The 113,526-nt window shown below is 33.8% G+C and overlaps 5 protein-coding genes across 14 annotated transcripts; 2 read left to right on the top strand and 3 right to left on the bottom strand.

The window, feature by feature from the left end:
- Positions 1 to 3,096: 3,096 nt before the first annotated feature.
- LOC105342907 (uncharacterized) lies at positions 3,097 to 14,235 on the bottom strand. The gene is made up of 7 exons (XM_066073789.1): positions 14,079 to 14,235; positions 8,792 to 8,938; positions 7,026 to 7,139; positions 5,530 to 5,703; positions 5,019 to 5,242; positions 4,508 to 4,740; positions 3,097 to 3,592 (listed from the first exon to the last, which is right to left on the bottom strand). The coding sequence occupies exons 1-7, from the start codon at positions 14,128 to 14,130 to the stop codon at positions 3,547 to 3,549; spliced, it is 990 nt and encodes a 329-aa protein (XP_065929861.1). The 5' UTR covers positions 14,131 to 14,235; the 3' UTR covers positions 3,097 to 3,546.
- A 9,046-nt stretch (positions 14,236 to 23,281) lies between these two features.
- Positions 23,282 to 32,800, top strand: LOC105342908 (uncharacterized). The gene is made up of 5 exons (XM_066074008.1): positions 23,282 to 23,414; positions 27,053 to 27,210; positions 28,979 to 29,071; positions 29,939 to 30,121; positions 31,561 to 32,800. Exons 2-5 carry the CDS (start codon positions 27,072 to 27,074, stop codon positions 31,785 to 31,787), a joined length of 642 nt encoding a protein of 213 aa, XP_065930080.1. The 5' UTR covers positions 23,282 to 23,414; positions 27,053 to 27,071; the 3' UTR covers positions 31,788 to 32,800.
- A 1,064-nt stretch (positions 32,801 to 33,864) lies between these two features.
- LOC105342910 (lysosomal cholesterol signaling protein) lies at positions 33,865 to 57,685 on the bottom strand. Of its 7 annotated transcripts, XR_010709934.1 has the most exons (18): positions 57,594 to 57,685; positions 52,426 to 53,542; positions 51,385 to 51,699; positions 50,751 to 50,865; positions 49,305 to 49,470; positions 48,342 to 48,497; positions 47,628 to 47,711; positions 47,205 to 47,422; positions 46,793 to 46,886; positions 46,179 to 46,467; positions 45,501 to 45,554; positions 43,474 to 43,793; positions 43,003 to 43,098; positions 41,151 to 41,215; positions 39,503 to 39,550; positions 38,476 to 38,515; positions 37,587 to 37,727; positions 35,495 to 35,635 (listed from the first exon to the last, which is right to left on the bottom strand). XR_010709934.1 is itself a non-coding variant. In XM_066072821.1 (17 exons), the coding sequence occupies exons 2-17, from the start codon at positions 52,823 to 52,825 to the stop codon at positions 35,401 to 35,403; spliced, it is 2,769 nt and encodes a 922-aa protein (XP_065928893.1). In that variant the 5' UTR covers positions 52,826 to 53,542; positions 57,594 to 57,685; the 3' UTR covers positions 33,865 to 35,400. The 7 variants fall into 7 exon arrangements, 5 of the variants coding, with proteins under 5 accessions (XP_065928893.1, XP_065928891.1, XP_065928892.1 ...); XM_066072821.1 differs by lacking the exons at positions 38,476 to 38,515; positions 45,501 to 45,554 and adding an exon at positions 44,373 to 44,399 and having other exon boundaries at positions 33,865 to 35,635; XM_066072819.1 differs by lacking the exon at positions 38,476 to 38,515 and having other exon boundaries at positions 33,865 to 35,635.
- A 108-nt stretch (positions 57,686 to 57,793) lies between these two features.
- LOC105342911 (bifunctional 3'-5' exonuclease/ATP-dependent helicase WRN) lies at positions 57,794 to 83,253 on the top strand. 4 transcript variants are annotated; one of them, XM_011450031.4, is made up of 27 exons: positions 57,794 to 57,909; positions 59,677 to 60,160; positions 60,453 to 60,631; positions 61,104 to 61,170; positions 61,566 to 61,641; positions 62,017 to 62,084; positions 62,426 to 62,534; positions 62,779 to 62,853; positions 63,407 to 63,599; positions 64,861 to 64,967; positions 66,860 to 67,017; positions 68,138 to 68,229; positions 68,765 to 68,837; positions 69,185 to 69,293; positions 73,383 to 73,484; positions 74,207 to 74,287; positions 74,949 to 75,081; positions 75,611 to 75,717; positions 75,834 to 75,865; positions 76,105 to 76,288; positions 76,381 to 76,525; positions 77,375 to 77,487; positions 77,872 to 78,022; positions 80,459 to 80,548; positions 81,252 to 81,414; positions 82,207 to 82,355; positions 82,938 to 83,253. In XM_011450031.4, the coding sequence occupies exons 2-27, from the start codon at positions 59,683 to 59,685 to the stop codon at positions 83,163 to 83,165; spliced, it is 3,462 nt and encodes a 1,153-aa protein (XP_011448333.3). In that variant the 5' UTR covers positions 57,794 to 57,909; positions 59,677 to 59,682; the 3' UTR covers positions 83,166 to 83,253. The 4 variants fall into 4 exon arrangements, with proteins under 4 accessions (XP_011448333.3, XP_011448334.3, XP_011448335.3 ...); XM_011450032.4 differs by having other exon boundaries at positions 76,105 to 76,282; XM_011450033.4 differs by having other exon boundaries at positions 82,207 to 82,366; positions 82,938 to 83,075.
- A 1,847-nt stretch (positions 83,254 to 85,100) lies between these two features.
- On the bottom strand, positions 85,101 to 97,803 carry LOC117684032 (uncharacterized). The gene is made up of 6 exons (XM_066074288.1): positions 97,673 to 97,803; positions 94,403 to 94,592; positions 91,727 to 91,944; positions 90,149 to 90,376; positions 88,564 to 88,682; positions 85,101 to 87,524 (listed from the first exon to the last, which is right to left on the bottom strand). The coding sequence occupies exons 1-6, from the start codon at positions 97,752 to 97,754 to the stop codon at positions 86,742 to 86,744; spliced, it is 1,620 nt and encodes a 539-aa protein (XP_065930360.1). The 5' UTR covers positions 97,755 to 97,803; the 3' UTR covers positions 85,101 to 86,741.
- Between the last annotated feature and the right edge of the window lie 15,723 nt (positions 97,804 to 113,526).

Raw genomic sequence — 113,526 nt, forward strand, 5'->3', positions numbered from 1 at the left:
ATCCTGAGGTATTTATAAATATCAAACAATTAAGCCAAACGTGAATCCAAAATATCTTGGGACAGAGTATAGTCTGTCTCTTTGAAAACACACTAGATAAAACTAAGTGAAAAATACTGTTTGGTTTACTTAAAAAGCATGATGTTCTGGAAATTACACTGGAAATTTATCTGTTTCTCAAAAGTTTTACTTTGATTCTCGCGAGATGGTATCCAGTCTAGTGAGATCGGCCGACATTGAGGAATTGCATTGTGGGTCGAAATTTACTGACTCCGAAAAATTCTGTCGGATCAATGTGTAAGAAATCCATTGTGACGTCACTCGAAAGGACGATAACTCCGGAAATTGGCGTTGTTTCAATGCATGTACGTAGTCTTTTATCTTGTTCTCGTGAGAGTGTGAAATGGGAAACCATAATTACAGGGAACTACTGGGACGATTAAAACAAGGCATTACTGGTCCGATTTACTGACGCCAAAAAAATCCATTGAATGAATGTGCAAATAGTCCGAATTTTCTATTCACACACGCCTTGCCGGTAGAGCTCGCTTCGCGCCGGCGCTGCGCGCCGGCGAGCTGCGCTCGCTATTAAGGTGTGTTACTGACTCACTACAGAAATATATGGGGTTGATCAATCTCATAGATGGCGAGGCGAAGCCGAGCCGTCTATGAGATTGATCAACCCCATATATTTCTGTAGTGAGTCAGTAACAAACCTAATAAGTGTTTTGTTTTCCCGAGGACTATCAAGTGACACATTTATTCACAAAAGCGATGATCTACGCAAACCCATGTATACAAGTTCCCTAACATCTCGTCCAATTTTACTCATTTAAACTCTTCAAAATATTAACCTAACCTTTTAAATACTCTTTGAAAATCTTCGCTTCACTAATGTTTTCTTACAATGTTTTGTTGCTATTCAATTTTAAAGGTTTTCTCCTTTTCCTCTGCAGAGATTTGAGCAAATTTCGATGCTGCCATTTTGTTCTGCTCCAGACACAACAATGTGACGTCAATATTCAAAGGGCAACTACTCTAATTTTAAAGAATTTCAAAGGGCAACTACTCTAAATATTTTAAGAGGTTTCTGTGTTAAATAATATGAAATGTCGAAATGAGTAGGCGAAGCGGCGGCCAATGACGGCCATATTGCCTAATATTAATCCTCACCGAACCTACATAGAGATACTGTGGAATCATTAGATTTCGTGGTGGCTTATTTTTCGTGGGTACCTCAGCTCTCATCCACGAAATAACATTCTCCACGAATTGATAAATTAGGGTAATAAAGTCATATTCCCTTTTGTAGATATATTAGAATACACGAAATTACGTCCCCACGAATCTGTTAAATTTAAGTCAACCACGAAAATTGGCCCCCACGAAATTTAATGATTCCACAGTATATGAGGCAATCACTTGCTATGTTTAAACCAATGAAAGTGTGGGATTTCAGTCCGAGAGAAAAAAAATGTACATATAATATTAGGAGTCAAGCGTAAAATTATTGATTACCTGAATTTGAGATGGTGTGATAGATAAGACAACAAATTTGGGGGGAGTTTGAAAGTTAAGCAATCTCGGTCACGCTGAATATTAGCATTGCGGTAGCAGAATGAAAAAAAAAATAGTTGTTTCTTTGAGTTTGTGTAGAAATTGATCTTGTAAAGAAAACAAGACTAAAGCTAATTTTCAAAAATATCAATTTATTAACAAGGCAAGATCAATCCCAATAGTCTAGGTACATCCACAAATGAAAGATAAAAAAGAATATTTATGGAGGAAAAAACTAATATTTGCATCTAAAATTTAAGATTTCCATTTAGTAGCTACACGTGTTGGAATCATCCCATGACTTCAAATGGTGATTTGGAATCGACGCTGTATAAAGAAAATAGCAACACAAATTACATGGATCTACATGAAATATATACATAAATAAGCAAGCATATTAACCTCTTACTAGGGTTGTACACGTAAATACAAAGGAAGGAAACATTTTAACATGTTTTATCTCAATTACAAAAGGTAAAATTTTCTTTGACAGTTAATTTTTAAGCAAGCTGGAGCCGACCTGTTATATATCTATGATTAAGAAAATTGTATGTTTAATTCTATGATTTATTGAATTCCTAAAAATTGAATAAAATAGTTCATTTGTTTAGAGCAATCATTTTTAATTTTTTCTTTATAAGTAAGATAATTTTTCACCAATTTTTCTTAAAAAATAAATCACAAATTTAGTTGTGAAAAAGCCTATTTAAAGATGTGAAAATGGTTTTGTAATCAAATTCTATGAAACCAGACAATGTTTCTCTCACATTATTCTGGTATTAAATGATAAATTAAAAGATATATTAAAGGCATGTTTCAGTAACAGGGTTTATTTTAATTGGATCTTATCTTAAAGATAAATCATTCGTAACTGCCTCGAGTGACTATGACAGCCATTTCTAAGGTAATTGGAGTTATTTCTCTTATCATGGCCAAAGAGTTTTTACTTGAGTCTAATCTAAAAGTCACTCAGATGTGACATAAGCTTTGGAGTTAAACTGCAGGATAAGAATAATTACCTCTGTGTCTGATTAAAGAGGGAATAGGAAATTAAGAACTGTGTCAAACAAAGGTGGATATATGTTTCACTAGTACATGTATTCATTAGGTGTTTTGTCGCGTCAAGTTATAGAAAAGAAAGAAGAAAAAGATTGATTTGAGTCTTTAGATTATGAGGATCTTAATCTTGAAGGATCTCTATACATGTATATAGGGGGGAAAAGAATGAAAAGATTTTTTTTTGAAAATTTAGAGAAAGCATATAAAAGGATAATATTAAATAACAATCACATTCAAACAAATAGGGAAATACAAATGATTTCTTCAATTAGACTAAACCATATTAATGTTAAACAAATTATTATGATTAATGTTATCTGGCTCTGTAATGCTTGGCGCATTCTAGTCAAATTAGTTCTAAACTACAAGCAAAGCAGAATGTTATATCAGATAACAATTAAACATAAATATAACTGTCAATATACATTGATTAAACACAAAAAAGAAAACATTACTATATACAACAGCACACTTGATTTAAAAAAATGGATTCACACAGCGTAATAAGAGTTAAACCGACATTGTTCAACAACAGTTATATTGTTCGGAATTAAATGATTTTTTATTATTAATTTTTGTCCTAATAATAAGTACCTTGCATTTAATTTGAATTAAAAGTATCAACTTACTTGAAAGACTTTAAATGATTTTTAAATAATAGCTAATTCCTTGAAAATATTTTCATAAAAGAATTCAGTAAACTTTCAATAAACAAATCAAACAAATATATCAATTGCCCCGTAAATAATTTGCAGTGCATCTACATATTCAATAAAACATGTATATCAAATATATGTTACAAATAGAATGTGCATATATTACATGTACGATTAAATGCTCTTATACAAAGCTGTTTGGCAACGTTTGTTCCGCAGCCCTATCTGTTCCTACAATCCCATAATCCTCTGTGTTTATTTAAGGACACAGATTTCATCCTGCAAAGTTTGAGACATCATAGGACGAGGTGAGCGCTTGACTGCAACAGAACATCAACTTCCGGTTAAAGATGCGGAAGATTGCCAATTTCTTAACGTTAAGAGTTTGTTTTTGTTTTATCAAAAAGATTATTGAACAAGTGAATTTATCTGAAATTCAATGCGTCCAAGCAGCAGAATAATTTAGAAAGATACGATTTTTCTTCATGATTAAGAAAGTGAAGCAGAAATGTATATAAATTTGTGTAAGTAAATAAATCCACGCCTATAGGTGGTCAGAGAACCTTAACATTAACATATACCAAAACCTATAGAACTGGTTAATCCAACATATAGAGATAGTTCACATTCAGCTCGGGCAAGAATACATGAATATATATGATTCAAAAGCATTCTTGTTAAAACGTTCACTCACACCTTTGGTTCAATTTGAAAATCAAGACACGCAGTTCTGGTGCTTCTGTAGCATGCTTATCTTTCCACAGTGTAACACAATTCTTCACAAGATCAGCTCAGCATTCGCACCAAAAAAATTAAGCAAGTTATTAAAAAGAGCCATGCATACTGAGAAAAAGTTTTTCCCCGGTACCCCTATGAATGTCAAAAATGAAATTTCATCATTTGCGATAGATAGGGGTGACTGTCCATGTGCGGAATCGGGGTTATTCGAGTAGGAAAAACTTTGTACCTCTGTACTCTGTAATAAAGACTTCGATTTTATTCATGCACATACACATCTTGTATCTAAATATAATATGTTAACAGCTTTTTTTGTGAGTTTAAGCAAAGCAGAAAAAAGTATGCACTGTTAATGATTATCTTCAAATAAGTTCTAAAACTTAGCATTCATTTACAGTTTTTAGAATTAAATTATAGTTTTCCCTATAGTGTGAGACCAACAAGCATATATGAGATATAAAGCCATGCTAATTAGTGTCTACAAAACAACTCTTTACCTATTAGATGAAATGGCTTTTTTGACGCCTGGCTTGGTTTTTGGTTGGGCAATCCGGACCACCTTCCCCAGTCTGGCAGACACGCCCTTAAGAATGTCGCCCGGACACATTGGACATTCTGGGCAGACGAAGAAAGTCTCGGGGGTATAGGTTTTCACTGGATTTCCACACGCTAAAGGAAATGGGCACTGTTTTGTGGGACAGACCATATTCTGTAGACTTGGCGATACACCCTGAAATGTGAATTCAAAATTGATGGACAAATGATATAATACTTTATAATAATTCTGATTAATGGATGGAGAGATAGTTAGACGAAGAGTTGGATGGATAGATTGATATATGGATGGATAGATGGATGGATCATGGAACAACTAGAGTATGCGTAATACTATACATCTTATATGATATATGCTAGTATACGATTGCAAATAAATGTCATTGGTATGGATGAATGGCAGTTAGATAAACAGTTTGTCTGACATACAGACAGACAGGTAGACGGACTTACAATTCCATCCTTGGCAAGCTCAAGCATCTTTGCCACCGGTAAGTTGGGGTTCAAGTTGCTTGGCTTCAAAGTTTCCGCAAACACCGACCCCAGGTTACCATTGGGAACGGTTTCTATGGCAGCAGATGCGGCAGCAGCTGCCTCCTTCTTCTTTCTCTTGAGCTGGAGCTTTTGGATGAGGTCAGCAAGAGACTGTTCACTGCCCAACGAGGTCGAGGACCCACCTGGAAGTATTTATATCTCTATGAAGGGTTGCCAAACATCCAAGCAGTTAAATGTATCCTTTGTGGTATATAATAGTCATTTTTGATATAATATACATTGCAGTTTAGGCTTAACTTTTATAAAATGAAAAGGAAGAATTTTTAAATCTCAATAAAATTATTTTTCAATAGTTGGACTTGTATTGTATATTACTTTCGTTCAGGTGCTTTTGTTTAAAATGGCCTCCTTTAAAATAAAACCGCATAGGCAAAAGCCCATATCCCTTCCCTTATCCACCTGGACTTACCTATGGACAGGTTAATGGTGGAGCCAGCCGCCACCGGTTTAGGGGTGGTGACGGGTTTGGGGGTGGTGGGTGGTATGAGGTCGTTTAGCTGACTGAGCTGGGTCAGGGTGTTGACATCAAGTAGAGGTGCGCTATTCAGGTCCACTAAAGCACTCAGCATCGCTGGGTCCACACCTACAACACGGGTCATATAGAGTTGCATTGGATTCTCACCATCTCAGAATTATTGTTTGTGTGTTTTGATTTTTATGAAAAAATTATGAAAATTATTTTTTTTATTTTCAATATTGTGTGATTATCCAATTGTATAATTCATCAAAAAGGTATAACGTATCATATTCAGAGAAATGTTACCAGTATTTTTTTAACTAAGTTATAGAAAAAGCTTATGATGTTTCGTTGTAAAGATGAATAATGTCTCAAGACATAAATGTATAGAATTCATACTAATTTGATTTTGTTTGTTTTGGTTTGTTTTAATTTTTCCTTTCTTTTTTATGCTGTTTGGCTTTTGTGTCATGAATCAAGCTGAATGTATGATCGCAAACAAGGAAATGATAAATGGCTGATACAGTGCGCGCGCACTTTGGTTCTAGCGCGACGTATCGCCAAAGACGCGTTTCAGATTAATCGTGACATACATGAAGGGTTTTGTCAAAAACAAGTGTTTATCAACAACAGCCACAAGAAAGACACCGTCACCTGAAAATAACTTTAATCCGTCACCTTAAAATAACTCTAAACGGCAAATAATGTGAGACACGCTAATTGGGGAAATTAAACAGAAATGGGATTGAGAATTCCTACATTACCAAGGATAACACATTTCTCTGAAAAGAATTGACTATTCCTAAAGAGGGATAACAGGTTGTAGGGAAATGATAACAGATATACAGACATAGGGAGACCGATGGTATTGTACTACATGTACAACAAATGGATATCCTTAGAAAAGGATGACGGTCTTTACAGAGAGGACATCGTTCAGATAATGGACCAAATTGATACGTAAACAATATTTAAATCCAATAAAAGGATAACAAATATATCGACAAAGGATTGCATTTACTTACAGGAGGACATTCAAAGGACAAAAGGGAAGTATGTTCTTAGCTTAGACAAAGGGTGACAAGTTATTAGACAATACAGGTCCCTAACTAAAGGATAAACTTTCTAGACGAAGGATGGCAGAACTTAAGGGAGGAATGACTCGACCCACAAAGGATTATAAAATACCTAGATAAAAGATTAATATTTCCTATACAATAGAGGACAGCCTTAGGCAAAGGATGACAAAATACCAACAAAAGGATGACAAAATACCTAAATAAAGGATGACATATTCCTAGACAAAGAATGACAGATTAAATCATATACTCAATCCTGTCTGAAATGTTACATGCACTATATTTCCACTATCCATATTTCATTATATATAGCAAGAGCAAACAGACATTGGCTACTGATGAAAGATTATGGTTGCTAAGGTAGTACACCTCCGGTCGAGACCCCGCCTCCTCCTGACGTCAGCAGTTGCCTCATGGTGGGGTCGGTCAACATCTGCATGGGGTTCTCCATTAAAGACCCCAGATTTAATGCGCTCTCACCACCTATCAAGAAGAGGAAGTGGATCAAAACGAGGCTGCACTACATACGTCCATACAGCTCCAGTTTTTCCACTGTACAGGTATATATCAACTCAGAGTTTCCAGTCTTGACTGACTCAATCAAATATATATCACAAGAATGTAGACAGCAAGCAAAAGAACAGATCGTGTCTTGAAGAGATTTGAAAGGTTTATTAAATAACAGATATTGACCTAATCCACTCTAAGCTGATTTATATAGTACAGGGTAGAGTCATAGGAATTAAGAATAACAGTATTCAATTCAAATGCACATACACAAATATTGCAAAATATTTTTTGAGAAAATGTGGTCTTGAGCATGATACAAGGAATAACTGCTTTTGGTATATTGATGTATCTACGTAGGGTGCATTATGGGTAAAACCAATAGTAATGGCCGCGCATGCTATTATCACCACATATTTGCTATTCACTTCTTCACTTGTGTTTTTATATACGCTATTTCTTCCACTAACAGACACTTTTCTAGAACCACTACATAAATGCTTTTGCTGATATATAAATGAACCAGACTATAGTCATGCTATTTATTCCTGCGCATATGGTCAATATCATAAACACATGCATACTGTTCACTGCAATACATAGTCTAGCTTTATGCTTTAGCTTCTAATATGCACTGTTTACACGTTTGTTGTTGCCAATTAGAACTTGATATCCATTGCTATTCCTACTGCGTATACTAATGAATTAAAAATAACTTTATCAATTCACTTTTTAACACTAATTCCATCAAAGAAATTAACTATTCGCTGCTTCAAATATGCAATACCATTTACTATCAAGAAAGAGAATTTGCTATTTATTGCTACACATGGACCAACTTTAAGCCATATGTAGTCTTATAGGTTGTTGCTAATCAATCAGTGCCATATAATGTACATTATTATTATCTTCGGTGAGGACACTTTTGTGTGATCCTCGCCAATAGAGTCTAATCGAAGAGAAATCATTTTGTAGAAGGACATAGTTTTGGCAATAATCTGATAATCTTCTTTTTGAATTCTGTTTATCTACATATTTCTTAATCAACCAGCTTACAGTATTTGTTGCTACGATACATATTATAGCCAGACATGCAACAAATTATGTACACCCTGAAAACAAAACATTTAAAAGCAATAAAAATAGCATTTCATTAACTAACAAAGGTCGCAATGCCCCTTGAATACGGGAGGTAACTCTTATTGAAACGCTTTAAACTCACTTCATTACCAAAAGATATTTTTTCAGCAAGAAGTAATAAAAGTGTGTTATACCAGTCTCACTTTCATATCAAAATTATAACTAAAAGAATTCATAGAGAGGTGTTGCGGCCTAACAAAAGTAAAAGGTATAGCTATGTGTATGCGTACGAACTAATTACTAAAATTACTAAAACAGTCTGCATCATTTGGATGCATTTGTATTGTAGTAAAGATAAACACAAACGTTTAAATGATACAGACTACTAGAACTGCCGACTAACCTCCACCCACTTATTACTAAAATTACTAAAATAGTCTGCATACGAACTAATTACTAACATTTCTATAGTAAAATAGTCTGAATCATTCAGATGTATTTGTGTTGTGTTGGTAAACACAAACGTTTGAATGATACAGACGACTCACCTCCCAATCCTCCACCCAGACCGCCGAGCCCCCCGCCGAGGCCCGCCATACCCCCGAGTCCCCCGAGTCCCCCGGTGCCACCTCCCATCAACATCTTGCTCATCGTGGGGTCGCTCAGGATCTCGCCCAAATTTAACTGGCACTCTCCTGTAATAAAAAATAAAAAGTTAGGATTTTGATGTTGAAACAATTTTTGTGTCCAATTTACATACAAAATAAAACCAATATTGCTGTAGGAAATATTTTATGGTTCAAGGCCATTAATACTTAATTAAATTACAGTTGAACTTCGATATATCGAACCCTGAAATCTTAAATACAGTGGACATGCCGAAGTGATTTGTAAGGCCCAACCACTTAATTTTTATGTATTTTAACCTCTATCTATTAATTACTGGGATATATCAAAGTTTTTAAAACAGTTCCATCTATTTGGGGGTAACAAAGTTTCAGGAAAAGTCAGATTAAGGCTACAGTGAGCTTGTCTATGTTTTATAGCCGGGGCGAACAATCAAGGCATAAAGAGAGGTTTTTTACACCTGAATAAATACCTAATTAACGAGTACCTATAAAACATATTCAATTATTATTCCAAATTAAGCTTAGAGAATAGCAATTACAATGCATTTTAAAAACATATTTGCAAGAGGTTGTTGGGTAACCAAATCTTAGTTCAAACGAGGCATTTTGATTGATACATATTTTTCAATATGAATACTTTAATTAACTGCAGGACCAAGCATTAACTGATATGTAGTAGCTATTTTGAAGCTTAGTTTGGTTTTGTTGACCATCAGGTGTTTGGATAATTGTTTGGATTTTAATTTTAATCAATTAAATCCGATATTTAATTAGTATCCCGTTTTTGCTACAATGCATACTAGGAATTTCAGTAATTAGAATTTTTTTCTTCCTTTTTTCCTTCCCATATAAAGAAAAGTTCTTTTGTTTCAAATTATTTGACGTTTAATGATCTAAAACATCTGGGGGTTTTTTTTTTTTATAGAGAATGAAGATAGGATTCCAGTATGACAGCCTTGTATACAAAGTCTCCATTTCTGTGTAATAAAGCCACTGATCCGATTAAAATATTCCCTCTCTCTCTCTCTCTCTCTCTCTCTCTCTCTCTCTCTCTCTCTCTCTCTCTCTCTCGTCACTTGTTTTCAAGATGTTTTGGTTTTTTTTATATTTCTTTCATATTTTTTTCTCTTTTTCGTTCACATTTTTTTCATAAATTGTTTTGTAGATTCTTTCTGTCATGCGTTGAAGAATGTTGGGAAATGATATTTTTTATGCTTTTCATAAACGAATTTACATACAAATTGTGTGCATCCATTTGTCTTAAAGAATTCATCAGAGGCAATACTATTGCACAACATGCTATATAATTTGGATAAATACTCCATTTTGCAAATCTTCCCACCAACAAATGTCATTTATGGTCCCCAATATCGTATAACCTCAGTATTCGCACCTGACATTAACAACCAAGCATAAATACACAGAAATAGGTTATATATCAAGTAATTAACACGTCTCCCAAGATTCCACCACATTTTCCCCTTATAATCACAACTTTATACCAAAAACCAACATAACACTTTGAGGAGATTTGCATAAAAGTAGGTCACTGCACGCCATTTATGTCTTGTCAGGGTCCTGCAGGCGCTTTGACGTTCTGCGGCCATGTATACGCTTGATGTCCGGTTATAATGGTGCTCATTTGTTTGCATCTAAGCACCTTCACGCACACACGAGCATGTTAAAGTTAATTGCAGTATTTTGTGACTCCTACTTAATGATTTGACGTACGAGTGTTAAGTGGACACGGGAGGATAATGCCCGGCCTTTATGCAGTTGACCTCGGTTATAGTGGGCTGTTCGTGGTCACAATTTTATCAAAAACAAATGCATAACTCATCTATATCCAACAATATCTACTTTGTTTACGAGAATACTCAGATTTTATGTCATTGAAAAGTGATTGGACGCTTTTAACGATAAACCCATTTTTTGTAGTTGCCCAATTCAAAAAAAATATCTGAAAATAATAAGTGTTCGTCTACAACACTTATTGTTATTGGAAAATGATGTGTTTATGTTATTTTTTTAAGCGTTATATTTTTATGTAAAGAAGTCTTGATTTACTTAATATTAAAGACAAGATGTTGTGATTAATTGAAGTTTGTTCATCCATATTCGTAAACTATTCGATTCCGAAAAGAATCATATCGCAGTGAAAAGTAGGTCCTGAAATATTCCAACAGCTTACTTCTTCAAACATCTCAATTTCATGTACATATTCTGATCGTCTTGAGTTTGAAAATTTTGTTTAAAAAATTTTAAGGGTAACATTATCAGAACAATATACAATGTATACTGCATTTGTAGAAGAAAATTAATCAAAACCGACAAGAGCACATAATACCAGCATATAACATACATCAATTTCAAATTAGATTCATTTTAATTGAAATTAGGAGAGCTGGATGGACGTGGCCATTTTTGGGTTACATTTATCTCCTTTAGAAGGAGAGCTACATTGTATGTATAAAAATAAGTGTGATATGCAAAACTTAAGCTTAAATATATTTTGATTTCTTCTTTACTGGATAATTGTTTAAGGCTGACTAAATAATGTATCAAATAATATGTCTAAAATTTAAAAGCAAATGTGATGGTTATTTAATGGTTAATTTTTTTACCAGTCTTCTTTTCCAGTCCTTTTAAGAGATGAATCTAAACAGTCTACTATACAAACGAAACCACATCCCCAGTGTTGCATTATGATGACAACACGGCACGGCATTTATTGACGCTCCAGATCTTAGTACATAAATCACACATAAATATATCCACTGTATCAGTCGCTCCATATGCTTGATACATGCTAACATCCTCTCTATGTACATTCTTCTTGTCAAGAAACGGGCACCTGTTGTGTCAGAGGAGACCAATAACCACACACCTCCCTATATACGGTGTCAAAATTCACAACATCTAACGACATGTACTGAACATTTGCTCTTTCGATATATGTAAAGGGGCGGGTGGTCAACAGATGTACACCACAGATCTACTCTCAACTATCAGATATGAATTAATAGCTAAAGTTATATCTTAAGAGAAGACAGATTCCAAAGGTATAATCTTTATAGTTTGAATGATTTCCTTCTTTTTTTACGGGGCTCATCTTCTCAGCGGCCGTCCAGCCTTTGTAAAACACAGCTCTGATGTGAGACGAGAGGATTTGAGGAGACGCATGCCGTTTAGAAAAGCAATATTGTTTTTTATTCTGACATTATTAAAACTTAACCCCCTCCCATAAGGGCTTGTTCCAACCTCCCCATAACCACCCCTTCTTGTTAAACAATACCCTCTCCCGTCAGCAAAATAATTATGAATCCATGCCGGAATAAGGTCATAGTTTTGTACTTTTTTAGATAACTTGAAAATCTGTAAAAATATTGATAAAGTCTCAAAATGTTCTCTCTAGCTTAATACACAACGAAACTCATATATTTAAGGTCCATATGTGGAGTTAAAAAAATCTAAAGGCAACGTTGTGATTCCGGTAGCATTTGTTCCAGACTTGCTCTGTGTATCCATTGTGGTTTGTTCCGACGTTTGAAACTAAGACGTTCTGTGGCATGGTAGACGTTGGCACAATCAAGTTCTGTCATTTTGTCACTTTAATAGAATCCCTGTCAGCTCCGACCCACGATCAGTACTTTTCTATCAAGCAATGATCACTTTAATTTCAATACTTTTGAGTCCAATAGCTATCTTATGGAACTTAATTTTATGGTTTATCTCATTAAGAGTTTAAGCAGAGAGAGAGAGAGAGAGAGAGAGAGAGAGAGAGAGAGAGAGAGAGAGAGAGAGAGAGAGAGAGAGAGAGGGGAGCCACAAAGGAGGGGATAAGAGAATGACATAAAGAAAGAGCTCTCTCTCTCTCTCTCTCTCTCTCTCTCTCTCTCTCTCTCTCTCTCTCTCTCTCTCTCTCTCTGTGCCTGGGTTTGAATCCATTCATCACTGTCTGATTTTCGTCCCCGTGAATAGAAACTCGTATAAATGCTTTTTTGATACGGGAATAAATCCATCACATATTTGTCACGTCCAGCATGAAACCATTTTTTTATGGTTTGATGTCCCTCTTGGCCACGGTCAAATGCCTCCTTAAAGGTAAACTTCTTCAATGTTACACAAAAAAGGTACACGTCCAAAAAATGCATAGGTTAAAAAACAACAATTGTTTTTTAAAAACAAGAAGAAAACAATCCCAAACCTGCTGGAACAGAATTCTATTCCAAAAACAGTTCCTCTGACGACAAAATTCAAATCAAAAAGATAAAATAATTCCAAGTTTCAATCTTTAAATTTCACATTTGAACTTCACAGTCTGTAATATTTTCTAGACGGTATCTGACATACAGACGGTTAAGAGAACTCGTTAGTAATTGTTGAGCAGTTTAGTCTTTTCTTTAGTTTAATATCTATATTTATCTGCTCCAGTAATCCAAATGGAGTGACGTGGGGAAAAAGGGTGCAGGTGATATTGATCCCACAATTTTAGCGATATCTCAAAAATAAAAGCTCTACATACATTGTAGCCTCGAACAGAAAACTTAGCTTATAGAATTATTCTGTCACTCATCGGTATGTCAACAACGTATTAACTTTTTTTCAAAATTCCGGCAAAGACTCAACTAACCATGTACAATCTGCAACAAGTATCGCCAAGTGACGCCACCTGCTTCTTGATTAATCGTTGATTAATCGTTGATTTGACTTCATGCCATATATATGCTGTAAAATCCTCTATGATTCTTCTTCGACATAAGCTAAAAGTTTCTGAATTAGGTTAGTTTGTCTTTAATAAGCCTACTTAATGTCGTTTCTTTTAATTGGCAATATACGCCAATATTAAATTATATAAATGTAATATTAAATTTTCTCCACCTTGAGAAATTTTGACCTTTTATTTCTACTTTGTTCTACTTTAGATCTGTTCTCTGATTTTCTTTTAATTTTGCTTTCTGCAAATTATATGTTTCAATAAGACAAAATATGTAACAGGAAATGATATTTTAGAGAAATGCTTACATATTTTAAATACCCCCATCCCGAGAGAGAGAGAGAGAGAGAGAGAGAGAGAGAGAGAGAGAGAGAGAGAGAGAGAGAGAGAGAGAGGGGTTCGCACGCTGTGTTAAAGTCATCTCCACCCACGACCCCATCCACCCACTCCCAATAACCCCACCCCCGTTCCGTAAGTGTACAGTCTTACCTAGGTGTAGAAGAGACACGAGCAGAAGGATGAGAGGGGAGTAATTCCGCATGTTTACAACACCTGTGTTGTCCTGTCTCTCGGCGATGGTAGTGACCTGTGGGCCGCGGTCAGCTCCTTTATATATATACACACAGAACCCCTGGACCCCTTGTCTTATTGTGTTCAATTTTGACAAGTCGGAATACAAGGCAGGATATTAAGAAGGCTCGATGGTCGCGGCCAAGCATTTTTATACTTTTTTATCTCTTTTGAAAGGAGAGTTCTAAATCAAACTATAGGAACATCTCCAAATTTAAAAAGTAAAATGTATTGTTTTTTTTCTTCACTTAACCTTATAGGGAAATACTCTTATTTTAAAGGTAACATATAAGGGTAGTTTTCTTGATAAATAGTATTTTTTAGCCAAACTATAATCATTTCTTAAAATTTTTGGCAAAGGACTATATATGATAAGGGCCTAAAATGGCCCCCTAAAATGAACATCAACATTTTACTATCATTCTTTGTTTTCTTAATACAGATATGTATGTGATGTGTTTACATAATATTCATTTTGGTTCAAGTGTCCACAATTTAGAAATATGACATCGTAAAGACAACCTTTTCCCGCCATTTTTGCATTTTTAGCGTAAAACAGCTTATTTTCAAGCAGTTTTTCCTTCCGAAAACATAGAGCGCATTCTTGAACAAATAAAATATTTTAATCAGAGATGTATCTAGCCAAGACTAATAAGTGACAAAAAAATTTTCCTTGTTCAAGCATGCGCTCTATATTTCCCATTCGTAAATATATAAGAAAAATGTCAATTTTTGGCCGATTTTGATTGAATTATAGAAATGGCGTCACTTCTGACGTCATATACTGCCAGTGAGTGCAAAAAAAAAAAAAAAAAAAAAGATGAAAAATATATTTTATATCAACTCTACTGAAAAATTAGTTCAAATTTTATTGTACCCGAAACACTTAAAAAATGGCGAATTATGGAGGCCATATTTAACTCTTATCATATATAGTTCTTTGATGATTAATTTGTTAACAATCAAGCCTCCTTAAAGCTCTGTGTAAAGATTTGAGGAAACATTTTAAAGCTACTTTGTATGATTGTTTTCATGTTGTAAATATTGATTTTATTGGACAGGTTATAAAATACAGAATATACAACGTGACAACCATCTGAATAAATATATAAGCATGTTAAAAAAAATTGATAAAAAAGGAAAATACTAGTACATGTATCTTATACTTAAATTTTATATCTATGGATAAATCATTGTAAAAAACATGTTATCTAAGAAAATATTAAATATGTAGATATTCGATGTTTATCATAATACATATCATGTAATTTCAATAAAATACTATTATCTAAAACTTAACAGTATCCTAATATCAGTCATACTGATCTAAGGTAAAAAAAATTATTGAGCCGCAAAAATATTTTGTAACCAAAAGCCAACTGGATTTATATTTATAAATAAGTTTAATCAATTTGCATACAATTAATATATATAACAAACAAGCATCCCTACTGCTAGTATATTCGTATATAATTGTTATATATTGCGCAAACCTTAATATCTATTAAAGCCTTTTGTCCATTTTCGTACAAAAATACATATCTAAAAAACAACGATACTTAAACGATGCATAAAAAATAAAACCTTGATGAAGCATCCCACCTTAAATGTCAAATCTATCCCAAAAATATAAGCTAAATACAGGTTTATCGAACACGCTCATCTAAATCTGCATTAAGGCGTGCATTGATGGACTCGACCTAGGTCCTAGGTCAAAAATAGTGTCACAATGAGAAATGTACTTGTTGTGTGTTCTTGATCCAATCGATACTGGATGTCATGAACATATCAATGTATCTGTGTCCTAATGAATATTCCGATATAATTACACGAGCATATATCAACGTAATTTGCAAATAAAAAAGTCGTAGTTGGCTCTCGATGATTTGATTGACAAGTATGTCCAAAACCTTTGCCAGCGAAAATGTTCAAGACGGCATTCAAAAAGTCCTCTCTTCCTAGCTGCCTTGAATATGAGAGAAACGATCAATTACAATTTGAAGAATTCTCAATATCTTTTTAAAAATTAGATTTCGATCCGCTCGCTTTTTCGCTATGTGTAAAGATTAAGCGAGCAGATCTAAAATCTAACTTTAATTAGATTAATTAAATCTCTTTGTAATAGGTCAGAAACATGAATATGTGATTGGCCACGAATATTAAGAAAAATTGCGCGATGTATTTCGAGTGTATTCCGAATGAAGATAAGATGTAAACATTCCCCATCATAAATCCCCGTCAGGAATTTGTTTTCGTTCCTTTGTTAACAAACATGGCCAGCATAACGAAGAAATTATAGTTAGGTCAAATTACACAGATAGAAGGAGAGCAAATGTGTGAAATTACAGCAAAGTATTCTTAAAAAGTAGGTTAATAAATTCATGCAATCTTATTCCAAGAGACTCCTATTCCAAAAATGCATATTAACTATTCCTCCATAGTAAATCCACAAAGAGAGCCAATTGCATGGATCAATCAATGGGTAAGGAGTGCGATTAAAAAAAATTCCAATAACCACTGTATACAGAGCTGTTTTCGCCCCGTGTTATTTTCGCCCTTTTCCACTTGCAAACGGTTTCGCCCGGTCATGAATTCGCCCAGACAAAGCTGTGAAAAAGAAAGCAAGATAATCTGAGACATCGGAATTCGCCCAGTCTTAAATTCCCCCGCTGACAACGAGGGCGGAATGGGCGAATATAAAACGGGGGGGGGGGCGAATATTTCCCGGTATACAATGTACTTTCTTATGATAATTTGTTGTAATTTTACTGATCGCTTCGTCAATTTCATACCACAACAAACTTTTTTTTCAGTGTTTCATTCACAAATGCCTCCTTGGACATGTGTATAGAGTTGACTACCATATTGCATATTTGAATAGAACTGACCGTATTACCGTACAAAAACATGGCGAAAGGTAAACCACAAATAGGGTGACTTAATGACCCCATGGCGTGCAGTCGATGTTTATTTGTGGTTTTATTTAGCCACACTACGACAGAGAGTATATGTCATCTTTAACAAGAGCTATAGGCAATATGCTCAGATATTTTAAATGAATGTATGTGTAATGTTAACCTAGCTCTGCACAAGTTGGACATTGATTTTTCTCCTTTTTGTGGTTGTTTTTATGTTGTATATGTTTTTTACACCGTATAATGCTGGTACCAAAGAGTGTACACGTGCCTTTGATTTGAGTTATTATTATTTTAAGGTACCTCAATACACCAAGACGTACCTTTTAGTTTTTAAGACAACACGCCACTTTTAAAGAGTTATTCGAATGTGATGATAGCTCAGTGGTTAAACTACCGGGCTTGTAGCCCGCATATCACGAGTTCGAATCCGCCCTATTTTTGCCTCTGTTCATATTTACGAAATAAATTTTTAAAAATCATATTTTTCGCAAATTTGATTTATAAGGTTCTTATCCGTCATGCAATCCATCACAATCAAGAAATTTTTGTTTAATTGAGAAAGAAACTAGAACCATTTTAACAAGATCTTGGACGTTCGGGAGGATGTAAATATCTTTTTCGTGCATCAAAACAAGTTTAAAGGGACGCTGGTTTCATGTAAAATAGACGGAGATTTATGGTGTTCCGATGGGGCCACTTCGACCTTCGCACTTTCGCCTTTAGGTCGAGGTGCAAGAGTGCGAAGTTGCGAAGGCGAAAGTGTGAAGGTGCGAAGGTGCGACGGCAAAGGAGCGAAAGTGCGAAGATGAGACGGTGAAGCGCGAAGATGCGAATGCGAAAGTGCGAAGGCGAAGAAGCGATACTACTATCGCTCCTTCGCCATCGCAACATCGCACTCTCGCCTTCGCATCTTCGCGCTTTCGCCTTTTTATAATTGTGGAGCTCTCTATCGTTTAAAGACAATTTTAGCTGTATAAAAGGACATATAAGTAGACGATGAACGTTTAAGAATTTATTTTCAACAGCCTGCGCAGATCCATAACTTTTTCTAAGGAAAGGGGGGGGGGGGGTTCGAGATATATTTTAGAGATTTTATTATATATAAATATATATATATATATATATATATATATATATATATATATATATATATATATATATATATATATATATATATATATATATATATAAATTTATATATATATATATATATATATATAAATACGGGGGGATGGGATCCGGACCCTCTCTCCCCCTTTACTGCATGTGTGAAGTTATTAATATTGGATTTTCCGAGGGGCGTCGCACTCTCGCACTTTCGCCTTCGCAACTTCGCACTCTCGCATCTTTGACCTAAATGCGAAAGTGCGAAGGTCGAAGTGAAACCCTTCGGAACACCATAACTAATACAGTGTACCCACAAACTTCTACAGAGCGACTCCATTCGATGATGCTCACACAGAAACAAAAAAGAAGGTTAAAAAGCAATTTTCTTATGTAGCATCATTATTTAAAGACTGCGGGGGGGGGGGGGGGGGTGAACATACAATATTTTGTTTAAATTTTTTTTAAAAATAAGTCCGGTTTTAAAATGATAGGACAGCAACTAATGTTCGCAAGAAGAAGGGAAGTAGTAGAAAAATGCATAGCGAGAGCGAGCAGAATGCAAAACCAAAAAAACCAAAAACGGTTTGCTCCCGTTTTGCACTTTGAAAATCTGATCGCGAAAAATGTTGGCAAAACTGAATTTTCTAAAAAGTTAGATAATAATCATTAAAAAATTAGCAATAAATCGTTTCAAATGATAAAGATGTGGAATTTTTTATGAATTAAAAAAAACCCAGGTAAATATGAGGTAAGACGTAGAGTACATATGTATACATGTAATTGATACCAAGACACAATTCAGGCCGATTGTTTTGTTCCAATAAATTATCAATTGGTGCCAAACGGGAACGAATCAATAACATTTTGTGGCTGTCAGACGAATGCATTCTAGTACAATGTACAGGTGTAGTACTTACAACAGGTATGGCTGACCAAGTGCGTATACCTGTCCATCCCACACTGACGTACAAACAACGATAACTATGTCCATTTATCAAATCTCGTGCATGCACTTTTAACCTCAGTCTTTGGTTGGGGGAGGAGGTCGTGTTTTTATCAATTTATTTTCAGCAACAAACACAATAAAACGTACATGTATTATCTTTTGAGAAGTGGATAGCCATAGCCAACTACTCAAAAGAGAATAAATAAAACGTAGAAGCTCGCGTCTCAAGGCTGATTTCAAGTTTGACAAGAACATTCTTGTATATTTACATTTCCAGTGTCTTTGCCTGTGATAACATTACGTATCGATTTTGTACTATATAACCCAGAATACAAGTGACGCCAAATTGAGGCGCCAGCGCGGTTTGCTTATTTATATTTAAATATTTAATCGTACGATGGCTAAAAAATATATAAATATAAGTAATAAGGAATCATTCTTTGAATATTATAAGGTGATAATTTCGGTCGTGGCGTGATCAAATCTATCATAAAGCCCTTCGGGCTTTATTGGATTTGATCACGCCCCGACCGAAATTATCATCTCATAATACTCAAAGAATGATTCTTTATTACTTATATAAAGGTGATTCCAATCTATGGTCATTGCATGATTCAGTCGATATAGTTTTGTTTAAGGAGGCTCAGTGGTCTACAAATTAACCATCGAATCTACCTAAAACTTTAAGAAATGATTTTCTTACCTATAAACTATTATAAACTAAAGAGAAAATCCATTAATTTTAAAGAGGAAGGTACAGTTTCTTTAAATATTTGCCCTAAAATTCAAAAGTGATTTAAATCTCATGAAAATACACATATGCTTTCTTGAACATGTGTGTATATAAAATATCAAGTTATACACTTTTATTATGTTTCAAAAAATGATTATGACTTCAGCAATTTGGCAAATTTCTAAGATTTAGTCAAAAATGATGAAAAATGGCACATTTTCTCATAGTTTTTTGAAGAGGAAAATGTGTCCGCAGCCGTCGACCACAACAAAATTATTATATTTTATGTGTCATAACATAATAAAGTGATAATGTGAGTTTCATCGTGGGCGACGGCTGCGGAAATAGTTTTCTATTCAAAAAACTACTGAGGAATTGGCGTCTTCTGCTCAGTTTTATGAAAATTACGTGAAAATGCAATGTTTGTGACGTCCCAATTACCCTTGTGAAAGTCTAATCAGGTAACTATTGATAGATTCTTAGTTTATAAATATTCTTGTGTAGATAAATGTTACATTTCCGTTTTTGTGATGTTTTTAAAAATTACTCTAAATCAGGGCAAAATATGACTGATACTGTACCTTGTTCTTTTTAATTTTCCTATATTTTTGTATTGAGCTCTTTCCACGACCAAAGAGCTCTCTTTTAAGGAACTTTGCCAAATGCGTTCATTGGAAAAAGCAATTATCACAAATGAAATAGCATTTTGCCACTATACATATCTAACAGGATGATATTTGAAAAAAGAAGAAGAGATGCTTTGATTTCTTAATGAAGTACCATAATCTATATATCATGTAGAGGGTTTTATTTTCGTAAAATTTTGATTTTTGTTCTAATAAACTTGTCTCATCAATAGGTAAGAAATAGTTTCCATGTAAACAAATCAGTACGATGTTTTATCTTCTGGTTCCGATAGCTTTATGACGAAGTTGACATGGTGAAAGGGCTTTACACCATTCTATGGCGGCAGAGAGGTCACCGCCACAGATGTCCGGAAAGGCAAAAAAAAAAAAAGATTGTAAACGAGGTCAACGGACAGTATTAATATCAAAAGTAAAGATTTAAATAATAAAATACTTTCTATGGTGATTCATGCTGGTATGAAGGTAGCGACATTGCAAGGGGGGGGGGGGGATACATAACCCGCGTTTAAAGAATAGTGTTAATTTTTCGACAATGGTCGCTACCTCCAAAACCCGCATGAATCATCAAAGAAAGCGTTTATTGTTTATATTTACATTTTTCTGATCAAAAAAGATCTCGATTTAATCATTATGGGTAAGCAGAATTAACTTAGATTTTGTTAATGTACATCTGTATGCAAGATAAAAGAAATAGTAAATTTTTCTTACATACGAATTTATTATTTATTACAGTCATTAATTGTTTTCTTTTTAGTGCTGCTGACTGTTTCGACCAATCGATAAACTGGGTAGAATTGGATCAAGTAGATACATAGCATGTATATTGCGAATTGCTTAAGGTGGAATGAGACAATATCCATGTTGTGACGTATTTCCTATCGAAATAAACAATAAAATCAAGTATTGCTAGTATTTTAAGTTTTTTTTCTTTCCCCAAGTTTGGCACTAAACAGGGTGGCGCAATGGGTTAGAGCATTAACTGCGAATCTGTAAGTCATGTGTTCGAATCCCGCGGGGGGGGGGGGGGGGGGGGGGCTTTTATAATTTTACCATTTTTAAAAAAGGATTTCAAACAATTTTTTTGGCCGAGAATTGTAGAATTTGAAAATTCTAAATCGATGAAAGTATTTTGATTGTAATGTACTTATCCCATACCCCCTGAAGAAGGCTGAATGGTCAACAAATTATATCTACCTTAAAATTTATGATATGATATTGAAAGAAACCTATTTAGTTTACGAAAGAAAAAAATCTTAATACTATATAGCTTTAGAATTAGAACTCTTCTTCTCAAGGAGATGAATATAGTCAAAAAATGGTCACCGTCCTCAAACCTTCTAAATACACTTTCACGACTACATCACACGGATATGAAAAGTTTGGATGTATATAGAGAAGGAAGCGAATCCACAGGAATATGCTATAGTCAAGTTATAATATCGGATCAGATTATTGCATTAATGGGCGAGTCGGTACACATAAATTCTGACTTTTGACAGTTCACCATGGCCGCGAGCTTTATTATACAGTAAAACACTGTTACAGCGAATACACTATATAACGGATTCACGCTTTCACTGAAGTCAGTTTTATACATGTATCTAATTAATTTGACGTCTCTAAGGGCCAGCATATTGTTAGTTGGATTTTTTTAAAAAGGGAGAGGGGGTGTCGGGGTGGGATTACGGACCATTGAGTTAGAAAATTTACTTTATCAGGCCGCTTCCAAAAATCCTCACATTATGTATTTTTATGAAGTATTGTTGATACATTGAAAGGTCTTACTTGGTCTGAAATTCACATTTTTCATAAATTAGAATCTATAAGTTTTTCAATTGTAATTATTGGTTTGCCGACGCAGCGTCTCTCTAAAAGTTTTGAAGACATCCATCCGATTTTTTCATTTTTCTATGATATACTAGTATATATGTAGGTCCCTTTCATAGACTGCATGTTTAATCTTTTGGAACCGACGACTGTATAGCTCTGCCCCCCCCCCCCCCCCCCGCATTAGGAATGAATTTCTTCTTATCGTTGCAAATAAACGTTTAGAGGAAAATGAAAGAAAAAACACCAACATTTATTAGAAAGCACCAGGGTCATATTCAACATTTTATAATCATTGATACACTTATTGTCTGGCTGTTCTATATGTACAACGTACGCTGTATTCAAACCACGACTGATGAAAAAGTTAGTCAAAGGCATACATTGTAGCTTCAAACTTATTGTTCAACCATCAGTTTAGCTCGGAATCAACACCATGACCAGTATACACATATTGAATAGAAAAATAACAAAGATTGACACATATTGAATAAGAAAATAACAAAAATTGACACATATTGAATTGGAAAATAACATTGATACAAATTGAATAGGACAATAACAGAACTTTATTCGGAAACTCATGGGTTTACTACTTACTGCGGTTTCATTGATATTCGTGGGTATCAATTTTGGCGGATTCAATGAAAATCACAGTCTCTAGGATACGAAAACTAATGAAAAAGATCCAATCAATACAAACTGTTAGTAGAAATTGCTTTCTAATGAACATTTATTTTCATGGATCAACTTAATAACGAAATCCACGAAAATTGGTTTAAACGAATATTGATGAAACAACAGTAATCTGTCGCTTAAAATTATGTTAATATGGTCATATGATCAAATTAAAAAAAATCAAAAACTTCATTCGGAAAGCTCGGGCTTTACAGGGTTTTACACGGCTAGTTATCGATCGAGGTACATGTATTGGGTAGGTGATGCCACCTTGGTCCACGTGAGATGTCACGCTCTCCTGGGGGCCATCCTTCTACATGGAGGTGGACTTCGGGTCTCTACGACATGTACCAGGTTATACATCTTTACAGCATTAATCGCTAGGACTCCGTGGGTGAGGTGAGAATTTATGTTCTTTTTATTTGTTTTTATCTACCTACAGTGTTTGTTAAATGAGTGATTTATTATACTTTATCGAACAAGAAATTTGATAGAATTGAAATAGCGAAATAAAATTTATAGTAATACAACTTCACTTTTTTGGGGAGAGGGGGTGTTTTATTTTTTTATTTTTTTTTTGGGAGGGTGTTGTTGTTGCTCAAATAGGGAATTTTTTTTTTTAATTAAAGTAGATGACTTTTTTTTAATTAATTGCGTGAAATTTAGAATAAGAACGTTTTGTTAAAGCTATGCGATAACAACAAGCTATTTTTAATTTGCTTTGAACAAGATTAGCGTTAGTTCTCTTTTTTCTTAATCTAATAATTCAGAAAAACGGGATCTTGTTTATATTTTATTTTGTTGATTAACAAATTTGAAATTATCAGCTGATAGAAGTGGACTTATTAACATCTGAAAATTATTTGAAAGTAGGAAACAATATTCTAGAAAATTGAGAAGGTTTTCAGCATTCTAGAAAATTGAGAAGGTTTTCAGCAATAATTTATAATACCGGGAATTTTTATGACAAAAAAGTTTTATAAAATAAGTCTAGCTGACCTTTAATCGGGAAGTGTTTCACGTAATGATTATATTATTTAAGAAAATCTAGTCGCATGAGATTATGCAGCACATTATTTCAACTAAAATATACAAAACTACATGTACATAATTACATACACGGATCAAGGGGTCCTTAATTCAAACTTTTTAAATTCATCAAGTAAATTACCACAAATATGCCTTTGACCCATCTATTATTCACAACTATTCATTTGGACTCCCCCCTTACCGGGCAAAATTTGTTGGATCCGTGAATGATTCAAGTGTTGATTACAACATGCCAAAAGCTGTAATTCCAAATCTTAAAATATTTATTATATCCTAATCTTAAAATATTTATTTCATCCTAATCTTGAAATGTTTATTATATCCTAATCTTAAAATGTAACTTATATCCTAATCTTGAAATGTTTATTATAACCTAGTCTTAAAATGTTTATTATAACCTAATCTTAAAATGTTACATATATCCTAATCTTGAAATGTGTATAATATCCTAATCTTAGAATTTTAAATCCTATTCTTAAAATCTTAATTTTATCCCATTCTTAAAAAGTTACAATATCATATGCTTAAAAATGTTTTTATATCTTATTCTTAAGAGGTTGTTATTTTCAAAATTCCTTCTTTTTTCCCTTGATTTACTCTCTCGAAATATAACCTACATATAAATGATACAAGAGGGAAAATATATATACATCTACAAACAATTTATAAAAACACTATTTTTTATTTTTATTAAGAGATGTCTAATAACTCCGGGTGGGTGTGAACAAAGAAAAGAGAGCAACGCGCATGTCTAGAAAATATTGTTTAAAAAATCTCAAATCCCGTTATTATCCTCGGGGATTAATTCTAATCTCTGCAACAGCCACAGCGGTAAATATACTACATAGAAACCAGAATAAGAGTTTTCCATCATTCGATTATTGTTACTTTAGCAAAATGAAATCAATATTTGTATCTGAAAAGTTTACATTAATTTCCTTACAGCTGCTATAATGTACCTACACAATATCTCGTTACATAATTCTAACTGTTGTCGGTGCAATGGGCAGTTATATCATAAGGTGTTTTCCTTAATTAAAGATATAACTTTCATATCATGTAGTGTTACGAAATTATACGGTTTCCAGGGGCTAATTTGATCAGTATTATTTTCCTGGTATCTGATTTTGCAATCTCGGCAGTTGGTTATGGTATTTAACATATGCATGTGTACGTTCCCTTCCCATCCACTGATAGACACTTTCAACAAATCTTCGCACAAGGCAATTTTAATTGAAATATTTTGAAGTGTACTTAATTGGCCCCTTTTTCTTAAGGAAATAATTAGTAAATAATGAAATTAAAGGTTTGGCGTTCTGAAAACTCTAATAACCCAAATAAGTCCAGTTTACACCGTGTCCACAAAATCAAATACTTTTCAGCCATGCTTAATGAATAACTGATGCACGGAAAAAACAATCTAAAAATCATTATGAGAAAAATTTGCAAAGAACATCTTACAAAGTAGAATGTACATGTATATAAAACAAAACCTCACGATTCAGGAGCATTTTGTGTAGTCACAATTGCTCTTACATGGCTCGATGGTCGATATGTACAATTCTAGACTGTTTTGATCTCCTTTAGAAGAAGAGCTCTATATAAAAATATAAAAAAATACCCCCGACATAAAAATGTAAAATTAATGGACTTTTCCTATGCTAAATGATGGCTTATTGCTAAACTATTCATATATAAAATGTGAGGTAGATGTTTCCTATGCTAAATGATGGCTCATTGCTAAACTATTCATATAAAAATGTGAGGTAGATGTTTCCTATGCTAAATGATGGCTCATTGCTAAACTATTCATATATAAAATGTGAGGTAGATGTTTCCTATGCTAAATGATGGCTCATTGCTAAACTATTCATATATAAAATTGGAGGTAGATCTGGTGGTTAATTTGTTGACTATCCAGCCTCCTTAACTTTTCTCTCAAACTGAACAACATCGGGTCGAAAACACTTGTAATCATCTATGCTTGTGTTCCTTTTTACAGTTCGTTTTTTCAAATATTAACTAGTACATGTTTATTTTACTTTTTTTTAAGATTCGTAATTTTTGACAATAAAAACTAATAGTGTACAAGAAATGGAAAAAATGTTAAAATAGTCTTAAGTGTACTGCAAATCTACGTTTGTACTAGTGTCCTTTCCGATATATTTCAGTAGTCATGTTGTATATTTTATTTGATAAAATGAAATATATCGCAAAGCACACTAGCGACAATCCCCGGGATTGTTTTAGGGGTCGAATCAGAGTCAAAGTTCTTTAAGAAATAAAAAAAAAACTTTTAAATTTATTTTTTATGCCAAACACGGAGAAAACAACTGTTATACAGCTTTGGAAAAATAACAACTGGAGGGCAGTAAATACAGAGAGTTTTTTTTTTAGTTTTTATCAAACCAACTAGACTTAAGAAGGGAGCATCTTAACATTGACCGATAATTCTTCTGAAGAAAATAAAGGCCCTGATTTGAAAAAAAACCTCACACATTTTAAAAGCATGCAAGGATGAAAAACAACAGCTAGTTTGAGAGAGAGAGAGAGAGAGAGAGAGAGAGAGAGAGAGAGAGAGAGAGAGAGAGAGTACCAAAATTCAAGGTCTGCTGGAGAAAGTCTATATTTCTTTTTTTTTAAAAAGAGCAATTCTTATGAAGAAAAAATGCAGTATACATGTACGAAGGTCAATACTCCTAAAACTAATACCTAAGCAATCCAGTATGTTATATAATATAAAAGTAGGTCCATGCACACGATGAGCCCCTGGGCGAGAGAGAATCACGGATCATGGTGTAATATTACACTTGTACTTAACATTGGGTAGGGTTAGATCTGATCAAATTTGTAGGCATCTCCAATACAACTCGTGTTGTCCAAAGGAGCAATATGGCAATGTTCCACTTGTTTCGATTTCCATTCTTATATGAATGTGATCTAAAAACTTTGATTATGTAATTTTTGTTTTGAAAAAAAAATTGCAGATAATAGGCAGACGACACAATGAGGAGAGACGTGATGAAATGTCTGATTCTGTGCTTGGTGATATCACAAATGGTTATTTCTACCGCTGCTCTGACAACAAACAACCGCATCCTCCTGAGCACCGCGGTGGTCGGCACTGCTCTAGCGTTTTCTGTCTGTAAGTATATATACATTCTATGTTTCTTGATATGGTCGCACATCATTGTAATTCGGGAGGCTGGATGGTCAATAAACCATTAGATCGTCCTTAAACTTTGAAATCTGAGATTTTTTTGCCATAAACTAACATTTACTAAAGAAAAATATCCAAATATTTTAAATTTACAATTTGATCATTAAACTTAAATCTTCATTTATACAGAACTCTTCTTCTTTAGAAAATTAGAATAGTGTAAAAATGGCTACGACCATCCAGCCCTCTTAAACAGTATTTCTAGGGCATGATTTGTAGCACAATGTTTTTCATACACTGCACAACACATTTTTCTAGTACACGATGTTTTTTTTATCATACTGCAAAAAACAATTCCACTTAAACGATTATATAGTCAAAGGTTGTAATATTTAAGGAGGCTGGGTGGTCAACAAATTAAGCATCTGTTTCTCCTTAAAGAAAGTGGGCGCCTAAGATGTAAATTCGGCAGGAATATGGGCGCACAAGGAGAGTGGAATTTTCATCAATTAATTTTGCACATTTTTCGAATTATAACCGTTATTAATATTTGGTTTCTGTTGGACGTGGAATGGGTAGAAAAAAATTTGTAATGCAAAAGGTTTTATTATAATATGGCTCCAAATATAGCAAAACGATGCGATTCATGGAAAATCCTACTTATTTACAGCTGTTTTTATATGATTTCATTGTCTCTGGGTCTTCTCTCCACAAATTTGAAACGTGCAAAGATGACATATTTCAACATTAAAATGTTGCTTTTTAAAACAAGATGGAGAGATGACCCAGAGATGACTAATGGTGTACTTTTTCAAAATATTTTTGGAGAATAAAAAAACAAAGTGCACCGATATGACAATGTTGTCTCAAACAATACTTTATACCGCATATTGTGTAGTCACTCATGGCTCAATGGTTTTGTTCTGGATTAGGGAACACAGAAATGCAGTGTCTTGGGTTCAAATCCTTCTGGTGACTCCTTTTTTTATTTTTTTTTTCAAAGACGTTTTTGTTTTACTTTGAATTCTTCAATTTACATGTAACTTCAGATACCAATGTTTCGAAAGATAAAAAATGAAATTGCATCAAAATGTACAACTTTATGTATTTAAGACGACTAACCGATTTCTGATTTTGTAACCGGTTACTTTCGTTCAGATTAAGTGACCGGTTAACCGGTTAGAAATTGTCATCCTTATTTTTTATCATACCTTGTGAATGTAAGAAAAACAAACGCATCTAGGTGACGTGGTATGACTATGTCACCATATTATCTTATCAAAGGACCAAGAACAGCGTTAATCCAATTTTATTGTTCATTGGTGAGGTTTTAAAATGTGAAATTTCATTATTAATTTGATTTACATGAGTAGTAAATCAAAACATTGGTATTGGCCGTATCATTAGAAGCATAGGGTAAGATCATAATTATATCATCAACAAACTGTAATAATCAATTACGGTCTATCATTTATACAGTATGTATATACATTACATAGGAGACAACATGTTCACAGTGGTATCATTGTATTGTTTATTACCAAGAACCATACGATTCATAGGTTTAACATATTTTATACATAAGTAAAGTGAACAAACATGTGTAAACATTTAAAAAAAATAAATAAATAAATAAATAAATCAAAAAATCATAGATATCATATCATAAATAGCTGGGTTTTTTTTTTTATATAATAATGGACATCAATCATTCAACTTTTAATAACTAAAGACTTTTTTTTGTTTTATTCAGCCGGGGACTACGTGTTCAGTGTTGAGGAGTTGGCGCTACTGTCTGCTGGCATCATGTTTCTATCCTTCTATAACAGAGACTCGGCCACATCCGGTAAATCATATTCGATCTTTAAATAAAATAACTATGCAACAGTGAAAAACCATGTTTTGTAATATTAATATTTATCAGAATATAATAACAAACCACTATTTCTTAAATACTAATATAAGTCCATGGAAATTTATTAACATAAATTTTAGTTTTATTTATTCAAAAACAAATGTGTATCTTTTTTTCCACTACAAAATGACATTCAAAACTGATTTTTCGACAATCAATTATTTATCCACAAAATTGCATATTTTTACCTTAGTGTCTTATGTACTTCAGATACTAGTATATCATTATCTTTCATAAACAAGAATTGATTTGCTGTTTAAAGAAACTCTTCAAAATGTAGTGAGCCACCTTAATCATGTAGTAATGAGCCACCTTAATCATGTAGTAATGAGCCACCTTAATCATGTAGTAATGAGCCACCTTAATCATGTAGGAATGAGCCATCTTAATCATGTAGTAATGAGCCACCTTAATCATGTAGTAATGAGCCACCTTAATCATGTAGTAATGAGCCACCTGAATCATGTAGTAATGAGCCACCTTAATCATGTAGTAATGAGCCACCTTAATCATGTAGTAATGAGCCACCTTAATCATGTAGTAATGCGCCACATTAATCATGTAGTAATGAGCCACCTTAATCATGTAGTAATGCGCCACCTTAATCATGTAGTAATGAGCCACCTTAATCATGTAGTAATGCGCCACCTTAATCATGTAGTAATGAGCCACCTTAATCATGTAGTAATGCGCCACCTTAATCATGTAGTAATGCGCCACCTTAATCATGTAGTAATGAGCCATCTTAATCATGTAGTAATGAGCCACCTTTTAAATGACGTAGTCCTGTATTTCCAGGCACATCCACACCCACGTGCACGGCGCCGGACTACATTCAGGACTCGCTTCTGGGCTGCTACCGTCTCCAGGTCGGGGCGCTTCTGACCTACGACCAGGCCAAGCTTCTGTGTCAGGCCGATGGGGGGCGACTACTGCTGGTCAACTCCGAGGCAGAGGCCACGAGGCTCCAGTCATTATTAAGTATGTATCCCTGTAATAAAAGGGACATGGTCAAATTCTACTTTTTCTGTTTTTAATATTTACAATGCTTTAGGAATGCATTTCTAATGATCAAATGAAATTTGAGAGTCAGTCATAGAGTTATAAGCAATACACAGGGATCAAAATTCTTTGTCATGTAAACAAGACTTGTGCCCCGTTTTTGTTTACATGGGTTCAATATATATATGTACCAGTAAAAAATCTTTTTTCAAGCTGATTTGTCTATCTTCTAATTCATTTTAAGCATAAATAAACAGTTCCGAACGTTTAACACATTAATTTTAGTTCTATAAACTGGATTTTTAACTTCAACATTCAAAATGTAAACAAAAACTTTGTTTACTTAACAAAGAATTGTAAGTTATGTAACTTGCTTATAACTTAACGAATGACACTCTATTTTTGATTGCCTATTAAAAATGCCTTCCTGAAGCATTGTAAACATTAAAATTGGCAAAATAATTTTTTACCCAAATTGTGACCATGCCCCTTTAATTACTAGCACTGGTTTTAAGACCAGATAAAAATTATGATGACTTGCACACCAGATATGCAAGCAATATATTACGTAATCATATCATATGCATGATGTTTAAATATCTAAAATGACCAAACGCCATGCTTTAATTCTACCTTCTTTTTAAAGTTGGAACTACATTTTTGCGCAGAGAACAGTTTCAACGCTTGTTTAGTCAACATCCGCTGTCGTGCACCGCAACTACATGTATATATAGCCTAGTCATTGCTTGCGCAATGAGCCTGGATGAAAATCAATCAAGAAGATTGAATGATTTTACGACTTTTGGCAATATTCTTTTGTAGACAATGATAATTTTTGCCAAAATATCATCGCTAACACTTTCAGTTAGATGTGATGGGTAATTTGTTGACCCATCCAGTCTCCTACTATTTACATTGCGCTGACAAGGACCGGTTTATATAATTACACGGCAACACAGACGACTTTACAGAAGTTTTCATAACGCGCTAACACGCACGGGGTTGGTTCTGTAAAAATTCCGTAACGCGACAGGTGTGCGACCGAAATTTCATAACGCCATACAGAAAAATGTTTATAATGCGCTAACAACGCGCTTGTTGGCAGAAATTCAAAGCAGAAATTCAATGCATACGCGTGTTATTCAGTATGACTGGGTACCTGTCTGGTTTATGAGATAACAACCGTAATACAAATTTTATAAGTGCTAGCTTTATGTATGATAAAAAAAATGAAAAATTGTATGATATTGAGATTATTAAGCAAACGTCTTTTTCAACGTACCCATTGACGTAAAATGTTTTCAAATAAGTAACATCAAGGTTTTATGTATATACATGTAATTATAATGATTTGAACTACAAAAAACTCTTTTCTACCAAAATACTACGTTTTTTATTCCTTATTATTTTTTTGGCAGTGTCGGCCGGAATACAAAGACTGTGGGTACAGGGGACACGAAGTGCAGTCGGGACGCCATATTTGGCTGACGATGGGACACCCTTGCCCTACACAGGACCGACGGGGGTCCTCAATAACAATGAAGCAAACAGTGTGCGACTGAGTTATGAGTCCAGTAATGCGCAAACAGGTTTCGTCGGTTACTCAACCACTGACACACTAAACGCATTTATTTGTGAAATCTGAATGCTCCAGGAATCTAACGAGAATGTATGAAAATGTATCAGTATTTTATAAGGTAGGCCCCACTACATATTTTTTTTCCGACAGCTAAACAAGATGGCGAATAAAAGGTTTACTAGTACCATTTATTTGTGAAATCTGAATGCTCCAGGAATCTAACGAGAATGTATGAAAATGTGTCAGTATTTTAAGGTAGCCAACTACATAATTTTTTTTCTCCATATTTCGAAAGACACAGCAATCATTTTTCTTAAATTTACGCCCCCCCCCCCCTTTTTTTTGGAAGTAGGCAAAAAATTGAAATGAAAATAAGGATATTAAGAGTGAAATTTAAGTTATAGATACACTACAGCCCCCCCCCCCCTTTCACGGATTAGAGTTTTGAAGATATTGGATTTTTTTTTTTGTTTATTGGTTACTTTTTTGCTTGTGAAGATTTATTGGATGAGTCTGCCCCCCCCCCCCCCCACACACACTTTAAAAAAAACGATGTTACGTGCCTGCTTAATTGTGAACTGCAGATCACGAGTTCCAATCTGCATGAACCTTGTGTTCATTTTTACTGAATTAAATTTTTGGAAAAGTACTTATCTAAAATTGCATATATGTTACCCATTTATGTTGTCATGTTATCTAATTTTCTGCTGAATTAAGGTAACTATGTGCACAAAGTTGAGAAATAGATCATGCATTATTATAGTTTTTTTTTAAGATTCAGATAAAGATTTAAATTTGTTTGTCTTTTGGGCTCATCATTCTTTGGTTTGGTTTGAAAAAAAAAGATATCAATAATGTAAAAATTCATAATGATGATATTAGTGCTGTCCAAAGGATAAAGGAAAGAAAAGCAAAATTTAAACTACTATTTTAATAGTATCTACCGTTACTTTATGATATACTCGTTATTTCTTAATGTATATGTTCATTATAATATCTTGTACGGACATTTGTTTGCTTGTTAAATAAATAAGTGTTATTTTATTATTATGCGCATTCTCTTCCTGAAATGTTGTACTAGAACTTCTATTAAACTGAGAAAATATAAACCTCTTATTCAGAAATTTAATCCCTCCTGATATGGCTGTCGGTGTGGGATCATGTTTTAATCTACATGTAAATAACAGGCACATGTGCATACATAAACTACAAGGCACGCGTGTTGTTGGCTGTTTGATCTAGATACATGTACACCGATTGCTGAAACCAGTTTGAGGTTTGATATCACAGAACATATCTGTATAGATAAGAGATGACAAGTTTACCTGTTGTTCGATTCCAACTCTAATTATGATAAAACATTTAAATATTTAATTATTCATTCTCTCTCTCTCTCTCTCTCTCTCTCTTTCAGTCTTGCAAAAAGTATAAAATGGGTAATTTACAACTTTCGAAACATGGGAGGCAATATCATTTGGGGCATCATGCAACCATGCAAGTTTGCTTAAGAAAGTTTAAAGCAATAATAGAGAAAGACAATATCACTTGATTTTTATCATCTTATTTTCCAAGCAAGGTCAGGTCATAGTCGATATCTCATCCTTAAGCTAAAGATATAAAATAACACACAGTTTTACTAAATAAAAAAAATATTTTTTATTTTCAAGAAAAAATATATAATGACAGAAAGATCTTTAAATATCTGAACAGACAGTTATGAAGACCAGGTGAGCATCCTATGTACGTTACAAACACCTTTAAAGGTTGATTATTCCTTCATTGATTGTATTTATCAGTCTATTGCCTTGAAGTTCTTGTTATATACATGTGAATACAATGTATATGAGTTTTTGCTTCAGTGCAAATGAGTTTACATTACAATTTAAATCTTGATCAAAGATCACACAATTGAATCATAGCCATTATTCATAAGCATATTAATATATACTTTTATATTTCGTAATTTTTGTAAGACAATTCCTTGTATCTCAAATTGTAACTCTTTCTTAGATTTTGACTATAAAGAACTAAATTTTCATTTTCTCTGGATGCTCCTAAATGGGGAAGTTTTACAGAAACATGACATAATGATTATAAAGGTTGAAATGGCACTCAATACTGGTACCAGTTAACAAATACAATATCATGTAATTCAGAATTTTATTTTTTACAGATTCGAACATAAGGCGCTAGACCTCAATCAATGTCTTTAATGCAACAATATCAATAAATGCTTTAGCTAAGCAGTGCATATTAAAATACAGTTAGTGAGCATTTGGAATTTAAATTTTAAAATAACCATATGCATGAAAAAATCTGAGATGAAAGGATATTACAATGTTACCCATAACATTTAATTGTGAGCTCTGTGTCTCACCTAAAACAGATATTCAAATTTTAGTTACCCATTAGGAATACCCCTGGAAAAAATTCTATTAAAAATATAAATGGCAAAAAAAAAATTATAACAATGCCCTTTTAAGTCTTGGAATTGGAATTAAGACACTGGAATATACAATATTGATAATTTAATAATCTATTATTTGACATTTTGTAAATTAAAATACACTTGAACTTCGGTATCTCGAACACTGATATCTCGAATACAATTGATATGTCAAAGTGATTTTTAAGTCCCAAACACTTAAACTTTAAGTATTTTTCCCTTGATATCTTGAATACACGGATATCTCGAAGATTTTAACCAGTCCCATCAAATTCGAAATAATGATGTTTGACTGTAAATCTAATTTTTTGCATCTTAGACATTAGGAGGCAAATATATAATTATGTAACCAATTAAATTGATTAAAATAAACAGAACTCTTTTGTAGGCTGTGTATAAGAGTAAGTACCTATGTCTCATCAAAGTATTCTTTGTGAAGCAGTGGTTCTAAATCTTGTCAAGCCTCAAAGACCTAGACACAAGCAACTGTAGACAGTCATGTACCTTAAGCAATTCTAAATGCCATGAACACTTTGAACAGGATGAATTATTGCAAATATAAATGTAAATTTAGGCCAAAAAATGAATGTCAAATCTTTTTAGATGGAATCTGTAAATAATACAATGATAATGTAGATGCCATCATTATACTATATGACATAAAAAAAGGCCGAACAGGTCATCTTCAGTTCTCTCTGACTGGTTAAAAAATGGAGTGAATGTGAAGGCAAGGTTAGCTTTTTTTCTAAACATAATGGTGCTAAAATCAGGATAGATATACTGAAGATTCCATAAAACACTTCAAACAGCTTTTTCACCTGGGAAAAACAAGCAAATACATAATGTATGGGACAATGTATATGCAAACTAAATGCATAATTCGGAATGAAATGTGTACACTGTAGCACTGGACCATACATGAGTACAGTAATTCGTAACTTGATAACAATATCAGATGGTTTACGCCCACTTACTTCGTTTAGCAAAACACACAACAAATAAGATGAACAAGGGAAAGCAAACAGAATATTCTATGCTATAATCATGGTACTTTCCCATATCTTAATGTGTGCATATCTAATCAAACATTTTTTGGCAGACCCAATGACTATAATAACTGAAAAAAATCAAGATAAAAGTTTCAATGATTAAATGTCAAAAACATTGAGAGACAAATCTAAAATACAAAAAATAAATAAACTAAGCAAAAATACTAGCATAAATCACAAGTTCTCATGTGTTTTCTGTTATACTCCTTAAAATGGCCTCCTCATCATCAAGGAAGAAATAGAAATACGGCAAGTCGTGAAAATGGTGTTCATTTTTAACATGTGCTATCACTCGACCAATCAGAAGCGTTCTCCCATACTTGACCGCTTCGCCGCGGTCGTGAACCAAACCCACTTCTATCAGCCAATCACACATCTCCAGTCCCGTGAACACGTCCTTGTACTCCCGGAAATTGAATCTACAATACCAAAATACATCTTTAGTTTATAATAGTTAAAAATAAGTGGCAAAACATTTCCAATTTATTATTAATGTCCAGTTAAACTCATTAAAAGTTTAAATTTTCAGTAAATAAATTTAAAAGTGAATTAAACTTTGTAGAACAGTTCTTTAATGCTATTATCAGTCAACAAAATTTATTTTACAATTCTTAAAAGTCTTAATGCATCACATATTTACATTTAAAACCTCTTTAAAAACAATGCCATTGTTACTACAGCCTCAGTTTTTTGTTCATATATAACCATGACCTTCTGTTACAATGTACAGAACTGGTCATATACACTATGCCCTCTATTGGGAATAAATTACAATAACCTCTTTCATTTCATCATCATGACCTTACTTATTTGATCACATGACCTTGACCTTATTCATCTACCCGTAAACACAGTGACCTAGATTCCTGTGATGTAGACTTCATAATTATACTTGCCAATTTCTCTAACTTAAATACTTTTTTTATATTTAACAACTAGATTTTGACCCGTGCGTGCATGGGTTGACATAGCATATGGTATCGGACATTTACGAAATAGATACATCGCCACACCGTATATATTTGTTGACATTTGCATTACCAAGCTTTAAGCCTACAATAATGTTATTAATTTCAATACACTCTGCTGAGTTGGAATAATGTAATGTGTCTGGGGAAAGGCCTTCCCCACAGTTAAAATGCCTCCCATATATTCGTAATGTAGCAGAAATTTGCAGAATCGCTCCAAAATGATTTTGGAAAAAATTGATAAGTTGCATTGAAAATAACAGTCATATTGTTCATAACAAACCATTTTGAAGTTGTAAATACCCTTTCTTCGAAAAGTTTAAGTCTATATCATTGCAGAATTCAACATTTCTTTAATAACGTTTTTTACACACCATGTTGACATTCGAAACTCTCGGGATTTTTTATAGAAAATGCACTGTGTTAGAGTTATCTCCCGTATTTTCTTTGATGAACAGAATAAAAAAAAATTTCCAATGAAAATTTACACGCATTTGTTTTATTGTCTCTGAGTTTTATCCATGCAAAAGTGATATGGTGGAGACAAAATAAAGAGCCTCTCATGATTTAGTGCGAATGTACTGCGCATGCAGAAGATTATAAAGGACTATATATGATAAGGGCCTCATCATTTTACTATCATTCTTTGTTTTCTTAGTACAGCTATGTATGTGACGTGTTTACATAATATTCATTTTGGTTCAAGTGCCCACAATTTAGAAATATGACATTGTAAAGACAACCTTTTCCCGCCATTTTTGCATTTTTAGCGTAAAACAGCTTGTTTTCAAGCAGTTTTTCCTTCCGAAAACATAGAGCGCATTCTTGAACAAATAAAATATATTAATCAGAGATGTATCTCGCCAAGACTAATAAGTGACAAAAAAATATTCCTTGTTCAAGCATGCGCTCTATATTTCCCATTCGTAAATAGAAAAGAAAAATGTCAATTTTTGGCTGATTTTGATTGAATTATAGAAATGGCGTCACTTCTGACGTCATATACTGCCAGTGAGTGCAAATAAATCAATTAAATAGATGATAAATTTATTTTATATCAATTCTTCTAAAAAATTAGCTACCATTTTATTGTACCCGAAACACTTAAAAAATGGCGAATTATGGGGGCCAAATTTAACTCTTATCATATATAGTTCTTTAAAAAATTCAGATGATTTCCGGAATTTTTGGAGGAATTTTCGTTGATTATTAATAAGCGAAGCTTGATTGAGAAAAAATAAAAACATATTGGTAATCTTCAAGTACCAATGATGTTTAGAATATATAAAACAAAAGACAGTACTCTAGAGATTAATCGGTATTAAAGCCAACAAATTTGAGTCCATCATTTTAATATAGTGGTATAGAAATGTTGACACAGACTGTCTTTTTAACTTCTTACTTTTGGTCTCTGACAATCTTTCTAGCACAGCTATCTTTGTGGTACTTTACGAACTGTTCACACAAATGAACTGTCTCTTCGTCTAGGTCCCCTCTCTCTGGAATCTGCACGACTTCCACCCCATACAGGAAACGGCGCCACCTGTTCCAAATCAAAACAAAAAATAAATACAGAGACAAGGACAATGTGGATAAGAAGAATATCTAAACTGAGTCTGAGAGTGTAAATCCTTTAAAAACATGTTTTTTAACAGTGTACATGTTCTAATGAAAATTAATCTCTTTAAGTTACAGACAATTACAGCCCTAAATTTAGTGAAAACATTTAATATTTACATGAATTTAATTTTATAAAATTCACATTTCTTTGAACCATATAAGATATTGATCAACATTTAAAACTTTTTTTTTTTTGGTTTTTAAATTTTTTGCTAAAATTCCACAACCAATATCTCTTTCCAGTGAAGCTTGCGACAGCTTAACTCACTGACAACCTAGCACCATACCCTGTATGTACAGTAATTGCATTAAGGTGCAGTAGACCAAAAATGTCGATACGAGAGACATTGGTACACCGTAGATTTTATGGTATACAGTTAGATATAACTACGGTACCGTAGTTAAATCTCTAAGGAAACCGCTGTCTGTTTTGTTGGAAGAAATACGATGGTTTTCATGACAGCTGAACGAGATTAATTGCGATGTTTTATTCACTCACTACCTAAGTGTTTTTTACTGGTTTGAAAAAAGAAAGTGTAAACATTAAATATCATAAAGTTATAAATATTTCCAAAGAAAAAGCTTCATTCTCAAACTACTGAGAAGTCAGACGGACCCTTTCCTTCATGCAAGCCACACCAACAAACCAGACCATTATAACAAAATCGTACTCTGTCCAGATTTGTTTTCTTCCCAGTTTGCTTTCGGCACCTGACAAAATTTATCAACACCTTCAGTTCTATCAACACTTGGTTGAAAATAATATCTTTATCAGAATCTGAGTCCTCCAGATGGTGAACATGTGAGCTATGTGATACATTTACTGTTTAGTGGGTTTCTATGATAAATGGGAAACAAAATTCTGTGTGATCATCGATTATTTTAAAGAATGAGTAAAAGAGTTGATAAAAAAGGAAACAATCAACACTCTAATACATATATATACATGTATCAAATAAATCATTTCATTCTAACAAATCCTAAAAAAAAAAGGATTAATGAAACATTGAAATTCACAATTTTTAATACAGACAACAGTAAAATTAATATAAAACATTTATGGTGCTATTGAGGTCAATATGATGATTTAGATACCCGAGAAGTACAATATTCACAGTGGCCAAGGCACAGTGGATATTGTACATGGTTACTTTCGCCTTATTTTTTTTCTCAATCAAAGTCACAGTCTTATGTCTCATTTCAAAATAACATATATTATAAAAGTACAACAACTAAATTCAAAATGAATGCACCTTTAGATGAGATAAAATTTCTCAGCAAAATTGAGATTGGACAAAAAAAAATCACTTTAAAGATTGAAATTCTGAGCAGAAACAGCAGTATTAGACAAAGAGAAGAAATTCTTGTTTATAAATTACCAGCATTAATTATATTGCTATTGGTAATTAAATTAGAAAGAGAAAAGCACCTTCCTGTTAGAAAAGAAGTTCCAGTTTATTAGTGCAAAACGAACTTAATTTTTCATGGTATGGCAATCGAAATGAATTAAGAAATCAAAATCACCTTTAGTTTAAATCAAATTCAGAGGAATATCAAATGAGTGGGCTGTTCATGCATTCCCAACAGAAATTGAGATGAAAAATATTCAAATGTTTTTTGTTTTTTTTTCTCACAACGACATTGACAACATAAGATAATAAGAATCAAAGATAATGTACAACATGTAACCATGGTTACCTCAGACAAAGCAGGTTCAGCCATTTGATTCGGACGTTTGTTGTCAGACTTTAGAGTGAAAATGTTTAAAGTTAATTGATTAGATCTTAAAAAGCCAAACACACAAGTATGAAATACATTCTGATGATTTATGCATGTTAATTGATTGGTTAAAACAAGTTACTCTGCCCAAAGTTAATTCTTCGTTTAACAAATCCTTCAAAATAACAATCTACGGGGGAGTGTGATAACAAAAACAAATTTTTAAACAAGTGATTCTTCTTCTTTTATATAATGCAAATAATTATAAACTAAGCATTCAATATACATGTAAAATAATATGAGATAGGGATTTTTTGTTTTTTAAATTACGATATCTTTGAATTATATAAATTGTGTCGTTTAACAAAAAATTCAGTTTGGACGACCTCACATGTTATATATAATTATGTGTACAGCGGTCATTTTCCTTCAATTCAGAAAAATGTATTTATTTAATGGTTTCATCAATATTCATTGTATACATTTATTTTATAGTTTCTTTGTTTAATTGATCCACCAAGTCAGATCAAATAAACTAGATGTTCGTTGAAGTACAAATCCTAACAACATAATTGTGTTGATACGATTCTTGGACATAAATCTAAGTATCCCTGAAGCTGTGATCTTCACTAAATCTACGAAAACTGATAACCCTGTTAATAAAAGCCCAGTATTATAAAATGCAAACACAAAAAATATGCAAATCTGGCTCCTAAAATTTTTGTGGCAGGCTACCAAACTTACTAACAAACTCAGCCAAATATATATATATTGTAAAAGCAGAAATATTCATTGAAGATTTTATTTTGTTGGGTGTGTAAATCAACAAAATTAAAATTAATCCACAACGAATTTTTCACCCAAGTACTCATAAATACAGGGTTGAACATGATGCATTTTAAAGATTAAGATAGAACAAGATAGAACAAAATTAAATCCCAACAAATTTTTTTTGGTTTAAAAACAACAAAATTTTAACCCAACGAATATATTTGCTTCTACAGTATACCCCCCAGTTTCAAGTAACTGTAGCTTCCTAATATTACACGAGTACTTAATTTAGCAATTCAACAGGTTTGCATCAAATCATGAGAATTTAAAATCGTGAATGCCAAATTTTATCATTTTTTCATTTAGTTAACATTTGTCTGAAAAATAAAAGAGAGATTTTAAAATCTGGGAGATTTTACATGTATATCAATTCCTTGCATTTAATTAGGAATCTACAGTACATTCTATTTCACAAAATATCTATGTATTAAATTACCAGATCCCTTTAAACTATAGGATATGTCAAGACACTCTAAATGAGACTTAATGAGACCATCCTCTAAAAATATTTTTGTTTGGAATTGCTGCTCGGAGGTTTCTAGACCCAGGAAGGAGGAAGGGGAGGTTTTTTTTTAGTTTTCAAACTTGAAGTTTAACTAAAAAACAGGTGAAAATGAAAATTTCCATATGAAAATTTGTATCTTTATTTTTTGCTAATAAAATTTTATTGGCAGGGGTATTTCAATGAGGCGGGAGGCAATTCCAAACAAACCATATCTTTTTGACCTGATTTTAAGCCATAAATCAGCTAGCATGTACATTTACTTGGTTATAGAACCAGCAAAAACTCTCCTACCTTCTTATGAATGGAAGGAAGATGTATTTGGTGTCAAAACCAAATATGGCCAATATAATGAAACCCTGAAACCAAGAAAAGAAACATTAAGACATCATGAACAGTCTCCCTGAAAAGAAATTTTAAAAAAAGAGAAAAATTTAAAACAAGAGGCCCAGGGGCCACATCGCTCACCTGGGCAACAATTGCCATAACTCTGATCAAATTAGAATTACAGTATCAAAATCAAAACATCTTGACAACTAAGTACAGTAGATCTTGTTCAAAACATTTAAGAAATCTGCCTATTTCTATCCAAGGCATATATTTTTATGGTAAATATCAAGCCCCTTTTGTTGTTGTAACTGTAAGAAGATTTTTCTCTATTCCTATATAATTCCCCTCCCCCACTTTATGGACCCACTTCTAGGGAATCATGGTTTGATCAAATTTTAATCTGCACAACCCATGCTTTCACACAAATCACTGCTTTTTGGACAAAGAACTTTCCCAAAATATTTTTAAAGATTTTCTCAATACATTTCCCATGTAAATGTGCATCCCCCATTGTGGCCCCACCCTACCCCCGGGGACTATGATTTAAACAAACTTGAATCTACACTATCTGAGGATGCTTTCACACAAGTTAATGCTTTTTACGAAGAAGATTTCTAAAGATTTTCTATACATTCTTTTATAAAAATTCATCCCCCCATTGTGGCCCCTCCCTACCCCTTGGGAATCTGCACTATCTGAGGATGCTTCCACACAAGTTTAAGCTTTCCTGGCCAAATAGTTTTAAGACAAAGATTTTCTCTATACATTCTTATGTAAAAATTCATCCCCCTATTGTGGCCCCGCCCTACTCCTGGGGACTATGATTTAAACAAACTTGAATCCACACTACCTGAGGATGCTTTCAAACAGGTTTAAGCTTTTCTGGTCGAATAGTTTTTGAGAAGAAGATTTTAAAAAATACCAACAAATTTTCAATAATTCTAAATTATCTCCCCTTTAAAGAAGGTGTGGCCCTTCATTTGAACAAACTTGAAACCCCTTCACAGTGATGCTTTGTGCCAAGTTTAGTTGAAATCTGCCCAATGGTTCTGGAGAAGAAGATGAAAATGTGAAAAAGTTTACAACAACGACAATGCCGCCAACGCCAACGACGACAGACAACGGACAAATTTTGATCAGAAAAGCTCACCTGAGCTTTCATCTCAGGTGAGCTAAAAAACCAACAATGACAACCTCACTATACTGTACAGTAATGTATTATAGATAACATTTTGCAAAAAAATTAATTTGAATAGGTTTGCCAAGTTTTAATTTGATGCATTTCTGTATGTACCAAACTACCAATTAAGTAAACACATTAAAATGCACAATTTGAGTTAACAAAAGCTGCTCTCTACCAAAAACGCTTAATAGATTCACAGCCAGAAGTAATAAGTTGACAATGATTTCATTGAAATGTTTCCTGTCCATAATTAAATATTGTTTCACAGAAAGAAAACAATTGAGCAGTGACTTTCAAATTAAAATTTGATAAGTTACCCGTCTGTTATTAAACGTTTCCCAGAAAGAAACTAATTAAGCAGCGACTTTTAGATAAAAATTTAATAAATTATCAGTCCATGATTAAATACTGTTTTACAGAAACAAATAAATTGTGCAGTGACTTTATCATATACACCAATTTGATAGATTACCTGTCTGTAATTAAATACTCTTTCTGGGAAAGAAAACAATTGAGCAGGGACTTTTAGATAAAAATTTGATAATATAACCTGTCCATAATTAAATACTGTTTCCCAGAAATTAAAGAAATATAATAGGAAGAAATTAAATGAGCAGTGACTTGATAAATTACCTGTCCGTAATTAAAGACTGCGTCCAGGAACTCCATTTCCACATATATTCCTGAGATCTGGTTGTTAAACAGTCTCCATGTACACAGGAACAGACCCTGGGAATTACAATAAAAAGTTATTCAGTGAACAGACAATCACACTTTCTTGTACAAATTAATACAGTGGCTAAGGGCTGGAATTCATATTCTGGACAACAATAGTTTGTTTTTGATAACATTTTGGTAGAACTTTAGGGACAAAGTAAATCAGTTAAGAGACAACCACAACTTCTTGTACAAATTAACATAAAGGTCAGCAGTTTTATTTTTCCATACATTTGATAATTTTTCTGTAGTATTTTTCATGGGAGCCAAGCATGATGTAAAACACTCTGGGATGACACATCTCCTTCATACACATTAATGGCAAATTTTTACAGATAAAAGCAAAATTTCGTATGACCTAATAGATCCCCCATAAAAGAAACTCACGATAAACATAGACAGGAGAAGAAGCACCAGGAGAACCAGAAAACGGTTTGTCTGGTACTCGTCCTTGGGACAACGTCGTGGCTGATTGATGCGGACTCCATCATCACCGATGGCAACGTTTGCCACGGACGACTGGTACGCCCTCAGTTGCCCCATACACTGCCGTCGCTGTTCGCGCGAACATGATCCGTATTTACAGGTCTGGTCTTCGGTGGAGCGCGTCAGGGTGAGATGAGTCTCGGAACTACTCTCGGAACTGTCCGATAGAAGGTTACTGCTCTCCGACGGGAAGGGAACAATGTCCTCAATGCTCTCCTCCACTGTAAGGGCAGAAAACAATGATTAATGATGATGACTGTTATAGTACATAATTTTACATAATTTCTTAGCTGACTTTGTAAGTTTAATCTCCTTGTCTCTTAATTTTCTGTCTTTAAAAGAAGAGTAAAACCTTTAAAAGATACATAATATACAATAAATATTCAGTCTTTATTTAAAAATGTCAAATACACAATATAGGTATATCATTTTTCTTTCTTGAGTTTTTACATGAAAACTGATTCTGAATTATGATGTTACACCCAAAGGCTTTTTACATTGTAATAACCATTATAGCATGAAAAAATAAACAACATATTAAAACATTCAGTCAACACCAAATAATGATTTGTTTATTTGAACATGTTGATAAATAAAATATTGTAATATTTATGTAATAGTGATTAAGATAGGCAAAATGTCCTTGGAATCTGTGGCATTCTGTGCAAGACTTAGTGTGATTTCTTTATAAGCTGTGCATGTGTGATTACAAGATGCCGTTATTCAATACATTAGCGGGTCTTTATGAGTGTATTTTGTTGATGACGCTGATCTAGCTGTCTATAATAAGCTTTTCTTACCCCGTCCCGAAATTGAAAACACATGAGCTAAAATGGCATGCAAACATTCTCCAACACATGACATTAATCTAGTAAACAATAAAATATGTAATATCTCTACAGCTATCAATAAATAGTCTAACTATAGCTAGAGTCACTGATCCAGAAAATAGATAACCTGCTACCACTAGAAGGGTTCAAAGTTCACTTATTTTACCTTAGGGTCAACTCCAAGCAGGTTATGCTTAGCAACCAAGCAGAGCAAACAATTATTAGTAGACTAAGCATAATTAGCAGGTTTTTATTATTAGGTATTCTGTGTATTGCTGTAGTCTATTAGATAATGTGTACATACACATAATATGGGATTAAACTACGCAGATTAAAAAGGCAAACTTAACAATTTACAAATATGATCTAGTATGACTAAGTCTTGTACATTTTCTTCCGGATCAATAGATCCATTAAATGTATGCATATTATGAATTTTCAGATATACCCGTTAAGTATAGCAAAATTTTCCTCTTCTCATGTGCCAATTGGCAATTGGTGTATTATTGGCGTATTATATGCATATAAAATTAAAACCTACGTTGAGAACTGAAATCAGTTTATAAATTAACGCTAGTGGTGTTTCGTGGAAAAAAGAGTTATGGTAAATATAACCACTGGTGATTCAAAACTATATTAAGATTTATTTTATTTAGTTAATTTCATGATAGTTATTGTATCTATGGAACTCAAAATCAATTGACTATATCCCTTAATTCATTAGAATCATAATTCATTGTAAAAATCTTAACACTTTATAAAAATTTCAGGATTTTTTTTTTTTTTTAAATTAATTTGCTTATGGATCCATCAAAACTTTTATTTTTTTGTAACTTTTATTAAATCTGTGTTAGTACTAAGCAAGTGTTACTGTGATGTGTCTTATATCTTAATTTATTTAGTAACTTTTGTTTTAATCTGTGTTAGTACTAAGCAAGTGTTACTGTGATGTGTCTTATATCTTAATTTATTTAGTAACTTTTGTTTTAATCTGTGTTAGTACTAATCAAGTGTTACTGTGATGTGTCTTGAGATTCTAGTACACTCCCAGGCTATAGCTACTCTCTATCTAACCCCGGTTCCACTGTGTACCTTTACCTTGTACGTGCTGAGGGTTTCTGGTTCGGACTTCGGGGTGAGACCCACCTATACCTTACATTGTAAAAATACCAAACGATGACATATTGTCATATACAGCACTATATACATGTAACTATACCTTACATCATAAAAATACCAAACAATAACATATTGTCATACTCAACACTATATACACTGTATATGTAACTGTAATTGTCAACATTTCTAGGTGCCTATTTAAAAATGAATACTCAAGACTCAATACTCATGAAGTAATTCAATTTACTTGAATATTCACCTGCAAACTGATCAACTCAAAATTTTGTACATGTATCACAAAATAAATGGGGCATGTCCAAAAATTGAGCTGAAATTTTAGACTGATTTTTTTATTCTCAATATTTATGCTGTTTACATTGGTTAACAATGATAATTGTTATGGTATGAACATAGTAACCAGTTTCAAGTGTTTTCCCCATGACATTTTGTTTTAAACAAGGTACTTTTTTTATTCAGCAAACTAACATAAAATTATGTTAAGTGGGTTTTTTTGGTCAAAAAGAGAATTCAATTCTAAAAATCTTTGAAATGAAAAAAAAAAAATCTTAGATTCAAAATTCCAGTACACCCAGTTAAACTAAAAGTGTAGAGCAATGCTGAATACGAAACCACAGTAACACACTGCCTAACCCTCACCTCCAGTACATCCCTGGTCGCAGTCATTACAAGCGTTTTTGTAAGAAGTGTTGTGATTGGTCGACTCCGAATTGATCTGGATCTGACAGGTTCTGTCGGCTCCCAGCTTGGTGACCCTGCCATTGATCTTTCTGACCTTGGATTTCATTTTACCGACCTTGATGGACTGCTCGACATCTGGGTCGTCTGTGGCGAGTGGTTTGTAATCGCGGCCATTCCGCTGCTTTAGAACGAGGCAGACAATAGTGACCACACAGCAAATTAAGATGAAGACGACAGAAAGGATGGACTAAAAAATAGAAAAACCTTGATATTAAAAATCACATAGTAAAAGCATAGGTTAAGAGATTCATTCACTTTCCTTCTCCGCTAAAATCAAGAGGAACTCAATCGTAGACAAAGGACTGGAATAAATAAATTATGATAGAATGAATATGGTAAACGAAGAATACATTTAGTTACTAATCTTATAAGGGAAAACAGAAGGATGATGAATCTTTCGATGATTTTGAAGTTAATAGAATGCTTATTTAACAATTTTATCATAGATCTTGAAAAGTCAAATCCCAAATACTTAATATGAACAGCGGGAATTTGGACTCGAGGAAGCTCACCTGGTCTGTTCCATAGTGGAATGATGGATCAATCTCGTCGTGCATGTGGTGCTTGCCAAACAGGAACAAGATTCCGGTGAAGAACAATGGAGCACTGTTATATAGAAAAACTTAAATTATATATAATTAAGTTATAATCTACACAAACTCCTGATACCTATCTTTGAAGAATAGCGGAGCACTGTAAGAGAACAACTCAAGAGTTCCTACATATTACACAAATTCTTGACTTCTCTAAAATCCTTATATTTTTATCTGCCAACTTATTTCAATTTATCTGTAAAAAAAAGGTGTTGAGTCTTTCGACTGATACGTACCAAAACCTAAGAATCACCAAATGTATGAGATAAGCGTTAATTAATTTTAAGAGTTTCCATACCACCTTAAACTAAATCATCTATTTAAAACATACCCAAAACCCAGTAGGTAGAAGCATCCCCTGAACCTGAGGACGAAGCAGAGACTGCGGCAGTGGATGAGGTACAGGGTCACCGCGATCACCATGGCCCAGCACCGCGTGGCGAGCGTGCCCGCGAGGATCATGGTGAACTCAATGTAGTGCTTCCATGTCGCCATATCCTCCTTACAGTCTTTGTAGCTGTAAATCACCATACCCAAGCACGAGATGAACTGTTAAACGATACAATAAACATTCATTATTCATAAAATAATATTATACCATCTTTGTATAATGTATTACACAGTCATAGCAAACACATTTATAAGGAATTCATACTTTAAAGTCAGTTTTATTCTCAGACCCATTAGTATAAGAACTTATTATAGATAGAACTTTCATTCTATACTGAATCAATAATTAGAACTGTTTACTTACATGAGACAGAATCAGACAGACTAGAAACTGGTGGGGTATCCTCTTGAACCGCTTGCTGGCGATCATTATGATCAGCACCCACACCTAAAATCATAACGTAGAACTTATCAATCCAAGCATAGTTATAAAACTCTCCCTTTCTCTTTCTCCCCTCTCTCTCTCTTTCTCTCTCTCTCTCTCTCTCTTCTCTCTCTCTCTCCCTCTCTCTGCTGCCAATCATTATGATCCATAACATGAAACTTTATAATAATAACTTATCAATCCAAGTAAACAATTACAAAACTCTCTCTCCCACATGACAAATTGACAGTTCAAGCCTTGAACTGTCAATTTGTCAAGGTATTGAATTATAGATAATTTTTTTTTTTATTTTGTACAGTAGCAATATGTACTATCTAATAAATAAAATACATTTATCTATGGAATTGAAAATTTCATCCAACCTGTTCAAAACTGGACAACTTTAAGTCACCTTGAAAATTGTATCAAATAAAATTTACAAAATTGATCAACAAAAGCAAAATGGGGATGTTCTTACAAATTTAAAGCAATCTTTATAATGATGCTGGTATCAAACGAGGTCTTGAGCAAAATCATTTAACTATGTTATTAATATTGAATATTCATCTGCCAAGGCTTTAAAAAATATCTCAATCTTAGAATAGCACAATCTTTTAATTATGATTGCTAAGAATGCCAGGTGCCATCACTTACACAAGCGACCATGCTGATGACGCTGGCGTCGAAGGATGTCTGGAGAAGGAGATCTTTGTAGTCCATTTCACTGACCACCACGACACTCAGCATCCGCGCGGACACGAACATCAGGGGGGCCGCCAGGAACGTTCCCGCCACCATACCGGTAGCCACCTGAAAAGGTCAACATCCAAATACATGTAGTATTAAACTAAACTCTGAATCGTGCACCACAAAAGGTCAACGTTCCAACAGTATTAAACTAATTATAAACTCTGAAACATACATCACATAATTTTTTTTCATACTCTTTATACACCTTATGATCCTATGCAGTGATTTTTTTTTCTGAATTAAAAACCAGCCCATTTTATGCTTTAAATTCATTTCAATTGTGTTTTAAATTCCCTAATTAATAATATAATGTGAAAATAAGGAGTATTTGTTGTCTTTCCCCGTAGATCGCTGCCGGTGAGGTGACTTTTCTTACCAAGTTGATTTTGCCTGGTCACACTAGTGAAAGATTTCTTCTTGTTAAAATTTGTCCCCACATATTGTATTTATGGAGAAAGGACTTAGTACTTTATTTTCTAATTAGTTCCGTTTTTAATTCCCCTCTAATAAAAGAGCATTTGGAGAGAAATGAAACCAGGAAACAAATAACTTCTTATTAATGTTTGGATTTAGATTTTTATGAAACAGTCTTGCCAAGTTTTTTTGCATGTGAATAAGTCCAAGGGGCATAACTCTGTCAAAAATTGCTCAATTGTACCCAAAATTGAACTTGATCAAGATATTATGATAAATCTGTATATCAAATTTCATTTCAGAATGTACAACCTCTGCAAAGAAAACAAACAGAAACCGACAGACAGACCAACAGCAGTAAAGCAATATGCCTTTGGGAGGGGGGGGGGGGGGGGGGGGGGGGGGGGGGGGAGGGGGGGATTACAAATATAGCGTGATCATATTTATACTTACCAGATCTGTGGCTGTAGAGTAATGACTAGCATAAAGAAAGACAGAGGGCGCTGTGGGAAATGTTCCGTACAGGAAGCCAAACATGGCGTCTGACGTGGAGTTAGTGTTGTCGCTGATCCGCTCGATTCCTCCCACGACCAACCAGGTTACCAGGGGCAACAGGAGTCTGTGTGATGGAAGAATACTTACATTATACGTACAGTTTTGTTTGTAGAAAATGATTTAGGAAGCTATGTAATTTGTAGCTTCTTCTCATTTAAATAAAATAATTATAAAATGATAATGTTATTAAATGCCAATATTCTATAAACTTCAACCCAGTAACTTTCAAATTGATTACTGTAAACGTACTACATTTGGCTGTGTATTCTATTTAGCACTTTTGGCGGAATGTGGCTTCCGCTAAATCAAGTACATCGCTAAATGCCATACATATATGTATAAGAATAGTCATGTTCAGGAATACGCTAATTCAAATCTACGCCAACTTGTTCAACAACTAATTTCCACCAAATATTGTACACGCCAAATATAATACGTTTACACTATTCCTAAACATAAACAACATGAAAAATTACTACTACATGTACTGGGTAATAGTAGTATAGATCACACAGCTGTATTATTCTCGACTAGATTATGCTTTGTAAAAATATTAAAGATATCCTTAGTCCTAGTCGAGCCTAATCCTGCCATGTTTAACACAGCTGATAGTCCCATCACATCTGTCATGTTTATCTGCCTTCAGTGTTGGGATATATGTAGGGAAATTTGCATTAATAAGGCTATATATTTTTTAATGATTAAGATTTGTCCCGATGAACTCCTTTGACTTATTTGGAGTTTTGCAAAATAATTCGTATTCCCTCCTATCATTTGGTTTAATTTTCCATGATACATTACAAACTTAAGTGCTGTAGGCTGAGAGATTTCACTTTCATTTTGTAGTATGATTTTACTCTAGATTAAATTTAAATTTGTTTCTTTACCTCACGGACAAAAATTTGAGTTCAAACAGATTAAAACCAACTGAAGAACAAAATCATTCTACCAAGCTGTGCTATCTCCAATAATTAGAAGTAAAATTCTATCAGTAGAATCAGAGCTTTCATAACAGATATAAATATATCTAAATAAAATCATACACGTATATAAATTTTACACAAATCAAATATTCTAAGTCCTCTTTCAAATAAAATGTTGAGTTAAAGTGATGAAAAGTATTCATGGTGTCTGTCAATGATAATTTTTACCCCAAACCTACACAAACCTCCCTTCCATAGTTTTTACAATAGGACTAAATTAGTAAACCATAGCAAACAAATAGCGTTACTGTAGATTCCTAATATTCGCGATTTGTTATTCTCGCATTTTGATACAAAACCGTGGAATCGCAGAATTAAGTACTCTTGCAATATAAGGAATTTACAGTATACAAGACCTTACCCTTTGGCCCCTATCAGCAGCAATGGAACGACCATAGCCAAGCTGATCTGTCCTTTGACTTTTCCGACCATGCTCATTCCAAGGTAGAATAGTGCAGATGCAGCAAAAGCATCACCTGAAATCAAAGGTGAAATCCTTCAACACCATGCGACAAATGGCTTTTTTTTATGATGGTAATTTTTTTATTTTAGCAAATATTTCAATATAACAAAAATTGAATATCAAATTTAATTACCTTTAAAAAAAAAAATATTATTAAATTCCAAAAAGTGACTTCGCAACTAAAATGAGGTTTACTGTATACATAGTTATTTTCATCCTGTGTAATTTTCGCCCATCTATACTTGCAAACAGTTTTGCACCGTCTTGAATTTGCCCATTCATAGTTGTGTTTAAAGAAAGATAATTGGAGACATTGGAATTCCCCCAGTCTTAAATTCGCCCACTGAGAACGAGGGTGAAATGGGCGAAAATAAGACAAGGGCGAATATTTCCCTGTATACAATATTACATCATAGGCATGTTCAGCAGAGAGACGAGCGCTCCCCAAAATTTGTGTTGTGGGTATAGGGAATTTTGGCGAGCGCTCACTCTGTTGAACACACCTCATGTTTAATGAACATGATATACTTACCAAACACATCCAATATGTCTGACAAAACATCTGGAATGTTCCTGTGAAACACAAAATTGCCGATGATTCCTATGACTGTCATGAACACGATGGGATTGGTGACGACTCCTTTGATGACGTGTAAACCAATGGAAAGAGGCATACACGACCCTTCACCTTTGATCTCTGCAGAAGAGTTCTCTGCTTCCCGCTCTCTGTGGTTCTGTATTTCCAGCAGGACAAACCCGATCGGATTAAGGACAATCACTGAGATTGGAGCTATCAGGTAAATATACTTCAGGTACTCAGGGTGTGTGTCTGCATACAGAGATTGTACTGCCAAAAAAAAAAAAAATTCAATAATCAGAAATTATGCATTCATCATTACACACTGGTAACTGCTCACATCCATGAACAGTTAAACACTGGAATAGGCTATTGGGGAACATGTTTATAATGAATTGGTGCTCACAGTGAAGTGATTTACATTCCCCACGACTTTAGTACATGTACATGTTATAAATTGGAGGCATATAATAGATATAACAAATTATGCTTATAAGTTATAATGAAGCAAAATTGCCTATCCCTGGCACAGTTGAGTTCATTATATTAAGCATGTTTTGCTGTACATATGCAACAGCACAGCACTCCAAGTACATAGTTTCAAAACTCTAGACATGCTAGTTCATGGTTTACATGGCCATATTTCATAGTGTTTTCATTTCTACTTCTAAACAAGAAATTAAAATTGATAATTAAAAAATTTGAAATTGAACAAATGTTTTAAAATAACAAGTTTATCATGATAGAAGTGATTTTTAAACTGTGCCAAAATTAATATTTTCATGTAGATTTAGTAAGATAAATCAGGATGTTATTGCTCAATTGATTAACACCAATCAATACCAAACTGATCTCAATTTTGTTTTCATTGGTTTCCTATTCAACTTCATTTATCAAAAGGTTCATAATTACAGTGCATTATTAAATGGAAAATGCATTTTTTGCAAAAAAGGGAAAACAACATTTTTTTTTAATATAAAAATTTTCAAAACTTACATAATGGAAAACCAAGCGCAAAATCATTGCTCTGAGTGGCAAAGATAGCAAAAAGTCCTGCTATCCCATAATTCCGAGGTCGTTTGATCAACAAAGAGAGGGCCATCACAAGAAAGAAGACTACAGACTTGGCGATAAGAATACACAGCAAAAATATCCAGTTCACATCACCGAAGTTCAGAATACACATATTCTTGAACAATAGCGCCGGCAGGCAGAACTTGGATACAAATGTCCCGATTCCCTTTCCTTGAGCGGAAGTGATGACGTCCCATCTTCCTGCGATGTATCCAAACAAAATAATCACAAAGCACTGAACGATGGCGGGGTATAAGTTCTCTATGGACACAGTCGCTCCACCAGTAGAGGGCGCTGTCAAATTGGTCGAGTTAACTTCCATTGATGGCAATTCTGTTGGTGTTTTTTCCCCCTAATGATATTATTCAAATAGAGCGCAGGAAATTTTTTTGTCTTTGCTACACTGTTATTTATCCACTTAGATGATTAACAGCTATATTTCCTGTCTTCAAGCATGCAGAGCGATCCTCTAGTCAAATTATAACAGACTGCAGTGTGAATGTCCGTTAATATATGAGCATGAACATCCTTGAGATAATGTTTCATCATTGGTTTTTTCTACACCTGTGGTTAACAGTCGATGTAATTTAACGTTATTCATTGTTCGTGGTTTTTTTTTTTTTAAATTTTATTGGCTGTCAGACAGTTAAGGACAGATGGTACATTAGATCCTCACAGCAGATGGGTGTACATCAAAGTACATGTACTTATATATTTAAGTAATAAACTGATCTTCTGAATCCTTTAATCTTTATAGTTGATAGAAGATCTAATTACAAAACCAAAAAAATAAAATTTTCACAAGAAGTCAAAAATTAAATTAGTATCAAAATCAATTAATCGCTTAGTTTCTACTTTAAAGTATAAAATGTCTGTTCACATTGGAAATAATCTTTTGCTGAAGGGAGATAATCATGATAATCCTTGTAGGACTTTTCGATTCATATTTGACCATTATGGATTCACCATCTTAACTGGATCAAATAAGACCCCCACTGGATTTCCAGGCATCTTCTCGTCAGAATGATGTTAATCTGGCCTACAATGAACAAAAATAAATTCTTTTACCAATAAATATATCTAAACCGGAATGTATTAATTATGGTAAATTAGATATTATTGTTCATTCAGACATTAATCCATCCCATTCTTCCATTTGTATTATAGGTATAAACTACCGGTAATTATTGTGCAGGCAGCACATGTATCTACATTTAACTAATGAACATGTGTTATGATAATGTCAATAACAATTGGTAAAAGAAAGACATTTGAGGATAACCTACTTGCCAATATGTAACACTTTATATAATGTTTTTTAATACCTGTATTAACCATGATAATATATATGTATCACTTTTATATCCTTGGAGAGCATGAAATGTGCCTCGTAAAAGATCGTGATGATTCAGTTTGAATCAGCATATTTTTTTCATCTAAATGTACTGAAATTTTAAACTAGGTATTAATCTGTTTAACATCTAAAAGTCAGGGTTTTTAAATTGTAACGTGAAGTTTTTTTTTTAACGAGCAACACGTCAAGTTTTGTTTAGTTATACTAGTAATGTCATTAGTCAAATGGATGAGGGATGTCTAGCCCTTAACATGCTTAAAAAATTATATCTACGTGCCATCGTAAGTAATCTGTTATACCAGTATGTCCTCACGATCATCGAACCAGCTTTAAACAGGTGACATCAGTCTTTATCAGACAAATACCTACTTAACCGAAAATTAATATAGCTAAAACTTAAGAGGGCATTAACATATCCTTATCTTGAAATCAAGAACAACTACCAATTAATTTTCAGGGAATAAGAATGCATATTATTTTTATTCTGCCAATATATATGTATTTATGGTTTTTACTGAGTGAAATTTAATCATGTATTACATGTAGCAGGTTTGAAGATAATGACAGAATACTTATTAATCAAGGTTCTCCGATCCTCAGCCTCAAAGTATTTTTTTCATCATAAAAATGTTATCCTTCAAACTTTATAAATGGAATAAATTAAAAAGACATTTTTTGATAATATTTGTGCATTTTATGGAGTTATTGCAATTTTGGCCATAATGAATATAATAATCATAGAATAAATATAGTATACAAGTTGAGATCAAATTAGAAAAAAAAGAAATGTTGTACTGGTGCATCGTTGGCTCGAACCCCTTTACCTCCAAATAAGAAGTAGGTCTCCGTGGAGCCACTAATTTAAGCCCAGCAGTTGAATGGCTTAGCATTATATTATAACACTTTAAGACTAATTAAATTTGTCAATTGATATACATTGTAAAAAGCAGATTTATGGTATGAATAAAAAAATTCGGGAATTCAAATTTAGATTTATCGAATATTGCTCAAAATCAGAGATCGTTAACATGGTTAATGGACCCCATTTGCTCACTATGCCTCATTAATCAAGTTTAATTCACAATGAACAGAAATTTAAACTTTAACACTTCACAATATTTAAAAGATACATATATGTAAAAGATTGCGATATCTTGAAAATTTTCTCACCTGCAATTTAGTATAAATGACAATTTAATATTGAACCTCACAAAGTTATGTTAATGTACACAAAATAGTCCGTTTAATATTTAAGCTCTGGTCCTGCACATGAACAATAATTGATTAAACTCCAAACATATTTTCATAACTGTGAGGCACGTACTATTGTACACTCTGTTTATGGTCAATGAAGCACATGTGTAAACATGTGGTCATTATGTGTACATCTCCATGCAATGATAACAGAAGCACATGTATCTACCTTATATATACTGCAGGCGGAGCATTTGATAACAGGGTTTATGACGTGTGGGGAGGGTTATCATTTAATTCCACTTGACTTCAGTTTGGGTCACTGACCATTAACATGTCTGGCCTTCTTCTACATGTTCCATTGTCCCAACAATTCCAATTATTTATTTTCAAAAATAATCAATACTAATTTAAACTCAATAGCAATGTGTAATTGATTTTTCATACATTGCCAATTTCCCAATCACATGAATCATTAACCAAATTCTTCTTGGGGCATTTTTTGCAAAATTGGCAGATAGCTAGTTTCTATTTTTACATTGTACATGTTGTATCTGAACTTTTAATATCCACCTGCGCAAAATCTTGACAGATATTAATCACCTATTTCATCTATTAAATAAATATAAAATATCCAGCAGAAGAATATAAAAATGTGTTTGAGGTGCCAAGTACTGTACATGCAGTGTAGATAAATTCCAGCTCAACTGGTTGAAGTGTACTGATAGTTTTAGATTCTAACCCCAGTGTTACGTACCCCACATTTCTACATTGCATAGGTCTGCAGGGACCATAAAAACTGTTAAATTTTGTGTGATTTTAATTTTTGAAGAATTCTGAGACAACATATGGAAAATCGTCATACATGTTTACTGATTCTTTTTTTAATCATGTCATGGATTTAGGCTGTTTCATTATAAACTTCATTTCTGTTTTCTAAAATACAGACTAAAATATAAGAAGTTTAGGTATATGTATGCATACCTATGTAGCAGCTGCAAGTGAAAGGACAGAATAAGGTTTTTTGGGCAACATTATTTCACATAAATCTTATCAAATTTTCTGATAACTGTAAAAATTGTTCAGGTCTTGGTTCGTTGCTTCCTCCTAACTTAGGCCTAAGAAAAAAAATGGTTTGTTCCCGGTTTCCCGACCGACCCTAGCTTTTACCCCCCGACTCAAAACTTTTTTTAAAGGATTTTTTATGGAAAATCGTTTATTTCCGTTTTTATCCGATTTGGAAAAAAATTACTCAAAATTTTGGTCACAAAAACATATGAAGCAGTTACATCTTTTCAAATCAGTGTAACTCAAACGTTTTGTTTCAAAATGGCTGCATGTTTCCATGTGTTGTAGATATTGCATGTAATAATGCTCTCATCGCTTGCAGAGGAAGTATCTGATGAATATATCATTTCTGTGTTTTCTTAAGACCAGGTTAATAGTCAGGAATGATATTAAAAGTATTTCTCATTTTATACCATTCAGCAGTGTCAGTATCTAACCGGCATGTATGGATACTGCAATATTACAGGAAAAAAAAATATTTTTAAAAAAATTAAAAAAAATTCCGACCGACCGACCCTACTTTTTTCAGCATGAAACCGGAAACAAACCATTTTTTTTCTTAGGCCTTACTCAATTTTGTCGTTGACATCACAAACATTGTTTGTCCTGCAACATCAGAATTTTAATTAGATCGGCAGGCGATCTTAATTTGGCACAGATCATCACACTTTTGAAAAACCATCTGACCTTAGCATGACTGTCAGACTTCGGTGTTGTACATATCTATCACCCTTGCCCATACATTTATATGGGCTACAGAAAATTTCAGAACACAGTGGCCAATCTAGTCAGACTCCAAAAACGAAGTCAACAGAAGTGAATTTTTGCAAACATTTTAGACTCCTTTTTTAGAGTCTACATATACTCACCTATAGAAAATTTGGTGGGGTCTAAATGAAATGCAGTTGCAAAGTACTGAATGTGTTGGCATGCTTTTAATTTTTAAAAAAGACCCAAAATATAATTTTATATGGATTGTATCGTATTGGACAAAATATGTGTTATCTCACATATCTTACATATGAATGTCAAAAGGAAGCCTTACCCTTACAGGCTCGAAAATAAAAGAATGGTGCATTTGTCCTATTTCATAAAGTGTTCAATATATTTTATTGCACAATACCATCTGACAACACTAATTGAGCACTAAGACTTGGGTTATTCAAATTATCATTTCAAGCTATGTTCTAATTACACTTAAGAAATTATAATTATGAACAATTAACAAAGTATCCCGGATCACTCTTGTAACACCGGTTAACAGTACTGAATGCAACATTCAATGCATTTCATCTAAGGAAATTCGAACGAAACAATGTACACTGAACTGGCGACAAAACCTTACGGAATTTTCTTCAGTTGTTGACAATTTCATTTGATAAACATAAAAATGTTATTCTAAATAACATCAGATTCAACTAATTAACCTTCTAAATCAAGGTAGATCGAAAAATATGTAGAAAATTCAGTTTACCTTGTTGTTTTGCTAGATGGCGCCACTCTTCAAGTTAGATAGTTCATTCGTATAATATTCTTCTGCCTAGAAGTAAAATAAATGTTTATCACGTTATAGCACAATATAGGGAAAAATTTGAAATACATGAAAAATAAAAAAAAAATGTTTATCAAGACCAAAATTTAATCAACGATCCAATATCCCTTCAAGATATATATTTGGAACGAGCTAACTATTTATTAAAATGGCGGCAAAAATTAACTTCAATGTTGCGACAAATATGATGTATGACTCATGAGATAACGTTCGTGAGATACTGGTGATAACATTTTCAGTAAGTTATGATGCCATGTCAGTAATCATCGTCTTAATTTTCATAACGTTTTTGTAGACTTTGACAATAAACATGATAAGCAATCTCAGTGATAGTTTTAGATACTTCAGAAACTTGACATTGAATGTTGTTATCAGGTAAATCTGTCCAGAGTCTGAAGTACATTTGTAATGCTTTGAGTCTGTCAGAGCAGAGACATAAATAATTGATAATATGTAAACGGTGTGACCGTTGGACCGAGCGCAGATTTAACACAGTGCAGTTTTATTTTTGTATAATAAAATCTATTTATAACGCACACAATAGGATCCGCCTGCATGGTTGCCTACTCAAATCATTAGCCTAAGTTAAACTAAATGTCGCGTGCTCATTCACATTATGATGCATATTTCAGACGTAAAACGTACCCGTTTTGTCTTCGGAAACAGGTCCAGCACAATCTCCAGATTTAGCTATATAGCCTGAATAAGCTAAATAGCTTTATAAAGCTATTCAAAATAGCTTAATAAAGCTATTTATATGCAGTTTTTGAAGAAAATATTAATTGTAAGAAATGGACGAAAAATCGCAATTAACTTGCTAATAATATTTGCGCCACTGACCATTATAAACTTGACCCAAATGTAAGATAGTTTTAACACTGCAGCTTTTAAACACTTTTAAGCAAAAAATATATTTCCATTGTTTGGGTAACTGTTCACCACTTTGTGTGCAATGAGGCGTGGATAAGTATGATTTCTTCTCATTGTGATAAATTATTACCAATCAATTATCTTGTTTACCATAACTGACCTCCTTTATATTTCATTCAAGAAGTAACTGTGTGGTCATGAATCAGTTGCCCCAAAACTTTTAGTGCAAAGTCTCTTAAGGAGATGCAAACTTATGAGAAATCTTTACATGCATTGTTTACAGAACAGTTCAAAGTTGAAAATTATCATTGCACTAAAGTGCGATTTTTTATACATACTGAAAAAAATACACATTTAAGAAAAATGTATGACAAAATAGCTAAATGAAGCTATTCTGAATAGCTTAATAAAGCTATTTAGCTTATTCAAGCTATATAGCTAAATCTGGAGATTGTGCTGGACCTGGGAAATAGCCGAAGAGAGTTACGTTATTCCGAACTTTTTTAAAATTTCTTCTTTCATTGTTTATCAATTTAATTCTTATAACTGCCTCGGTAATAAAATTGAATACTTGATTCGGTATCTAAGAGATCAGTTCCTTGATGTTAATGTTTTTATTTTTCATCTGATAATTTGATAAGACATACATAGAACTAGTCTTGTTTCTAGAATGAAGCACTGTTGAAACTTATCTGGTGTCATCTTAATTTATTTCTTTTAATTCAAATTACCTTCTATTGAAACACTGGAACATTTTAATCGAGGTTAGGGGCAATAAACATCTATAAGTACCAGTCAATCAATGATCGAACTAACTTTTTAAAAACAAAATGGCTGTCAATATGGCGGCGCCCAGGGCTGGAAGAAATTTTTTTTTGCCTTAGTACCCCTGATTCAACTTTCATTTTTCACTGATTTTCTTATATATACGTGTTACCATTAATCCTCGCTTCGCGAGGCGGGCTTTGCTCGCCTCTCGGTGCGCTCGGTATTAAGTCTCTGGTCAGAGGTTCAAATGATAGACAACGAAAAGTTCTGAAAATGCTCGATGTATTTTACAATGACCCATAGGGACTAGGGACTTATCCTTCACTTCTATGATCATTTGGTTATTATGAAAAATATTACTTTTTAGTAACACATGGAGACTGATGCGTTGATAAAGAAGTTACAAGGACTTAGGAAATGTGTGACGGGCATTATAAGTCAGCTGGTATCCGGGGACGAAATTGACAACAGTACAGGCTCTCAGCAAGTGTGTCAGTATTTAGATGAGGCAGGAAAACTCCTGACCAATGTCGACAAAATTCTCCGGGGAGAAGAAATTGGTGGTGACACTGTTTCGGAGGAAGGAATAAAAAATGGCCCTTGTTGCTCTTGTGGTAAAATCAATGGCAGTGGAAGAAGGAAGGAAGATTCGACTGTGATAAGTGGAGGAATTGATTCTAAAAAGGAGAATGATGGTGCAGGATTTCAATCTGACAGACTCAGAGCTGGTAATGACTGTCAGAATAGACCAAATTCATTTAGTACGAGAGATGATGTGAAGTGGAGTGGGATTAAACTTGATGATGGAAACGGCAGGAATATTTCCAATTCAAAACAGGAAAGCCAATTAGGTGTATATTATGAACAAATCATAAGGGCTGTAACATGTGCATGCAATTATTGTTCTTAATTGTTTTAAAAGCACTTAGTCTAAATGTATTTCCTCAAAGTGTTGAAAAAAATTAAACATTTTTAGACTGAAGTTTTATTGTGTTTCAAAAAAACCCCACACTCATTCTTTAAATTATGAAGACTTATGGTAATTGTCCTATAATTAAGTGAAATATTTTTATCTCTTCTTTGTTTTGTAAAGGTATTTGCTATATGAAGGTAAACTACCTTAAATAAATTTCCATCCTACAGTAACAGATTGCGACTCTGATGCTACCGACGATGATGATACCCCACTTCTCCATTCTACCCACAATTCAGATCAATCCCATGATTCACAGGGTGTCCTACAAGTGACGGAATCTCCAGATGGTGGTCAGGATGAAGATGGCTTTGGATCTGATGATGATTTCAATGACAGCATTCTCCAGGTATTGACAAATGCATGAAGCTCTTGGGGGGGGGGGGGGCTAACATATGAAAAAGAAAAAAAATATGCTTTGCACAGTTGCCTTTTGACTCATTTATTTTAAATTGTGCTCAACCCAAATTTTTTTCTTCAACCTTTTTAAGTTGTTGAATTTCATGTTAAAATTTTTGAGACATCCAAACTTTGTTAGTGTTTCTTTTAAATGCAACAACGCAGCTTTATAGGATGTGTAGCACTGTATATTGTAACTGTATGGATGTTCAGATTGGCTCTTAAAAAAGACGGAGATGGCATTGATTCAAAGTTTTTTTAAGCTGATCAAGCCTAGCTATATAGGCTGTACACAAACATTAGGGCAGAGACCATTCTTTGAGGTATGCTCTCTACCATTTTATAATACAGCTAGATGTGTAATTTCCGTATGTCTAATACTGGCTTATTTTTATTATAAATGTAATTGTCTTCTTGTTAAGGAGATTGATGAAGCAGAGCGGAGCTTTAACAGCAACAAGAATGTAGAAGAGGACGATGGAGATGAGGGTAAAATAGTGACCGCTTACAGTCAGTTAAATTGAGCTGTTAATTGTCATCAACACACCCGGTCTCGGTGTCCAGCTGACACACTTGGCCAAAAAAAAAACCATAAATAGGGCAAAGCGATTAATAGGGCGAGGTCCACGTGTTAGGATAAAAAGTATCGACCTAATTTCCGAAAAATATGGTACATTCATCATCCAAAAGGTTCCTAGAATTCAATATAAAACATACTGTGATTACTTTCACAAAGAGCCCTGTGTACAGGTCAATCAAAGCTTATTCACAAGAAGGACACTATCATAATGGTTTATTTAAAATGCAAGTACTGTTATTGAAGGTTTTTCTCTCAAGATTTTGTCATTATTTTGTAGTTGTTTTACGAATATTTTAATTTTTAGATCCACAGAATCATCCCAGTGATCCCAAATACCTGGAAGTGCTGAAGAAGTACTTTGGATACTCAAAGTTCAGGCCGTAAGAGTTCTGATCAATTCACACACCATATCATACACTGTGCCACAACAAGATTAAGCATTTTACATGTTTTAGGATTAAAAATAAATGCACATTCAAAGAAGGAAGAATGCAGCCTGGTCAAAATAAGATATTCTGACTGGCTGAGTACTAACATCCATGAGGCCATTTCAAAATGACCTTTTTATTATAAATTCAGTATAACATGGTCTACAAACTGCTTGCTGTGAATTAGAATTGATGCTTACACTACATTAAAATCAGTTTCATTCCCCAAGTTTTTAAACGAATTAGATATTTATGACACATTATTATGAAAACAAATTGAATTTGTTTGTTGGTGACTTTTCTCTAAGCATGATATTTTGTTTAAAGGATGCAGTGGAAAATCATCAACTCGGTCTTGAATGAAAAAAGGGACAGCTGTGTTGTCATGGCAACAGGTATGTAAATGCTCAACTCGCATTATTTTGGTAACTTCAGTATGCAAACAAAATATTTAAGTTTCGTAATGAAACATTTCTTACAAAGTAGTAAGTTACGTCAAGAAAATGAACACGGGAGCAGTATGTATACATGTTTAACAATTTCGTTCTCTTTGTTTTATTCAATTGTATCCATTCTATTGGAAATGCAGGCATTGTGTAACAGAATTAATAAATTTAAAATGACTTTTTATCCATTTTCCAAATGCACAGAGTCGTTTGGCTGTCTTACAGCATATTAAAAGTGGCATAGTAAAAGTTTGTGGTTATTCTTTACCGATTTTTGTTTGTATCTACAGGGTATGGTAAAAGTTTGTGTTACCAGTTCCCGTCTGTGTTTACACAGAAAACAACAGTGGTTATCTCCCCCTTGATTTCCCTGATGCAGGATCAAGTTATGGGACTCCAGTAAGGGATTAAGGGATTAATATTTTATGCATAATCTCAAGTATGATACAAAAGTTATGCTTGATTTCGATTAAGGGATTGAGGTTATGCATAATCTCAAGTATGATATAAAAGTTATGTTTGATTTCAAGTAAGGAATTAAGTTATGCCTAATCTCAAGTAAGGAAAATATTACCCCTTATCTCAAGTTAGATTAAAGATTATGCTTAATCTCAAGTAAGGGATTAGGATTATGTTCTTTCAGAGCTGCCAATATTGAAGCCTGCTTTTTAGGATCAGCTCAAGAAAATTCTACGCAAGTGCGTCAAGATCTCAAAAGGTAAAAATCTGACTTCAATTTTTATGACTTTAATGATTTGTGTATCATTTGTCATGTAATAGGAGATTTTTATTAAAAACGGTTAACTGGAAGTTTTCTCTTACCTTATTATATATTTTGCAACCCTAATTCCTTGACAAAAATACATTGCTGATCTTCACAAGCCAAAGATAACTTCTATTTTTTATCATTATTTCTGTAACCAGCTAAAAAAAGTATTTTTGTTCACATGATTTGATGCAAATTAATTGAATCACCATTATGCCAGTACTTGAATCATCATGAATATGCCAGTACTTACTTCCGCAATTCAACCATTTTGCATCAAATAGCGTGAACATTAAAACGCGAATGCAGAATTTTTATCATAGTACCATTTAGTTAAAAACTGTTCTGAAAATAAATGCGAGATGTGCTTCTTGCGAAATTTTTGCGGATATTAATTTCTCGCATTTAATTAGGAATCTGCAGTTACCGTAATGCAATGCTGTCTTTGAAACCGAATATCATTAACCTTTTTTTGAATTTGTATTCAATTTTAACTTTGTTTTAGGGGTAAATATAGAGTGCTGTACATCACCCCGGAGTATGCCTCTAGTGGAGGAGTGAACCATCTGAAAGACCTTGACCGAGATGTTGGCCTTGACCTGATTGCTATAGACGAGGCTCACTGTGTGTCACAATGGGGTCACGACTTTAGGTCCGCCTACAGGTCATTAGGTCAATTGAAAGAAGCATTCCCACAGGTATGTATTGTGTAGTTAGATGTTGCTTTGCCCCTCTGATATGATAAATCTTTCGCCTCTGTGAAACACAAAATCAAAAGAATTTTCATAACTCACTATATTGAAAATTAGTATGTTTATTACTGTCAATTGTCAGAGCCCTAAATTTGCTGCTTTAGATATATGTAAATTAAGTGCTGTACTGTAGATTCATCTTTGAACCTTCATTTGCTTTACATGAAAGTTCAGCACTGTTTTGTAGGTCCCTGTCATCAATAACACAACTCATACTCAACTTGCAAACTTATATGAATATTATATATTAAAGCTGACATGAATTCATAAATAAGCATTATTTCCCTTTTATCTCCGACTACTGCCATATTAGTTGTCGATTTCTATTATTCTGCTAATCGCTAAACACCCCCTATATAAGGCCGAGAGCACTATTCATGCTTCACCGCATTCAGGAATTTCATACACCCGAACACGTTACCTTGGACAAAAAGACGTGTAAAAACGCGTTTTGAACAAAAAAAATATGACAACCACTGCACTGGCAAGGTATATCCAATAAACGACGAAACAAGACGGACTGAAATCCAGGCGCAGATACTTCAAAATCCTCGATAAGTGTAGATCGTTTTCCTGTGTATGTTATAACATCCCACATGCGCAAACAACACACTGTGGCAGATCGAGCAATGTCAATGATCGCATGGGTTTTAGAAATGAAGCGTTTTAGTAGGAACGGATGGAAACGATGCTACGTTGTTACTTTCTTGGATTTACTATCATTTATTGACTGTTGGATGTAGTGCCGCCGGGGTTTTCAAAAAGACGCAGACGTTATTCACTCTGTATGAACGACACACGTGTTCGATGTGAATGCGAAATGAGACATCACTGTTTGTGCAAAATAATAAAGATATCTGGGAAATCCATTTACAGAAAAAATGTATTTTGTATTTCATTGATTGTTGTTTTCTTTATTCTTTGCTACAAACATTTTACTACAATGTGTAATTCATGCATTTAGAAGTCTGTGCGACCTGAATGCCTCGATCGGAAAGCAACCGACCGTAACTTTTTGAACTGGTATATATACCCCAGTGGCAGAAGAGGAGCGTTCGAAACTAATATGGCGACCAAATGCTTTGAATTCATGTCGGCTTTAAGGTCCCTGTCTTAGATATTACCATTCCTACTTTACTTTTGCACTATTCTGTAGATACCTGTCTTTGATTACACCATTATACTTTACTTCAACGATATTCTGTAGGTCCCTGTCCTAGCACTGACTGCCACAGCTACGCAAGAAGTTAGATTGGACATCTGCAGAAGTCTCAAACTACGGGACCCCAGCATCATCTGCACAGGTTTTGACAGGTGAGTTACAAACTAAGGGACCCCAGCATCATATGTACAGGTTTAGACAGGTGAGTTTCAAACTATGGGATCCCAGCATCATCTGTACAGGTTTAGACAGGTGAGTCTCAAACTATGGGATCCCAGCATCATCTGTACAGGTTTAGACAGGTGAGTCTCAAACTATGGGATCCCAGCATCATATGTACAGGGTTTGACAGGTGAGTCTCAAACTAAGGGACTCCAGCATCATTTGTACAGGTTTTGACAAGTGAGTTTCAAACTAAGGGATCCCAGCATCAACTGTACAGGTTTTGACAGGTGAGTTTCAAACTATGGGATCCCAGCATCATCTGTACAGGTTTTGACAGGTGAGTTTCAAACTATGGGATCCCAGCATCATCTGTACAGGTTTTGACAGGTGAATTTCAAACTATGGGATCCCAGCATCATCTGTACAGGTTTTGAGAGGTGAATTTCAAATAATGGGACCTAAGGCCAAAAAAAAAAATATGTGTGTTTCCTATTTCATTAGATTTTAAAATAGGGTAGGTAGGTCGCCTTTTTTTTTTTTTTTTTTTTTATGAGCTTTTCAGTTTTCCCTTTTTCTAGCATATGCTTTTCCTATACATTAATAAAATATATACAGGTGGAGCAATTGTGAATAGTGACAACTGTTACAGAATTAAAGCTTTCTTAAATCTAAGATTAATTTGGAATGTATACGAAGATTTTATTTTCATGTAAATATAGCAAATATAAATATGACAGCCACTATGTTTAACTGAGTATAATACTCATTACCACAAATATATTATATAGTAATTATTAGTTCTATTTTCCTGGTCAACTGACATAACAGTAGACATTAATATCGTAACTGTAGGTGTCGAATTCAGAAACAGAGGAAATTCTGGTTGATCAGACGAGAGCCTTAGAATTAAATCTTTTCAATAATTTAAAAAAAATGAATACATCATTAATGGTTTAAGACTAATTTTTAAAATTTCATTTGCATCTGAAATGCAGCATTTTAAAATCATATTTATAATGTGAATGATTGGTAGGCCTATTCAAAGACTTAAAATGTCTGCAGTCTCCACACCCAGAAATATAAAAAACAACTTTGCCTCTGCTTTTTTCATGTACATCTTTATATTAATTTTTAACACATCACTGACCTAAAAAACTATTTATTGCATTGATAATTAAGCTAAAATAACCAAGGATAACTTTCATCCATGCTGTCAATCTGCACTTAGAAATCGATCTTTACTTGATAAGTGGTGTTTTCTATTGAATTATTACAAGCGTTTTTTAAACTCTGATTTGTAAAGACTCTATTGTTTAAACCAATTACGGTTGGTAATCTGGATTTGGAATAAAAAGTGTTAGGGTCGGCGCATAAAAAATAGGGTCGGTCGGGAAACCGGAAACACACATATTTTTTTTTTTGGCCTAAGCATCATCTGTACAGGGTTTGACAGGTGGGAGAACCAGAACAGGAATTTATCAGACAGAAGGTCTACTCAGTGAAAGGTTTCAGATTTGTGGTACTTTGATTGTCTAAGTGGCACATCATACACCCATTTACTGACTTTGAGGACAATAGCAATTTTATTGATACCTATTTCCCCCTTGTTAAATAGGTTTTGTCAAGGGAGATAGTCAAATTGCTGTTATCATCATAACCAGAAATAGATACATGTATTTTATTATACCAAAGAAGCCCTTTATAACCCTGCTCTGAAGGAGCAGGGAGGAAGGGGTATACTGTTTTACCTTTGTAAGTGTGTCTGTGTGTTTGACTACTTGTCATAGGCAAATAGCACAGACATATTTCACAGTAAACCTTGTCTTATTAAAATAGTAGGATTACATAGAAAAATACATAAAACTTATTTCTTTTTCAGACCTAACCTATTCCTCTCTGTGGGTTTGAAGACAGACACAGCCTTTGACCTGCGCTCTCAGATGACGAAGCAGGGGAACAAGTTTAATTTTGATGGTCCAACTATTATCTACTGTCCCACCAAAAAAGCCACCAACGATGTGGCTGCAATTGTTAAAGGTATAATGATGGTGAATGATGTACCGAGTGGTCTGAAAGTTGGAGTTAGTTAACAAGAAAATACGCCATGCAGTGGGTCAAGATGTATTGTTTATTTTTGTGTGTGTTCCGTTTTGATATGTTCACGACAGTTTTACACAAACATATCAAAAATATATTTCAAATGTTGATTACATATATATCTAGTACATAATTTATAAATTGTCACTAGCTATTTATTGATATTTTTGTCCCCCGCCGCAACGGAGCGGGGACATAGAAATGCCGGGCGTCCGTCCGTGTGTCTGTTTGTCCGTGGGTCCGTGCGTCCGTCCGTCACACTTTTTTGTAAGCGCTCTCATGCCTACAAATTTTGACGGATTTTCATTAAATTTATACCAAATGTTTATACCACTATTACCTTGGTCAAGTTCAAAAATCAGCATTAGTCGATACTTTTTGTTGGAGTTATGGGACTTTGACCGCAATAATGACTCCGTTTTATCCAAAAATTGACCTTGTAAGTGCTCTCATGCCTACAAATTTTGACGGATTTTCATTAAATTTATACCAAATGTTTATACCACTATTACCATGGTCAAGTTCGAAAATCAGCATTGGTCGATACTTTTTGTTGGAGTTATGGGACTTTGACCGCAATAATGACTCCGTTTTATCCAAAAATTGACCTTGTAAGCGCTCTCATGCCTACAAATTTTGACGGATTTTCATTAAATTTATACCAAATGTTTATACCACTATTACCTTGGTCAAGTTCAAAAATCAGCGTTAGTCGATACCTTTTGTTGGCGTTATGGGACTTTGACCACAATAATGACTCCGTTTTATCCAAAAATTTACCTTGTAAGCGCTCTCATGCCTACAAATTTTGACAGATTTTCATTAAATTTATACCAAATGTTTATACCACTAATACCTTGGTCATGTTCCTAAATCAGCCTTGGTCGATAGACTCGATACTAGTATACTGCTTGACCGGCGGGGGACCCTGGAATTCTATTCTTGTCACTATAGATATTCCTATCTGCCATACATTATTATAACTTTCTTATTAGGATTTTCACTGAAGGTATAAACATTCAAATAATCTAACTCAGTAACTATATCACTGATTCTACAGGTATGAATATTCCTAGTGCCCCGTACCACGCAGGACTGTCCCAGGCGGACAGGAATAAGGCACACAGACAATTTGTCAACGACCAAGTACAGGTCAGGGGCTTATCAATATCAGGGTTGTCTCTATAAATTGAAGTAGAAGGGGGAAATGAAAAAGTAGAAGGAGGGTCTGGGGGTCTTGCTTATAGCTAGATTCAGTAGATTGTGTTTAAAATGCAATAATAGCTCGGTAATTAAGGCATTATAGGCAGGGGAATTCCCCGCCTCCCGGGTCTTAGAGACAGCCCTGAATATGCAACTTGTTGGGGAGGGCATATTTCATTGCTAACTGTGTGTATTTGGTGGTGGTTGTATTTTACAGATAGAAAGAAATCCCAAGCACTTAGAATCTTTTACCTTTGCCAGGGCTCATAATAGAGTTTTTGGACAAGGCAGCCAATTGCAAACGGCTTCATACTTTAAAATAAATGGTTCATTTTTGGATTAAATTTTTTTTTGAGTTTTTATAGAGATTCTTCATGTTGAGACTTACTTCACTGCTTGTATATCTGACTGCCCATGCATGCATACACGTACATTGGAATATACAGAATAATTTAACATGTTCAGGTTATACATGTACATTTAGGTCATTATAGCGACTGTAGCTTTTGGTATGGGCATTGACAAGCCGGATGTCAGAAAGGTGATACATTATGGAGGTAAGCTAGTTCACAGACTGTAATTTTGGAGGTAAGCTAGCTCACAGACGATTATTTTTTGTCACCAAGAAGAATGCAAAAAACTTTGCTGCAATAGTTAGCACCTGCATAATGGTATAGCCTATTTCATTTCTGAATCATTTATCTAATACAAATTTTTGAGTATAAAATTTTTAAAATAAGTTCAATAATTTTGACATTAGGCTTTTTCAACAGCATACTTTTTCTGACTTAAAAAGTATACCTGTGTATTTGGTTTAACAAGTTACATTCAAGTCTCGTGCAAGAAAATATTCTAATTTTAAAATAAAAGTATTTTAATGTTTGTGTATTTTCTTTTAAATTAGCACCCAAGGACATAGAGTCTTACTACCAGGAAGTGGGGAGGGCAGGGAGGGACGGACTACCGAGTCAGTGTCACGTTTTCTACACAGAAAAAGACTTCCTGACCTCCAGGTGCCTACAAACAGACGTACATCCCAACTACACGCATTTCTGCACAAGTCATTAGTACATTCAGACAACCAGACATTATATAGTGCACAAGTTTCTTTATACTGTAAAACTGGTTATTTATACTGGTGGTTATGTCCACGTTTTCTATTGTTAAGGTCAGACGACACATTCCTCGAACATCTTTTTTGTATCTCCTCGTAATAAAGAGTTCGAATAAAAATTATTATTTATAATCATTTTTAAAATGATTTATATTTTTATTTTTTGCATTTGTAAACTTAGATTGCCGAGTGGTCGGAGCAGTGGCCGCACACTGCTAGAACTGTAGGTTTTAATGGGTCGTGAGTTCAAACACCATCTCCGGTTGTATATACATGTATCAATATATAAATTTTTATGTCAACAATTCAAGTGTATTTTCAAAAAGATTATATAGGAAATTGCAGAAATTCCTGGTATTAAGGTATCCTAATTTTTTGCAAGAAAGCTTCTCAAAGTAGTAGTAAATCAATAACAAATTCCTGGAAAATGTTATATAAAATTGAGGAACATGTCGTCTGACCTTGAACTATATGCGTGGTTATTTAATATATGGATGCATGATTTACCACTCTCAAGTTTTTTAGCTCACCTGAGCTGAAAGCTCAAGTGAGCTATTCTGATCACTTTTTGTCCGTCGTCCGTCCGTCCGTCCGTCCGTCCGTCTGTCCGTCTGTCTGTCCGTCTGTAAACTTTTTACATTTTGAACTTCTTCTCTAAAACCGCTTATCCAATTTCAACCAAATTTGGCACAAAGCATCCTTATGGGAGGGCGAATATAAATTGCAGAAATAAAAGTCCGATCTGTATTCAAAGCGGAGAAAACCTTGAAAATGTAGAAAAAGGGGGGTGCATTTTTAAAAATCTTCTTCTCAAGAACTACTGATTCCAATTCAACGTAGTTTAGCATAAATTATCCTTATGGGAAGGAAAATATAAATTGCAAAAATTAAGGTCTAATTCTGTTTCAAATCTGAGTTATTACGAAAATAATAATAAAGGAAAGGCGTATTTCAATCAGTTTAATAGCCTCGGATTCGGCATCCGGTAAAATGGGTAGACAAGACTTGGCCTGGGCAAAACAAAAGATAAGCAGTTATTAATCTGCCAATCTCATTAAAATTTCAGGATATTTGATGGACCAGTATATTTGTATTTGCTGTAATTATTGCTGCAAAATAATGCGTATTTGGAATTGACGATTGCCGATCTGCCCCGGCTTTTATTTTGCCACGGCCCGGTTTTGCTTACCCATTTTACCAAGACTCGTATTCCATACTTCTAAAACGAGGTTCTTTGTTGAAAGCAGCCATGACATTATACGAAAAAGGGTCGATCTGACTATGATGAATTTGCTTGTTGTGCAACAGTTCGCGTATGAAGGGAAATTTTTGAAACATGAAAAATATATTGGTGCCGATTTTGTGAAGTAAATTGAGGCTAAATATTTCAATGCGTTGACAGTTTTCACACATGACGTTGATGTTAGCTTGTTCTGATTTTCGTTTCGTTTTCATTATTTATGCTTTGTAACCTGGAAACTGTCGTCTGTATTTCGTGATTTTTACGTATCAAATCAAACAGGGACTTCGGTAAATCAAACAGTTACGTTAACTGTTTACCTGCGCAAATTAAGCAAAATCTGATGTAGGAGTACTGAAATACAATTCATTCTATCGGTAATTCGGCATTATTTTTTGCGTAATGGTAGATTAATGCAATAGGTTTTTGTTGAGATGCTCGGCATTTTCTCTAGTTTATTCAGTTTAAATAGAGTTTGATATCGCTTACGGAAATATGTAGGTATATACATGTATATATATGATTCATTTCGAAAAAATAAATTGTGTTCTTTATTTGTTATACATGTAGTGCATGTTTCTTGTGTTTAATTGTTAACAATTTCTATTTACTAACCATTTTTGAGCGTTTGCTTCGAATTATAAGCAAGATACAGAGATTTGCTAACAATTCTATGTTTGTACACAGATCTTAAAAGCTAAAGATTAAATCAAAGTACTGATAGTACTGAAAAGCGCTAACCCAGCTTCTGTATGTATATAACAGATATATGTATATAGCATTTCAGCTTCTGTATACTCACTATATTTCCTCATCACTGCATGACAGTCCCTGCAATGATGTATGTAAGCCCCGTACATTAATTTCACAATAACCTGTAAATTAGATTCACAATAGCCCGTGCAGTTATGTGCATAAACCCCTGAAACTGGTTCCCTAACCAGTTTAAATGATGTATACTTTTGCTTAGAGGGGGCGGTTATTCGATGCACCGGAAGTTGAAGTCTAACGGACCATAAAGGGCTGAGCTATGCTTAGCGCTTTAAAAAGTAAAAAAATTGTCAATATTTATTACGAAAATTTTCAAAATCTGTTCTTCCAGAAACCAACTTATTGAATTGTAAACTTAACCTTTTTAGCTCACCTGAGAATGGGGCCACAATGGGGGGTCGAAGTTTAACAAATGAATATATAGAGTAAATCTTTAGAAATCCTCTTCTCAAAAACTAATCGGCCAGGAAAGCTGAAACTTCCTCAGGTAGTGTAGATTCAAAGATGTGAAAATCATGACCCCTGGGGATAGGGTGGGGCCACAATGGAGGGTCGAAGTTTAACATATGAATATAAAAAGTAAATCTTTAAAAATCTTCTTCTCTGAAACTAATTGGCCAGGAAAGCTGACACTTGTGTGGATGCATCCTTATGTAGTGAAGATTCAAATTGTGAAAATCATGACCCCCGGGGGTAGGTTTGGGCCACAATGGGAGATCGACGTTTTACATAGGAATATACACAGTTAATCTTTAAAAATCTTCTTCTCAGAAACTAATCAGCCAGGAAAGCTGACACTTGTGTGGATGCATCCTCAGGTAGTGTAAATTCAAAGTTGTAAAAATCATGACCCCCGGGGGTAGGGTTGGGCCACAATGGGGGATCGAAGTTTAACATAGGAATATATACAGTAAATCTTTAAAAATCTTCTTCTCAGTAACTAATTCGAAGGCAAAGCTGGAACTTGTGTGGAAGCATCCTCAGGTAGTGAAGATTCAAAGTTGTGAAAATCATGACCCCTGGGGGTAGGTTGGGGCCACAATGGGGGATTGAAGTTAAACATATGATTATATACAGTAAATCTTTAAAAATCTTCTTCTCAGAAACTAATTAGCCAGGAAAGCTAAAACTTGTGTGGAAGCATCCTCAGTTAGTGTAGATTCAAATTTGTGAAAAGCATGACCCCTGGGGGTAGGTTTGGGCCACAATGGGAGGTCGATGTTTTACATAGGAATAAACAGAGTCATCTTTAAAAATCTTCTTCTCAGAAACTAATCAGCCAGGAAAGCTGGAACTTGTGTGAAAGCATCCTCAGGTAGTGTAGATTCAAAGTTGTGAAAATAATGATCCCCAGGGGTAGGGTGGGGCCACAATGGGGGGGGGGGTCAAAGTTTAACAAAGGAATTTATAGGGTAAATCTTTAAAAATCTTCTCAGAAACTAATCAGCCAGATGATTCTTTATAATTGTTAAGACTTTGGCCCCAGGACAATTCTTTGGCCTCACGAGAAGGTTGAGAGTTTACTGTACGTTTATATCCCATATATAAACTATTGTTAGGGATCTTTTTGAGAACTGCAATACTCAACACATGATATGACTATAAAATCATCCTGTTAGAAAAGGGACTAATGATTTTAAACATAAGAATATCCAGGGGAAAATGGATTTTATTTATACAGGATTTACATGAATTATTGTATATTGTCCAGATAGTTTGTATTATGACTCCATTGAGCTGATTTTATCATACCTATTGTTCCTCAGGTGAGCGATGTGGCCCATGGGCCTCTTGTACTTTTTACCTAAGCGATGGTATTATATGTGGTTTTAAACTCACTGTGTAATTGTAAAATTCCCTCAGGCATAAGTAACCACTTTTACAGTACATATTTTATTACAGACTAAATACTATATATAAGCTTTTAGCACTATAAGTACTTTCAGTACTTTAATTGTCGTTTTTTTTTTCGTACAGGCATTTTATCAGTGAGGTACAGAATGAAAAATTCAGAGAACACAAAATGAAGATGTTGGGGAAAATGCAGCAATATTTAAAGACCACAACATGCCGCCGAAGGTAAAAATATGCTTGTTATACATGTAAATATGTAAAACTATATTGGTATCTTGAACATTGATGCAGTTCTACCCCATTTCTCTTTGAATTTGAACTTCCATTTCTCTATCTGATATCTGAAAGTGTTTTCTAAGTTCCATCGAGTTCAAGATAACAAGGTCTGATTTGAGTTGAAATGAGATCGTGCCCTACTGTCACCAAAATTTTCAAATCACTCAACTCTTTCTTTAACTCAAATCTTTAAAAGAAAAAGTGCATAAATTTGATCTCAAAACACAAATTTGAAGCAGAGTATTGACTTGAGTAAAGTTGGTGACAGTGGGGCCATATGAGGCAATTCTGCTATCTGGCCTTAGACAAGCTCACATCCGATCTCAGTCTCGCATTTACAAAAGGAATATATAGTGGAAAAGTGAGACTGAGATCAAAAGTGACTTCAAGTGAGCTCGTCTTAGTTTTATGGACCTGGGGCCAGGGCTTTCATATGCTTTTTAACTTTGGGCCTAGTCTTTGAGTTTTCTTGGTTAGAAAAAAAACGATTTAATTTATTTAAAAGATGTTCAGTTAGCATCTAGCCCGTTATCAGTAAGCTAATGCAATACTTTGTACTGATCTTAAAGACCTAAACGACTGAGCTTAGGCCTGACTGTAATGCATTCATGCACTGTTTGTAAAGGCCTGACTGTAATGCATTTATGCACTGTTTGTAATTTCATTTATAGGTTGTTGCTATCTCACTTTGAGAACAAGAAGTTGGATGACATCGGGGGAACCACCAACTGTTGTGATAATTGTCGTAAAAAGTAAGAATACAACATATCACAAAATCTCTTTCCATCAAAAGTTGTCTCTAGGAATGAATTGATCAGCTACCTTATTGATAAAAGAATATTTATAACCCTAGTTTTGTTAAATTCAAAATAATCAAATTAATGCTGCAACAAAATATTAATTCAGGAATAATGTTGGGCTTATTTTTTAAATTTTTTGGAAGCAAGTTCAGTTATTGTAGGTATCAAGTTCAAAATTAACACATTTTTTAGCCAATCAAAGTACTCCTTACAAATAGAGTAAAGTGGTTGTTCATTTGAAGTTGAATGACCTATCTTTATATTTATATTTAGGCTTGAAAGAAGTCAGCATCAAAGAAAAACATTTGAACCAATCAAAGAGCCCCATACAACCAGAGTTGCATCTTACTGTGGAATCATTAGATTTCGTGGTGGCTCAATTTTCGTGGAATTCGTGGGTACCTCTCATCAACGAATTAAAATCCTCCACGAATTAATAAATTAGGGTAATAAAGTCATATTTCCTCTGTAGGTTTGAGAGAATACATGAAATGACGTCCCGACGAAGCTGTGAAATTTAAGCAATCCACGAAAATTGGCCCCCACGTAAATTAATGATTCCACAGTATTTCATTGGACATATAATTTTTATTGAGTGACCTGTTTTATTTAGCCTGGAGAGGAGTCGACAGCAGAGTTACTACGACGCCAAGAACTGGTCCTCAGTGCTGCCCCCTGGTGCTGATATCTGTGACGGAGAGCAGGATTTCACAAAGGAAGCGCGAAATTTGTTTGATGCCATACAGGTACGAAAAGAGAACATTTTGTGTAAAATTCCCTGAACATTGGCAAATAATTGTATAAACGGACCGATTCAGTCTTCTTTTATATGGGTATAGGTCTCTTTTATTCAGTTCATTGTTAGAATTTCATAAACTTGATCAAATTTTCAAAAAACTGTCACTCTTTAATCTAAATACGTACTTTAAAATCAATTGCCCTGGTTTAACATGATACATTATTGTTTAAGGTAACATGATCATCTAATATGGAAGCATAGTCTCACTTTGGTGAAATACTATCATTTTCCTTATTTCATCTGTATGATACTGTGGTGTCATTAATATTCAAGGGTATCAATTTTCGTGGATAAAATGAAAATCACAGTTTCAAGGATACGTAAATTCGTGGCCAATGACCCTTTCAATACAGAATGTTAATAGAAATTGCATTTCAATGAACATTTAATTTCATGGATCAACTCAACAACGAAATCCACGAAAATTGGTATTCAACGAATATTGATGAAACCACAGTATGTTGTTTTTTTACTAGGCTCTTGGCTGTAGGTTTGGACTAGCCACTGTAGTTCTGTTCCTTGTAGGATCTCACTCACAAAGAACCAGCAGGTTCACTAAACTTTCAGGATTTGGCAATGGGAAGTAAGTATTACCTCAAAACAAAATAAAGTGAATGTATTAAATTATTTTGGGAAGTTTTTGACAGATTTTCGATTTTGTACAATGAAATATTCATGTGAATGTATTTTGTTTTGTAGGTACAGAAAAACAAATTGGTGGAAAAGTTTTGGTATGAAGTTAGAAATTACAAATTGTCATCCCAAAATCTTAATCTGAAAGCCGAAAAAGTATCTTAAATCCAAAACATTCGTCATAGAAATGACTACCTTTTACAAAACTTTCAGAATTTTAAAGTCATGTCAACAGTAACAAAAAAAAAATTGGACATGATTTTAATGGAATATCAGTCTCTATAAATCAGAAACCATGTGGACATTTAAAAAATGACGTTATCATTGGCTCGTGTAGGCAAAGCTCTGATCTACGAGGGATATCTGAAAGAGGTGGCGATCCCAAACAGTTTTGGCTCCACTGTGGAACTGTCCAGTAAAGGGTCGGTGTGGAGGAGGGGAGCCTCACCCCTGAAGCTGACCCCCACCACGGACATGCTTGCCGAGATGAGGCCCCCAGTGGCTGTGACAGTCAGGTACATGTATGTGTCTCACCTGTTTCAATCCGTTTTAATCCGTGAATACCCCCATTTACATCAATTAAAGCTTTGTGTCTTGTTTTATATTTCTGTAGGCCTGCACCGTCTGTTTCTCTGAGTAGGAGTACAAGTGTACCACCCTCCGCGTCGGCGTCTGATTGGAACAGTACCAAGGAGGAAGTCAGGAAGACGGTGTCGCCACAGAAACCGGTGGTGGATGAGAAGACAATGAGAGCTCGGGTATATATTCATATCTCATTGATAATCTAAAGCCACTCTGATGTCAATAAAATTAATGTTGATTATTTGGCACTGCACCTGCAAAAGATAGTATGAAATCCTTTGATTTTATATGTACATGTCAATTGTCATGGATTTTCAAATTTATAGGCTGTCCCAAGATATTTATGCAGCACATTTGTACGACTTTTAATTAAAATATTAATACCTATGAAAGAAGTAAAATCGAAATCGATGAAAGGGAAAATTTCTAAGATATCTTCATTGCTACACTATCATTTTTCACCTGAAAAAAATCACAGGAATGAAAACAGATTTCTTATGTAGATTTATAATTGGGAATGTTTTACATCTTTTATCCATTCGGAACTCACTCAGAATATCTCATGCTATTTTACGTTATCCTCCCGCTTGCTGCAATACAAAATCCCTGTAGACATCACATTTTTTAGCTGTGTATTGAATCCTGATAAGCTAACAGGGGCGCTGAGGTATTTATAGATATCGAGTAATAAGCAAAATGTAAATCCAGGATATCTTGGGACAGAGTATAGAATTTAGTTAATGGATTTACTGTATGATTAAATAATGAAAAAAGTTTTTTTATGGATTGAAATTCATGGGAAATCCAAGAAATTTGATCAAACAAAAATAATATGATTCTATTGGAATCTTAAGCAGCTGAAAAGATTTTTCTGTAAAATTAATGTAGAATTGGTGCGCAAGTTCCAAATCTTTATAATTCAACATAGGTATTTCAAGAAGCATGATCAAAAATTCGGATTCATCAAACAGAAAAGTAAAAATGAAAACTGTATTAAGACTATAGTTGGATTGGTTTGATTGTAGGCTGATTTGTACGCCAAGCTGGTGAAGAAGAGGAATGACCTGGCCCAGGAGACAGGATACACGCCTCACTCCATCGCCAGCAATAAGGTGCTACTGGACCTAGCCAAGATCAGGTGAGTCATTATCTCCCTGTATGCCTCACCCAGCAACCTCCAAACAAACTCAGGTGAGACAGTATATCCCAAACTCAGCTGAAACAACCCCCCCCCCCTTAGGCTTCATCAATTACCAAATAGCCATTTTATTTTGATGGACAAAAATTTGGTAATAAACCAATCTTAATTGTTCTCATGAAAGTATATGAACCCATTTGGATAGATGCTTGATCAGATTGGGTAGACTGAGAGTTGCTCAAATTGTAAGAAATATACATCACACTGAAATAAATCACTGCTGAAAACTAAGTCAGACTTGGTGATTTCACGGACCAGATCAGAAGGAGAATTGGACGATAGGTTTACATTTGTGAACCAAGTTTTGATATTTTGTTTGTACAGACCCAGTAACAAGGACTCGCTGCTGAAATTGGAGGATTTCCCGCAGGCCAAAGTGGAGAAGTTTGGTCCAACGTTCATCAAGATCCTAAAAGATTACTGCCAAGAAAAGGACGTCAAGATGGACGACTTCCCAGAAATAAAACTGACAAAGGTATTCCTATCCTCCTCTGTATGGGTTGGTTTTTTTATTCCGCAAGATATTATTATTAAGCTCTTGTTTACCAGTCAGGGGTGTGACTGAAATCTATCATATTGAAAAATAACTGATTAATATTGTCATTTGTACTAACTACATAATGTACACATCTTTTTATTTTTGTAAATATGACTTGTTTTCACCATATTTCCATTCCAAAGTTAATTCTTTCAACCCATTTACTTCATAGTACACTATCCTGCCATGGTACTCCATGTAGAGAAACACCTTGATTCACAGTTAAAACCAAAATAAATTAGTGCACCCTGTAAAACAAATGAGATAATTAAGTGCGCCCAGACTTACCAATTTATTTAAAAATGAAGATTTCTTGTCATGAAACTGAAGTTTAGTAATAACTGAAATCCATCATTTTTAGAAATAATGATGAAAAACAGTCATATTAACTATTTGGGGTTTATTTTAAGGTATCTCACACCTCATGTTTTGATTACATTGCGCATATGATCATTATATTTAAAATGAATATGATTTTATTTATTTAATAGATATTTAACAGATAGATTATTATTTCATAATTACACAACATTCATAAAGAAAATCCATTTGAATTCAAGAAACAAACAAATTTTTTGGGGAACTATTTTTTCGTGCGGAAGGCTTTTTAGACGAAAATGACAGAAACAAGCAATTTTATGAATTTTCAATATACTTTTCTTTTTATTATACTTTATTCATTATTCACATTTTTAACATTTGATAGGTTTGTAACATATTTTATAGGTTCTGTGTGACATGTACAAAATCAAATCTTGAGAATATGATAGCCGTTTAGCATAAAATCATGCATATATATAGAACATGTCTGAATTTTTTAAAGCCAAATTTTGCAAGAATTTTACCTTTGAAGCCCTATATCTAAAATTTGACATCACTGACCCCCATGTTATATTATCTCAAAATGATACTGAATACATATTTAGGCAAACTGGATTAATCTTATAAAATTCTTGATATTCAAAAAGTTTTTATTTCAAATCAAATTGTAACTATTATAGAAATTGTCTATTTTAAGTGCAAAAAGGTCACACAAAAATTTATGCAGCTTTGTACAAATTTTTTTCGTAATCCCTTTCTTCATTGTGACCATTGTGCATAATTAAAAACAATATTTGAAGAAATAAATTTGCTTAATCAAAAATACTGACAACAAATCCTAATCAGGATGAAATCGCATTTTAGGTGCAAAAAGGTCAAATTAAATGGGCCATAACTCAGAGGGATGGATACTGATCCTCCATTATCTTTGTATTTTTTAAGTTTGTTTTGTCTATAGATTTCAATGATATACTTCTCAAGAAAATCTTGATACAACAACATTGAGGAGTGGGATACCTTAAGATATAGAGTTACCTCTGACTGTATTTCATCATTTTTTATCAAATTGGTAAGTCTGTAAGTTAGTAGAAATGACAATAATCAGTTATTTTTCAATATCAATGATGGATTTCAGTCGCACCCCTAACTGTTTACCATTGTTAGATTATTTAAGGAATGAACTCAGTATCTACCCAAGTTATACGAGTATAATCTGGGTTGGGGAAATTTACTCTTTATAAAAAAGCGTAAATTGCTCCAACCAAGGTTATACGAGTATAACTTGGGTAGATATTGAGTTCATTCCTTATAATTTAATTTTCTGTAATTTGCTGTACAAATTGAGTCTGTTTTACTTATAAAAATTTTATTAATCTGTTCAAAATTCAAACATAACGTCAAGCGGATTTGTATGTTTTAATTTGACGTTGGTGCATTGTGATGTGTCTTGTGACGTTCAAACCAGGTTATACAAATTTAACTAAATTTTTCTATCCAATCAAATGCTGCGTTACAACCAGAAATAAATAATTTACTGATAAATTGTTGAGCGTATGGTAACCATGGTAACAGTGAAACATACAGTGTAGGTTACAGGTGTTAAAAAGCAAATTCAAGCATACAGCGGAGTCTGTTTCATTTCCTTAATCTCAAAAATGTATGTCTATTGATTAGACTATTGGATATATTTAGGCATGATTTACTAATTCAAAGGATTACCTTTGTAAAGAATCAAAATTTCTTGATACATGGGGTTAGATTTGATCATGTTTTACATACTGTAGAAGCACATGTTTTCGTTGGGTAAAAATTTTATTATTTTTAAACCAAATACAATTTCCTTTGCATTCAATTTTTGCCATATCGTAATACCTAAAATAAATTGTGTGTCAACTATGTATTTATTGATACTTGGGTTTAAAATTCGGCATGGATTTAATTTCGTTGATTAATACTGCTAGCGAAAATAACGAAATTAAATCCTCAACGAATATTTCTGCTTCTACAGTAATATGATACATAATGATACACAGATATATTTTATATCCACAGAATGACACGGACCTAATGAGGGAATTGCTCCGGTTAACGGAAACACAGAGAGCCTCCTATGTGTTGTTCAACAGAGACAACAAATCTGTGGTAAGTTACCTCCCATACTCTCCTGTTGACAACAGCTTTGTTATCTACTGTAAATTCCTAATGAAACGCCAGGAATTATATTCCATGTGAAATCACGAGAAGCCCGTCTCGCGAACACAAAAACATTGCTTTTATTTTTTTGGACAAAAAATAAAATTTCAGCATTCGCGATTTAATGTTCTCGAGCTTTGATGGAAAACCGCTGAATCGCGGAATTAAGTACTCGCGTAAAATAAGGAATATACAGTATTATGTGGTTAAAAGTGATTTACTTACACAAGGACTTCTGTGAAACTCGGGATTTAGAAACTTTAATGTTCATTTTTTATTTATTTTTTTTATTTATTTATTTATACAGTTGATTTACATATTCAATCCATAACTAAAGAGCTCCATTAAGGGCAGATAATAAATATTGGTATTGTATGTAAGAGTTATGCTTTTCATCAAAATCATCAATTAAAGTAATTTACTTACTCAAGGAATTCTATAAAAACTCGGGATTCAGAAACTTTAATAAGAGGTGGCATTGATTTACATTGAGCTCAATGAAAGAACATGTGCATTATTCAATCCAACTTCTTATAACACAAGAGCTTCATTAAGGGCAGATAATAGATATAAATATCATATGTTAAAGTTACGCTTTTCAATTGATGCCGACAAATATTGACAAAACCAGATAAATTCTTGCATGTTTTAGGAAGAAGTGGCTTCATTGCGGGGTCTTAAGACTACGACCGTTGTCAGCCATCTTTGTGAAGCCATCAAGGTGGGGCTGGAGGTGGATCCAGTGAGGGTGGGGGTGACCTCCCAGATAGAGAGCCTCATTACCAGGGTCATCCGGGGGCCAGAAATCAACTCAGGTGGGTGAAAAAACTCCCAGAAATCAACTCAGGTTGGGAAAAATGCCCAGAAATTATTCAGGTGGGGAAAAATGCCCAGAAATTAACTCATGTTGGTAGAATCATGCAGAAAGGAATTCAGGTGGGTAAAAACATCCAAAAATCAACTCAGGTGGGTAAACACACCAAGAAATCAATTCAGGTGGGTGAAAAGCCTAGAAAAAAAAAATAAGTACTAGGTGGAATGCCAATGTGTTTGATCTGGCTAACTACTGTTTTAAAAATTTTATCTTTAAATGTTTTAAGATTTGTCCAAAGAATATCTGAGTCTCTTTGATTAATTATCAACACCAACTGCTAATTGAAGAACAATATTTTATTCTTGTAAAATGCACGAAAAATAAAATAAAAATTCATGCTTTTATATAAAGTTAAAGTTCAGCTTTTCTAAAGATTGGTTTTTCAAGAAAGGTGCCATTTATCTTTCTTTGAAGCTAAATTGAACCATTCAAACAATGTTCTGAAATGAATGATGTATGTTTTTTGAAAAGGTAAATGAACTACTGTACATGCAGAAATATTCGTTGAGGATTTAATTTTTGTTGGCAGTATAAACCAACGAAATTAAATCCATGTCAAAAATTTAACCCAAATATTAATAAATACAGAGTTAATAAGCAATGGTAGGGATTATGATACAATGAAATTAAATGCCAAGGAAATTGTATTTGGTTTAAAAACGGCAAAATTTTAACCCAACGAAAATATGAGCTTCAACAGTACTTGTATAGCTGCTGTTTTTGATATCTGCAGTGATCAGCAAACTGACCCCAATAAAGGACAGACTGCCGGACTACATCGAGTACAACCAGATAAGGGTGGTCATTGCCGGACTCGTCCAGAAGTACGGTCAGGTCATGTCACCCACAGGAGATCTGGTGCTGGACGCCCCCTCCTCTCAGGTAAAAAACAGGTACTCGAAGGGAGACAACTCAGCTTTTGCTTAATACACACATGTGTATTTTTCAAGATACTTAGAATGTATTATATTGAATATAATGACAGCAAGATATTTTAAACATATTAAGCTTATACAATATTTGGTTATATTGATTTTTCAACAAGTTGGCATTAATTTGAATCGGCATATTTTTTATAGTACCTATTTTCATACATATATATGCAAGGCATTTAGCAAATGAATGTACTATATTAGTTGAAGCCACTTTCTGCAAAATTGCTGAATAGAATACACAGTAAAATGTACTACATGTACATGTAGTGTATGTTTGGCTTGCTGACCATTTAATAATCTAACACATCCCTTTGACTGGAAGATTAATGTATTAGTAAGTCAGTTTTTAGTTTTAACAGTCATTCTGAAATCATGAATATACATGTATATAAAACTTGTGGAAAAGGGTATAAATCACTTTTAAGTCTTTGTTTTGTATTCAAGACCTTGTTATGAAATTTTGATTTATTGAGCCAGTTTCCTAATTCAAGCAATGCTTGTACATTATATTTATATACATGTATTTCAGGACTTGACAGACAATACAAACTCAGACATTGATGGCGCCAGTGTTAAAGTTGGCGGTGCTAGTGGTGTCTGTGACAGCGGTGCTAGTGCGACACAGTCCTCTCAGAGTCTGTCCCAGGCGGACAGCACAGAAACCACGGGGCAGAAGAGAAAGTTACCAGGATGGATGGACGGAAAAACTAAGCCTGTCATGTCCAAGAAAATGAGGTCCAACAGCCTGTTTCGTTAGGACAGAACACTGTGGTCCTGGGTACATAAGATTTCAAACACTGCATGCTGTCAATTTGTACAAAATTAAATCATGATTAACTAACAAATTATTTTCTTTATTTATAAGTGGGATAATCATGCCTTGTTATTAAGACACGAAACGGAGTAGTTAACTCTCCAGATATATTCCATTGTTGATAAACAATGTTTGAATCACATCAATTTTTTTCCCATCGGAAAGAACAGTGGTTTGCGACATATATTCAAGAATTCAGAAACAATTTTGTTTGTGTGCATCATTTTACCTTCAAGTTGCCCAATAAGCCATAATCATACTCTTGTTAACAAATGGATGGTACCGTTGATTCCTTACTTTATTCGAATACTTAATTCCTTGAGTCAACTGTCCTGTATCAATTCAGAAGAATATAAAATCACGAACGCCAAGTTTTTATCAAAGTTTTACATAGTGTACATCTGTTGGAAAAATTTGGGAGATGTATTTCAAAATTGTGTGCAGATATTGGTTCCTTATGCTTTATTAGGAACTAACATTATTTCAAGATAAGCTTATTGAAGTTTATCTCATTATTCAAATTACAGGTACATGTATCTACTGACTGTGGTTTCATTCTGACTTATATACTGATATCGATGAAATTGCACTTTTTAAAAATGAGCATTTGATTTTTAAGATCAATCAAAAACCAAATTGAAAATTGGTATACAAAGAACAGAGGTTCAGCACAGCATGCACTACCCGATGTGTCCTACTTTATAGGGTTGTCTAATTATATTATTTATATTATATGTACACTACCGATCAGCCCCAACCTAACACCAGAGTAAACCCCAACTAAACCCCGGGTTTACTTTTGGGGTGTACTTGGGTTTACTTTTTGAAAATATGGGTCCATTAGGGGTTTACCTTGGGTTTACTCGGGGTTTACTTTGGGTTAACATGGAAATTGCTATTGAGGTCAAATTTATGCATTGAAGTGTGAAGCAGACCTGTTTTCTATCTTGCCATCCCACTGCATGTAATTCCTGCCTCTTGTATATTCCTAATACACAGTTAGCGTCTGCTTTCAGGGGTATACTTGTGACCGGGTTACTCTCTGTGTCCACTCTGGGTTTACTTTGGGTTTACTCTGGGTCCACTCTAGTAAACCCTGAGTAAACCCAGGGTTTAGTTGGAGTTTACTTTCTGTTAGGTTGGGTCTTATTGGTACTGTATATTCACCATCAAGCATCATCTGGTGGTGCTTATTGGACTCTGGACAAACTTAATCACAGGGAAATGGTGCCAGAATGTAGTGGAACCTACATATAGCATTCATTTGATAGAGAGAAATGCTACTAGTATAATAGTGAAAAACATAAGTATTGAAGGAATGCTTATATAATAGTAAAAAATATAACATAAGTATTAAAAGTATACTAGTGATACACATAAAACCAATATTGAAAGTTGGAAATAATGCTAGTATAATAGTGGAACACAAAAAGTCAATACTGAAAGAGGGGATTATTGCTCGTATACCGGAAACACATACTAGGATCAATTTCAAAGACGGAAATGATATTAAAACAGCATCTAAGATCATATCGGAAGAGGGAAAGGATGTTATTAAAGCAGCTTCTTCGCTAGTCAAGGGTTTCTCTCTTTTGTTGTGGAAAACAGCAGAGTCAGCAATATCTGCTGTGCAAAAGCAACGACGCGCAAAATCTGAATAAGCATATTTATATTTTAGTAGCTGTTTCTGATAATTTTTCATTTACATGACAATAGTGTGAACGCTGTAGGAACAATGACAATGAACGTCGGTCGACGTAAATAAAATCGATGTATTAAATGAGTTGTGATGTGGAAATATGTAAATTTCAATGTTCAAATTTGAAATTATATATTGAATAAAAAAAAAGCCGAGATGTTGGTTGAATTTTAATCGGATTAAGTATGCATACATTAAAAAGATTAGAGGAATAATGACTGTCGTGAAAATGTATAAAACAAAAGTAGTGAGTATTTTTATAGGATTATCCTTCGACGTATATCAGCATTAATCAGTGCTTTAATTCAGTTTCTTGCAAACATGTACAAAAGATAAGATTTTACCTTTCCTTATGCTAAAAAAGGAATCAAATTCCGTATTATACTAAATATAATACACTGAAGAACATGGACAAACAACGGCTGCAAACAATGACAAAAAATCTCAGAAAATCAATGGTTTTTGTATATGACTTGTTTGATTTTTGATTTCTCATACCACAGATATACTGCGTATATATGATTCTGTCGGTTCACGTGGAACATGTACCCACGTGTGTTGCTGTGATACGTTGGTCCACGGAACGAAAAACGGAATTAATCACTTGAAAAGGGTACAACACATTTCTCTCTAATAAAATCCTTGTTCATTAACTTTTTACCTAACATATCAATTACTTACAAGAGCAATAGATGACAAAACATAAAAGACATAGATTTTAGAAACCCTGACAGAAGGTAAATAATATATGTAATGTTACATAACACTTACTCCGAAAAGTAAATTGAGACATGCCATCGGATTAAAAGAAGAATTTGATAGCCTTCCTTACATGTTATTAAATCAATATATTCAAAAATATAATTTTAGTTAATTTGAAAACAAGTTTTCCTCACGACAAATGTGCTCCGTTGCGATTGATGGGGCATAATAATGATGGCGATTCTTTACAATCAACATGGAAGGTGATCACGCACGATTTGAGCTACGATTTGACATCGACAAATTATAAAATCTAAATAGCTCAGATCCGTGATTGTTTTAGAACAACACAGTACTAGTATGTATAAATGTGCCTATATAATATAATTACTTCATAATAAGCCATTACAAAAAAAATGCCTTTCATGTTTATATAGGATGCATGTGTGAAGAGCAGTAATAACAGCCAGGTTTTAGTCACTGTGATCATCTAATTAACCATGTAAAGTCTGAGGAAACCGAATCATCATTTTTCATAAATAATATAATAATAATTAATATAATATGATAATTTCAAGATGATACCATCATGTTCATTTAGATTTCTTATTTTAAGCTAATTCTTATTTCCGCTATTCTACATTTTTCCATTTAATTAATCGTGAGAATTGGAAATCGCGAATTAACGAATGTCTTATTTTTCTCAGGGTTTCATTTAGTTTGCTGAAAATAAAAAGCTTTAATTTTAAATCTGTGTAATGTGCTTTTCGCGACTATACGCGGATTTATGAATTCCTTGCGTTTAAGTTGTAATATATAATAAACAATTTTAAAATATTAAATACATGAATTAATATCAACTGTGACTTATTTTTACACATATATCAGGTAGATAACTTATATTTTCGTTTTCCGTCTTGCGATTTAGTGACACCCTAGCTGGAACCATCCTGATCGAACTTTGGGAACACCGCGGCTGCGTTCAATATCGTAGCAGCTAGCCTTGTTTCTAGTCTAGATATCTAGAAAGGCTAGGTAGTCTTAATGTAACGTACTGAATGAATTTAAAATGTTCTTCTTGCCTTGCTAAGTTTATGTATCATTATGGCTACGTAAAGCTATGTAGCTGGTACGATCTTTTTATCAGGTTTTATCATTACTTTAGGTCTGTCATCGTTTTGGAAGAACCGCATAACATCCATTGCTATTATTAATCCAACCATAACAGTAACTAACACGATTCCCAGAATTCCCACGTTCCTGGCACTTGGCCGTGGATCCTCAGCACACACCTTTTTCCGTACAGTCGCAGAAAGAACTGAAATGTCTACTTTTAAATCTGAGACCATATCCTCTATTTTTTCATTGATGGTAATATTTTTCTTCACACACGTGCAACCACATGATGATACGTTTGACACCGGTATTTGTTTAGAGGTTGATAATTCACTAACTGGTTTAGTTGTTACATGTTCAGTTGTTGTGTATTCTGTTGTCTGGGTTGTGATGTGTTCAGTTGTTGTGTCTTGTATTGTCTGGGTCGTGACGTCTGCAGTTTTTGAGATTTTACCAGTTGTCTGTGTTGTAACGTCTTGAGTTGTTGAGTCTTGTGTTGTCTTTATTGTAATGTCTTCAGTTGTTGTTTCTTCTGTTGTTGGTGTTGTGACGTTTTCGGACGTTGTGTCTCCTGTTGTCTGTGTTGTGACATCTTCAGTTGTTGTGTCTTCTGTTGTTGGTGTTGTGACGTCATTAGTTGTTGTATCTACTGTTGTTGGTGTTGTGACGTCTTCAGTTGTTGTGTCTTCTGTTGTTGGTGGTGTGGTGACGTCATCAGTTGTTGTTTCTTCAAGTATCTGCTTTGTTGTGGCTTCTTTTGTTGTTGTTGGGTTAATCTCTATTGTCTACCAAATTAAGAAGACAATACTTGGTATTCAGTAACAACAATAGCTTATTATCATTCTTAAGCCGTTTACTATATGTTTAGATATTGTTTTGTTGACCTGCATGACTAATGTTATCTTTGTGAAAGTCCATATATTTAACATGCCCTACTGTAACGTCTGTTTTTAATTTTTATTATATTATTTATTAAATTTTGCCGTTTCACGATTTTTAAAAACGGACGGCATATATACATGTATGAACATTTGTCTCATCTTTTGCATAGTAATTATGATTAAGGTTCTGAAGCTAATCTACTTGACTTGGCATTTAACCATGCAGACAACACGAAATATTACCATGCATGAGCGTTGAAAATCTTAAAGGTGTGAAAAGTAAAACCCGAAAGGCAGAACATGCATTGTGGCAACGCACATTGAAAAAATTACGCACTTTAAAAAAATTTTCAAAGTGCGATCAATTTGGGACCAAATCAACGCGCTTTGAAATTTTTTTTTCAAAGTGCGTTAAATTTGGGACCAAGGTGCGTTTTGAAGGTACATTAACATTTTTCTTATCGAGACACTTAACGCACTTTGAAATAATATGTATAAATCACATGTTTGTTTACATGCACATACAGTTGAATCCAGTTGATACATTGATCTCCATTATCAATATATAACGTTATATAAATCATTTTTCGTTTCTTGCATAGCCCAATGTACCAGATAAGAAATAAATTTGCTGCATTCATAAGAAACGACAATTGCTGAGCGATGCAGTTTACGTTATATTTGGATAATTAAAATCTCCCGAGTTATTCGGTGATAATTATTTTTTTTTAGTTTTCTAACCCCTCCTCCCTTTATCTTACTTCCTAACGTTTATTTTTTTTCTGTAAACTTTAAAAAAAATCTACCATGGCATATATAATCAAATGTTCAATTGTCCTTATCCTTTCCTTTCTCGTATCCATTACTTTCATGTATTGACTATGACTTAAAGGTAAAATTTAATTAAAAAACGATGTTTCAATTTTACTCAATGAATACTTACAGTTGTGACGTCACCAATCGCCCTGGTTGTGATCGGTGAACCAATCGGTTCACTGCACAACTCGTCCTCGGTCAATCCGGCTTTGAACGGTAAACTGTACGGGTCGTTATTTAGAAATCCTAAAACGTCATTAATCAAAAATGTAAATTTATCATTTTAATGTAATGTGTTTTATATTCAGAAGGCTAAATTCGAATAAATTCTGATTTTGATAATATTTGGAGAACCGTTTTGTTTACACACTTAGAATATAATGAAACCTTATGGTCAAAAGTAGCATAGAAAATTAAGTAAGGCGATTAAAGAGTGCTACAAAGTCAATTAGACTCTTTATTGGTCTAACCGACTTTGAACATGTGATCCTTATTTGCACCGATCGGCTGAGTTTCTTTTCTTTCTTTTTTTTTAAATAGTTTGCCTGGTTAAATATTTGTAGACAATTTCACTGAGAAGTAAATCTTCTGGCCTTTGGCCCTCGGGTTGATATTGGAGTCTCGGGTTGATATATTCGGATGTGATACATATTTTGCCATGTATTATTCTCTCTTTTTATAATGTACTTTAATAATAATTATTATTATAGAACAGAGAATAATCATATATTGAACGTGAGACATCTGTGCTCTGAACCACCAACCAAGCAGAGAAATTGTACCCTTGATAAGTACGGTTTTTTGAGAGGAAAACAAAATACGTTTTGGTTATCCTGTGCGCATATATATGGTAGTACCCAAATGTACCTTGCATTATTATTAATTTTAAACTGGCAGGAAACTCTCAATTGATAGATGACAATACATCGGGAATTGGTGCTGGATAAATTAAAGTTATAGAAAATGTCTACAAGTCATGCAATCTAATCAAAATTAGACCTTTCATCCCGCTCTCAGTTATGTATGGTTATCGCTCCTTTCACGAACGGTAACCATACATAACAGAGAGCGAAATGAAAGGTCTAATTTTAATTAGATTGCAAGTCATGTGCCTTAACCCTTAGAGTAATATAAATTTCTCAAACGACGCTTAATTAGCTGTATAACATTATATTTAAAATAGTTCACATTAAGAACAGCTTGTATGGACAAATCTTGCAGCAATTTAATCACTTAGCTATATATGTGAATTTACATACTGGACGTCCCCATATATACACCGTTCATGATGTTTAGGCCATTTGGGCTATGGGCTCAACATGTCCAGTTTCAATGCAGATGATTATAAATTCCAGGTATTAATAATAAATACGAAAAGTATGAGTTTGTGAAACGCTAATACTGTGACTCTGTATGGCATTTTGTGGCCAAGGTTAGTCCTCCACGAGTAGACTAGACTCCAGGATCAATGTTACATTTTAAGACAAAAATTGTTGTTAAATGATGTTCAAAGGTAACCGCTCAAAATAATAGCAAATTAGAATGAAATTCAAGGGCATTACCCAAATTCATTACATCAAATTAATTACCCAAATAGAAATACAGGGAACATTCGGTTTTTTTGGCACTAAAGAATAAATCTGCAATATATGCATGTCAAACTTGTAACCAACGTCCATTTTCTCTTCAATCTGACCAGTGGAATGACCTACTTCTGTGGTAAAGGTGAGTGTACGCTAGATGAGGTGCCGACAGTCTGCTATTTAAGCCTGTATTATACTGCAACATGGAGCAGGAACTCCCCGCTGTAACGTAGACTGCTCCGCAACTTGATGACGTAAGGCAGTGCGAAGCACAATCAGATGACGTCAGCGCAGTTTTGGAATCGTAACCCATTGCATAGACAGTGGTGGACATCGTTGTGAAACAGGAGTCTTCGCCTGAATGAAAGCAATGAAACACATTTTAATAGCCTTTTATGCATGTGTTTTGGATTTGAAATGATAACAAATACCGCATTGCGCATTTATAACTTCATCATCAGAATCGGTGGGTTTTTTGTCACCGTAGTTATAAAATGCAAGAAATTGTAGCATAAGGCTGAAAAATGCTTTTTCGTTATACCCTCCCTTTTTTTTTACCAATCAATGTTACATATTTTTCACGTATATCGAGAAAAATGAATAATTAAGTAAATCTATCACATACTTATTCAGTTTATCCGCTAAATGTACAATAAGGGACAATAAGTCGTTGCACAAATAAATTGCTTTGGCACATGGTAAATGTAGCCTGAATTTTAACACCTTTTTGCGTAGTGTATGTAAACACAACAGAAGAATGATAAAATTAAAGGTTACAGTTCTATAAGAGCTCAATTGTTGTGGCCAGGAAACTATATTGAATTTTCTTCGGATAAACAATCTTGAACTTGTTAAGTTGATAGCTGATTTAATTATTGATTAAAAAGAAATGAAAAGGGCGGACATTTTTATCTTTAAAAAAAATTGAGAACTATCACTTCTAGCCACACAAAATGTTCTAAGAAGGGTATCCTCCATTTTTTCTTACTGACTGGGGAATTATTGGAGAATGTATATCAATGTCAATAAAAAAAAATAAATAAATAAATTGCTCAAGTAACAGCTAGTAAGAATTGTTTCTGAAGTTTAGAAAATGCTGTGAAAGGACATATTATCTATTAATCTTTCATGCTACATAAAACCAAAAATAAAATCTTTTATAAGCACTCAAAAATTTCTTAGATTGAAATACTAGAAAGTTTGTCATCACTGGCAATATATTGGAAAACGTATATATAAATAAAAGAATACAGCGGACCTTTTTGATAAGAATAATTTTCTTTTGAATCTCCAAGTCTGCGATTGATTTTTCTGCCGAGCTGTCATGCACTGTTGAAGTACATGTAGCATTTGTTTGCACTGAATATTGGGTATTTAAACTTTAATCTGGCGTTTGATTATTTTCCCGAAGCTTCAATTAAACAAAAGCGTTTAGAAAATTAATTGGAAGAATAATCAAATGGCACTTATTTATTATTTTATGAATCACGATATCATGAACAAACGACAAAATATATCACAAGACTATATCTAAAGTATATAAAGAGCTAAATAAGTGCAATAAATTCAAATTCCAGCAAAAATTGATCATATAGTTCTCTCTCTCTCTCTCTCTCTCTCTCTCTCTCTCTCTCTCTCTCTCTCTCTCTCTCTCTCTCTCTCTCTCTCTCTCTCGTTATCAGGTTATAATAAAGTCTCGAACTTTACCGCTCGGGTTTTCACAAATAAACCCCAGGGACACTGCAGAGGAGCACGCCGTTAGACTGAGAGAGTCGAGACTGACGTACCCACAGGCGGTGGCCACGGGGTACCCCAACAGACTGTCGAATCCGTTGGTAATGTCTGCTCTGAGCACACAATCTCCCCAGTGAAACTCGGATGATCCGCCGACGCTGGACTCCATGTGTAGACCCACCCAATATTTTCTTCAAAATAAAAATGTAACATTTTTTGTAAACCTATCCACTATTTTTTACAATATTATTTAATTCTGGTTGTAACGCGCATTCTGATTGGCTGAACAAATATTTTATTTCGTATAAAGAATGTTGCCTACGTCATATAATATGATAGTAAGACTAACGTCAATTGTTATATAATTTAATTCTGGTTGTAACGCGGCATTTGATTGGATAGAAAAATTTAGTTAAATTTGTATAACCTGGTTTGAACGTCACAAGACACGTCACAATGCACCAACGTACTAATTCACTTGACGTTACGTTTGAATTTTGAACAGATTTATATCATTTTTAAAAGTAAAACGGACTCAATTTGTACAGCAAATTCCAGAAAATTAAATTATAAGGAATGAACTCAATATCTACCCAAGTTATACTCGTATAACCTGGGTTGGAGCAATTTACGCTTTTTTATAATCCGCTTCGCGGATTATAAAGCGTAAATTGCCCCAACCCAGGTTATACGATTATAACTTGGGTAGACATTGAGTTCATTTCTTAAATTCAGTAGTATATTCTCACTATATAACTCTATATAGACAAGTAGTCAATAACTATAATATAAGCTCGTCCGAAAAATATTGACCGGTTAATATTTTTTTTATTTTGACCGGCTAGGAATAATATCTATATAGAGAACATTCCCTCTATTTCAAATAATCGCCTCTGATTTGTTGATTCGTAAACGATGACGTAAATAACTCTTTGCGACTCCAAAACAAGGTGACGTCATAATAGACAGTCAGTCAAGGCAAGTAAACAACGGACGTGCAATGCGACGGTTTGCTACATATAGAATATCACTCTGTTGTTTTGATCTCGGCCTTGGTATCAGCCCGAGCGGTTGGTATCGGCCCAAGCCCGAAGGGCGCGGGCCGATGCCATCTGAGGGCTGATACCAGGGACGAGATCAAATCAACAGTGTGATGTTGTTTATATCATATATCTAAAATCAAAGACTTTTATTCAAATTCCAATTCCAAATAAGGAATATAATTTATCATGAAGAAGCTATAGATTTTTTTCGGATTTACGAAACTCGTTCGTTTTATTCTTTTCTATATGTGTTAAGAACTGTATGAGTTGTCGGACTTTGTTGACAAACTATATGACATTTGAAATATACTGGCGTGCGACCAATTCTCGCCGAGTACCATTTCTCGCCAGTCATTGTGACGTCATTTTATCAACACATAAAATTATATACAAAAAATGACGTCACAATGTACTGGCGAGAAATGGTACTCGGCGAGAATTGGTCGCACGCCAGTATAGTAGAAGAGAGTCTATCGTCTGAAATGAAGCACTATCTATTATAGAGAGAGAAACTTCCATCCTTCACAACGTCGTAATGATTCAAATTCCTTCACTGGGATTTCGTAAGTTTTCTGTCAGATTCCATTCATAAAAATCCATACTGTTAGACCTATAGGGCCCAGCAAGTTGTTTGAGAACGTTCATAAGCGCGTCCATTACTTAATTTTTACAGTCTAATCTCTGGTTTTCTAGGATTAAGTCTCGTTCCATCCTTCTCTATATATCCTCCATAATGTAAATGTTGATATATTAAATATAGCGTGCTATTGTTCTGAATACACAACCGTTGTGTAGGTTACCTCCCCTTGCTTAGATACATATCACTCTTTGGCGCTATTTTTAAATTATCATTTTCCAATTTTCAGCAATAAATAAAAATATTCAGACGTGTAAGGTGATGCTTTGTATTATCTATTTGTTATTCTATCGTTATTTTACAAACTAGTCTTAATTTAAAGCAAAGATATTTGGGAATTAGCGATTTTAAATTTGAGGGCAATACACCCCCTTGGCGACAAGCTGAGACAGAGAAATATCAGCCCCGAGGGCGATACAGACCTAGCTTTCAGCTGCTGTCTCACCTAGTCGAAAACACGTGTATCAGGGCTGATACACTACTAGGTATATGATATCATAACGGATATAAGGATTTGCGAATTACTGTGAAGTAAAATCAGGTAGAACATCGGTATGTTAATTCTTACGGTCGGCGGAATATCACCATTGACCGTTTGATGCTGAGGGTATTTTGGAAATAAACTTTGCACAAAATTGAATTCGTGAATTATTTGTTGAGCTGAGATAATTACGGCGATCTGTTTTCGTTTACTTTCTTAAATTTTGGTTTGTTTCTTCATATAACAAAACAAATGTTGACTGTGTTTTCGGGCAACATTGATTATATTAGCCCCCTTGGGACGAAAATATTGCCCTCCGCTTCGCGTCGGGCAATATTTCGTCACTCGGGGGCTAATATAATCAATGTTGCCCTCAACTCCAGTCAATATTTTTATAATATCTTTTTACATGCATGGTTTAGTTTGCAAATTTGAAATCCATTTAATTTCGTATACTGAAGGAGAAAAGCGCTGAAAATAATGACTACCTGCTTGGCAGCCAGCTAAACTCTGATGTATATACGCCATTGGCGTGTTCGATGAAGCTCTTCACGGAGACGAGATCTGTTTTGTCCCCGAAGCTCGCCAGAGTGAGACCACGGTGTTTACAGGCCTGGTACGCCTCATCCCATGGCAACAAACTAGTGTGGAGCTCAAACCGACACGATGAACTCGAAACTGAAACAGAAAAAAAATCAACTGTGAAATTGATCATCTTCACGATGATTATATTTTCGCTATTAACAGCAAAAATTACAGTAATCATTGATTACTCTTCCGATTTTGTGCGTTATTTCAAACTTTTGTATCGTAAGAATATGACATGTGAAAAGAATAAGAAAATATGAAATTACTAATTTACCCTCTTTTTTGCAACACATGAAAGAAACCCCCAGAGTTAAACAGGATTTTAATTAGTTTTACAGGCTCATATGCGTATTAATTATATTTATGTATCTCTTACGAGTCTTGGCTAGTTTCGACTTATCAAAAGTATATGTGACTTAATATCCATTTCATGGTTAAAATATATAAAGCTTTCCTATTAATTTATACTAGACTTTGACCCGTGCGTGCACGCGTTGACATTGCATATCGGGCATAAACGAAATAGGTACATCGACACACCTTATTATTGACATTTACATAACAAAGCTATAAGCCTACAATAATGCTGTTAATTTCACTACACTTTCTTTAGTTTGAATAATCTCACTGTGTCTCAGGAAAGGCCCTCACCACAGTTAGAATGTCTCCCTTATACCCTTATATCCCTTATACCCGTAATGTAGCAGAAAATTGCAGAATCGCTCCGGAACGATTTTGGAGAAAGTTAATGAACTTAAGCAACAACAGTCAAATTCATCACAACAAACCTTTTTTATACTGCAAATACCTTTCAACTAAAGTTTTAATCCATAAAATGGAATAATTCAACACCTTTTCACCAACGTACACGAATTTTCTTTGTAAAACTGGGTCCGTAGGGCATTATTCATTTTTACGATAAAACATCTTCACTTTCCTTACAAATATAATGTAACTTTTTTGCATGTAATCAAAAATTTTTTGTTATTACGAAGACAAAAGTAAGTACTTAGTTGAAATGTATATTTGTTATTTTATACTTTCTCTCATGAGAAATCATTAATATATAGGTACAGAATATATAGCAAAAGTCCAATGAAAACTTACCCGTATTTGTATTATCATTTCTTAGTTTATTCATGCTATTTCGGGCATGTTTATCGAAAAATGAAAGTAGATTTTTGATTAATTTTACAATAATTGCCTAACAGTTAAAATTAAATTATACATATACCTTAAGGACATCGTAACACATTTGTTGAAATAGCAAAGGTGTCAGCAAGTACTATGGTGCAGGCATTTTGTAGTTATTCACAAAATGTCTTAATTTATAAGTATAGATAAAGCCTTTATAATTCATAATAAAAAGATATATCGTAATATTGGAAGCATAGCAGAATAACCAAAATACTTTAAATATTCATGAATTTGGAGGACAGGTTGGCCAAAAAATATCAATTCCAATATAAATATGTAATTGTATTAACTGATAGACAATTTACGTTTTTATAATTTTTTCGTAGAACAGAAACTTAATATCTTATCTTATATATATATATATATATATATATATATATATATATATATATATATATATATATATCTGTCACATGAACATCTTCCCAAGTCAATGGTTTCTGATCCGCTCCGCTTCCTGTGGGATTCGAACTCGCGATGTACGCATCACAAGACAGACACTTTATCCATTATACTATGGAGTAAGTTACATATTGCAGTCGATAAAATCCTTTTAATAAAACGAAATGTCGTTTCGATCAGCGGTCAGCCATTTTGTGATGATGTGTTATTCCACCATAAATAGTTTCTCAAGATAAACCATTTGAAATTCTTTTAATTCAAATATATGACAAATATAAATATTTTTTATCTATACTAAGTTTATATATTCATATCGAATAATATATGTATTTTTCAAATTAAATACAACTTTATTTTTTCCCCTATCGTGCTGCCTATCATGTATTTAAAATTTTTAAATTCAGTGACACAGGTATGTAATATGTACTTAAATACTTTTCTTTTATATTCCTCTCTATTCACGAGTATGTAATGTACTTTCTGTCTAAAACTCATTTCAATGTTGTTTATTTTATTTGTTAAAATAATTTTATCAGAAAGGCATTGCAGTGCTGTTTTATAGGTTACTGGTTTAAATAACTACGACACACATCCGTCCGAAAAAAAATACAAGCAGAAGAGAAATATTGCAAAGTTAAGCTTAAAAGCTGTTTGAAATGAAATGAGAAGCACGTTAACAACATTTCGCTACATTGCTATTAAATATTTTGATTTTAGAATTAACAATTTGAAGATATCGATGGTCAAACAACAATTTTAATTGACGCCAATATTTAGATTGGGTGCTCTCTACAAACTATAATTTCAAAACGTATTGCCCAGAATATCCCTGATATAATACTATATTTACATTCCAAATATTTTTGCATGTAAAGCTACTGCAGATATAGCACCATAACACAGACAGGGTACTAAAAGGTAAAAACACGAGTTTTAATTGTGACGTCACAAACGCTGAACGCTGATAAATACAACGTCACAAGCGAAAATCAAAGATCACGCTTGTGGCTGTTACTTTGGCTCTTCCATTAATTTGAACTTACCCATAGGATAATACAGTAATTTGAGGTATAATTCGCATTTGCGTCCAAGGCAAGAAGGTAAAAAAATGTAAATATAAGCATTAAATCCTTATTTTTTGAAAGATATAGTCTCATAACTGCAACGGTGTGTGCAAACAAATTTTCATAACGCGCTAACGCGCGTTATTCAATTTGTATGCTCACACCGTTGCAGTTATGAGACTATATCTTTCAAAAAATAAGGATTCAATACTTAAGTAGTTTTGTGAATATTCAAGGACATCAATTTTCGTGGTTAGAGTGAAAATTACAGTTTCAAGGATACCTAAATTCGTGGCAAATGATCCTATCAATGCAAAATGTTAATAGAACTTGCACTTCGATTAATATTTAATTTCGTGGATCAACGAAATCCACGAAAATTGGTATTCAACTAATACTGGTTGAATACCAATGAAACCACAGTACTCAAATCCTTAAACCGTCATCATAACACGAAGAGATATATGCTTGCACCTATCAACTACAAGTTTTTCAATAAAAACTTACTGCCTAGAATATCACTATCCGCAGACCCAACAAATCCAACATTAAAGTACAACAATATGTAGAACACACAAAATAGTCGCATGGCGGTCCCGTTCCGCGTTTGACAGTAAGAGACCGTAAGACAGCTAAATCCAAAACATTACGCACGAATACAACGTTGTTTTAAAATATTGTCTACAAGTATATGAAACAAAAATGAAAATATCGACCCAAAAGCGTTGAATATTAAGCCCTTTTCAAATATCGATAATACAATTTAGCTTATGTATTGACTTTCTTTTGTATATGTTTAAAAGTTATTTGGCAATATTGTGTGTATACTGAAACGCATATTGAAGGTCATTTTTGTATTTTTGTATTATATAAGAATGGCTCATATTTATTAATCTTATAATTAGCTTTCAATATAGTTCGTCAAGTAGGAAGTAATAGTTTTTTAATGAACAACAGGAACAGGACATCCAATTTTATTGTGTTCTGGAGTTCACCATAGGTTTTAAAATTCTCCGCTTAAACTGCACTATCTCCCCAAAAGCGAAACACTTTTTATAAATTTAAATCATCATGGCATCATTGTCATCTTTTTCTCTTCCTCTTCTTCTTCTTCTTCTTCTTCTTCTTCTTCTTCTTCAATTTGGTACATGTACATTAGAGATAACATGACAATAAGGTAATCGGTGGAATTCAGACATACGTGTATATACATAACAAGTTCTAGTAAAAGATGCAACCTTGGGATTTCCCCTTTAACATATTTTTTCACGCCGCTAAAATGAATCATGTATATACATGAAACAGAATAATGTTAAACCATTTTATTTCTTCATTATTTCTTCCCTGACACAACATAACTTTTTTGAAGAAATAAGCTTTGCACAAATGAAGAAATAAAGTGACCAACAGAAGAAAATCTCATTGCTATGCGAGAGTTCATAATGTATTGAAAATGTACTTCAGTATTAATATTTTGACTTTCTTTGTACTTACTGGTTTCTCTGGTTAGTTTTTGAAAATTAACGCCGATCTTCTCATTTTTGACAAGTTTACAAAATTTAATTACAAGGTTCTCCAAAGGCATTTTAAAAATTCATTTTTTTTTATAAGTACAGGCAACGATTATAAGTCAGACACCAACTGGGAAAATATATCTAAGATTAATTGGAAGAATGTTTAATTTTACTCTAGAACCTTGAAATACACAAAGCAACATGTCTGGTTTGTGAAAGTCAAATGTACCTTTATATAGTTAATCGTTACTTCAATGTCAAGTTTGAAGGACATCCATTGATTTATATGTTGTAACAGTCTTTGATTCGAAGGTTTGATTTGAAAGACTTTACTATCACTATCTATGGCTCGAAATATTTACATTTAAACAGTATACAAACAGCAGTGTTGATTCATCTATAATTTTGGCGAATGCAAACAAATTGATGGTCAGCGTGCTCCGTTGATCTAGGCAAAGTGAGTGATCAATCCGTTTCTTTACATTGAAATGCCAAGCTCAGACTGTTGTTTACCTCTGATTAGCTAGTATTCTTTTTCTTTAGAACTGCAAACGATGACTTGCTAGTGAGAACATATTTTTGTTTTCTAAATGAACAAATAAAATATCTACAGCATGAGTCTCCTTTTCTTCTTTTGCATTCCTTATGCGCAACACAGCGCAATGAGTCTGTCCGGGCGTTTTGTTTTGTCATTTTGGTTGTTTGTTTTTTGGTTTTTTTTTACCTTTTTAGGAATAAAAAATATGAAATTTACGGTGAAATATAATACGAATTTCAAATTGTTATTATACGAAGAAGTACTTTTATCCACCTTGATATCCCGAGGCGTCCATAAGGAGACTGTTTTTTTTACTATTGATCACAAAAAATCCTTAGTGATATTGAAATCTGGAATTATTTACACAAAGCTTATATTTTTAATATCTGTTGGAAACAATTAATTACATACATTTACATTCAGTGTATCTTTCCCATTATGTTTGCATTGGAAATCAATTTTCTTTGAATACACTTAGCTAATTCATGCACCGACAAATATAAACGTCATCACGCGTTTTAAGTTTATTTATTTTTGTAAGATGAAATGAACAATTCAATATTGCATAAGCCATTTTATGTGTACTTATGAAAAATAATCATCAAATCAAATCTACTTGCTAATAATAAATATTTTCCTTTACGACACTATATTTTTAGTCGCGGAAGCAAACATGTTAATATTGATGTTCCATGGATGTTAGCGTTCATATCCCCGCCTAAGATCGTATTCAACGGCTTTACCGCGACGATACACATACATTCCATACAAAAAGACATTAGTATATGTATAAACATAAGCATTGAATACTTATTTTTGGATATCTTCGGTCCTTTAACATACCAAACTGTGCACACAAATTGAATACCGCGCGTAAGCATATATAATCATATTTTTCCTACTGATGTTTATATGTTTGAAATATTGTGTATCGTCGCTATAAAGCCATTATATTCATTGTACGCTCTTAGGGATAAGAAACATACATGAAACATCTATATTAACATGCTATTTTGATCGCTTCCGCGACTTTAAATATAGTGCCAGAAACTTTGTCAGAAAAATTCTTTTTTATTGACAAATATATATAATTTAACGATTATTTTTCATTAGTACATATCAGATTGGTTATGTAAGTTTAAACTTTTCAATTAATCTTACATATAGAAATATAGTTTACTCAAAACGAGTGATGACGTTTTTAGCTGTGCTCCTGGCGCATGAATTAGCTAAACGTATTCAAAGGACATTGAACGTCGCATATTTACAATACAAACATGAAGGAAAATATAAACTGAATGTAAATATACATTTTTGAAGATAAGATAAGAATGAGGAGCTTTCTTTCTGTAATTTTTTTTTTCATTCTATACGTATGTATATAAATATATAGTTTGATTACCTCTTCCGTTGACCCCTCCCCGTTCCATACTACAGTAGATTATACTTATCAGTGCTTAAAGAATAACCATACTGTCAAATAATTATATATATATATATATATATATATATATATATATATAAATTGGTGAACATCCATAGCGCTCATTGAATTTTCCTTTTCAAATTGCAATGATTGGGTTCCCAAAATTTATCGCACTTTGATTTTTTGTCTTTTTTTCACAGTACGTTGTAACACATCTTATAAGCCATAACTTTATACAGTTGTCGAAATATATAAATTATGTTTTGACGCCGCTGTTCACACAAACAATCAGTATGCCAAACATGACTTTGTTGTTGGATTTTTGTAAGAGAAATATATATTTTTCGAAAGTGAAAAATTACACGGCAAATAAGTCTATATCATACAGTTGTTTTCCGGTATCACCAGATTTTTTTCTTCGTGAGTAAACTTCGTTAAAGGCTAAAACTTGTATATATTTCAGTGTTTTCATCGTTATATAACCGTTTTTGTGGTTTTTTCTAAATTCACTTAAACGCATTTTAAGTGACTACACATGACATTGTCCATTTCTTAACTTGAACTGACTCACATCAGTCCATTCTAGCATACAATGTATTGTTAATGCTTTCATTTAATCAAACGTTAACGTTGATAATTAAAACCATAACAGTGATCGTCCAAACGTTACTGACATACTTCTTCTAATGGTATTTCACTAACCAGGTAATATTGTTATGAATGATGATGTATATTTTTTCAAAACACCACAAGTTTTATACGTCATGCAGGTATAACCACCTTAACCACTTATATCGGAGTCTGATCCATGCTCTTGTTTTGCGATATATCGCTCAGCTGCCTGAAAGAATCGAATAAAATCCAAAGATATTATGAAACCAAACAGAACAGTAAATATCGCAATTCCCAGAATTCCAACATTTCTCGCACTAGGTCGTGGATCTCTAGCACAAGCTTTTTCTCTGATAGTTGATGAAAGAACTGAGGTGTCTACTTTCAACTCTGAAACCATTTGTTCAATTTTTTCCTCCAATGTTATATTTTTTTCTACACACACGCAGACACATGAAGAAAAATTGTAAACCGAAATCTGTGCAGTTGTTGACACCCCGTCAACCGTTGTCTCTACGATTGCTTGTGTTGTGACGTCATTTTCTGTGGTCTCTTCTGGTGCTTGTGTTGTGACGTCATCTGTCGTTATTTCTTCAATGGGCTGCGAAGTATCAATTGGTTCTGTAGTGATTTCTGTTGTTGTTGTTGGGACAATGCTCTCTGTCTAGAATGGAATCGAGGGAAGAGAAAGATCAAAATATTGCAATTTTAACATTATTTTAAAGAGAAGGTAAGGAATAGCGTATTTGCGAAACGGTAGGATCTTTTGAAAATATAACATACTTCAAAGAAAAAACCCTCTAATAATTCGTACCTGATAGTATTCATCAGTTATTTTAAATTAAAGCTAAAACTGGCTTCATGAAAACTAAAGCTATTGCAATGAATTGTTTTGGAAGAAGTAATGTCAGACTTTTCAGTCTGTAGGTTCATTTCATTTGCTGTGTTGACCTTGACGATCTCCGATCCTCAGCAATGTGCAATAACTCTGGATTATTTTCATTCGTACCATAAATCTGCCTTATAAATAGACAAATTTAATTAGTATTGTAGTGTTAATATTACGCTCTGTTATTTAACGAACTGCTTGACTTAGTGGTTCCGTGAAGACCTACTAGGTAATAGGGTTTGAGCCACAGATGCAGCGAGATAACGATTTTTTTTGTTCTAATTTGATCTCAACTTGTTTTATTTTATCATATTAATCGTGGCAATTGCGATTAATTCGTAAAAATTTGATCTCAACTTGTTTTATTTTATCATATACATCGTGGCAATTGCGATTAATTAGTAAAAGTCATGGATATCATCAAAATATTTTCTTAAAATTATTTATAAAGTTTATAGGATAAATAACAATTTTATGATTAAAAAAAGCTTTGAGGCCGTGGATCGGAGCACCTTAAGCGGTGACTTGCCGCAATAACCAATATGTATGTGTCTAACATTCCAGAGGCTCGTTCCAGATTTTGTGTGTTAAATGGAATACAGTATAAACAAAATTGCGAGCGCTTCAGATCACCTGCTCTGCTGAACACGCTTCAGAATTACCGTTGTGATGTCAGTGATTGTTGTCGTAACAATAGGTGAAACTAGCGGGAGATTGCACAGCTCGTCTTCAGTTGGATTGACAATATAGGAGTAACTGTATGGTCCATTATAAAGGAACCCTGAAACATAAACCAATCAATGATGCTATTATTTCAGGAAAGGAAGCGTGTATCTATTTATTTCGTTCATTTTTAATCCAAGAACAAATTTGGCTACAATTACCAAAAATAATGTTTGTTTTAGTATAGATTAAGAATACGCTGTCTAAATATGTTGTTATATCTTAAGCGGTACTGTAGCCTTAATAAACCATTTAAAATGGACTTTTTATCGATTAAGCCTACTTTGAAAACTATCTTTATTTGAATTAATTTCATTGAATGTAAAGTTCAAAGATCTACTATATTTACAAACTGTGATCTTTTCATAGAACCTTAGTCCAGTTCCACAAAAGTTGCACATGGCTTTTAACATAGACCATGCTATTGCTTGATTAGGGTCACTCAATTTATGCGACATATAAAGTCAAGCTTTTAAAGGCCCAAATAATTATTATAACCAAATATTTTCCAAGTTGAGTACTTCAATACTTCAAAAACCAGGTCAATACATATGTCCATTCTTTAAAGAACTTTGCAGCAGTACTGTATACATGACTACCCCCCCCCCCCCATTTTTTTTTGGCTTTTCTACACTTGCAAACAGTTTCGCCCCGTCTTGAATTTGCCAAGACACAGTTGATTAAAAAAAGATAACACGAGAAATTCGAATTCGCTCAGTCTTAAATTCGACCACTAACAACGAGGACGAAAGGGGCGACAATTAAACGGATTTGAATATTTCCTAGCTATACGCAGTATCATTTTTTTAAATAAGGCAGTCTTTTCATGCATGTAACACTGTGCCGGATAATTATGCCAGTGCCAAGGTGGCATTTTTGTACCCGCTTAAGCTGCATATATCGAAAAATTCAAATATGCTATATGATAGATCATTGCTTAGAGAGTTTACAACCACCTTTGGTATCAGTGTATCTCACCTGTCAGGTGAGATATTTACCTTTCAAAAATAAATTCCTATAGGAAATTAATTTTTCCCATGGGAAAAACAATATTCCTATAGGTAATTTGAAATTTCCTATCGGAATACAAGAACTTCCTATAGGAATTTCAATTCCGATAGGATTTGATAAAATCCGATAGGAAAACTTAATATCCTATAGGAAAACTACATGTCTAAATCAAACTCCTACAGGAAATACCATTCTCCTATAGGAAATATAATTCCTATAGGACTTTTAAAAATTCCTATAGGATTGTCAATATTTCCTGTAGGAGAATCAATTCTCCTATGGGAATTATCATTTTCCGATGGGATATTAATTTTTAAAGGTAAATATCTCACCTGTCAGGTGAAACACACTAAAACCAAAAGTGGTTATATACTCTCTACACAGTGGTCTATTATTTGGTATACATGGATTTTTCCGAATCTGCATCTTAAGCGGGTGCAAAAATGCCACCTTGGCACTGGCATAATTATCCGGCACAGTGTTATGTGAGAGTAAACACATTTATGAAGACATCTAAGATTAAATTTCTAAGAATGTTGGTATGATGTGGAGATCTGCAGATATTAGTGACCAAAGAACTGTAACCTTATTGAACTAATGTTGTTAGCGTGACGTCATTCCCAACGTTTACAAACAAAGGTAAAGTCTGTTTTATACACCATCGCCTTATGATCTGAACTCAACTTGGTAATAAAATGTATTTGACTGTGTTGCACTGTGTAAAAAAAAAAAACAAAAACAACACGGCATTATAAATATTTTTCCATTTCTCAGAATATAACACAGAATGAAAGTTTGCCATTCAGTCAATCAAAAGATTAGATGACTAAAAGCTAACCAAAAGGTGACCCAACGACATAAATCTGTATTTCAGTGACCACCCCAGACCTATCAATTAGCATTCAGGACTGCGTTTTACAACAGAAACTACGATTTACTACCAAATGCATATATTTACATTCTACTGTGTTTTTCCATTAAATCCTGTGATCTTCAAATGCCTCTAAATGCAACAAGTAGTCAAAGGTCAAATTGACAAGTTTTATTATGACGTCACAAATGTTGAATGCTGTAAACTGCAACGTCACAAGCGAAAATCAAAGTTCACGCTTGTGGCTGTTACTGTGGCTCTTCCATTAATATTAACTTACCCTTAGTATAAGATAGGAATTTTAAGGTATGAATCACATTTGCAGACAAGGCAAGAAGTAAAAAAATGTAAATATAAGCATTAAATCATGATTTTTTGAAGTATACACTCTCATAACTGCAGCGGTGTGTGCATACAAATTTTCATAACGCGCTAACGCGCGTTACTCAATTTGTATGCACACACCGCTGCAGTTATGAGAGTGTATACTTCAAAAAATCATGATTCAATGCTATAGAATGTCTACCGTAAGCGTTCAAAGTGCATATACTTAAAATAAACTAAATATTTTTACAATTTTTGGAATGTTAGATAGGAGCAAATGCTTTTGCATAATGTTTCTGCCTGTTTGTCATTTAAGATTTAAAACTGAGGTTGATGTAAGGTTTTTTTTTTGTAAAACTCAGCCCTGATGACTTAATGGTATGATTCATCTTGTGTTAATGTTATCTACGACGTACGTCGAGGGTAATAGTGAGTCGACACTAGATGAGATGCCGACATGCTGCTAGACAGGTCTGTGTCATAGCGCAAAATGGAGCAGGAGTCGCCGGCAGTGACGTAAATTGCCCCGCAATCGTCTGATGACGAGAGGCATTTTGAAGCACAATTAGATGACGTCAGTGCGGTTTTACTTTCGTAACCCATTGAAAACATAGTTGTGGATGCCTTTGTGAAACAGGAATCAATCCCTGAAAGAGAAACAAGTATTTAAAAAAAATAATCGGCATGTGATATCGTTTGTCGGGTTCATGTTAATGAGATGCGAAAACATCATGGTATATGCAGTTAAAGTAACAAATGGGATATATCGCACCGTTTGTTGATTTCGAAATAGCAAGACATAAGTAAACTTTACTCTTAGTAGGCGTTTTTAGTAAGTCGTTTTTAATGGAATATCTTTATATATATATATATATATATATATATATATATATATATATATATATATATATATATATATATATATATATATATATATATATATATACACATATCTCGCAGGCAAATATGAAGAATAAAAACTCTTTTAAATATGGTCAAAATTATTTGTCTGAAGATTTAATCATCTGTCCAACCAAGTTCGTATCTCAAACCTCTTATATTTAACACTAAGTCTTAATAACTACACACGGTAATTTTACCGTTTGGATTTTCGCAAATGAATCCCATTGATACTGTGTTAGAACATGCTGTTAAGCTGAGGGAGTCTTCTCTGACGTAACCACAAGCGGTGTCCTCAGAGTAAGTCAGACTCTCAAAATCGCTGGTGACATCGGTGTTAGGGACACAGTCACCCCAGTGAAACTCGGCGGATCCGCCGGCGCTGGACTCCATGTGTAGACCCACCCAGTAATTACTACAAAAGAAATCAGTAATTACTCCATGTGTACACCCACCAATTATTCTCTACAATATGTGAAAGTACGTTATATGTCCATATGTAGACCAACTTAGTTTTTACTACAAAAGAAAATAAATACAGTAACTACTGTGTATAGATTTAAACCCATCATACTAGTATATTACAAAACGAGAATGTTACTCAATGCAAAGACAACTGAACTGCGGGGGTTTAATGTGATTTATGTATAACTGGTACCAAGTAATAATGTTGAATTGATAGTGACTACCTTTCTTACATCATCAAACCTTTCACAGTTAGAGAAAAAACTACCTCTTCTCTAGCTCGCCGATTTTTGATGAATAAACATCTTCAGCGTCTTCAATAAAGCTCTTCACGGAGACGAGATCTGTTTTGTCCCCGAAGCTCGCCAGTGTGAGACCACGGTGTTTACAGGCCTGGTACGCCTTGCCCCATGGCAACAGACTGGTGTGGATCTCAAACCGACACGATGACCTCGAAACTGAAAAAATGTACGCGTAAAAATTCATTCTTCAAAAACAAGATCATCCTCTTAACGAAGCTTGGAGGTCAATCAATTACCAATCATATCTTTCCTACAATTTTAGATATGAATTTTATAACTAATTCTATTATTTAGTAACGAAAAAACTCAAATATATATAAGCTTTAACATTTGAGTATTTATCATATCTTTGCATTAAGAACTCTTCTTCTAAAGAAAATTAAAAAAGTTATGAAAATGGCAACGACCGTTCAGTCCTTACAAGTAAACATTTGCATTAAAGAGGTTGTGTGGTCAATAAAGACCCCATCAGATCAGCCTTAAGAGGGCTCGATGGTTGTTGCCATTTTTAGACTGTATTGATCTCCTTACGAAAAAGAGCTATATATAAAAATGTAGGAAAATACCTAAATTTAAAAGGAAAAATTTATGGACTTCGTCTTTACTGAATGATTGTTAGTAGCTAAACAAACCACATCTTAACATTTTAGGTAGATCTGATGGTTAATTTGTTCACCACCAGCCTCCTTAAACTTAAAAAAATGATATTGTTTTGTCTCACTATACATGTATTATTTAGTACAAGATATGGCTTGAAAATTTCCTGAATATTTCCCTTTATATCTATACGGAATTCTTCGACTATCCAGCCCTCCTTAAATATATCTTATCAGATAAAGACATTCTAAATTCCGTATCCAGAAGATTGTTATACGTATAAGCATTAATAGGACTTTTAGCGCCCCCCTCCCCTTCCCCTCCCTTACACGCTTGCACAAATGAGTAACTGGCAGATTTGATAAACAATAAGACTACTGTTTAACGATATGGATAACATAATAAAATAATGTAAATTTATTATGTAATTACATTTGGCTGTGAATACTATTTAGCGTTTTGGTCAGATAGCGGCCTCCGCTAAATTAAGTACATCGCTGAATACTAACATATGGTGTATCCAGAAATGCGTTCACTCAAACCCCTACTAACTCGTTATTTACGAAAACAATTCTAGCCAATTATAACACGTTTACAGTATATGTACCTATATCAACTATGTGCAGAAACTAATATATGGCCCAAAACCCCCCAACATTTTATCTATACAAATACACTTAGCATCATTGTCTTTACTAACCTAAAACCTTTTTTTATATAGCCTTATTTTATATACCAAAGTTTTGGTTTTTAATCTAACCCTTTAATGCTGCACTGCAATTGCAAAGTTAGCGCTCTAACAAATGCACTTATTGTTGTGTGATGACTACTATCATTTTATTTGTTACCAATATTAGGATGGCACTCATTGTTCTAGATTTGATATGTATTTGACTGTGTATATTTGTCTAGTTGTAACACACTTACTAGTTTTGCAATACTTTGTTTAAATGGATGAATTATTGTAGAAGAAGGATAGTAATAATTCATCTATAGCTTCCTCTGAAAACGATTCCAGTTGCATTTCATATAAAAAGACGTACTTAAACTGCCTTGTGTTTTTATTAAACTATAAGGTCAATATCTAGTAAATGATTCCACAGTTTCTTTTTGGTGCTAGAACCATAATGACGTCATAATTGATTTGATGAATTTTTTCTCTGTATTTTACGACTTTAAAGGAATTATGTAGAGAATGAAACAAATTTCTTTAAATTCTGTCTTGAATCATGGAAAAAATAACTCTGATACCTAAAGTCAATTTGAGATCATTTTATAGAGGAGACCAAGAGCTTGTTTATTGTCGTGTTTAGAGAGACGGTGGGCATTCTGATATATTTCATGAGTCAATAATGGACAAAACTCAGAAATATCTTACTTATTTCCTTCATATTTCATTGAAAAACGACAGTTTAAAACCTGATTTTAATTGTGTTTACCACAAATCTAAGCCCCGGTACAACGTATTAAAGAAAGATATCGCCATAGAAGCATCATTGAGAGAATTTGTATCTTGAATTTCATAAACATGTAGGCAACTTTCATTTACTAGATCTTGACAATAAGGTGATACTATTAGATAAACTTTAGTTCACAAACAAGTGCCTTTTGTTAAAACCGGGCTAGATGATCTGAAATGTAGTTTCATTCCAATTGCATTTCAAATGTAACAACGTCATAGAACAGTCAAAAATTTGGTAAACGAGTTATAGCATTAGCAAAATGTTATGTTCCGCATAATATCCATTTTATAATTTAAACGGATATTAAACAATACGTCAAAGTACAAAAGGTGTTATGATATATAAAAGGTGCGAAATATCTAAAAAAAAAAAAAAAAGAAAAAAGCTATCGAATGTTTGTCGTCATTATGCTCTTGAATAGTAGTCCTTTGTATTTCTGTTTTTATTTCATCAATTTGTTTAACTGTAAAAAAAAAAAATAGGGCTAAGTTCTTTCATGTTATCAATAAAGTACAGACATTTTTATTTACTTTACAGATATACATCATATTTATAAGAAAGCACTTAGATTTTTGCAAAGGAAATCTGGGCACCAATTCATAAGTCATTTTAATTGGTTACAGTTACTGCGGTACTGCTCTTTGCAGAGCAAATTGACATAGTTTTGTTAAATATGACGTAACTACACTTGTTAATCGACGGCAACCAAATATTTACCAATTAAATCTTTGCCAAATATATCAGGAAGCAGTACGTTAGTATCCATTGAAGCGTTTATAAAAAATCTGTTTCGTTTGCGTATATGGCGAATGGAAGTAAACTGCTCTCTCTCTCTCTCTCTCTCTCTCTCTCTCTCTCTCTCTCTCTCTCTCTCTCTCTCTCTCTCAATATCCATGGCTAAAAAATGTCTAAAAGTTCAAGACAATTCGTTGCCATTTTAAGACTAGAATAATTGTTTTTCTGATTATATTCTGTGTTTGCTTGTTCTGTATTTGCTCGTCACCTGTTTGTTAAAACATTCGATTAACGTAACCAAACTAGGATCGAGTTTGTCACAATTTTTAAATCAATTCCCTACAACTAAAAATTAAAATTTTATACATTTTTTGCCATTTTCTCCTTACTCAATTTATGAACAACCATGTAAATTTTTCTAGTGGAAATGACTCTAAAATATATAGAGTGTTCAAAAGATTGAACAACGCATATGATGATATTGAAAAAACCTAATCTTACGGAATTGAAAAAAAGAGATGACAAATATAAAAAATAACATAAATATCACAACATTTAATAATTTAAACGACGATTTTAATATGCAAAAAGTTGTGTTATTTTGGTCTTAATTATATTATGAATTTTTTACATAGGCATCCTAATTGTCGGGTTATGCCTTGAGCGTGGATACATGTAAGTGGATACGATGTACAGGGTTATTTTCGCTCCCTATAATTTTCACCCTTCTTCACTCTCAGTCCTAAATTCGACCGATGACAAGGGCAAAAGGGGTGAAAATAAAAAGATGGCGAATATTTCCAGGCATATAAAGGAGTATGTGCGTTATGGTCAAATATCTGCCCCCGATTTCAACCAATTCCAATTTTTAAATAGTTTCGTATCAAAATTAAATCTTCATAAACCATTGTACAGAGGATGCCTATCACTTTAATTTTGGTTTTAGACATCATTGCTCATTCGCTGTTTATCTATGACGTCACCTAAATGGCCCAATTCCCGCAAATTTGCAAGCAAATGAAAATATCCTCATTTTTGCTATATATTTTGTATTTGGAAGAGCGCAGATCTGCTCAAGTACGATCGAAACATGTTTTTCTTCAGATAGTTATACACATTATACTAAACAATGGTACTTGAGCAAACCTGCGCTTAATGTTTCCCAGTCGAAAACCCATCGGAAAACACCCATATTTTGCTACAAAATATCCACTTATCAAAATAAGGCAATCTTCATGACGTCATTTCTACATTATGACGTCACTGTGGTGATAACCTTTTACACTCTTATTTTCAATAGACCCCTTCACGATAACTGCGGTACTGCTATCTTGCAGGGCAAAATGATATACTTTGCCGAGATTTCAGTATATAGATAATTAAATGACGTAAATGAAACAATTGACGTTACGTCACATTTAACCAAACTATGTCATTTTTGCCCCGCAAAAGAGCAGTACCGCAGTTATCGTAAAGGGGTTAATATGATTTTAACTATCTTTCACCTTATTTTTAAAGCTCTTCATAAAACTTTGATTTCGGGGCAAAAAATACCGCAATGGTTTTTTAAGTACAATATGTGCTTACATTTACGATAATGACTTTATTGAAGTAGAAAAATGTCTTTGATCTTGGAATGAGGGAAGGAGGAAGGGGATATCATTATTAAATTTACTGTAATGTAAACAAAAACAAAAATTAAACATTACAAATAGATTATATTTGCGAATGACATTTCATAATGAATAGATAAAAAATAATTATATTTTTAATTCACCCTATTAAGGGTCGTCTCTGTAACCAGATACTCATTGCTCCATTCAATCAATCAATCTTGAATGCATTCCTTCTAAACCAGACAATAAAAAGATGTACTCACTCCCCAGAATATCACTGTCCTCTAGTTCAACAAATCCGAGATTTAAAACCAGCGTGGTGCATATCCCCAAAAAGAGATGCATGTTGATGTGGTTAATAATTACAAAGAACCCGCCATCCAAGACATGGGGCATTTAATTAATCCTTTGAAAAATCTAGAACGGAGAATTTAAATAAGGTATTGACCAGAAAACATAAAAACGTCTCTTACTCGATTTTCGATTATCTACTTGTCTACATATAATTGCTGTCTGTAAATACGTTTTCAGGTCCACAATTTGAACTAGTTTCTGTAAACGTATCGTGTTATCCTGTATAAATAAAGGGCATTTTTTATTGTTTTCATACCCTGTGGTATTTGGGTTGTTTCATACATTCTTTAACTAAGACAGGAAACTATTATATTAAAATGACTCGAAATCGAACTATCTTTTAGGTCATTTGAGTCACTCATTGAGTTCCGACCGGTAAACAGACCCTAACGTTGGCTACCTCCTTTCAGCTTTTTTAATGATTGTAATCCTTAGTAATTCTCCTTTTTTTCGTCACGTTCAAGGTCAAACGTGTTAATTGTGATTTTTTGTACATTGACTCATGTAAGGGATGAGCAGCTCTGTTTTTGGTCAAATACAGTACAATTTTAGAATCCTAAGCCGGTGAAAGTATTTGTTTATGATGTATACTTTTATCCATCCACATTAATATCGACAGGTGTCCCATACCACCTTATTACATTGAGTATCACTGCAGATCCAATAACTCGTAGCGACATTAAAACAGGAACATCGAGGATCTGATTTTAATCAGATTGAGCACTGTTAAGGCTTACTATGAAAATATCAGCGGATTTAAACATTTATAAAACGATGCATCTATTATAACAAAATATCTATGTAAAGTTATTTTATCATGATATGAATTTGATATTAAATGAAACAGTGTAGTAAATGCTACATTGTATGACACTTAGTGTGGTCCCCTGAATTGATAGTCACGTGATATGTGTTGAAAATTCTCCCGATTGGAGGTCATAAACAAATTTCAATATTACAAGGGCATACCCTTATTTGAATTAAAATTTTAAATGATAATTAAATTCTACTATTCTGGTAGATTCTGAAAAGTGCTGCTGCTTTGTATAGAGTACATCTTTTATTAGAACAAATATCAAAGAAATGAGCTCCGGCTGGGGTGTTCAAGTCCTATGATAAATAAATTTTACTAGGTCAGTTTAGTTTGTTTGAATTTTCTAGTCACCCACAACCCCGCCCCCTCTAGATCCGCGCATGTACGTCAACTAGTACTTAATTCACAGAAAAGAGGGTATTGGATAAAAGCGGGATTATTACCTAACGTGGAAACCATGTCGCTCGAAGATTTATATCTAAATATAGACACATTACGTAGACGACTATATTAACATAGTGGGTATGTTCCTTGTGAAGCCAAAATACACAAACATATGTCACGCGCATTTCTATCGAACACAGCAACTACCATTTGATTTTTTATAAACACAGTTCGGATTTAGAAGATGACCATACATTCTGTATTTTGATGTTAACATATATCGATTTGATTTTCATTGTCCAGCGTGTTTGGAATATCATTCTTATAAGGTAAATGGGTAAATCTGATTCTGGTTCTTCGATCGATCGATCGATCGATCGATCGATCGATCGAGAGAGAGAGAGAGAGAGAGAGAGAGAGAGAGAGAGAGAGATTGTATTTGATCATTTTTCATTTACATGACAATACAGTGTGAAAGCTATAGGAACATTGACAATGTATGTTGGAACGCATCAATTACATCGGTGTATTAAATAAATTGTGATTGGAAATAATATTTAAATTTCATTGATTTTTCAACAATCGAGATATTGGTAGAATTCTAATTAATTAATCGGATTAAAAATGCATACTATATTAGATCAAAGAAATAATGACTATAATGTAAATGTAAAACAAATGTGGTGAGTATTTTGTATAGGACTAGTCTCTTAACCAAGAAGTCCTGTGTATATAAAGACTGATCAAAGCTTTAATACGCGCATACATTAGAGTGTATCCATCCTAATGCTAAATTCGCATTACAATTTTTAAAATTATAACT

This window comes from Magallana gigas, chromosome 10 (genome assembly GCF_963853765.1).
Source record: "Magallana gigas chromosome 10, xbMagGiga1.1, whole genome shotgun sequence".
NCBI classification, from domain to species: domain Eukaryota; kingdom Metazoa; phylum Mollusca; class Bivalvia; order Ostreida; family Ostreidae; genus Magallana; species Magallana gigas.

Bases quoted from the DNA above. Each gene is read 5' to 3' on its own strand.
- LOC105342908 (XM_066074008.1), top strand. From the start codon at position 27,072: ATGAGGAGAGACGTGATGAAATGTCTGATTCTGTGCTTGGTGATATCA. The intron at 29,072-29,938 runs GTAAATCATATT...CTGTATTTCCAG, and splicing joins CAGAGACTCGGCCACATCCG to GCACATCCACACCCACGTGC. The intron at 30,122-31,560 runs GTATGTATCCCT...TTTTTTTGGCAG, and splicing joins GAGGCTCCAGTCATTATTAA to TGTCGGCCGGAATACAAAGA.
- LOC117684032 (XM_066074288.1), bottom strand. From the start codon at position 97,754: ATGCGACTATTTTGTGTGTTCTACATATTGTTGTACTTTAATGTTGGA. The intron at 91,945-94,402 runs GTAGTCATTATT...TTTATTTTGAAG, and splicing joins TTTAGCTGGCTGCCAAGCAG to AAAATATTGGGTGGGTCTAC. The intron at 87,525-88,563 runs GTAAGTATTCAT...TTAATTTGGTAG, and splicing joins CGATTGGTGACGTCACAACT to ACAATAGAGATTAACCCAAC.
- LOC105342910 (XM_066072819.1), bottom strand. From the start codon at position 52,825: ATGGAAGTTAACTCGACCAATTTGACAGCGCCCTCTACTGGTGGAGCG. The intron at 47,712-48,341 runs GTAAGTGATGGC...TTATGATTTTAG, and splicing joins TCATCAGCATGGTCGCTTGT to GTGTGGGTGCTGATCATAAT. The intron at 46,887-47,204 runs GTATGTTTTAAA...TCTATATAACAG, and splicing joins TTCTACCTACTGGGTTTTGG to TGCTCCATTGTTCTTCACCG.
- LOC105342911 (XM_011450031.4), top strand. From the start codon at position 59,683: ATGGAGACTGATGCGTTGATAAAGAAGTTACAAGGACTTAGGAAATGT. The intron at 75,866-76,104 runs GTATGAAGTTAG...TGGCTCGTGTAG, and splicing joins AAATTGGTGGAAAAGTTTTG to GCAAAGCTCTGATCTACGAG. The intron at 76,289-76,380 runs GTATGTGTCTCA...ATATTTCTGTAG, and splicing joins GCTGTGACAGTCAGGTACAT to GCCTGCACCGTCTGTTTCTC.
- LOC105342907 (XM_066073789.1), bottom strand. From the start codon at position 14,130: ATGCGGAATTACTCCCCTCTCATCCTTCTGCTCGTGTCTCTTCTACAC. The intron at 5,704-7,025 runs GTGTACTACCTT...CCCGTGTTGTAG, and splicing joins AGGCGGGGTCTCGACCGGAG to GTGTGGACCCAGCGATGCTG. The intron at 3,593-4,507 runs GTAAAGAGTTGT...GTTCTGTTGCAG, and splicing joins AAAGCCATTTCATCTAATAG to TCAAGCGCTCACCTCGTCCT.